The sequence below is a fragment of the Bombus pyrosoma genome, linkage group LG10, assembly GCF_014825855.1.
Source record: "Bombus pyrosoma isolate SC7728 linkage group LG10, ASM1482585v1, whole genome shotgun sequence".
Classification (NCBI taxonomy): Eukaryota; Metazoa; Arthropoda; class Insecta; order Hymenoptera; family Apidae; genus Bombus; species Bombus pyrosoma.
The window spans coordinates 368,147-512,325 of NC_057779.1; the positions used below are offsets into that span (position 1 = coordinate 368,147).

A 144,179-nucleotide genomic window follows, 5' to 3' on the forward strand; every position below is an offset into this window, starting at 1 on the left:
CGTCACTTTTTACGATACGGCGTTAACGGAAATTTAAAGAATGTATTTTAATTCGTATAAAGGTATAACAACATAAGAAGGTATAATATTATAATTTACAAGAAACATCGTTTTTTGTTACTCTTCGCCTTATGATTCATAGCTCCGTTAACGTTAAGCTTATGAATGCCCATCACAAGTGTCATAATAATTATTTCAGTAACAAAATCAACATGCATATATTTTTATATTTTATACATGAATTTTATTTATTTTAATCAGAGATTCATATTAAAACTCATATTCCCTTCCTAGGAAAGGTAACATACGATTGGTAATGATTAAAAAAGACAATTGTACACATTATACGATGTATCCATTTTCCCTGTTAATACTACCAAATGTGCTACTGGTAAGTTACAAATTGTTTTCCTATATGGAAACAAAATTCTTGGAAGCTGAATCTGATACAAAATTTACTAGTTTGTTCACTGACACTGATATGCAATGTACAGCATAATATGCGCGGCATATACCGATATGCAATTAGAGAGACAACTAGTAAATTAGTCGTTTCACCCACGGTCGGGGATTTTCTAAATTACCGGTAATATAGCCACATCGGATGACGTCCGCCAGCAGAACGAATCACTTAAAACAATTACCTACGCTATTGCATACCGCATAAGCATGAAATAAGTGTATTTTATTGGAAATAATTCAGTGTTAAAATATGATGTAAATAATCGCGTTACATAAAGCTGTTATTAGTAAAATATTTCCTCTTATACATCGTTAAGTATTTTATTAACACACTCTTTAAATATATGTTCCTAATAGTTGAGGAAAATGAAATAAGAAGGTTTCGAACGTTGGTTTCGAAATTACTGTATCAATATTCCCGACAGCTCAGTAAACAAACTGCTACAAATTTTAAACTAGCACATTTACAATTTAGTTGTCATCGATGAATTTAGACTATAACGCAAATACATTTGCGCAGCCTGCTTAGAGTATTACTGATATTTCAAACTGACAAGCTTCTACGATTCTGAGCAGTAACAATATTTAGCTACACATTTTTCAACTGTGTGACGAAAATTGTAGTTTGCATTTTTGTTTTCTCGTTGTATATTTGTCCCATTCCTATAACTTGTTCCTTGATATTTTCAGAATTTATAACTTTTGAACGAATATAACAAAATGGAAATTTTACAAGCGTCATACGTCACGCGATTAAATTTTCATTAATAATTACACGATATGTTTAGTTCAAGAAAGAAAGAGTTTTTTATATTTTAAAAATTCCATACATACGATTGGTAATCTTTTTTTAGGAAATTTTAAAAATAATGGCAAGTTCTTTTTAATACAACTTTAATTAAGTTGTAATTAATAAATAATAAATATTTCAATAAAGACAAATTGCAAGCAAGGATAAAACCTTAGAATCGAAATATATTGACGAAATGCGTATATACTGTAAATGTTTGTTTTAAACATAAATTTTTGTGCCCCTTTTGATTTACACTTATAAGTATAAATTAGGAGAAATTATCAGTGTATATATTTAATAAACATGCAATTATATCAATATGTATATTTAACGCTATTATATTAAATTAAACAAGAAATAAAAAACAATCAAATTCTACAAAAAAAGAAATACAAAACGATACTTATTCTTGGAATATGAGAAAAGAAATTCTGAATTCAGTACTTAGAATTTTCAAGAAAAACAAAACGCTCTGGATACCTGAGTCACGTCCTTTATTAGATGACTCGAAACAATGAATATAAAGAAATTCGTAGGAAAAACCTAGAATTTTTAAGCGTGTATGAAATTCGTTGGTAATTATTTTAAACAATATGTGTCGATGATTATGTAAAACATAACAACTTCCTAGAGTCAATTATTTTTAATTCGTTATTTAAATAACACACATTGTTATTAACGCCTTTTTGGACATTGCTTCAAAATTGCCTCTAAATAAGTCATCAAAAGCTGAACTATACCGTAGAAATCTCCTTTCGATATCATTATATTTTTGTTCAAGTATCTGTCAAAGATGTTTTGCTTCTAATGTTTATTCATATTTAGTGTTCATTCATCATATGAAAAATATGAAAGTACGTATTATGTGTTAAATGGGCTTAATTTATATAATATGTTGAATTTTACGTGACTTAGAAAGAGATTAATACCTATTGCCTACAAAAGTTGCTTCATTCATAATTATTCAAGGATGGAATCGATAAAATAACAATTATCACTTTAATACTATTAGAGATATTATTTTATATATAGTAGTTTCAACTTTCAAAAACTCAAGTTCTATTAATTACAAATCATTAGAAAAATAAGAATCATTAGAAAAAATAATCATAAGAAAAAATGATTAATATTGCAAAAATTTTATAATTATTGTTTTTGATTGTATTTATTTTATAATTATTGAAATAATTATAGGAAGATTTATGAACATAAATATTCATTCTATAAATATATTCATACATAATTGATAAAATATACGTATACTTAGTTCTAAATTGTCTTCAATTCTTTTGGCATTTTGATTGGTTTGCGTGTATATTCTTAAATTATTTGTAAACACATATTGTTATTATTCATGGAGAAATATTTCACACAGTCTTCAAAATAGAACTTGTCAAGGAAGTTTTTATTTCAGTCTAGGATATAATCATTTTCCAGATACGTCACTATCTATTGCTATTCTTGTAGATTCCGGAACTGTATTAAAATCCTATTACTTGAAAAGGATGACCGCTTCTGGATGATAAGAAAATTATTTTCATACGTATGAATATATCAATTATATCAATAATATATAATATATAATAATATATAGTAATAAGTCAATTAACCAGAGAAATTATCTTATGTTTTTGAGAAATAACATTTTTATACAGTAATTGAAGATAAAATGGATTTTAAGCAAAATTGGAACGAATCAACTATTATTTAAATATTCTTTATTTTTGTTTTTCTAATTCTACCATTAATAATTAAATACAGAGGTATTACTGAAGTATAAAAAATACTTTAAAGAACCTTTTGTTACCATATTAACGCACCAGGTATACTTTTTACGAGTCTCTCATAGTGAATAATCGTGGTGTTATGACGTTATAACCTTGAATTTAACTGGTGAATATATACATATCTTTACGTATCCTTAGATAATGAAATTATTAATATTGATCCAAATATTATTATTTATAATTGTTTTGCTATTATTGCCATTTTTGTATTATCTTAATCAATTTTTTAATGTTTAGAAGAAATCTTTACAAGGCTAATGCTTCGATGATAAAAAATCACAAATTTTTAGTATATACCGATACAGTACTTAAAAAGAAAAATAAATATCATACATTGCAACTAAAATTTTCTTACATGCTCATTATATCTAACAATAGCTATTTCGTTATATCTAAGCATACATAATTTTATGTTTCCATCTTGCAAGGATTTAAGTTATTTTAATTTTTCACGTTTATATTGTACTATGACAATATTATGAAGTAACTTTTAAATTAAAGTATTTCAAAATATAATTTGCCTCCTTTTTAGTGTTCGCGTTTCTTGGTTGAAATATTAAATATAATTATATTTACAAATGTAAATAAATTAGAAGTTATAACTAAATTAAGATAAATTAATTTAAAATTAGAAGATTTTATAAGCTATCAAGATATACATCAATAGTATTATTGATGCTATTTGATTTCCTTTTACTCTAACGCGAACGAGATGCAGAATTTATATATCACCGCAGAAAAAGTACAAGACAGATCTGCCACCTTATAAGTTTCCGAATCTCATATTCTGAAATACCGATTGTGCAAAACATCAGACGTTCTGTCATGCCCTCTATCTTTTAAAGTATCTACATAGTATATTTAGATGTATGTAAATATCATAACATAGGAATTATGTACATATACGTATTTAATCCAATTAGCGAAATCGACAAACTCAACGGATGTAAAATTTTTATTTTACATTTGTTTACTTTTAGAGAAATATGTATATTATATTGCGTTCTTAGGATTCATGCCGATTGCAATACAATCACTGGAGATTTTATATCCTGATTGGTCAACTGTCGTCGAGTTCGTTTGTGGCTCTATCTTGACAATATATTATAATGGAAAATATGTAATTATAAACTAACTTCATATAATAATACATATCCTATATATTGATTATATATACTCTTAAAATAAAAAACATTTCCCCGTAAAATGTAGTATCAGAGGCAAATGAATAGATAAGAAACTTTTTAATTTCTTCTTTTATACAATTTCGGAAAAAATTCATCGTGAATGATATGTACTATAACAGAGGATTAATTATGATCCGTGAATTTTTAAATTTATAGGACAGTAAGAAAAGTTGTTAACGCAGTTAATTGTCACTTGAGCTTGAACGTCGATAACAATATATACGTCGACTAAATAGACCAAATAGACGATCGACTAAATTCGGATCTAATAAATTATACTTTTTTTTTTTTTATTTAATAATTTCAATTCACAATTTGTCCAATTTGGACATTTGGTGAATTTTTTTAGCTGTAATAAATTATACGTAAGTTCGAAGTTTCGAAGGATGAACGAGGTTAAATAAAATTATGTTGAATACAATGTGGCAGATAAATATACTAATACGATTCAATTTGAATTTAGTCGAACATGTACTAGAAATGTCCTTTCATTAAATACCTTTTATTAAATTTCTTCATGTTTATAATAACGTAACATTAATTTAATATATTGAGACGTTGAGAGACGTCAATCGACATCTTGTGTTTTTCAAATGTTACCGACGGCAGATGTTTTTTATTTTTTCAAGCGTTGCTGCATTTTCCATTTACATATTTACCTTGCAAAATTAAATTGCATTTAGTATTATTTAATTGTTAATTTAATACTATTTTTTATTTTTAAACGAAATGTAGACAGACTGTTACCCTTAATTTATAATTGTTTTAATTTAATTTTTCGAAAAATGTAATTAACGAATCCACGTATGTCTTATACGCATAAAAAATTAAAACATGTTGCTTAAAACGCAACATCTTAGATAGAAAGCAACATTCAGTTCTTTCAAATTCTACCTCCAAACAATAATATTAATCTTCATAAGTTTCAAACTCAGTCTTCTCAGTTTAGGAGTTAGTAAAAACAGAACAGTTAAGAACTAAAGCGACGAATTGATGAAACTTAATTTAGTTACAAAATTATACAATTTAATGTATGGTTATAAAGATTATAGAAATAAAAACAAGAGAAGATAATGCCTACTCAAAAATAGAACATGAATATAATTCTACAACAAAGATATACAAATTTCATTCTTCGATACGCAATACATCATACAAGAGCTAGTACGATAGCTCGTACGATTAGTAACATTATTTCGAACAATTGTATAAATAATCGACCGACTTATTGATAAATCGCGTATTTAATTATAAAAATAAATTTACATGCTATTGTAGATTATTTTAACATACATATAATTTTCTTTATTCTCCATGGTCGATAGAAACAGCTGGTTCGAAGTTTGTTGAAATTTGCGCATGGTGTGCAGTTTAATAAAAAACCTTCTCAACGAATCACTTAGTATTAAAGACTAAAATCTATGTATTTTCAACAAACAAATTGGAACTGCTAACTAATTAAAGATGTGATTAACTACAAAGACTAACTAACGAAATGACAGCGAGTGATAAACGGAAAAAAGCTAGTGATGTTCGAAAAGCGACTAACTTATACCTAAAAGCGACCAACCCTTAGTCACTTCGTTGCAGTGCAATCGTGGCAAGATATGTCCTTGGAGCAGGGGTGAAGGAGCTGACCGCTGGTGAACGGTGCAGCGGCTTAGCAACAGGATAATCCCGCTAGGTCAAGACTCGACACTACGAAGTACCGAGAACCGTTAGGCTCGGAACCGAGCATCTGGATTCCAGAAGATCCTTTGGGATGCGACTTTATGATACTTCGCTAGCATGGAACCGAACAATGACCGGCCTCTAACAAACGACTTTTCACTAAGTGCCGAATGTAGGCTTATTTCAAAGAAACTTGCTGAATAACAAAATAAAAATTACATTCCCGAACAGATTTAAATATTTATAGCCTACTGAATTAATTATTATTAATAATTAATATTAAAATTATTATTAAAAATTTATCGAAGTGGTCGCGTACTTCTATACGGTAATATATGTATGTATATACATATAAATTTAATGCGTATGTAGTGTGCGTATATACATACATTTAGTATATGTATATGTAAGCATGTATATCCACACACTAAATATACATACAGGAAGAACAAGTCGGACTACGCAACCTTCTGAAAGCATCTTCGAGAAAGATGAACTTATTGAAGGAGGAAGTTACAATAGTACGAAGATTGACAATTTTTCGACGAAAATTGAATGATTCTTTAATTTTATTGCGTATTCCATTTTCGATCGCGAATAATCGAATTAATTATCAACATTATATGTTAGATTTATGTTATATATTAATTACTAATATTATGTTAGTTAGTAATTTCATACTATTAATATCCAAAAGCGGTGGTGTGAAAGAATAATGCGTGTGTATGTGTGTAGTATTATTGACAATTGCAATAAAATTCTGCATAATATGAAATAGTGTTACGTATGTGTATCTATTCGAATTTTCTAATATACACGGTAAAGTACCCTAGACATAGTGAAAGTCTCGGCCTCGCCACATGACTCGAAACCAGATGAGGCAGCCTCAATATGTATCATGTTACCTACTTCACATGTTACAACATTTTACCTAATGTCCCACTGGACAAATTGTAAAATTAAAAACAAACAATAAAAAAAAAAATGTTACCTACTTACACTTAATCTCAATTTTAAAATAAGTAAATGGCATTCCAATATCTTTCTATGCAATAGGAGAAAATTAAAAAGAAAATATTGAGATGAAAAGCAACAGAAAGAATATTCTTACATATTACCATTACAGAAATGTTTTATAAACAAGATCAAAATATTTTTAAAATTATCCACGCACAACGTACAAAAAAAATTTTATTTCATTTTCTTATATCGAGAAAAAGAACACTGTAACATGAGAAACTATATCTGCAGAAGAACGTCTGATAACTATGCTTAAATATTTAGTTACCGAATAAAGTTACGAAGCTTACAAATTTTCCTGCACTATATCGTTATAGTTCCTATATCAAATATTTCCAGAAACCTGGTGAATAGTACAAATTTTTAAAAGAAAACTATATTATTAATGATTTCTTAAAGAATTTTTTATTTACATGTTTTACCAAATTTCTCTAATTATGGGATTTAAATTCTATTAAAACAAATATCTCTTAGTTCAGCTTTAACGTTCAATATAAATATTATACCTATATGCATACATGAATATATATATACTTTTTGTACTCGAAAATTTTCACAAAATTGTAAAATACGTGATAGAGATTATTCCAATTTTTAAAATGACAGGTCATATTCAAAAAAATTTGCTACGTAGGTCGCATGTTCGTAGGACACACTAAACAATTTTCATTCAATTTACCTAATTTTGCATAATATATAATATCATTGATAAGTTTCTCTGCTATTATTCTTTGTTGCTCGTTTAATTCCCTAAGGTCACAGGCAATCTTTTTTCCAGTAATATCAAAAATATCTTCTCGGACGTGTGTATTAGGTATTGCATCCTTTGAAATTTTATGAGCAAGTTCAACCGGTTGACTTTTCTTATCTTTGCACTTCCTTTTTCGTTTGAATACATTTCTTGTCATTGAAGGAGTTGTTGATAAAGAAGAACTTAATCTAGTTGATACTTCCGGAGATGAAGATAACATATTTCCCCCTGTATCGACATCGTCTTGTTCCTGAAATAGATAAGGATACGTGCATACATACATTTCTTCATTTTTTAGGCTTACGATTAGAGCAGAAATGACAATCGATTGCAGGCACAGGTTGAAGGGGGCGAGACTATAGCCCCGGGCCTTGTCTCCTCAGGGACTTCGCTATTCGAGAAAAATGCATTTTATTCTATGAGTATAACGGGCGAATTATGTTAAGAAAAATTTTAAAAATAACAACTATGTCATAAAATTGTATACTAAGAAATTTAAATATAATTGATTACAATATAAATTTTATATCACACTTACGTAAGTTTATTTCACTTTAAGTCCCCTCCCCCGTCTTTTTCTATTAAAGAAATCGATATACTTAGGCCTCAAAATCATTAATCTAGCCTTGATCGATTCTCAATCCTTATAATAAACTAATGAATGTGTTATGGCAATTGATATATAATAAACATATGTACAGAGTAAAATTAGCTAGTAGTTCATATCATATCACAACAATTATAAGGGAACATCTATTATTATTGTACCAGAAACCATCAATGCAAAGTATGAACTTGTAACGATTCATGTAGATAAAGACGGAAGAATTTTACAGAAGACAAAATTGTATCAAAAGTTCGCTAACAAAATTAAATTTATCCAATCTTACAATACCCAAGGAAAGAAATTTTATCATATCATGTACATTTGTGGATGATCAAGCTCCTTCATGAGTAAAGGAGAAGACAAATTTTAACAAGACGACATAAAATATTTAATTATGAGCTTAAAATTAGTAGGGCTCACTGTAATGGAAACGCATTTGATGGCTTCAGTGTTTGATATTTTTAAACCTCTAATACAGAGGAACAAAAGTATTGACACAAATTAGCTTTTCTTGTGAAACCCTTCCACAGCTTCTAAAAAAAACGTGACTCTATTTCATTTTTTTGTAAAATATAACTTTCTAGGGTTTAAAATTGTTATGATATCAATCCCAGTTCTTAGAACTATCATGTATAACATTTATTTTGAATAACTGCTACGAGAAACAAATTACTATTTCGCTTATGGTTTCTATGTCACTCCTAGATTAATTTCTTTAGTTCTAATAATTGGTTCCAAAATAGTTATGAAGTCGATTTTTGCATCGACATTTTAATAATTAATATCATATGTTTCATATGATATTTTAAGTTTAAAATCAAAAGTTATATGTATATTTTACAAAAAAGATTGTGTATATTTTATACATAAATTTACAGGAAATTTTTTAGGAAAAGCTGATCTGTGCAAATACTTTTGTTCATTATTATATGTACTGACATTTAACATGTGAATGCTACTGTAGTAATTAATAAGCTACCACTTATTAAATAATTTTTAAAGTGGCATGCATAAAATAAATATCTTATTACTCATTAATATCTGGACAAATTAGTCGATTTGCAGTAGTAGTATGCACCTTTTGCCGAATTGAATACGTTCATTATGCACGACACGCACATTCGAATCGGATGAGCACATACTTTTAGATTATGTACGGTATCGACTTAAATGTGTCAAATGAACTAAAAATCTCGAAATTACGAAGAAATATTTCATAATAATTCATATTAAACACATATATGAAGTGTTGTATGGAAATTTTTTGTTAGCATACAGCATTGTACGAAATGAAAATTGGATCCACAACGAATGTGTTATCAGTAGCATATTATAATTAAATACTAAAATATAATTAAATTATATTAAAATATAATTAAGTTACTAAAATATAATATTATTCGCATAAATTTGTCTACTCGCATTAAGTATCATATCTTAGATATCACTGTAATGTCTATAGTTTTATCAGTTCAGAAAAACCTTCTTTATCTAAACTATTCGTATTTTAATTTTATGACATAATAATATTTTATTGTACACAACTGTATTGATCACAAAAAAAACTTAAATCATTGCAAACAGTAGAACAGTAGTGTATGTGTATATATATGTCCTCCCTTATATGAAGATAACGTAAATACACATTCAGAGGAATAGAAAAAATTATAGAAGTGTTGATACTCTTACAACGAACAGCATGAATTTTAAATTTTTCTTCACGGAAAGTCGAGAAAATTTCAAAAATGATTTTAATAATGACGAAGCCATAAATTTGAAAAAGAGAATAATGTTTATACGGATTAGATTAATTAAATACTGTGTATAAATATATAAATAAAATAACTGAGCAAATAATAATTAACTTTTATTTAAAAGATATTAAAAAATAATTACTTACCATATTATCATTGCATTCAGTTTTCAAATTAATACTAACATCACTAAGGTTTTCTGTATCTCTCCCTGGATCACAGTCTGTTATAAAACTTAATATATCGAAGTACCAGAGGCTTGGTATATATACATTTTTTGTCGATCTCGACTGTTTGACTTTTTTCAATTCTCTTCTAAAACTGCACCGCAAATTGTGTATTTTTTTATTAACGAAATCTTTATCTGACAAAGGATTTATTTCTTTACATTTTTCGATCAAAACATCTATTGCATCGTTTCTTAAATTTCTGTCCACATATGATTTTGATCTTATGTCCCACAAACAAGGAAGACTCTTATATAATGCAATAAATTCTGTCCAGAATGTATGATTTTCTATTGCACTCATATCTTCTTACAGAGGTTGCTACTACAAGTTACAGATGTTTTAAGTTTTAACAACGGCGTCGCGACCTTACTTCCGTGCTACTCTCGTATAGAAGCTGAGATCTGTCTCGAGGTAAATTCCCGTCTCCCGTCCGCGGCAGACTCATAGCGATTGCCTCAACGATATGTCATGCAACCTGATACATCACTACGCACGCTACATGCGGCGAGGCAAGTCTGTACTTGAGACGCGGCACTGGCTGCGGTGAACGTGGCAACACCGCCTTTTGCAAGCATCGATAGTTCAACTCTCAATGCTTAGAAGTCTTATAGTGCAGTTTATTGACAGATTGTGTAATTAACGTTTTTCTAAAAAAATTTACCTAAATATACACAATATTTTTAAAATAATCATATATAAATAATACACACACAAATACTATAAACACAGCATATAAAAGTAATATATATATATAAGCATTTTAGTTTTTGTGAATATTGTATTCATATCTTTTGTGGTTCTTAAGAAGATTCGATGTTGCGACGCTTGTATTTAAATTATTTATGTATATTGATTCTGAGTAAATATAAGTATAAAACAAATTTAGACTATTCTTACAATGTTAAATTATAGTAATGATATAACTGCAGGTATAAAAACTGGATAAAGAAGCACATCAGATGGTAGGAACATAAATAGAACAACATTACTAATACTAATTGTAAACACAAAAGTTTAATGAATACATAAATAAAAATGAGTAAACATAACTCAATATAAAACAATGAGAACAACAATGATAACAATCAGAAGACTTTTGAAATCAATTATGACACTAAAGCATATTATGTTACATTATATTAGTAAGTAATAAACATAGGTAACAGTATTACGTAGCTTTTTCATATTAAAATCTTATAAATTAATAATACCACGATATTGCTCTAGTTCTAAAGGAAACCATTGTAGCATTTGAAATTGAAATAATTATGATGTATAATTGTTATTTCTCAAAAAATTAAGGAATTCTGCTGTTTAAAATTAAGAAAATAAGATTCAAAGATATGAGAAAGTTATACTTTTTAATGGTGTATTTGAAAATATTTTACTAAGATTTTATAAGAAAACTTATAAAGAATTATAAAAAGTACCTCCCACTTTTCTTAGTTTCCAAGCTTAGTTTTCAATGCATATATCACTATAAAGAAAAGATTATAAAATATATAGGCAATGAGTCATTTAAGGAGTATTTAGTTCAAGCGTACTTCAAAGATAAACTTCAAGATATACAAATTCATGTATGATGTACTTGCAAATGGTGATATACAGTCATCTACAAAAATTATCATGTACTTTATAAAAGAACTACTTTTATTTTAATAAAGTATATATGGTATTGTATAATAATGTATTCATTTTTAGAGTATAAAACAATAATAAAATAGTTCTTAGTCATCCTGGCATACACATTAGTCCCCAGTGAATTTTGTAGTATTTTATTTTAATAAGAATAATCTTTCTATAAATTATAGAAAAACTTTTATGGTTAATAGTAAATCTCATTATGTAAAGTTTTAAGAACTTTGTAGAATTCAACAGTAGAGAAATTCATTGCAGAATATTACAGCAAAAGAATTAAAATAAAATATATCGAATAACTATTAGACAGTTTTGACTTTAAATTGGACGAAATAATGTTATAAAAAAGAATAGTAATAAACATAAACCAACTGACATAAATAGGAAACAAACCTGCACTGTGTTACACTATTGCACATTCTGTTGCACTGTATTATAATTGTATGTTTCATTATATTATTGTTTATTGCTATTTTCTATGATAATATATATATTATTAACATTACTACAAATAAATATTTCATAAAATCGCGGGAAGTCATACTGATTAGGTTATGTTTACATTAAGGCCGGACTCTCACCGTTGCCAGATTTATATACAACGGAGTTGAGATTATTAGAACTGTGATGCGGAGAACGTTACAATCAATGCTCTACAGTAACCTAAAGGAAGTCACCGCAAAGATAATTATCATCGCCCGTGGAAGACATGGAGACTGCGAAAAATGTTTAACAAAGAATTAAATATCATAATTTATTATTAAAAACACAGTATTGAAAACAATTAAAATAGTAAGAACTTAAAATATGAATAATAATAAAGATTAAATAATAAATGATACAACTAGAATTTTAATATAAAAATAAAATTATTATCTAGATTTTGTTTCAGAAATATAAGAGAATAAATATTCATAATTTTTATAATGATTGATCATTTTTACTTTTTCATTAATAATAATTAAAACACAGAACATTAAAGTTCAATAAAACAGAATTCAAAAGATCGCTCGAAGCAAGTTAATTGTAACATTGAAAACAAATATTTAAAAAAATAATATATACGTATATAAAAAGGAAAATATATGTATTTGCATGACATATTCGTGTTAGAAACAACTGAATATCGAAATATTCCATCAAATCAAGCTAATCCATCAAATGTTTTCCTATTGAAATTAAGTAACGAATATCTATAAAATAAAATAATAAATATTAAAATAATGTATTTTCCGAACACATTGTTATTTAAGTAATATTATTTAAGATAAAGATACAAAGCAAATAACAAATAAAATAAACATATTAGTCGATAGACTATGCTTGCAATAAACGTATCATAAACATAATCTACAGACATCTCTTTTGCTATACATATGATACTATCTTAAACACTTAAGTTTAACATTCATATTTCATTTGTTAAAGTTTGCAAATGGAATACAGTCTGAGAGCTCTAATAAATTATGTTACTTTTTATAGATATTTGAAAATACTTTCAACTCCTAACAAATCAAAATTCCTTATTTAAATTGAGGAAACCCCCATACTTGGTAACGCTACATTTACACGCAATATTAATAAATTGTGAGTTAATGAATAACTTGTACCTAATTATTATCAGTAAAGTTGTTAAAATTCTGAAGATACATGCAATTGCTAGAATGTGCATAATAATGATATCAAATGGAAAAATGATATAAAATATTATTTGAATGATATTTTCAATTTTCGACTTCGACTTGTGAGAAAAATTATGTCATAAAAACATAACTCGGAATCCGCGCGCACGATAACTTAGAAAATGGCAACGTTGTAACATGAATGATAACTACATCACTGTGGGGGACGAAGCCCACACACAGACACAGCAAGCTCAGCATGCGCATGTCAGAGAGATATGCGGCAAGCGCATAAAACAAAATGTGCGAATTGGCGTTTAACATTGATACCGAGCAGACATATGAGAAAACAACTGGTGATAATCTTGAATGAAGACTAATTGTAAGTTTAATATTATATGGAAGTAAAGTGTTATTCCCTGCTGTAAGAAGAGCAGAACACCGTTCCCATATCATGAACGATATATTCGCCATCTGTGAGTTGTTGCTAGAAATAGGATTTTACTTTTGGACAAAAACTCAAAGCGGTTTGAGTCACCGCTACAGGTCTTTTCTCACATCACAATCACTCATTTTCTTACATCTTCTTTCCATACTTTTTTCTGCATGCTCGATGCTCGGTAGTGCTCGATAGCGACATTTCTGTAGAGTAACCAATGTTTGTTTTTGTTTTTATTATTATTATTGTTAGGTTTCATTGTTAATCTTTGTACACGAAACATATTTTTGGTACTAGCTACCAACAATTCCGGTGTACTTTTGCAATGAAGCTTTTGAAGTGAAATGAAAAAGAAAAATTTTGTTTTGACTACCTTATAGCAACACTCTGCGGTGGACAATACAAGAAAGTTTATCTTCATATTAGGAGCCTTGGAAAATGGCAAAATGAGCCACATGTACGCCAATTATTACAATCCAATATCGACATGCATCATTTATGAATTATTGCTAGAACTAGAGTGTTATATAGACGAGAACATAAAAGGAATTTGCTGTCAAGGGTCACTGTGGCACATGTTGTTTGCCTGGAAAATAACTACATCATAGACAAGGATGGTACCTCTGGTACCAAAACATAACACCGACGAGATGTTCTTAGTAAATAGTACTTCTGATGATAGGTACCTCGTCAGTGGTAGCACAGACGAGTGTACAAGATTCGCCTATGCTTGTACATCGTTTATGCTAATTTATAATCTGTTACGATAGGACCATCTTATCTGTGGTGATAGATCCTGCACCGCTAAGTATGTATGTATATTTCCTTCGTGCTTCGTAACATTTAACATAGATAAGGCAAATAGTTTTGTCTGGTGTTACGTCTCGGGGTTGAACCGGCGCAGAATTATCTCGCGCCGATTTCCTCACGGACATTACGAGTTTGCAATCTCTTGACCACAGAGGGCACTAATCATACATTTAGTCGGTTATGCGGCAGGACGTCTGTACGCCAATCTTTTAGCTCGAGCACACCGGTAATTGCCTAATACTAGGCGCTAATCATGGCTTAGCATCACTTATAATTTATATTGTATGCTGAATAGTCTATGCAGAAATCTTCGAGGACAGAGAGACTCTAGCGTGCATTGAACAGCAATAGTTTCCACGAAATGGGAGAAGACGATACCGTGTGGATTTCTGATGTAGGGGTCATCTGGAGCAATTCTATTTTCTCTATGACAGACGCGACGATGCGAATGTCTCCAATTATCCTGGGCAGCACAACGATTCCCAGAGGGTAGCGATCTGCGACAGCGGGTTCGTACAACTGGCGAAAAATCATTTAAATTTAAATTACAGTTAATTTATTTATATATTGAATTTTTATGGATTTCGTTTGGAAATTATTATCGCATTGTAGTTGATTCATGTAGAAAACCAAGACAATCGTGACGCTGTGACCAATCACGTGTATCATTCATAATGTTTATTAAAATATTGCGAAATGAATTAACACATAGCATAATATTTAATACATTAATATGTAGTTGATTCTAGTACTAAGTTTCAAGTAAATTGTATGCGAAAACAGGATAAATCATAAAATTAATTTCAAACAATACAATATCTCCTTTAATTTACAAAAATATTTTCGTTAAAAAATTGGGTACAAATTAAAAATTGTTAATAAACGGCTTCTACCCTCACTTTCCTAACGAAAAGTGTGAGCAACGAATCCGCTTTCTTCATACAACAAAGACACCCACTCCGAGCTTTCTTCCGTAATCACAAAAGAACGAACTTCACTTGTTCTCATAACTACAGAGTAGTCACTTCATCTCTATACTTGTTTTCATAACTACAGAGCAGTCAGCTTATCTCTATACTTGCTCACTAGACCTGTTCCACAGTAACATTCAAGTAACAGTCAAATCTCATTAGTCAGTTAACACCAACTCGAGTTAAAACACAGTTCAAGGAACAGCAGGAGTCAGAAGTCAAGCAAAATCGCCAATTCGAAGACAATCAATCGATAGAAGATACATCATCACAGTTGCCAACATGAAACGAGTCTCAGGTCATACTCATTCGTAGTTTGTCATTCCACATACGTAACCTTGTATCACATTGAAGTTGTTGGATAGTTGAAAATATATATTAACCTGTTGATATCAGCGTTATATTCATTCAACCAGGCTTATTATCTGAACCGAAATAAGGGATCGAACAATTCGTGGCGTTGATTAGTCAAATCGTAACGGGAATTTACGACTCCCGTTGACGCGTTTCTTCGAGATCGCGTCTCCCCGCGAACGGTCGAAAGTTCAAATACAATTCAAGGACTACAATTGAGTAAATACATATTACAGAAGTATAGAATTCTATACTTTATGCGCAAAATGTCTTTTTCTATACCTTATTTGTAATTTCATAAAACGATTCAGTTTCAATTCAAACCACTATTATACCAAATCGACAACGTTACATGCGATAAGAAAATTGTATAGGAGTCAGCTGATCCCCAAAACGTGAAAACGAAGAAGCATTGAATGTCATTTCTATTCTGTACCTCTTTTCAATTACCAACGATGTCAACAGTGATTAAGAGTACTCCTATCGTTTGTCGATCACTAGGTCGGTTGCAACATTGTCTAGTTCCACATTCTTCCGTTTCTCTGGCGCTGTAATTTATTTCAATACTGAATCGATAATGTCGCATGTGACACGAAAATGGTAAGGAAGTCAAGTTACTTCCGAAATCCCATAAGAAAAAAAAGGCATAAGATCTATCCATCTCATCTGTGACGTTATTTTTAATGTATCTAACATAGCCTAAAGACAATTTTTAAAAAATGCTTGTTCTTCATAAATTTCTACATATAATATAATTTACATACTTTGTTCGAGTGGAATAAAAATTATTTAGAAAATATATTTAACATTTTTTTAAAATAATACAAAGTAGTGTGTATAATTATGATGTATCTTTAAATTGTAATATACCATCATACTTAATGTACACATGTTTTTCAAAATCAAATGTAACTTAACCAAAAATAGCAGTTATCGATTGATTATTAGAACATGATGGTAATCAGGAGCAACTTCACGATGGTGTGCTGTCTAAGAAATGGCGGATTGTTTTTACTCGAGGAAGTTGTAAAAATTTGAGCGTGAGACATGTGGGTGTTGTGACGATTCACGAGCAAATAGTCAATTAAACACTTCTATCGGCATGAGTGACCGCTTTTGGGAACCTTTAGCCGAAGTGTACATCGCAAAACAAGCTGAGTCTACTGACCCTGATCATTACATTTATTGTCTTTGCAGCAGAGTATTTATTCGGTAAATGCAGCTGCAACAGTATGACTCGTTTATACTATCGAACGTCACAGTTTCATTTTCATATCCTGTACCCCATACCGCATTTATTCAATTCTTCAAAAATTAAAAATAGTACCATTTTATCGATCAGTGGTGTGACACATGACCTAACCTTGACACCCACTTGAATGAGCTAGGTCACAATGTATTTTTTGAAAACTTAATAATTTTCCTTTGTTCAACTATACATAATAGAAACGAGATAATGTTGTTTTCTTAAAAAATAGAGTTGTATAGAAGTTAACAGTCATCGAAAGTATTTTTTTGTTTTTCTGTTTGATTCTGCGAAATATCGAAAATAAACAATTCGTATACCACGTGGGAATTACTTTCTACTTATGAAGCACTGAAATATTGTATCATATTGAACATCTAATTTATATAATAAAAACTATGTAAATTGATTTTTACCATTTTTTATAAGATAAATATAATTGAAGAATAATATAATAACATATATGTTGCTTTGAACTTACGTGAGGTGAATTTTTGTTTACTTTTAGACACCCAGAAGTTTATACTGCCCTTGCTCTAGAAGATGCTAGTAAAGATGAAGATATTGAGAGCGATTGTGTTGGAGAAATGTTAGACCTCCATAAAAGGTCTATTATAGAAACACAATCCATAGAGAAACATGATGTAAGAATGTTTTTTTGTTTTCTATTAGTTATTTTCAGTTAATTTGGTAACATTGGTATTTGTATTAGATTTCGATATAGCATTTGAACAAAAACATATTTTTTCTTCCTTAAAATTAGGAAGAACCAGTGAGCTGTTACTGCAGTGCATCACACACAGACAACAATTATTCCACAGATGAACATGACTCTGTTCGTGATTCGGCTCATCGTCCTACTGCACATTCCCTCACGCAAAAATTGGGCCTGCACCAGTCAGATTCAGGCGCAGACCTATCAGAATATCATGATCAACATGAGGCTAAAAGCATACAAAATCTATTGGCATCTTATGGGAAAACTTTTCAAAATACAGAGACTGAACTGGAAGATGAATTTGACAAAGTGAATGTAATTGCACAGCACCAAGAAGATAAAGATGTAGAATTTGAACGTAAAATAACAAACATTCACTCATCAGATCATCTTGCAGATAACATTGAAATTTTAAGTTATGATCCATCCATTTGTAATGAAAAGGAACTTCATATAGAAAATCCATCATGTATTTTAGAAGACAAAGATTTTGAGATACATAATATATTTAAAAATGTTTCTTTGAATGATACACAAACTTATAAGGAAGATGTCCAACTTAAGTACAACTGTGACCATAGCTCGTGTGACTATCCATACTATTCTAAAACTAAGAGTATAATAGATATGGCATGGGAGAAATATTGGTCTAAAAATGGTGAACGTATAATTTGGACAACTTGGATTAGGAAATATGCGGATTATATAAATCCAGAATATTTGCAACAAAATGCTCATTTAATAAGTAATGAAAAGTTAGAAGTGAAAGATACTATTGAAAAATTTTCAGAGCAAAATACATGTTTTCCTAGTCAAGCGCACAGAAATTGTGAGCTTGATCGCTCAAATTTTGAGGGAATATTTAGCAAAAGTAGTAATGCTGGTAATAATGAAATAAAAGCAAAAGACACGTGTAGTATTAATTTTTCATTTGATGACATAAGCAAGCAAGAGATAAGTGACAAAGATGCGGAAGATAATAGAAAGAAATTGACAAATTTTGAAGCATCACTGGAAACTGGAGATGGTTGGAATCCATTAAGTCCTTTTAGTATGGAAGAAAGTTACAACCAGCAATCTAATGCGGAAGATGAAAGACTTTTAACAAGATGTGATTCTATTAACGAGTCAATAGCAAAAACAAATGCAACATCAGATTCTATGACAAACGTCACAAAGATGACCCTTACTAGTTCTAGTTGTGACTCTATTTCTACAAATTCATCTAGTCTCATCAGTTCTGTAACTAGTTCCATTGAAAGCAATATAACAAACACAAGTTCTGATCAAGATAATGATCAGGAATATACACCAGAAGATACTGATAAGTATTGGCAACATTTATGGAAAGAAAATTTCCAAATAGAGTACCAAAATCATTATAAACTATTTACAGAAAAATATAAAAGGGAGCAATCTGAAATTAGCAATCAAAGTTATAGCCAGGAACATAATGATATAGATATGAAAGAGGAAGGAAGTGATGAAAGTATAGACCAAGATTTTACACAAAGGGAAATAGATACATCTAATGAAATAAATATTTCTGAAAGTAAAAGTGCACCTAATAAAAATTTTTCTTATTCTAAGAAAGATAAGACAAAAAAGAAACGATTAATTATGGAATCAGTAGGAATGCTCATTCAAAATTTAACGGTAGAAGCAAAAGATAATGAAATTGATGCACATAAAAATGAAAAAATTAATGAAATGGAATGTTCACAAGAAGTTGAATATGATCAAACTTCAACTACAGAAAATGAAAATGGTGCAATTATTTCCAATAATACTAGTGGCAACAATAGTATTCAACGTAAATATTCTAATGAAGGAGATGGAGATGAGCCCAATGAAGATAAACCTATAACATTAAAACGGAGGTGCAGTATCATTATATATGTTTATAATCTGTTAAAATAAGTAGTATTTATCTATATATCTTTTATTTTAGTCATGAGGCTGATTATGATGACACGGAAGAAGGCCTGGAATCAGTAAAAAAAGCATTTTCATTGATGGGATATACTTTCAACGAAAATTACGAACAATCTAATTTCCAAGGAGAAGTAGTATATAGAAAAAAAAATATTAGGTTACAAAATAGACAATTAAAAATGAAATATAAACCCAAGCCAGTAAATAAACATATATACTTTGATGATAACGGAGTGGAAATTACTAACACTATAGACAAAGTAAATAATTTTTTTTAAAATAAAAACGTAGATATATAAGTATTTTATCTTTAGTGTTTTGTTTTACAGGTGAAGCATTATTTATCATACTGTCCTGTTTTGCCACCGGCAAAAACAGAATTACAACCCTCTGAAAAAGGTTCCTACACAGCACAATTGACGTCAAGTTCTGATGATGAATGTGATCATAGCCTTAAGTCAAAGTTACAAACAAAACGATTTGTATTTAGTAAACCAAGCACAAGTTCAATAGATTCAGGAGCAGATAAAAAACAATTTGATGATGTTCATGATACCTTAAACGTATTTGATAAACAGGGCAATGTTTTCCAAAGTATCAAAGATGATAATATATACTTTGATCAGGATGAAACAAGCGATTCCACAAAATGTGTACCAGAAAATCAAGTTTTCGAACAAGAGAACTTTGATGTATTAAATGTCAATATGGATATAGATGAAAACTATAGTAACAACGAAATACAAAGTATGAAATTATCAGATGAAGATAGCGTAAAGAAGACGCAAAAGAAAAAACGAAGGAAGCCACCCAAAAGAAATGTAAGCCTGCCAGTAGAAATAGACAATGATAAAACTTTAATGAAATATTGGTTCAAAAGATACCGCCTATTTAGCAAATTTGATCAAGGCATTAAATTGGATCGTGGTATGTTCTATGATATTATTTATATGTATAATAATGAAGATTTATTATCTTTAAAAGACTAACAGTGAAATATTTTATAAATCATTCGATAACGTGCTTACAAACTTTTAAATTTTTATAATAAAATACTTTTTTCTATTCTTTCCTTTATAGAGAGCTGGTACTCTGTAACACCAGAAAAAATTGCCGAGCACATAGCTCAAAGATGCAAATGCGATACCATAATCGATGCATTCTGTGGAGCAGGAGGGAACGCTATTCAATTTGCTTTTACATGTGAAAGAGGTGCGTTCGTTGCGTGTGGGTAATTAGCATAGAAACTCAATATCTTTATTTTTACAGTTTTCGCAATAGATATAGATCCAGCTAAAATCGAAATTGCTCGAAATAATGCTCGAGTTTATGGTGTTGAAGACAGAATAGAATTCATTGTTGGAGATTTTATTAAACTCGCATCAAAGTTAAGTGCAGATGTTGTGTTTCTAAGTCCTCCATGGGGAGGACCTGAATATACCAAGAATGAAACATTTGATCTCAATAATATTATGCATCCCATTGGTGGTGTAAATTTATTTAATATAGCAAGAAAAATCACAGATCATGTGGCCTACTTTCTACCTAGAAATGTAGATACAATGCAGGTAAATTTTTATAATTCAAGAAGATTCGAAAAATTTCGATATTCTATGTTACTTTACTTTATAATGTACTATACATCAATTGCTTTTATTTATATATATACAAATTTACAGCTTGCCATGTTAGCCTCAGTAGGTGGTGGTGTAGAAGTGGAACAAAACTTTCTTGACAGAAAGCTAATAGCTTTAACAGCTTATTATGGCGAACTGCCCAGAGACTGTTAGTTGTGATACGAGGTGTAATTTCCGGGAAGATCCACATCAGTTGCTTAAAAAAAGGAGCTTCTCATGTTTTATGAATAATTAGCTGTAAATAATAACCTGTATCAATTTGCTTAGGATGTCCTTAAAAACAGTATTTTTTATTTGACTTCATCTTTTTTTTACAAAATACATATAAAAAGGCAACTGTATTATATGCTATAATTTATATATATTTTTTATTTTATATATATAGTTAAATATATTTTAAAACTTTCCTATTGGATCTTTTAAAAATAATATGTATACATATGTCCACCAGTTACCATTTTCACAAATCTCGCACTTAAGCAAATTGATACCGTAATTCCAATTTGTGGGGACATATTTGTGAAATCCAATAATTAATATGCGAAATCTTTTAAAAAGATTTTAAATTCAATCTTCCATAGCAATAAGTATTATTTTTACCTGATGAATAATTAAGTCAAAAATATCAGAGCGTTTCTCTTTAGTCCATCATGCAAAATATTATTTTACTCGTCTTGTAAACCATACGAGACATTGTAATTTACATTTTACAACGGTTCCCAGATTATTATTTTACAATTTTTATGTACACTTCTACTAATTTCTTATTAATTATCAATAAATACATTCAAAATCTTAAAAATGTGTTTAAATATATAGTAAATTACATTCTTAATAAAATTTAAAATAAAATATCTCAAAATTACATTCTTTTAACTGTAAAATCTTGTTTCAGGAGAAAATAATAATTTTTTTGAACAAATATGAACATAGAAACCGTGAATGCAATTAACTGATTGAATGTACATATGTTTTCATTTCTTTAAAATAATGTACAAAATAAAAATTGTTTTCAAACGAGAACACTTAAATTGTTAAGTTTGTGTTTGCTGATATAATGTACAATTCCAAACATAGTATCAGATTTAGAATTTTAAAAAATTAATATAATAATTCTAATTTTTTGTCAAAAGAAAACAAATTGATTCATACCTTCTAAGTAACGCGTGACTAGCATTTCTTCATTTACTTTGAAGTATAAATTTCTAGGTGTTTTCAAATATACAGAAATATTTTAATTAGCAACTTAATATTCCGTATTTCATGTATCAACGTTAATAGTTGTTGCGCCTGATTCCTCAGGTTCTGCAGGTATAGTTATACCACCTGTGTCTATACTTTCTTCCTCTTCCCTTGGAATTTTTAAAAAACAATGCATTGTTTCTTCATCTTCTTGTTCAATTGCTGAGTTACTTTTAGTTCTACATTCTCTTGTTGGCAGTGAACCTTCAAGATGTTTCGATGGTATCTGTATCGTAATCGTTTGTGATGTACCGTCTGCAGACGTTGAGGAAGACATTAAATTTGCTTCTAAAGTATCGCCCACTTTTGAAAAGGCACCTAAGCAACTATAAATCAATTGTGCCGCCGCGATATTACCAGGAAAAACTTCGACATTTTCACTATCTGAAAAAGTATATAATTTTATTTTTTTTATATATTCATTCTTTTAAATAAAAAATTCAAACATACCTTTTTTTTGCATATTCGCTTTGATTAATCCCTTTTCATGGTCTCTTACATGTTGTATATAACTTTGATTTTTAACAGTTTTGAAAGGACATAGGTCACATGTAAATAAACCAGACAGTAAAGGATGTCTAGATTTCAAATGATTTTTATAACTACTACTTTGTATTGCTGTATAAGAACAATGAGGGCATTTATAAGGTCTAAAACCTGAAAATATTATTTATACTTGTAATTTTTTTACATCTTTTTCATCATTTCACATCTTTATTATCATGCATACCTGTGTGTTGCATAATATGACGTCGTAATGTATTGTGATCACCTGTTTTATATTCGCAAAGTTCACAACTAAAGGGTTTGTCACCAGTATGTTGTCGTAAATGCATTTGCAACATTGCTTTTCTAGCGCTAGAATGGCCACAAACATTACAAACATATGGTCGCAATTTTGAGTGCACTGCTTGAATATGACTCTTCAAACATTTGGAATTAGCATAAGTTTTTCCACACATATCACATTTTTTTGAAGTATACCACCGCGTTACTTCCAATGTTTTGCGATCCAAATGCATAACTCTATGATTACGCAATTGACTGGCCTGTTTAAAACATTTACCACATTCTGAACATTCATACTCGCGTGTCTCACTATGCACACGCATATGAGTTAAAAGTTTGACCATTGTTGCACTTTTATATGCTTTACATATTTTACAAGTAAATAATCCTATGTCTAAGAAAACATACGTAGTAAAAAACACATTTTAATATTTTATTGTTCAGATATAGATACTAGATACTTACCAATTTGATGCTTTTTCCATAAATGTAAGCTACACTGTCTCCATTTGGTAAATTTCATATCGCGGCAAACGCTACATTTAAATGCTGTTCCATTCTGTGATTCCGTATGACAAAGTGCATGTTGCTGCATTGTTTCCTCTGTACAAAATTTGTAGGGACATCCTCTATATGAACACCTAGCAAAATATACAATTTAATGAGTAAGTAAAATTGATAATAGATTTGAAAGATTGATATACACAATTGATATAACATAAGAATAATATATATACTTTATGTTTCTTTCCATTAATTCAATCATTTTTTTGTTGAGCATATATTCAGAATTTAGAGGTTTTTGAATTTTAACTTGACGTTTTATATCATTACTTTCAACACTCTGTCCTATACACTCTAATAACCCAGAATCTTTTGAATCGTCTGTTATATTTTCTTTACCACCTCTATTGGCTCCTGTGTCTGTTAATTGATGATCCTAAAATAAAAAGCATTAACATGATATCTTTATATTTACTTTCTTTTATAACATATCAGATAAATTTTAAATAATTACATTTATCATGTGTTCTTTACAATCTTCAATAGAAGGAAAGCAATTAGAACATTCTCCACACATATATAACAATTTTACTTCATCTGTAATCTTAGATTCTTCTTTTATCTGAAAGATGCAATATCAATGTAAGTATTCGGAGAGAAATAATTAATATTGTAGCTCACCTCTATATCCACTTTAGGATTTACATGCGTTTTCTGAAAATGCTGTAATAATTGTGTCTTGTCTTGAGTGGTATAAGTACATATCTTACATTTAAATGCTGTTACAACTTCTACAAAATCATTAGCATTTACATTATGCTTCTCCATTATAAAATTTTTTTCATTTTGACCAGTAATAATTTCATACTGTTCTTGAGAATGTTCATCAATATTTCCAATTACTAATCCTTCGTTGGTAATGTACTGTGGTTCACAACTATCATCTTCTTTAGGTAGCAACACTGTTTTTTCTTGTGATTCATTTTCGTCTACTACTTGACTAAAATCTAATTCTTGTAATTCTCCATTTTGAAACGCATAAACCTGACCATCCAAGCAAATTAAAGAAATTGATTCATCATCTTTTTCTACTTGTGGTTCATTTATAAGATTAATTGTATTTTGTTCTTGAGTGGTTGATACAGCTTTTGATATATCTATAGCTGGATCTGATACAGTTTGTAAAATATATCTAGTGCCATTTATTTCATAACTTAAATATGAAGAATCTTCAACACTTCTTTCCTCATTCATGGTGATGATATTTAATTAAATCATATCGTTATAAAATTCTTGACGTTTAAATTAATAGTAACATCTTGTCTGTAATACAAGTATAGTAAATATTTATTTCCACCTATTATACAAGGATTTTAAACATAACTAACAAAGCAAAATTTGACATTGTTAGACATAGAAACTAGAATATATAACCAATAATATACTAATATTCTCGCACGGAAATTTTAAGAGTATATATATATATATAGCACAGTCTATTCAATAACACAATATTCAATATTTATTTATTTGAATTATACATTACCTGTTTAATATAAAATTTTATAAACTACACTGAACGTACGCATCATTATATTCAAAGTATACAAAATAAATGAATTATTTATAATTACATTTTGAAATGCCGATATTTGTATAAATTAGTGAAGAGGTTATCTTAAGGTCGATTCGTAACATGACTTAAAAATGTAATTTTTCTAACAATAATTGAAGTTAAGCTGTTATATTTTAACGACGTAAAATAAAAGCTTTCACAAATTATCATTTCTCCGTAATTAAGTATATTCATAACTGTTCAAATTCGAAAATCATGTTACGCGAAAGTAACTCGCGCGTTCTATGCGTCTGGTTCGAGATTTCAAAATGGGGCTTCAAAATTTTGAGCGGAAATATTTAATATATATACAAGGAGAAAATATTACTTACGAGTAAATTATTTAAGTCAAGTGATGAACAAGAATACTGAAAAAATGACATAAACGTCAAATTTTAATACATTATCCATGAGATCCGCGATATTCCACCATCTTGCATCACGTCATACCGCGAAATTTAGCACAATCTAGTAAAACGAGGGATATCTGATATTTCATTTGGCAATAATTTAAAATTCACTTTTTTCTTTTTTATTTGTATTTTATTGCGCTTTATAAAATAGTACTATTTAAGAGATATATATATTTCATATTGTGTTATATTTTATATTTTACAAATGACTTAACGTATTAGATACTAAGCATAGATGTTATGAAATTTTATACAAATATCTATATATGTATATGGATGTTTACATAATTGTAGTAATAACGAATATTAGCACAATAAAAGAAATATGCATAATTATAAAATAAAAAGCAACTTACATTTTACTGTTCTCTCATTGGATGTACACTAGGAGTTCTTTCAGCATTTTGTCTAGCAATTTCAGGGAAGAACTGTGAATTATATTTTTGTTTGATATTGGGTTTGGGAGGAGTCTTTGGTGCTACTGTTGGAACTGGATCTCCTCTCAATTTAGCCAATAAAGCTTCTGTCCTTAATTTCTCAGTTTGTTCTCTTAACAATCTTTCTGCTCTCAACTTTTCTACATCTATACTTGGTTTTTCTACATTTTGTCTTTCTTTATTTTTATGCTTTTTATGTTTTTTAGATTTTTTGTGTCTGTGTTTTTTCAAAAATTTTTCGTGATCTGAATCATCACTTTCATCTGAATCATCTCTTTTCCTTTTAATAGTTCCTGTTCCAATTTTTTTACATTTTTCTATAGAGCCAGATCCCATTATATTTAAATATTTCTTTATATCATGAATGGGATCATGTAATGTCTTCTTTTCAACTTGTACTTCTACATCCTTTCCTGTGTCTCTCAATCTCTCAGGTAACTCTTCATACCAATTTTTCCTACCTGTTGCTTCATTAGTATCTTGTCCAAGATATGTAAGATAGCCAATCTGTTTCTCATACTTTTCTTTTTCTTCCTTTTTTTCCTTTTCATGTTCTACATTAGGTTTATTATAATCAAGTTTTCCTTGTTCAAGTTCAGCAAAAAAATTAACATGATCCCATTTTGAAGATGAGGCATCTGTATCACTTTTCAATGCTTCTGTTCGTCCATCGTATTTTGATCTGGCTTTCTCTCTCAAAAGATTAATTCTAGCTTCAGTTTCCTAGAAAAGTATTTCAAACTCCATTGATTATATAAGCAATGAACAATTAGTTTCTGTTTTATTCTTATTTAAACGTACTGCTTTTTGAATTCGTTCTTGTTTAAGTCTTTCTTCTTCTGCAGCTTTTGCTTCATCACGTCGTACACGAGCAATGTTTTCCTTAGTACGTACATGCCACCTAAAAGGAATAATTTTTATAATTATTTTAATGTACCTAAAGAAAATATTCATTATATACGAATTAATTTTAATTATACCTTTTCTTTGGTAAAATGTTCATTTTTAAAGTGCAATTACTTTTAATGAAAAACACAAATTCTTTATTGAAAACAAATTAAAATTAGATATCCTTATAACTCTATTTATTTTTAATTTTATTAATAGATCATTTTAATAAATCGTGTTAAATGTATATAAATGTATACAGATAATTATCGTGTATTTTGATAGAAATCACAAATTACTACAGAAGTTTTGATAAGTTTAGGTTATGTGTTTTAAGAGCGTGCGCCATTTCTGATTCTAACAACACAATTGCACGCTGCTTCAAATTCGAGCGTCTTGTTTTTATAGGACTTCTAAAAAATTCGGAGAGTTTTCTATTTTATCATTTTTTAAATATGTAAGTACAAAATTTTCATAAAAAATAACAATAATTACACAATTATACAATACATAAGTTTTTAATATATTCCCAATATTTATATATATAAAGTTAACCTCAACATTTAATATAATTGTCAAACAGTATCTCATTTAATTTAATTTTTGCTATTCATTGTTATGTGTTATATTTGTATATATATTTTAGGTGTTATATCTATTTATATTTATTGAAATTGTTGTTTTAAATATTTATAACAACATATGCACTGTGTAATATGTTTTGCAGAAATTAAGGAAAAATACTACACAATGGCTGCAACGATGCCAATAAATCCAAAACCATTTCTAAATGGTTTAACTGGAAAACCAGTTATGGTAAAATTAAAATGGGGCCATGAATATAAAGGTTATCTTGTCTCTGTCGATGGATATATGAACTTACAGTTAGCTAATACTGAGGAACATATAGAAGGAAATTGTACTGGCAACCTTGGTGAAGTCTTAATCAGATGTAATAATGTAATGTATATAAGAGGCGTGGAAGAGGAAGATGAAGAAGGAGAAATGAAGGACTAGTTCCCATAATGTTTATAAATCAATTTAGGATAACACTTTTTATTTTTAAGTAACATTAAGTAAAATTACGTAAGACTAAAAAATAATAATAAAGCAAATTGTTTTTTAAACCTATGTAAATTTATTTATCAGCAACAATACATTCATATTTATATTACAATAGTTTATTTCAATAGCACAGTATACCATAAAATTACACCAATAAGGTACAATATTTATACATATGTTTAATGACATTTTGGGACATTTGTTACAATAGGTTTTGGCCTAGACTTAAAAATTAATTTCTTCTTTACAATTGCTTTAATAACGTATGCCGTTTTTACTTCGGAAGTATTAGCTGTATTAGTTTCTTCATTCTTCTTTTTAACTAAAACTGCAAATGGTTTTTGAAGCGCCATTTCCTTTCCTTGTAATACATGAATGCCGATTATAAGTATAGGTGTACCAGATTTTGTAAAGTGTAAATCTCCGATATATACATTCGTAATATTCACGGAATTAAACTTTAAATCACCTTGTAACTCAACAATTGCCCATTCCTCACATTCACCATCTCTAAAAAATAGCAAAAAAGCACTTTTTATTTGTGACAAATATAAAAATCATGAATATTTCTGAAACTTAAGTAATAAGTAATACTTTTTTATTGGTACGATCATACTGAGTTTTGGCGGTAAGCGGTGTTTACATACATATGTATGTAAGATATACATATATGCATAACTAAGTATGAGTAAAGTTACTAGAACATGAAGTATAAGCTTAGGTCGAGTTTGCACTAAAAAATAAAACAAATATAACTACAATTTGTAACAATCACTATTTATTGTCAGATAATTAGGTTTAAATTTTAAACAATGGTTTTAGATTGCAAATATTATATGATGTATATAGTATTACATAAATAATTTTCTGGATTGGAATGCCATTACAAAACAGAAGTAATAAATGAATGCTGTTTAGTAATGAATCAATCAATTTAGTAATATTACATATTTCATATACTTATATTTTTTAAAATAATATCTTGTGTAATAAAAATGTTACTGAAACATTTATAATATCAAAGTTTCTAATTTCAATCTCTTTTATCTAATATGTTATGTCTGAAAAATGCGACAAATTTAAATGTTTGCAACTATTTGTTACCCAATATGTGAATAGAATTACATTCCTAAAAAATGATATCATTATAATTCAATAATTTAAATTGCAGCAATGGTAATAAAATAGTAAAGTTCAACATATGTATTTTATATAATTTTACTTGCATGTCAAATAATACATAAACCCAAAAACGTCTGTCAAACGATATCGATTTATAATTCTTTCTTAAAAAGATATTTTCATTCTTTTGTTATCTGACAATGCAAGTTCGTAATTGCAAACGCAATATATATAGCTGTATGTATAGCTGCTTACAATTGGAATATTCATGCAAGAATGTTTTATTTGCATATATATCTATGTATGTATATATGTGCATTTTGTATATTTACTGTAGATGTAGAAAGCATATTTTCATTAGTATATTCTCATTCAAATATGAAAACAATATAATGGGGTTGTTGTCTTGGTCCTGTGCTTGACAATATAAAAGTGCAGAGGAACAATCCTTTGTTTTTAAATGGATACCCCAACTTCTAGTACTTTTTGATATATTACCTTATGTGAGAAAGTGTCATACATTACAGTTACACATCCTCTTCATCCATAACATGTACATTTGCACATGTATATGTAAGAATATTGCTGATTACTAGCAATATAAACTTACATATGCACGTGTAAGAATGTACCAATTGTCCTAGAAGGACTTGTATGTCATTTTATTACTATAAACATTTGATCTAAATATATTATTATACGACATAGATGTTAGAGGAATTGGTTTTAAAATATTAGCAACTGATTGTCATTTAGGGTATTACATTGGACCTTCTATCATACTAATTTTCATTGTACAATAATAAATGCTGCGTCCAAAGCACAAAAGTGCCAAGAGAAATGCACCTGAAAATAGAATTTTAAAAACAAACCCAGTAAAAAAGACAACTTATTACTTGAATAATATGTAAATGTAAATAAATGTTTATATGCAAGAAGTTTATATATTCAATTAATAATTCAATTTGAATAAATTTTATCATACTCACCAACATAAGCTACATAAATTCCACCACTAGTTTTTGCATATGTATGTGTTCCAACCTGAAAATAAAGTGGTATCAATTGTAATCTGTTTTAAAATATATCTAAATTATCGTAAATCTTCATTATGTAATTTTTTTAATATATCAGATGTTATAAAAATACTTACAGTCACAGCTATTGCAATTACTAAGGCTATTAATCCAACGATAGTGAATGCAATACCTCGGCCTCTAGCAAAATCTGGACCAACAGAAGATATTTTTCGGCAATGTGGACATCGAGCCAAAGCATTATTTAAGGTATTAAACTAAAGAATGTAATAACACATATATTAATTATTAGGATATTTCAATCAAATAAAATGTTCCTTATGTAAATCCTTACCAAAAATGTGTCATGACAGTGACCACAGCATACCCTACACATTCCAGGCATAGATAAAACAGGTGGTGTAATTGGGCTTGGAGCAAGATTAATAATACGTTTACAGTTTGGCCTTGGACAAGCAATACGTTGTGAAGAACTCTTACATATTAATAAACAATTACATGGGCAACGGACATATTTCTTTCCAGGAGGTGCATTTCGTATGGGCTAAAAACGTGATTTATGGCTTTTATTTCTGATATAAGAATGGATTCCAGTGAATTAAATTACTTTGATAACATACTGTAGCTTCATTACATTGACAGCATTTAACAACATGTTGATCTCTTTTACCAGAAATATCTATCATAGCTTGACAAACCCTACAAGTGACCATAGGCTTGCCACATTGACTACTTGATTCGTATGGAGGTGGCACTTCATCAGGACCTATTGCAGATACTGTACTAACAGTCGATTCCACTTCATCTAAAGTAAAATGTAGTAGAGGTAACCATAGGCAATCGGATTAAACAAACTTAATTCTTCCGTGATCAAAATCGAATATTATTTACCAACGAAATCGCTGCCGTGTGAACTATAAGTGACATTTTCATTTTTTAACAACGGTTGTCGTTCGCCCTTCTTCCCGTCTCCCATGTCGATCTATTAATTTATCCCTTAATGACAACAATTTATTTCAAGTATTGTTTGACAGTACTCCCGGTGCTTCGATGACAAGGATGACAAAATAAAAATTTTTCTAACACCCTGCGTGGTTCTGTCTGTTCATAGAACAGAAACTATTCACCGAAACGAGATATACATTGATTTCAACATTACGGATCTTTAATGGATTGGTTTAGGAATCCTACAGGCATTGTAACATTTTCACAGGTTGGCTATCCTGTTACTCAATAATTGTGACGTCTCCAATGTAATCGTATTTGGAGGTTATTTTTTCCTTTTTTATCTACTTTTCTAACGAAAACAAAGAGCACTATTAATTAGTAATGATATTATAAAAGTCCAGAATTTTTTGAAGCATTAGCGTAATCTGTTTAGGAGTCATACTACCACTTCTATCGTTCGTATAGTAGCACACTTTAACACAGTTCGATCAGTTCCACTTGTCAGTATACTTTTCGCATTTAATAACTTTTTAAAAGTTAAATGGTATCACGTACTGTTTAAGCGGAAGTTTGTATTTTATCATTGAAGATATATATATATTATCTGTATGTAGTGTAAACAGCTCTAACCTAACACTCCATAATAATACTCTATTTATGAATCATTTCTTTTTGGTGCGGGCGTGTGTGTAAACAAACAGATATGGAAAAATTAACACATTTATGGAACGTGAATCAATTTATTACAAAATTAAATTGTTCACAAAGTAGAAATCTGCAAACGTTTTACATGTAAGTTGTATTTTATTTATTTGAATATTTATATATATTTTTGAGTAAATAAAAAATTGATTACATACTAAATATTTAATATTATTGTGTCTTAGAGGAAGATGTAGGCAGTTCAGTCATGGAATACAACTATCGTCTCAAAATTTTGGTCCTTCTGTGATGTGCCCATATTGTGGATCACTTTGGAATACTATAGATCATAGCATTAGATTATCACCAGGTAAACCACTTTCTAAATCCATAAAAAAAATTGTACACTCTATGAATAATGGTGAGAAAAGAATACCTGAAGTTCAAAGAAGTTTAGCAGAAAAATGTTTAAAAAATAAAATGAACAAGTTAGTACTTAAATGCTCAGTTTGTTCAAAAAGTACAAGAATATCTTTTAATAAACCACAAAGGGAAAAAGTACAAAAGATTAGGACAGAAAGTATTGAAAGATCAAAAAAACGGAAGAAGAAGAGGACCAAGGATAGAACAGCTGGCTTAAATGTTTCTGGAATTTTAAATTTGAATGAGAAAAATGTTCAAACCGAGGAATTGAAAGAAACCAACATAAAAAAAGTTGGAAGCACTGCAAATTTTATTACACCAACTCAGAAAATAAAAACGATTAATATAAATCGATTAAAAAACATAATAAATCAAGGTGCAACACCTCCAAAAAGGAAGAGTTTACATAGTTTCTTAACAGAACTTTGTTGAAAATTAGTTTATTGTTAAAGTGTTTTATAAAATTTTTTATAAACACAAATTCACGTTTATTACATAAAAAACATCTATCACCCTTTTATACATAAACCAAAAAAAGAAGATAGCGAGAAGAATAAAAAAAATTGATATTTTAGTTTTCAAGTTCTATACTAAAAAACTGATTACTTTTGTACATTAAATACTAAACAATTTTCAATCTTTGTTTACTTTAATCGTCAATAATTGTTCTCTACATCACTGTCCATATGATAAAATAAATACACTATACATGATGTATCAGGAGCGGACGTCACATAATGTCGTTCATTAATTATTACCCATTTATCACTCCAGCGGAATCTCCTTCCGTACAACCTATAAAACGTCCATACATTAGATGTCACGAATAAAATCCTCCTAATGGTACGAAAAATTATTATTCACTTCAAAATAAAAATAAACAGAATGTACGAGGATAAAACCAAATTCTAATCCACAATTGCAGATCTCTATTTTTTGTCAACGTGCAGACGCGTGCGCGTCACCACGTCGCACTTTTCGGTTGCGAAAGTCATGCGTGAAGGTCTACTTTCGTGCATTTCTTGTTAATTCGGTCAGTGTGTCGGGGCAGGAGTACAGGAGAGGAGTTGTTAGTCACCTGAATGCACGCCTCGAGATAATCCCGCTCGGACATTTCCTGGTCCTTCGCAGGGGGAACTTTTCCCCGACGGCGCAGCTCTTGCTTGGCATCGTTCAAGTCAAAGATCGCCACGGGATCCAGCTTGCCCTTCAGTACCAGGCCCGCCAAGTACTCAATGTAGTGCTGCCTGCGGGGAAAAGTACCCAGAATTTAGTCGTGCAATGCACGATGCCTTTTCATTTACCTCGATCAAGTCCCTCTTGTAATGTTCCGGATCACGACCGTACCAATTCGGGGGCAATTTGATCCCCGCACGTTTCACGCAAGTCTCGAGATCGTCTACGTTTAACAAGGGAAGCGGTTCCAGTTGGGTCTCCCGGATCTTTCGAACTAGGTATTCGATATAGTGGATCCTAAATATTTGAGTATTTCGTTATGATAAAAGGACACTATTTTTTTAACATTTGCATTATTTTTTATGGACCAGTGTTGGCTCAAAGCTTAAATAAGTAAACATTTTTATTATATCTTCCTACTTTTTAAAATAGATTTGTTTTCTTTTTGTTTAATATAGTAACTAGTAAGTATTAGAAAGGAGATCGATAATCACGAAGACCTCAAAAGCATTATTTTCTATTTTACTCGCAAGTTATATCGTTCTTTTTTCCTTTTTTAATTTATTTTATTCTTAGTCATTTTTATTCTTTTTAGCCCTCTAATATGATAATTTGTACGAGCTTTTTTTCGTATAATTGCAACGGTACCTTGGTTTCATCGAGAAAGGTATTCAATTATAAAAGTGGTGGTCGTAATAACGGCGAACGCATGCAGAGTTACGGGGGAACAAACAAATTACCTGCACAAGCCAGCGTGTCCCACAACGACATCTGAATTGCATACCGCATCTACAACACCGGTGGGAGTTTCTTTCTGCAATTGCACTTTGCACTTGCGCTCGCCAGCCGGACCCTCTGTGTCGTACTCGATTCCATTATCTCTTAACAGCTGTTGCAACTGCATGGGCTCCTTATCTCGAAGATAGAACAGACAGTTTCGTGGATGGTGCGCGTGAAGGCCCAGTTTCGCGCAATACTGACTGACCGAGCATTTTGCTCCCATCATGAATGCCTTTCCGCAACCGCAGCAGAATTCGTACTTGCACTGGCTACATGTGAAATGCATACAACCTACGAAAAAGTATCATTTTCGGTATTTATCGTTAACATTAATCAGGAATTAGTATTTAAATTAAGAAATATCTTTTATCCAGAATTAATTGGCTACTCGAATGATAAAGATATTTGAAATACATAGAGAAGTTACACGAACATGAAATCCTGCATCGGTTAATTTAGATAAGAGTTATTTAAATTTATTTATAAATTATAATAGACTGCGAATATATAAAATATCCAAAGTATGTAGAGTATTCGTTACAATTTTCAGTAGGTGAATTAAATCTATATTTAGCTTCTATTTCTTTTTATTCCTCTAAAAATGTTCGCAGTCTAATGATAGCAATGTATTTCAATATTTCAGGGAAAATTCATTTAGCAATTGTTTGAATACTTTATATTTAATTGAATGCGTCGCCTATAAAAGCTCTATTCTTTGTTTAAAGTTAGCAGCATTTTAAGAAAAATTCATTGCAATCCAAGTAATTAAAGCTTGAGAGCCAGTTGAAATACTTTACCTCCCCTAGACAAGGAGTAGCGAAATTTGCATTTAGGACAATCTATCCCATTATCCGCGAGGTGCTTGGCTAAGCCAGCGGCTTGATTATCCGGGTCATTCTCGTCTTTCCAAGCAGCAAATTGCTCGCACGTAATTCCTTCGTGCTGTTTCTCCCACTGAAAGTGAAACCACCGTCAGAGAGGATGTTTGTCCGCGCTTACGTAACTTCCATTTAATTTTCGCGTAATTATCAACGTCAGCACGTACCGGTCTTCGACACAGTGCACACGTGACTGATCGACAATCGGGACATATTAATCTCTTCTGATCCGGATCCGCGTAAAATCCGCTTGAACACTGAAAACAACACACATGACGTTTCTCCAATCGTCGACTAAAGAGGATTGTACTGTTTATATAGAAGAAACACCTGAATGCACCACTTAAAGTTCGGATCTTGCATTAATGTTCTGTCTCTCAGCTTTCTTTGGAAGAGTTCATGAATCGGAGGATCTAGAAGTGTTTTCAATTGTATGTCCAGGTTACTGAAATATTCTAACACCTCGTCTTCGTTGGCGTCTTTTAGGTTTGGCTCCTTACAAAATGGACAAACTGCGTCCGTGATATTTCTGTCGCTGATTTGGATGGTGAAGTAGTTCTTCGCGCACTCGTTGCAGCAACGGTGCACGCATTTCAGCATGGACACTATCTGGGATTAAAAATGTGTTTCAATTCAATTAAAATTCAATTATACTGCGAATATTCATGGATATTTCAATTTCTCTGTACATTATCAAAGAACTAGAACTCAAACAGGGGTTTCATTTGAATATTCTAATCTTTTCAATGTTATAAATAATACTTTACTTAGCATATTTTGTATACTCTTACGTGTTACAGTCTGTCGGTATTCCATATATCTTTGTAGGCTTCAATCTTTTATACATGCATGAACATTCGCAATCTACTCATGATCAGTTCAAATAAATGACAAGTTTTGTATTCTCAGATGAAATAATGGGTATTGTATTGCTTCGAGTACCTGACTCATCGCAAAGCGACCTGTACAAAGTTCGCATTCTTGTTGCAAGAAAGCCAATGCCGATTCTACGCTGGAACACTCTTTAGCCGCATGAAGAGCCTCGACGTCTCCAAACTTCAAGGCCAGCAAACTGGCGGCCACTTCCGCCTCGTCGTAATTCGACGCTTTTCCTTCCGCTAAGAGGCGTCGAGCAATTCTCTGTAAGCGCAGAGGAAATTCTCACAACATTTACCTTACAGAGAATCATTTCATAGATAATCATGTCATCGACACGATTTCAGTGACACCGAATCACGATCACGATATTTAATCATCGACATGTTTAGATTACCGGCGACCATTTCACCGACAATGTTTTCATCGTCACCGAGTTTCGTCGATGATATTTACATTTGTATCGTCGATTTCTAACGCGTACAAGAATTAGTCGACAACTATCAATCTGTGAATCGTTGATTGACAAGTGTTTTATGTTGTGTTGGATAGGAGCGAGTGGTAGAATTGGTCATGTTACTCGCTCGCACGAACAAGTCTAAACCAAACCAATACCAATTCGTGGGAGGGGCGGGGGGTATCCGATTTTTGGTCAAAACATATTTTTTTAAATCTGCTCCAATGTGCTCTGAACTAGATTTCTTCAAGCGGGGTACAATACCAGGAAACAAGTTCGTACTTTGCCTGAGTTCACTGTGAACAGTTTGTCGAATTTTGTGTCGATTATCGATGTTATCGGTCAAAGTTGTTCCTGATAAAGTCTAGTGTTGACCAAGTTTGGTGTCGGCGAAAACAATGTCGGTCAATTTTGTGTCGATCAAACAATACGGACCTGATATGATAATTACACGTATATCACATTCATTTAATATGAAAATACGATTAAAAATAATACCGAAATTATGAGATAAATTATGGAATTTTTGAGACTTAGAATAAAGATTGACGCACAGAATAGTACACAAGGACAATGGACATGCAAAAATACGATAAAAAGATACTACACCAACGTCTAGAAACGAGCTCTGCATATTTTTAAGGTAACGTCGTCCAGTCCGTGAATAAAATATTAATATCGTGTTTATTTGTCACGGACAAACTACTGAAAGTGACATTATGGAACATTAATACGTAAATGAACGATCGTAAAGAATACAGAATGACGAACACGGAATTCAAAATGATCGTAAACAATTAAAAAATTGCTCAATGCTTGTGTTCTTTGAAGCACGTCAAGAGATGTTGCTTTATTCCCTGGAACGAAACGATCGTGCCGGAGGAGAGCGTGTTATTCGCGTGCGTTTAAATTACTATAAAATCCCCGAAAGCATCCGACAAATTGGATGATGGAAAAGTCGTGTTCTACGATATTAAATTAAACTCTCGGTGTGCTTTCTTCACGGAGCGCATACAAACCTCGAGTACGTTTTCGCGTGTACACCACAGTTCTGTTACTTTTTAATTTAAACACACAGCGGAGCAACGCGAAACAAAGCGACATGCTATACAACAGCAATATTAGTCACGGGAAGAAACAAGAGGAGTACTTACCTCGCGCAAACAGAGAAAGAGCCAACTGTACGCTAGTTGGGTGGAAAAAAAGAGTGTGCTTAAAAACTACAGTCAAAACAGGGTTAAAATTTTAACGGGACTCTGTCGGGTATTTTTTTCTCTTTTTTTCGTGCGATTTTTTTTAAGTCTCATCCGCTGTTTCAACACTTTTGATCGAGCTGTTTGTAGACATTGGTCTGTCAGCGGCAAGTACTGACAAAGTCGACAATTGATTCTGACAACTGACGTCTACTGACCTCCCTCTCCGTTTTGGGAGATCCCCCTGTCTTCAAGTTGCCGCTTCTACTTTCCACGTATTCCCGTTCCGTATTTTCTTCGCCCTCGAACCGACGGATACAACTGGCCACCAAGGAGAATCGTTTTTTCGATGTTCCTCCCTGATCTACCCCTCTATCACAGCCTGTGCTCGCTCTACGATTCGCTTTCACTCGCTTGTCGCTCGTACGTCTCGCTTTCGCTACCTCAGTCTTAGGATCTGTCTTATTTTGCCCATTTTTACCAGAGTTATCGTTCATCTCAAGTTTCCCCTTTAGTTTACCAGGCTTATCTTTAATTGCGTCTGTGCTGTTCTTTAGTGGTATTAACTGTTCTTTTGGTTTTTTAATGGAATGAGTTTTAGAAGTGGTATTTTTTAATGTCTCTTTGGTATTGTTGTCTGAATTTGTCATTTGCTTTCGTTGGTCCTTTACGTCAATGTTATCAGCTCTCAAAGTTTCGTCCTCCTCAGACGAAATATAGTTTAGTTCTTTATTATCTATTTGTTCCACTTCTTCTATTTCTTCTTCTTCTTCTTCTTCTTCTTCTTCTTCTTCTTCAAAAGAAGAGTCTTTCACGTTCACGTGAGTTTCACTGGAATTAGAATCTTCTTGACTGTCATTATCAGTTACGTATTCATTTTCAGAATCTTCGAATTCAGAGTCGGATATTTTTGCTTTTATCGCGTTGATTGTTTCCTGTAGCATGATTTCAGCATCGGTTAGCTCTTCGATGCTGTCCGACGTGCGATCGGAAAGCTGCTTCCCCGTTTCTGATATTTCAGATTCCGTTGCGCTCTCGAAGTCGGAAGTGGAAGAGTCATTATCAGAAATTTCCTCCAGCTCGTATTCCTCGCTGGAAGTGGTATCATTTAAATCCAATTTCTTAGATATCGTTTGATCTTCGTTGGATTCAGTCACGTCTATTTCTTCGTCATTTTTCTCCGATGCCATCGCTGACTTCGTTTTTTCGCTCCTTTCGCAAGTTTTCGTCCGAGTGATTGCAGTTTTTATGATTACCGTCTTTGTGTCATTTAAATTTTCGACTTTATCCGGCTCAATTTTTCGCTCTGCTCTGATCTTCGAAGCATTTCCGGACGAACTACTTTTCTTTGCAGTTTGTTGGGTAATCGATGGTTTCGCCGAGGTGCTAGTTAACTCGTCACCGGATGTCGCTTTCAAAGATTGCTGAGAACTTTTTGGAGTCTCTTGCACTTGTGGAAGTCGACGTCTCGCTGTGAATACGGGAATCCTCGAAAGGAAAGAATGTTTTAACGCGCCGTTCCCTTTCGAAGATTTTTTAGCCATCATTCCACTATTTTTATCGTTAGTCTGTGCATTTATGATTGATTTTTTAATTTGTTCACAACCTTTGGACAACGTACTCAAGATTGTCGACTTCCTTTCCGAAATCACTTTTTTCTCCGTCGATCTGGAACCTTTTGAAACTTGCTTCTGTCTAGTATTAGTTGCTGATTTCGTTTTATTTATAGAACTGTTCGATGGAACGATCTTTACGACTTTCGCGGTTGTTTTTCCTGGACTTCTTCTTTGGTTCGACGAAGTCGATCTTCGAGTTATTTCCGCCGCGGCATCTTTCGCCTTTGCAATCGCTGCGCCTCTCGGACTAACTTTTCCAAAATTCCTTCTCGGTATGCCGGTAGATTTTTTAACGACTTTCACGGGAGACCTCCTTCTGCCGACCTTTTTGGCAGGAGATTTGGATCTCTCCTTGACTGCAACTCTCGAGGTAACCATCTTATCAACTTCATTTGCATCTACTTCATTATTTTCAACGTCTACCGCGCTTTCTCCCGAAATCGTCACGATCTTGCGTGCTTCGGTCGCGCTTTCTGTTTGCAATTTCGCCGTCTCAATCGGTTTTACTTCGTTCTCTGATGGACTTTCTAGAACCTTTATTGGCGCACAATCGTTTACCGCTAACATGGGAGATTCCATGATTTTAATCTCTATAGTTTCAGGTACTCCTGGAGGAACATCGTTAATATTATCGACGATCGAACACTCGGTCTCTGGATTTTTATTATTGGAATTAACGCTTAATTCGAATTTTAATATATTTGCAGAATCTTTAATAAATAATGCAGCATCTTCTTTCTTATCTTCTTCCCTTTCATTCCCTTCGATTTCACTCGAGCTTGGAGGATATAAATGGGACGCGTTATTGTTCGAATCCTTCGTGATACTTTCATCGTTGCAGGGAATTGAACTGGAAAATTCGTTAACGTTTCCAAGCACGTTAGGAACGACGTAAGTTTCGAGATTCGTATCGGTCAGATTTAGCTCGACAACTTGACTTTCTTCGTTCGAGTTCGATGCATTATACGACATATCGTTATTAGCAACAACGAGGTTCTTAGGAATGTTGTTAGTATCCGTAGAATTTAGCTTGTTAACGGCAGATTCGGTGTCCAAAGAATGCGAGGTCAACGAGGAACCGGAAATACGAGGGTCACTCGAGATAGTTACTATTGCCGGTTCGATATTTGCTATTGCTTCGCAAGCTGTATTTGCCTCGACCTTGTTCGAAATAGAGTCAGAAAATATCTCTTGGTCGTTCTTTTCTATTTCTGACTCGTTGTCTGCATTGATTGTTTCCATCGATTTGTTTGAATTATTTCGTTCCACGATCGTTGAAGAATCTTTTTTTATCTCTATCAAAGAGTCTTTTGTTACATCGTTATTTTTTGTAGGAGATACCGATAGGGGGTGATCGTCTTTGACAGGTTTTAAATAAATATTAATTTGCTCGCGAGTTTCTTTAGACTCGACAGACTTACTTGCTGAAGTTATTGGCGAAGTATCGATTTTGTCGTTGCTCTGGGGAATGTGACATGCGACAGAGATAGACTGCTCTACTTTTTCAGACACATGCAAAACTGCTTTCGAAGTTTCGTGTACGATTGTTGTTGGTTTGTTAGGAATTTCTTGAACCTTGGATTCTTGGGTTGATTTGGGAGTATTAGTGTATGGCCGTTTGGGAACATCACATGGAATAGCTTCGAAATCCTCCAAAATTTCGTGGATACCAATATTAAAATTTTGAGAAATCTCGTCAACAGTTTTTAAATCTTTCGACGTTTCCTGAATAGAAATGTTGGAATCATTAGAAATTTCCTTTGAAGTAGATTTAGAATCTTCCGAAAATTCATGGTTAGCGATTTTGGGATTTGAAGATGCTTCTTCGATAACAGCTTTCGTATCTTTCGAAGCTTTTTGGCTAAATATTTTGGAGTTATTGGATATTTCCTTTGAATTAGATTTAGAATCTTCTGAAACTTCATGGTTAGCAATGTTGGGATCTGAGGATGCTTTCTCAACAACTGTTTTCAAATCTTTCGAAGCTTTTTGGCTAAGTATTTTGGAATTATTTGATATTTCCTTTGAACCAGATTTGGAATCTTCTGAAATTTCATGGTTAGCAATTTTAGGATCTGAAGGTCCTTCTTCAATAACAGCTTCCGTATCTTTCGAAGCTTTTTGGGTAAGTATCTTGGAATCAGTAGACATTTCATGTGAATTAAGTTTAGAATCTTCTAAAACTTCATGGACAATAATATTAGAACTTGAAGAAGTATCGTCAACAATTTTCAGGTCTTTCGAAGATTCTTGAATAAGAATTTTGGATTCAATAGATGTTTCATCTGAACTAGATTTAGGATTTTTTGGAACTTCGTGAATGGTAATTTTGGAATCATTAGGTACTTTTTTCGAACTAGATTTAGGATCTTCTGAAGCTTCATGGATAATAAGTTTGGAGTCTGAAGAAGCTACGTGAAAGCCAGTTTTCGAATCGGAAGAATCTTCTTGAATAAGAATTTTGGGATCATTAGATACTTCATTTGAAGTAGATATAAAACCCTTTAAAACTTCAAAGATTATAGATGCAGGATTTTTCGGAGTATTAGGTATAATGTTTTTAGAATTTTCAGAAATTTCTTGAGTAAAGGTTCTATTTTCCGATACATCATGCGTAACGATACCAGAATCTATCGAAATTTCAGAGGATTTGGGATCACTAGGAATTTCATCGATCTTGGAATCTTTGGATGTTACAACACTCTTAGGATCTGCAGAAATTTCCTGAGCTATTTCAGAATCTTTTGAAGAATCTCGAATAGCAACTCCACTTTCCTTAGAAAATTCATCTCGAACAATTTTCGAATCTTCCAAAATTTTACACTCAGAACTTCTAACAAGATTATCCTCAGAAATTTTCTGCGATTCAATTTTAGAATTTTCGGAAACTTTGTAATCTACAGAATTATTTTCAAAGTTAAGTAACTGAGAAGATGCTGCTACCTGGGTCACGACCGAATTAGTATGATTATTATCATGCGATATACGATCAGACATAACATCCTCAGATCTTCTATTGTCAGTCATCAAACTGCCATCAATTAATTTCACACGGTTATCATCGCTAGGTCGAGTCTCGATGATAGACGTTTGCATGTCGGATGATTCACACGTTCCCGAGTCACATATGACCGAGGATGATATCTTGTCCGATAATGATTGTGCGCCAATGGTCCCGTTGTGTCTCATCGAGCTATCGCTTGTGAGTGATTCACTGTTCAAAGATGCATTGTTAGGTCGAGGATCTTTGATGCCGGTCGCGGAAGAGTTGCCAGTTTCCTTTGACGATGATCGTTCATGAATAGGTGGATCGTTCCTCGTATGAATTTCCGGATTCGCGTCGAGATGATAACGATGAGATGAATCGACTTCTACCGAAGATACCTTTGAACTATTACTGGTGATTTCGTGTACTGGACGTGATAACTGCTCAGAATTAGTTACCTTGTCTAGCTTTTCATCGCTGTTAATATTATTCGCAGCTTCTGGCGAACTTACTTTAGTTATCGTTGCTTCAGGTTTCTCTCCATTCTGCAACAGTGTTATCGTGTCTCCTGGGACCCGATTCCCGTTAAATTTCACCTCCATTGTCGCTCCTCCTGCGCTAGTATGCGAAATATTATCGCTTTTTTCGTTTTTACGTACCGTTTCGAGATCATGTAGCTTTTCGATGTCAGTCGCGGTCGTTTCGGTTGTTACAGTTTCGGCTACATCCGATACAAGCTCCTCTGCATTTTCGACGCTTCCCAGAGGTACATTTTCATTCTTGCCAAACCCAGTTTCGCTGGAAGCTTGAAAAGACGTGGAATTCTGATCTTCTGCTACAACTTCGAGAACGTTCGCTCGATCGGTCTCGTTGCTCGATTTCTTCAACGACAGAATTTGCATTGCCGATATGAAAGGGCCCAGTAATTGCTCTGGCAGCGATTTCACGGCAGATAACAGTGCCTCCACGGTGGCTACTTGCGTCTCGTTGCCTTCTGGACGAGCTTCCGGCGAGACGTTTTCAGAACTTTGATCTGTCGAGCCATTCTCAGCCGTAATTATCGGTGATTGCGCTTGTTCGATAACGTTGCCCGATTCTACTTTCGTATCTTCCTTTATAGGCCTTAATTTATCCAATGATCCCGTCGTTTCTTTACTCGTTACGTCGATATTCCCTGAAATCCCCGCGTCTCCGTTTTCGCCGGAATTTTTAAGACTCTTAATTAATTCTGTAGAAGTTGTTGCCTTTTGAAGGGACTCTTCGCCTTGTTCCAACATTTGGTTTATTAAGTCGGCTCGTTCGATTCCAGTTTGCGAAGAACCTCGAGCCGATTCGGACGTCTTCGATATACTTTCGGGTAAACCGTGATTCGATACGTTAGATCGCAAAGGGACATTCTCCACTGAAGGAGAGCCTTTATCTACTTGCACAGCTCTTTGATGAGGATCAGAAGGCTTTTGGGATGGCGATTCGTTTTTCTCCGAACGCGACGAAGAAGCTTTATCTATTCCTTGGCTGCTTTGACCGGCGTCTGAAATCTTTTGAGACGTCGTTTCGCTTTCTTTTACGCGTGAACCACCTTCTTCGCCCTTTACCTCAGCTACTTTCAAACTCATCCCCATCGTTTGCTTTACATTCTTTTTCGACCTGGTTACATCGCTCGTTTTGGCTTCTGCTTTATACAATGATTCTTCTACTGCACTGGAAGACGAGACACTAACTTCTTCATCTACACTTCTACCTTCTTTTGTATCAGGAACTGAGATCTCTTTTATCTTTTGTTCGCTTGGACTCTCCTTTAACAAATTTTCTGATTGATTAGGGATGTCTTTCTCAATTAAATTTATCGAAATACTGATGTTGGGGTCGTTGTTCTTAGGTACAGCAGCTGGATCAATATCCTCAGGTAATGTGGGTTTCGTTACATCGATATTTTCTTTTTGCAACTCGTCCGATCGAATTTTTTCATTTTCTTTCGTATGTGAAATTTTTTCTATCGTTAATTTTTTTTCAACGTTGATCTGATTCTGATTTAATAAATTTTCTGATAGATTCTGAACTTGTTCTTTAATCACTTTTATAGTGGAATTGTTATTTTGGTCTTGTTTTTCAGTTATAATGGACGTATCAGTCTTATTAATTCTTATTAATTTAGTATCGTCTTGATTGGTTTGTTTTGGTTCCTCGTTCTCCAGTGTTTTAAGAGTGCTGGCTACATCGAGGTCTTGTACGGCCCTTGGGACCAGATTTTTATCGATTAGAACGATTCGATCGTCAGTGTTAACTTGATACAGATTATCAGGCTTATTACCGAACGTATTCAGGGGGTCTTTGTCATGTTGCCAGTTATCGGTCAGTTGTCTGAGGGCTGCCAGTTGCTTTTGAAAGTCGGCCTGCAATGCGACGAAATTTTCTACGATTGGTGACATTACCTGCTTCCTGGCTTCAGCGTCCGACACGTTGGTAACCTGTTCAGAACCACCCGTTCCACCACCGACCGCACCTGCTGTATCTGAAATTATTTCAACTCGATCATCGTGAATGAAAAGTTACGAACGAAACTATCGCTTTGGTAAAACGAATATTTATCAAATATAAAGATTTGTACAATGAAAAGCTCGAGCATATATTTCCATGAGCAACTAGGCAAAATAATCAAAGGATTCCTATTATGCACGATTTCATTATAAGAATTAATTTTAAGAGGATTATTTAAGAAATTCAAAATTACTTTTTAATTATGAAATAATACAATACAGCTGCGATTTTATTATACAGACTATACTTAAAAATTATTCAATCTGTTTCTTATTTGATATGATCAGGTAATTAATACGTAATAATTACTGACCTTCCCGCGGTGCAGCCTCATCGTTTTCCACCCCAACCGGAGGACCCCAGATTCTCATCAAGAACGGCTTGAGCTGATTCTTTTGCAGCTCGAACAAAGCCGTGTCCTCGGCACCACAATTATTTTCCAATGATTTCACCACTTCCGCCATTGCGAAGTTGCCTTTCTTCATAATTTCCTCGCACTGTCAAATTTCCGTTTCATTTTTCTCATAATAAAGTTCAACATAGCATTCGAAAATTAAAGGAACTGTTCCAAAAAGACGGCACCACTTTCCTTAATTTCATTAAATCAACAAAACTCAACTGACGTGCTACAAGTTCATAGTCAACTAATATTCATATTAATACGAGCTTTCTTTCGCTTCTGATAATTACAGAAACAATTTAAATATTGGAGCTGTCTCTTTGTTGCAGTCTTTCAATTCGAAAGATTCTAATGAAAAATACGTCTAAAATTCTTACTTTTAGCTGTCTACGTTGAACAGCCATGGCGACAGCGTTCCAAACGTCTCCCTTTGTAGCTCTCAAGGCCTCTTTCGCCTCGATGGCGGAAAGCACCCCGATATTGTTCTCCTTCAGTTCTTTTCCCTGAGTAGTAACTAAAACTTGTACTGTTTCCACCAAATGGGGCCACTGCGTCTTCAGCCAGTCGATCGGGTTACTTGCACCCTGTGACAAGGCCACCTGAACATCATCCGTGGAATAGCCGTGTTTCTCGGCTTCCCTTAAAAGCTCCACGATCTCCAAACCTTGTCGTGTCAACGTTGAAATTCCCTGTGAACTTGGGCCAGCTTCGAAGAATCTTGGTTGGCTCGATTCCTGAAACACGAAGAATAATTCGATTGACGATAATTAAAATAGACTTACGAAGGGTGCACACGTCAAAAACAGTTGTAGGAAGATCTCATCGTCGTAAGATGCACTTTCTGCAGAGTAACAACGAGAAATGAACAATCTTACAGGCTTAAGACTATATTAAGGCTAGTCTAGAACAATCTATAGCACGTAACAAAAATTTGTAGTTTATTAGATTAATGGTCACACAGTCGTAGAGAAATTTGAATGGAGAGAATATTTTCTTAGAAGTTCCGGTTGGAATGATAGGTAGAAGTGGCGCTGTAAAAGGTTGTAAATTGTAATTCCTGCCTACGTTCACACCGAGGCTACGAAACTGGCACAATCGAAATCGTGTGTTAAATTGTATTGGAGATTAGATCGGATTAGAAACCAATAGCTCTCGAGGGATAGCTGTCAAGTTTACCCTGGAACGGTAATAAAGGTGGGTGGAGTCGACGGAATTTCTTCGTGTACGATCTCTGCTGGGACCGCTGATCAACTGCTGAAGATACTGCTCCTGAATCGTTCGCGGATACAGATCTGGACTATTGGCGAATCTAGTTTGTTCCTGAAACAGACGCTCGGCATCCTTTTTATTAATTGTAAGTTTATGAGGTTGCTAGGTCTTTGGATGAATGTACTTTAAATGCTTTGCGTTAACGCTAAAATTACCATGTTTGTAAAAATGACGAGGTTTTCTCGAGTTCTATTGTTTTTGCAATTATTAAAAAATATGTAATGGTTTTTGAAGAAATTACGACTGACTTTTATTGAAGTTGCTATTTATATATACAGGAATCGATCATTGTAAAGTTTGAGTTACTTTTGATAGATTACAAAAAATATTTCAAACGAAAGTTCATTGGTATTAATTCAAGAACGCATTTTGGGGATATTTTTCAGTTAATTCTAATAATCTACTTCTAACATTTAAGAGTATATTATTGGTAGTTCCAGTGTCAAAAATCGAAGTGCGCATTTGTTACTCATCTTCCAAAATTATCAATCAAACATCCCTCCCAATGAGCTTGGTAACTTTCAAAAGCCAAAGATGAAACTATTGTAACTCGTTTTAAATAATCTTAAATATTTGAACTACGAGACTTTTGTTTCGATAGAAGAACTTGAATATCTACATATTAATCTTTCGTATTACCTCCGCGTCGCTGTCTTCATAATATAATAATCCCTTTGAGGTGGATGCAGCTCTTACGAATCCAGCGCTACTTCTTGCTGGAGGATAGTCGTACGTCTGAAAAGTACATTTCATATCCCGTTCGTGCTTCTTTTACCTTTTACCAATGACCTATTTTGCGATAAAAAAATGATGTCCTATTTTCCCTTACTTGAGTGGAAATGTTCTGAGGAGGAGGAGAGGTTCCGGTGGAAACTGAATGGCTTTTTGGAATTTTCCCGAGCATTGGTCGTTTCATTGGCTCTTCTTCATTTATTTTCGAAGAAACGATATTGCTTGGAACATCAGTGCTCTTGGTCGTCACTGATATATCGTTTGCTATTAATGTAGGCTCGTTTCTTATCACTGATGAGGATTCAACGATTGATTTCTCTGGAACTATCGCAGAAGAATCTTCGTGCGTCGCGGAATCTGTAAATTTAAGTAATCAGGTCATGTTTTAGATGTTAATTTGGCAATACCGTGGGTAACGTTGCGGATGTTTATGCAAATTCATATTTTCATAGATAAAAATTCGAAACCAGGCAAATATTTGTTTCGTTCATCAAATATTTTTTTTGGATATTTTACATATTTGTATATACCCGTATCGTGTGTATTCTTTGTTTTCTTGCATTTTATTTTTTATATAAATACATAAGCATCCGTAGTCTCTTTTTTACTATTATTTGGAATCTTAGACTTGAATTAATGAAAAACGTCATTTTGATGCAGGTTGTTACCTTCGTGAAATTATTACGCATAAATCTTCACAGTACAAGGAACTGGGCATTAAAATCATCGAAAATACAAACAGGCAGGATATACATATTATTTTTGTCACTCTCTAAGGATTTGTATATTTAAAAAAAAAATATTTTTTGCAGATATGAAAAAATTAAACATTTTCTTTTTGTTAATGATATTCAGCTTCAAGACCAGAGAATGTTAAGATCTTCAGGACTTACAACGAGAAATAATTCGACAACGAATTCCGGGTGGAAAGAACATCAGCCAAATGCACGCTCATGCTTGAAACTAGCTCCTCTTGAATGAATAATAATTGCGTCAGACATGATCTTAAAAAAAAGAAGAGAAATGAAAATGAACGAGAGAGTGGCTTCATTTCAAATACGACTATGCATTTGGTATCCACTGATCGTGTAGGAAACACTTTTCATGTCTCTTTATTATTCATCCAAGGATATACATCGACAGAGGACAATCGTATTTTTTATTCAGCTGTTTCTTTAATTTTTGTAAAAAAAAGAGGAGGTAGGACAAACAGAGTGCATGGACCGAGGGAAAAAGGGAGAAACACTCAAGAAGAGAACAGGTACAATAATTCTAATCACTGATTCGACTTGGTACCAAACGAAAAGCTGATTTTACGCCTTGCTCTACCTTTGTTCTTTGTGGAACCACTATCCCCGCTCTCTTCGCTGTTTGAAATCTTTAACAGGCTGGTCCTCTTTTCCAGATCAGGACTAGGGTTGCTAATGTTGCTAGACGTAGTCGCTAATTCATTTTTAGGAATTTCACTCAAGCCACTTTGAACATCTTGATTTTCTTCGCTACTTGGCGGCAACGCGCTGCTCCTTGTTTTGCAACAAACTACGCAGACACGATCCTTTAAATCGTTTATGAAAGTACAATGCTCGCATGCCCATTCCTCTTTAGGAATTTCCATCGTGGTACTCGTTTCCTCTCTCAGTTTCACATTTTTCGGCGACTTGTTACGTTGATCCACACTCGTTGATCTATGCTTCTCTTCTTTGCCTACCGATGGTGATCTTTCTAAATGTTTACTTTTTTCATTTTCCATCTTCTTTACTAAAGCTTCTTCCCTTTTTTTCTCTTCTTCAATAAATCGTCTAACTTCTCGATTTTCTGTCTCGACATATCGCTGAGCTTCTTCTTGATTCTTATTCACAGATCGCGTCACGTCTCGATCCTCATTTTCACGTATCTTCCTAGAAACTGATTCACGAGATGGAGTTTTTCTAATGCTCTGACTATCAGAATCATGAGGCGACATTCTTCTAGCAGAAATTCTTTCTACTTCTTCCATTTCTTTTCTCAATGAAGACTCTCTTCTTGAGACACTTTCTCTATCACGCGAAGCTTCACGACTTCGTAGATTCTTCGTAGCACGCGGTACATCGTCTTCATCCCTAATAGATCGTGAATTATCAATTCTTTCTACTTCTTGGATTCTTCTAGATGCTTCTCTGGAAGGAGTTCTTCTGGTAATTTGTGTGTCACTGTCTATAGAGGACCTTCGAGAGTCTCTACGAGAGGCTCTTTCGAGATCGTCCAAACTTACTTCTCTTCTCACAGAGGAAGCTCTTCTTGGAATCATCTCGTCGTCCCTTCGTCGAGGAACCATCTCTGATCTGTCGAAGTGATCGTCAGAGGAACTGGTTACTCTAGAGCGTGTTTGTAGCGTGGACTTTCTGTCTGAAGAGTCATCGTCGGTGCTTCGTCTACGACAATAGCTGCCGTTTTGAACACGATCTAATCGCGAATCCAGCCTGGAGAGCCTGCGTTCGTCTTGGTCGTATCGTCGTCGTGAATTTAGAGTGTTCTTTTGAAATTCATCATGGTTCTTTGGTGATGTTGGATATCGTTTAATAGAGTGACTCTCGGACCATTGATCCTCTGTACTGGTCATTCTTTCTTCTGACATTAGCCGTCTGTAAAATATCGAATTATTATATTTAAAATATTTCAGAATCTTCGTAGAATCTGCGACATTTAGATTGTGGATATTTATACAATTTCATATTTTTGTGGAGATATCTAAAGAGATGGAATCTAGATTTCTTTTTCTATGATACAGTTTTACACGAGCCATTAAACTTATAAAATAATTTAATGAACATTTCAATTTTAATAAGTTTCCATCTCTATATTTTACAATTGACAAAACTTTCGTTTGTGTGATTGTAATTAACTCGATTAAATGAAAAACAAGTTTTGCTTTAAATATATTGGAATGATAATTTTATATATTTTTGCATATCACGTATACTACGTGCATTTTTCTACCTTTGAATTTTCCAGAAACCCATAAACATCCGCAGTCTACTAATACGAATTTCAAATTATTAATCACATTTCTAACTTACTCGCGACGATTTCTATTTAACAAATTTCTAGACCCATCATCTTCGTGGTAGCTTCTTTGCCTCGTACTCCTAGACACACTTCCACGTCTGGTGCCCCTAGAACTTTTAGAGAGCCTATCGTCGAAATCTGATTCACCAGAGTCTTCAGAACTAGCGTCAGACGGTGATCCCTGCGATCTTCTCGATCGTGATCTGCTAGCTAATGATTTCTTAGATTTCAGACTTGGTGATGGCGAGACTGCTCTCGATCTTCTGCTGGATTTCACGCTCCTCGCTGGGCTATGTGATCTTGATATAGAACCCGGATAGTGTGGTGGAAGCATTTGTGACGGAGGGAATCCCATGGGATAACCCCACATTGTTGGGTGATTTAGACTCATCGTGGAACCACCCATGGTCATGTCCCATGGATTCGGTGGGTACCACATTATTGGAATACCTCCAGGACCTAGATGCGCCATTGATTGAGCCTACAATAAAATTCGATGGTAATTTTAATTTAATATGAAACGATAAATGTTTAATCACTGATAAATTTTATGGATTAAAATAAATTTCCATTACATTATTAACTCCAGAATATAAATATTTATAATTTTTACGGCCGATAAAGCTCTTGTTTGTTGCTAATAACGCGTTCGATCATCGTTTATTAGAGCTATTGTGTTATAAAAATAAAAATTTGGAAGATATCGGAATTCTTTTTTATAATTTTATTAGATCTTAATTTGTTTTCAATAGATTTAATACAAATATCTTCATACATTTATTTCGATACATGACATATATATCTTTTTATTTAAAAATAAATCTGCATTTGCATACGATCAATTAAAGAAACAAATTCATACCAAAATTTCTTTGTATTGCTCCAAAATAGAGACCACGTCAGCTAATGGGACGACGTTCATTTGTGATGTTTAGTTTAATAAAATTACCTGATGCATTCCTGGACTCCACATGTGTGGCGACGATAAATCGCAAACACTGGCTGATTGCATCATAGATCTAGGCGGCGGCGGCGGTGGTACCGGAGGCGTAAGTTTCGGGCTGCCTACGCTCAGTGGCCTTGTATTCAATGTATCTCTCGAGATATCAGAGGGAGGATGCCTCCTTCTGTTAGCATCCTGCGCTCTCATTGCTTCCTGATATTTCCTGTATCTTTCCTGAATATTCGTACGTGTGTTAAACAATTCACGTTTCTACCTTTACCAGCCATTTTACACGATTGTTAAATACATATCTCGTATTACTATTTAATACGGAGGCACACTGCCAATCAGCACTTAATAGACCAAGTACCGCATAATACGTGAATGTTTCAAATATTAATTAGTTATTGTATAATACTCGATGAATAGTAGAAGCCTACTGAATTACCGAATAATGTTGCGGTGCACGTAATAGTAAATGGTATTTGATGAATAATAGGTTGCATTCATTAAACGTCAAGTACTACTATTGAATAATAGAGGAACGTGTAAAATGTACATTAAAGTTTTCTATTAGATTGGTGCATATGAAATGTCGTTCCTATGAAATTCGAATTTGACGAATAAATGAGACTCGTTAAATTTTGTTCTACCGTCAATTATTAATCACATCGACTGTTTCACTTGGAAAGATCAACGACATTCTCTATTCCATCAAAGATCCTTTAATATACAAATCTTTAAAGTTTACAAATTTTGAAAGAAGCTGTAACAGCTACAGTATTCTAAGAATTTTTAAATTCTAGAACCGATAACTTTTATATGTAAACCTGAAATAATGGAACTAGTTGATCATTGAAAAAGTATATTGTGTCGAATTGCATATTGTAATTGCTTCAATTAAATATATATGTGTATAAAAATCTATTATCTGAACAAACAACATTTTATACGCACCAATTTAATGTTACGACAAGAATAGTTGACAAAATAGTTTACCTGCAGCGTAGACATTTTGTCAGTCCCTGATCCTGATCCGGTTCCATCGTTGGTGATAGTATTTACAGACTGCATGGATTTCGACACTGTTTTCGTGTCAAGGGTGGCTGACAATGGCCTGGTGGTGTTTGGAAGAGCTCGCTTCAAGCTGTCGACTCTTTCGATCAAGGAGAGATTCGTAGATCCCTGGTTTTGCGTCGATTTAGCCTAAGCGCGAAACCTGAACTTTATTACATGGCCATCGTTTGGAAACGTTGTCGTTTTTTCCATCATGATTGTTGAAAACGTTTTCTGTGTTTCTTTTTTTCGTGGATAGACGACGATGGAAAAAGGTATTCGAAAGAAGAAGAAGATGGCGGGTGTTCGCGGTTGAAGGCAGCAGCGCTAAAATTAAATTGCGGCGACGTGCGAGGCTAAATCGATGATAAACAAAGCGTTAGTAGAAAAGAAAATAAATTAAACGATGTCCTCGACGAATCGAGAATGCTTGCAACTTAAATAACGTGAACGTAATAAATTAGACTTCGAATAAATCGATTCTTAATTCTACGTTAGCGACAAAGAAATGGCGATGATCAGTGTCATTGCTGTAAGCTGAAAATAATTATCTAATCTGTGTAACAATGTGTATTTTTAGCGAACAAAATATATGCATATAATAAAACGATGTTTTAGTAACGGTACGGGAAATACGAAACGGTGTATGACGGTTAAATCGAATCACCGTGTTCACCGTGCTCTGCCATATTCACCGTCGTGCCAGTCGCTCGAAAACAAAAGCACGAGCATACAAAATTTGCATAGTGCTTCCGTAAATTGTGTCAGCACGTATCTTTTCCCGCCGTTACGTTATTATCGACAGAGTTGAAAGAGTGAACAGGTATCAGTGAATACGGCAGTAGTATTTTTGCGGTAACGTGGTGTATTAAGAAGAAACAACGTTGATATACAATAATAAAGATCTGTATAAAATCTGTCGATGTATCTGTGGAACAACTCTTAGACGACTATTTAAAGCTCGATGTGACTGACGATGTTCGATTAACAATCTTCACGGTGCCTCGGTGTGACGTGTTCTCTCGCAGAAATCAGCGAAACTGGCGCCGCTCGAAGCGTGGTACAGCTAACAACGAGTAAGAAGCAACATCTATTCAACAAAACAACATTGATCGATAAACGACTCGAGGTCACAGGAGACAAAGTTGCAATTTCTCTTTGTGTTACAAGACTCGCGATCTTCGCAACTTGGTTTCCGTTGATCCCGATACAATCCACTAACGATCGTCCGAATAGATTCTGGATCTGAAGCTCAACGGTACCTAAGATCGACAAGACGTCGTCAGCCTGAAAGAAAATTCGCGGGAAAGGCTGAAAGCTTCAGGCTAGGTTGCATCCTACCTGAGCGCTCTTGCGATTTCTTCTTGGTGGTGGGATTGGCGGCGGAGACGATACATTTTCCCCTTTTGGCGGTAAAGGTGGTCGCGTTTTCGTCGCTAGATCGGTTAAGATTCTTCTTCGTACATGGTTTTTTCTTTTTGGGTGCTTGTGGTTCATGTCATCGCAGGCTTCGCAATAATTCCCATTGCAAATATCGCAACGAGCGAAGACGTTCTCGGTGCCACATAGGGCGCACTTGTACGTCGTGCCCGGTGTCGAGGACTTTTGTGCTTGCGGTCGGGTCGGAAATTCGATGATCTCGTAGTCTGGGTCACCACAGTCTCCGGAGAGCGATGGCGGTGGGACTTTCGGTGGGGTCGGTGGTTGGCGTTGCTGCTTCTGCTCCGCATCCTTCTGCTGTTGCGCCTTTTAAGGGTGAAAAATTGCGTATTTAAGATTGATTGAAAGAGAAAGAAGAGAGATTGACGGGAGAGTTACGCACCAGTACCCAGTGGGGCATGGACCTTGCCATGCGCAACCGGGTCGATGGGTTCGAGATGGCCATCGGGCGCCATTTTTCAGCTCCCGGGTTCTGTAAAACAGATATTTAATAATTATTGGAGGAACCTCGAAGAATTTCCACTTGAATTCTAACATAATGTTTATTAGCATTATCTATATCTTAGGAAGTGTATACATTTTTACGTTAACGGTTATGAATGAAGTTTTCCTAATCACAGTTATTGTTATGCTTCTCCAATGATTTTTATCCTTGTCAGATGAAAGTACATTAACTTTCTGTTGAAGTTTTGAGGCACACGTGTAATGATATATGTATAAAGCTCAATCTAATTGACAGTTATCATTTATTCAGTTACTTAATGTTATATATTACTTGAAAGTAAAATTAGTGGAAATTCGTATAATATATGGATTGCTCCAGGACACCGTAGAAGTAGTTAAGAGTAGAAAAAATGAAATAAATGCAGTCGCCTGCGCAATGAATCTCTTTAATTGTTTGTATAGGTGCGATGCATTCTTGCAGTCTCGAATTGGGATGACAAGCTGGCAGCATCTAGTAACTCGTGTTCAGCTGCCAAGCTGTACGTGAATTCATGTCATCGCACCTTGGACTGGGTGTCTGAGTAGAGTGACTTCGCTAGACGAGATTTTTCGAATGGATCCTCGAGAAAGCGTGACGTCACACGGTTGATTCTTCGCCGGAAGAGGCCAAAATCGAATCTATTTTTACGAGGAAAAATCGTGTTCCGCGTCTCGAAATAAAATCGAGCCACGCGACGCTATATCTCTTCGCGTTGACATGTATACGTAAAATACATAAATATCGCACCGTGATCCTCCCACATTCATTCAACCTTTCCTCGATATTTAATCCAGACCTTTTGGAATTTATTTCAATTATTTGCATTTACATTTTTCGTTTTTACAACCATTTACGCGGCAAATATATTTCGTTCGTTAATGAATTTATAGATTAAAGAAAGAGGTTTTTTATGGTTCATCAATTTATGGTTTCGTAATTTCGAATCGTATTAAAAACATCGAGGTTTACCTTTAGCTTCACACTCTTTTAAACTTTTTACGCAAGAGATATATTTTATTCGTTTGTGAATGAAAGGAAAAGTATTGCTTTCTTGTTTTCGAATTGCATTAAAAATTCTTAAAGAATAACAATTTTTTTTACTAAAGAAGAGTAATTTCGCGGGTTCAGCCTTCGCGGCGACATGAGTTCCACATGCATGAATTAGTCCCTCGAATTAGAGCCCTATATCTTTAGAACGTTTACCCCTTCTGTTCTTCTCGACTGTCCACACTCTTTTGTTCTACTACGAGAGCAACAAAGCACCTGATTCCCAAGAATTGTAAATTTAGATTCTGCCGCGATCATCATAAGAATATTCTGTTTCAGACAAAAGTAGAGATAAAAATTCCGACAAACATGCGAATTTCATCCGACATGTTAGTTAATTTTAAGGTGAGAATTGCCTCGATAAAAAGCGAACGTGCTACACGAAACTCTATTTCCCGACAAAATTGCAAAAGTCTACAAGAGTTGGTCACGTTCCAACTTCTAGCTCCACCCTACCCACTCGAGTTTCTTCTCCAAACATTTTTCTAACTACGTAATAATATCCCTTCGCGAGCCTTATTATCTTTCATCTAACGAGCAAGCATCAGTTTCGATTTTGTAATGAAATATTCATCGTGATCGTCATCCATCACTTCGAGAAATCTCAAAACCAATTATAGGAAGAATCGTACGGAAAGAAACTGATTATTCCACACTGACACGTGTCACAAATCACGCAGACCCCGGAAACCAGCCATAAGTACATAAAACTGCGTCTCCAAGTCCGATCCAACTAAATTAGAACGCTATATATATCCATTCCTCTTGGTGGTTTCACACGAAGCGGAATATTCAGATGCTTTCGCCGCGATAGTGTCACCGAGCTGCACGCCTGTAAAAGCGTAGCTAGCATCGCGTGTCTTCATAAACAATCCGCTTTTCAATCCCCGGTTTCTGGTCTGCACCGGAAGAAAAAACGTGGAACTGCACGTGAAACCCACGGAAACATCCGACACGAGCGTATATCCTCTCGTGTCTTCCGCTGTACATACACACGAAGATTCGCATCGATTGTGCGTCTTACGATGCACTTCCGTTTCACCTCGCGAAAGTAAAACCGGTGAAATTCGCTGGTTTATTCTCATCGATTCTGCTTGCCTCTCATCGCGCTGCTTCGTCCTTCGATCGCTTTAGGTTTACATCCTTTTGGAACTGAGAATTGAGAAAATTTAAGTTTGTCGATTATCTGTGCTGTATTTTTGTGTTCTAACATTCTTACATCACGTTACTATGCTAGTTCGACGATGGAAGGCCTAATGCTTTCCACAAACTCCTATCTTCTCAAGCTTCTTTAAAATAATCACAGAAATGTAACATGACATAAATCTCTTCGATTGTTGCCATAGGTGTAACGAATTTCCGTATTTTCGGATTCTTACATCGTCACTACTTTATACAACCTGGATGCCGCTATTTTATGCGAGGGGGAGACCTAAAACTCCCTGGAGTTTCATTGAAATAATTACAAAAACGTAACGATGAATTTATTCCATTGTCCTCATCGGTACAGTGGGTTTTGCTTCATCGCATCGACACTTTTCCACACAGCTTGAACAAGATAAAGCTTATAGCTCTCTATATAAAGTTTTTATTTCCTCAAAAATACATTCTTCCGCGAGAGAGAGAGAGAGAGAGAAAGAGAGAGAGAGAAAGAGAAAAAGAGAGAGAGAGAGAGAATTTGGAAGAATTTCAAGGCGTCGACGAAGAAAAGAGTAGCAGAGTGTAAGATGGTGGAAGTTGTACGCGGTGGAGCGTTTCCAGATTGATGCACCGTGTTATCGGCGAGCACGTAGAAAACAAAGGACGCACTATGGGCCCGGGATCAGGGAACGTCACGCACGGGCACCGATACGCGGCGGATAATGGCACTCGTGAAAGGAAGATCGACACTCACATTCATGTGGGACCTCGCGGAGGCGATTTCTCCGGTTTTCCTCGGGAACTGGTCGTCACGGTACTGGCTGCTTCCGACCGTTCGGCACTGCTCGTCGTCTACAAGAAGCTGTTGCATCGCCACCAGCCGAAATCTATTTCCGTAACGTTGGCTCGCTGGACCGATGCCACCGTTTTACCGAAGTCTCCCCGTTCGCGTAAATATATCGCGACGCCGCGCGCGTTTAGAAGCGTTAGAGCTGGCACTCGTTCGACAAAACCCAATGGTGTCTTTGTACGTTCTTTAGAGACACGCTATATAGAGGGATCTGAGCTTTTTTGCGCGACCGCGAATTCCATCGGGAATCGCGATGGGAAAATTGGGACAATTCGTGTGGGACGTTCGTCGGAGATTTTGTAAGATGGAATGGTGGAAATATACACACGAGGGTAACTAACGGTGCAACTGGGAAAAGGGTGGTTCTATGGGACAATATGAGTCGAACATGTGGAGTAAGAATTTTTTATACGAGGCCTTGTTTCTGGAAAACTTGGTTTTAGCTATCTGTTTGACACATTGTTATCGATTATCTAATGCAATGTGAAGATAAATAAAAGGTATAAAGGTATGAGATATATGAAAATACAAAAAGGAATATTAATCTGCGATGAAACCAATTAAGAGATATAGTTATGTAAATGCACGCTTAGAGAAAACAAATCTGATAAGTGACATTTTTCGTCTTTTACAAGGGCGATTTTAAAACTCAATAGGTCAACCAACCTTCAATTATATCGGGACTGTGCTTCGATTTATTTTTGAAACCAAATATACATTTTGGCTATCTTGATGGTTCTAAAAATATGAATTGTCGTAACATTAGCTTTTTTCCTAAAATTTCGTAGGTTTGTCATCTATTTTAAGATATTAGGTTGTTCCAAAAGTTCCTTTTCATTTTTTCATCCATTCTGTTCTATTACTAGAAAATGGATCATACGTAATTCAATAAAATAATATGAAACAGAAAATGTTGTGCATTTATTATTTCCTTATAAAACGAAAGAAATTTTTGAGATAACCTAATATTTTGGATTTAACAGATTTTTCTACTTTTCGAGTTTGGTAAATAAGAATCTTCCATACATGTTGCATGTATGTCTTATTTGCAACAGTTAATAAAAACCAAATATAAGCGTAATATGCATCGGCGATCGAAAAATATTACACAAAAGTGAATGAATTTACATTTAGAGGAATTTTAACGACACGCAATAAATTAATGGAAAATTTATTCTCTCAGTAAATGAATTTATTTTGAAACGCGTTTTATCGATTGAATCCCAGTCCTAGTAGATATTGAGCATTACGTAGGATTATCTTGAAGAGAACATAAACGCAAATTAATTCCGTTACTTCATTGCAACTTATAAGCAATTCGTAATGAACCAATGAAAGACAACTCTCTCTCTCCCTTCATTCATTTGCAACAATAAATTTTATGAATAAATCCCGGGCATTGTTTCTCTAACAATTCGTAATGCAATCGTACTCGAAACAATGATATGATTACAGAAGAAGCGAAACGTATTCGAATTTTAATGACCATCCAGTATCAGCATTGTATCGAACATATGAAATAAACAATATCTTCGAAGTAGTATTTTCATTTTATATGTAACGCGGATAAATCATTCTTCACATAGAAACATACAGAACATTCTCAATAAAAATAAGAATTTCTATAAGATATTCCAAACATGTTGATATAGAACAAATAATACCTTGGAAATAGTATTTTCACCTTATATGCAACTTAGATAAACTATCGTTCACATAAGAATGTATTAAAGCTTCAATAAAAGTAAAAATTCTTGTTGCGATTCCAAGCATGGCGATTCTTTGAACACCTAGAACGAGGAGAAACAAGTGTAAAGAACGATAGAAAGGTAAAGTACTCGATTGAAGTTGAACAGTCGTAAAACTAAATACAGTAAGGTGTAATTATATGCTAACTGTTGTCGACTCAAATTTGCATCTGTATTATATCCACGGTTGCATCACCGTATACAACTTTGCTTCCCACGTGTGGCGAGACATTCGTAAATACTCGCGTGGGTATCGAAACGTTTCGTTCGACGGTAAAAACTTTTGATTCTTTATACCTCCCTTTCCCTCGCCTTCGTCCTCTCTATTTTTTTCTCTCCCTCCGTCGTTTTAATCTTGAACCGTAAGAAACAGGTCTACGAGCAATTTACTAAATCGGGAACTGCTCGCACACCACGTCAGTCTGGAACGCCGGTTACCAAGAAAGAGAGATCTCGCCTTACGGTCTTAACAATTCATTTAAATAATTTATCGAATCCTCTGTTAACCGCGTGCTCAACCTGCTTTTCATTCAGACGAAAAAACATCCGCCTGCACACTTCACTAAGCAAATGATCTCATTGGAGATATCGAAGCACGATATCTCGGTATCCCAGGTGAAAACAACCATAAGCAGGTTGATGGAGGTTTAATGCTTCGTTCTTGTGCCTGTAACAGATTCATTAAGCGGGGGTTCTTTTTCTATTCACGATTTTCCACTTCACACGGAAGGGAAATTAATTAACTATTTCACCGATTTTAGCTGTTATAGATGAATGCACGCATTCGTGGACAGTTTATTGAGTTAATTTTACATTTAAGTTGATTTGCAATATAAAAACATAATCATATTCGAGTTTAATTGACGTTTAATTGGTATTTCGTAGTGTCTTTTTTGTCCAAGATCGCTACTCTCAGAAAAGGAAGTTGACGACTTGCGAAAATATAAAAGTATAACGCTATAGCAAAGATACCTGTTAAGTAAGCTAACGATATAGTTAGATAATATCTCACAATAAATTATCGATTATCCTCGTCTTGAGTTTATGTATCATACTTGTTTTGCAAGCTATTTTAGGACGTACAATAACAAATTTAATTTATTTCCTGAGTGCTATAGTACTCGAATTGTTCGATTCGTGACACACCAGCCGACAGTTTAAAGCCCGCCCATTGTCGTCAGAACATTAACAATCGTAACTCCAATCGGGTTTAACATTCCAACGAACCGTGTTCCCAATGCGTCAGTGAAAGTTGGCCATAAAGAAGTAGGCAAAAAATGACGCCTGAACGACTCAGAGGAATCTCGATTTCGCATCATCTGTAATTAAACAGTAAACTCGCAATAAATCGAATTGCAGACTGTACCTGTTTCAACTCGCAATTAGCGTACGAGCATCTAAATATGATCACAGCCGAGCATATTCTAAAGCGATGGCCATCAGTCTCGGTAAACAAAATTGTGACTCGTTCTCCGCTTTCTTTTTTCCCATCACGTATCGATCAGTTACTCAAATGAAAGTAGTGAACCGAGACCACGTTCCAACCAGCTCGAGAAACCATCGAATTCTTCGGGAAATCATCCAGGAATCTCGTACATCATCAAACATCGACCGTGTAAAAATAAACTTATTAGATCTAACCAAAAGATTCGTATATGCAGAGTATTTCATACGCTGCAGTCAAACTTCAGGAGTACGTACTACTCATCGAAACAATGAAGAAGCTCTTAAAAAAAAATATGGGTCTAAATATTACTAGTTTTGAAATTATAAGACTATGAATTTTCAACTGTGAACCTGTAACAGCACGGAAGAAACTCTATTGCACGTTTATCTGCTACTTATCGAGTAAGTTGTTAGACAAGATCAAGCATAATAAACACCATGCTGATTCTACGCGTTTGTGCCAATGTGATGCGGTAATAACAACGAAAGAACGAATGTACTTTGTCACTTTATCATTACGGCACGTGTGTACGTACAGTGCTATCCATCATATTCCTGAATCTGCTTTTACGCTAAAGTAGAACTTCATTTATACGAACTTGTTGGCAGACAAATAGTTTGTATAATAGAGTTCACCAATTTCTCCCGTAACTATTATTTTTCGTTCATAAAGTAGGAGTTTACGTTCAGATAAATCTATTCAACTAGTAGGAGTTGATTTCATCAAAATAATTGCAGTTTTGCTATATTTAAACACTACCAGTATGCCAAAGGAGAAATAGAGAAAAGAAGATAGTCAGAAGTATGAAGATTTTATTCTAACGAATGGTTGAACGACGACGATAAACGTGTATCGTCACAGGTGACGAAGACAGAACCTCGCCAGGTGAGCGCACGTAAAGAAGTGTAATACCCACACCGGTGTAGCCACAGTTCTCCAACTATAGCGCCACCTGAGAGCCAGCACGGTCCCTCAAAATGGCCGTCCCTCTCACCTCAGATCTTCCTGGAACGTCGAAGGAAGCAGGTGGCGATATTCAGGTTCGACCTCTCGCGTGGCCGCCTCGCTTGGTGGCGGGACCTCAATTCCAGGTGACGGACACACGAAAACCGTGCCAGAAAACGTTCGTACGCGTCGACGTGAAGGTCGAGACTATCAGCCCGGTCCTCTGTGGTGTACTCGATAATCGAGATCGAACAGCCAAAACCGGAACGTCGTTCCGAGCAGCGTCGGAGCGACTTGATCACAGTTTCTACTCTGTTAGGGATCCGTGAAGTCGGAATATCCTACCTGCCAGGTGGACTTGTTCCTGGAATTGTTCTTCTTTGTTCAATTCTCCGTTCGTTCGATGGAAGACGGTGCGCGCGCGAACACGATGTCTTCTGATATTGGCCCTGCGGTGATCATCGGGACCTGGTGATTTCAATGCACGGTGCGGCAGCAACGAGAGAGAAGCTCATGATATCGTGCGCGATTTTTCCGCAGTGTCTTGGTTTCTCATAGACGGAGTACGATAAAGTCAATAGAAAGTAAATCGTGGAATATAATCGATCGTCGATCGCGAGACTTTGTCGTCGAATCGTCAATAAGAAGAAACTTATTAAAAGACGGGACGTATAGAGGAAGGAACGGAAAGTTTGCGAAGAGATGTTCGAGGTGGACCAGAACGATCATCGAGGATTCTTGTGGACCAAACTAGTGGACATGAAAGCATGAGAACGTGAGTATCCGCGCAGATATCGTTCTGGTGTCGACCACGGGGTAAGAGGGAACACTGGCCTTGCTGGTTATATTCAGCTTTTTTTTCATTCCTGCTCGCTGCTCCAATTGTCTTGCCGCTAGAACGACCGGTCGAATCATGTGCCTCGTTTGATACTCGCTTCGGCGAATATTCTTCTCCGAGATATTCTCGCTGATGCTTTGATTATCGGTTTCATAGGCGCACGATTTATTACGTGGCTCTTGTATTCGCGTGATACACGTGTTTGACAAATCTGATGCGCCTCGGGGGATTCTCGCGATTCTCGCCTTTTTCACAGTGCACGGTGAAATCATTCAAATCTCTGGGATGGAAAGGGACGGAGAATGACGGAGAAAGAGGCGTGTAACGTGTACCAGGCCCCTTCGATGTGCCTGTTCAATGGAATGCCCGCTATTCACCGGTACTTTCGCGCGTTAAGTAACCAGACAAACTGTCGCAAACACGGGAACACGCCTTTTCCGTTAACCTGTTGTCTCTAAACATCGAGCAGGCTTCGAATTCAGACTCGCGGTCCTCATATTCTTCGATCCACCTCGATATAAGGTTTCTCGATTTCCTTAACGTGATACATGGAGTTACGTGGCGCGTACACGCGCTCTACGTAGCTGTGTGTGTGTGCGTTTGTGGGTTGTGTGTGTACGTGAGTGCACGCGTGTGTCATTGCATGTATACGTACGTATGCGCGCGCTGAGCGTAAATACCTAGGAGAAGGTGGGCCAGAATGGGGACACTGGTATTCAAGCGGGCATTATCGAGTGATAAACGACGCGTGGAATGCAATAAATAATTTTCACATGCTGGACGGTACCAATTTTCAACGAATCCCGATGTCACATGCTCGGGAAATCGTTTTTCTCGTTTGATTAGGTAGGAGGTTTAATTTTGGAGAATATTAATAAATCTCTGGATATTTGAGAGTTTGAAATATAGTTTTTGCTAAAATAGGTTGAGATTAGATCTTGAAAATATATCTAATATAATAATAAATGATTAATAAGTGCCAACTTTACTTTATAAACACGTAAATTACGTGATAAGCGTCTGCTGATTAATGGATAAAAGTGTATGGATAAGATTGTAACATATAAAATGTCCGTTTGAAGGCTTTAGATTCTGTACTTAGATTACGTCAAGAAGTATATTGTTCGCTTGCGGTATGATCATCTTATCTCTTTTGTTTTGTGTATCTTTCATCTGAAGTAGTGTTGGAAGCTTTTCAGTATTTCTTTTAGAATGATACAGTGAATACACACGAAATTCCTCTCTTTTAAATATAGGTTTTTAAGACACCATTGCCAATGAACATTCTAGTCGTCCTTGGTTTCTTAAACTTTTTTCTAGCCGATACTGTAGCCATGAAAATAGACGAACGAGACAACAAATATGTAAAAAAAAATTTGTACGAGAAATATCTAAGAATACTAAAAATTTGAAAAACGTGTAGTTTTGATACACAGTGTGTTAATAAACTAACTTTGCTGGTTTATAAAATTACATTTATTTTAATCAAAGGAAATGCACATTTTTCATATGATATCTACGACCAAATGCATAAATACGTATGTACGTCGATATTTCGTTTTACAAAATTGCGCGTTCATTGGTCACACACGCTTAACACGATGAATGAAAACCGACGAGAGACCGTAATTGGAAGTGTCGCGTTTCACGAGGACTCGTTACGATTTCCTCTTTCGACGTTGCGTAACGCGATTGAAATGCACGCGAAGTCGGTGATCTGTTCGAGCGCGACGGGGACGTTGCGAATTAACGATTGTGAAAAACTAAAAAGCAAGGTAAATCCGGAAAAGACGAGCAATGTGGAAAAAATGAAACGCTGAATGCAGGTGCGATTTACGAGCGTCCTTAAACATTCACGACTACCGGGACATCATGGGACGCAAATCGACCGAGCTCGTTACTTCGTTAAATCAGTAAATTCCACATAAACGAGGACTATTCTTGATATTTTATGCGTAAAGATTACGAACAAGTTATATGTAAGGATTAATAGTAAAAATTCGTGCCTCTGCAGTTAATGATTAATAGTAGATTCGGTATAACAATTGAAAAAGTGATCCCAAACGTTTGACCTATACCATATGCAAATGAATTTCAAAATTTCCCTAGATATACATCCTACACCGACTTAAAACGTGTTCGAAGATAACGTTGACAACGTTTCAACTATTTTTACGAATCCACGTTCCATCGATAAAGTTTCTAACAAGCTAGCCTCCATTGTTCAGTCGACGTATCAATCAGATATTTTCAAAGTATTCACGGCCGAGTGGCACAAAGAATCGTCGTTGCACGCTAGGATAGACGTTGATAAGCCTAGAACATGTTTAATATCGACAGGATATTCGCGAAATAAAATGCTTTCCCCGACCACCGACTGTCCTACATATGCCCGTTCTCCGGAAGAAGAACTTTCCAGCGTGTCCATCTTCGTCCGCGAATTTTTGTCCTACGCTCATCAAGGAGAGACTCGCAGCGGCTGAAAAAAAGAATCAGTGCGTGTCGTGGCGAGCGGAAAGCCGCGATTCGGTGATGCGTGAGACGAGCTATCCTGCGTTTATTACGGTATTGTTGTGCATGGTCGCTAACGGTATGACGTAATCGCCATTGTGGTCGCTGGCTGCGCAACGGGAGAATTCGGTCGGTGTACAGGAGGAATCGTGGAAAGAAAAGGGAAACCTCGATCGTCGTATCGTAACGCGATTACACCGGTGAAACCGAGGTAGTAATTTGGGAAACACGCTCCACGGTTCATTTAGAAAGTTTCCAGTATGATGCGTGACTTCGTTCGAAAGAAGATACATAATATGTTTCTTTACGTTCGTGTAATTTCGTGACGCAATCGTGCATTAATGTAGAAGAAGATTGTATGTTTTTAGCATTACATTTTGTGATTTTGTGAATAGAATACTTTCGAGCATGGTCTGTTGGTTTCATGCTCGTTTCTGGTTATTTTGGCTCAGTAGTTCTTGTCGTCACAGCTATTCAGACTTTTTTTGGCACCGTTGGCTCTTTTGATTAATCTCTAATATCACTTTTTATATCGTCGTTGAAAATACAACTCATTATTGAGCTCATAACGTGACTCAAAGAGGATACAGTGTCGAACACGCAGTTTTGCCTTCACGATCATTTTCTCAGTTATATCGCAATCATAGCGTTAATTGAAAATCTAAACTCGTCATTAGAAACGCGTTAAAGACCCTCTTCTATAGAAATCTCGTCAACAGAATATGATTTTTGCTCATGGAAATACAAATTCAGAATACAATCGAAAGAATCTATCGAAATTCGAGCGAAGCTTGTTCAAACATCGTAATATATGCCAGAAAGCAATTATCGCAAGGCAGAATCAACGAAATCGTGGAAAATCACGAATTTCGTATGCAAACGAACGAAATTCGATGGAATCGTAAGTTTCTCAACGAGAATTCATTATTTCTGTCTATAAAAAGCACAGAATCTTTTTTCCATAGTAAATAATTTCCTCGAGTATTGTATCTAGAAACATACGCAAACGAACAAAATTCGATAGAGTCGCAAGTGGCTCAGTAAGAATTCGTTAAATCTATCTAGAAAAAGCATGATAATATAAAATTATTACTTCTATCTATAAAAGCGTAATAATTTCCTCGAGCCTTCTGAAGCAATCGTAAAGATGGACATGAACGTAGGAAACGATGAACAAACAGAGTGGAATGAAAAAATGCGATTTCCACGATGTGATTGTAACACGAAATCTGTTATCTTTCGAACGAAGCGTTAACGAGGACGTACGTGTGAAAATCCCGATATGACGTTATATGTCAGACTTGTGTACCGTGAGCTCGTGAAATCTGTTGCAATTATCCGTTTGCTGGTCGCCCACTATGAAAAGTATTGGCAACGAATCGTTGCAAAAGTCGACAGGAAAGTGTCGGCGGTATTGGTCATTCTTAATAGCGCTAATGCGTTTATAGGTTTATACTTTTTAATCGCTCACGATCGAGATGCTATCGGTTCAAGTTTTCTGTTAGCTCTTTCGTTTCTTCCTATCTTGTATATTTCTGTTTTTTCTTTCTCTTTTTTAAACATCCTGCAGAAGTAATTATTGAGAGTTAAGAAATAGACGCGGTCTGATTCGTTTGCACGCGTTTTGTATCGAGGTAATTACCGTCAATTAAGGCACACGTTTTCAGCTTATGAAACATATTTTACACCTTTCTGCATTTTGTCGTGGAAACAGAAGGAAGATGCATTCTCTATTGCAAAAACAACGGTATACATACATACATAGTTGTCTCATCATTTAACACAAACAAATTTTATTCTTTTTGCAAATCGACTGTGAAATCGCATGAAATCGAGCCTTGTTTTAATCCCGATTTTAATCTTCACCTTAACCTTCGCCCAAGTCTTTACCAAAACTTCCACTGGAGCTTGGAATTATTATATTATAAAACATTTAATTTAATTCTCTTCGTCGTTCAATTTCGCCTAATATTTCGACTGATACGATAATCTTCACTTTCAAGGTCGCACGCGGTATGTTCCACAGCGAGGTGCAGCGTTGACTGAGGACACAGAAGAATCAACCAGGAAACGGAAACCTAAACAACGGGATCCTGATCGAGGAAAACGATGTATCGGCCGAATTTTTACGAGAGCACGTGTCTGAGATGCGCTCAGACCGTCTACCAAGTGGACAGAGTCGGTCCACTGAAGGACTTCACGTTCTTTCACGCGGGTTGTTTCAAGTGCGCGATCTGCGGCACTAAGCTGACCCTGAAGACCTACTACAACAACCAGCATACGATCAACGATAAGGAGGTGTACTGTAGCAGCCACGTTCCCAAGCCAGGTCCAGGAACCTTGGACGGATCTAGTGTAGGCATTAGGTCCGCGCTGAACGTACCGAGAAGCGGTTACGTCAATGAACAGATCAGAGCTGGTGGCGCGTCGCCGCGGGGAGTTTATCCACCTTGGTAAGGCACACTCACCATCGTACCTTAACGCTAGACTGCGGACTTTTATGCAAATTTATATTTTCCAGAATATAATTAAAAAGGTAGAAACTTGGTATAAAATTGTTTTACTTAACAAGTACTATAAATTATACTTTGGGTATTTTATATATTCTTTTATATTATATGCATTCTGTGTAATTTTACACTTTTAAATTGCCTATAAATGTGTAGGAATCTGTAGTCTACTTGTTACTATAGCGTCTGTGGTACTATAGATTGTTTGCCGAGGCTCGATGAAAGCAGAGTTTCCCATTGTTCACATTTACTGATTGCTGTTCGAGTTTCGCTAGTTTATTCTGTATTTATGGTTGTACTCCTGTAGTAAGATTTCGAAGATTTCTAACATAATTGATAGAGTCTGTGTAAAATAAATTGTTGCTCGTGTTCATTGAAAACGGAATCTTCTGTTGTAATTCGTCCACATTTCCTGATAGTTCAATGTTTCTTATTCCATAGAGAAGTGGTCTCGAATAATTGATTTTTAACAGGTTAAATAGCGTCGCGATTTGTTAATAATGTTAAGCTTCGTGTAGATCTACCAGCGATCCTCTGGTTTGAACAGAGTGAATGGAAGCTGATAATGATTTCATGTCTTCGGGATATAGAACTTTGCGGTAGATTTGTGGAAGGAATGTGTGCTGTAGACTTGCTAAGCAGGAGGTAGTAGAGTGTGTTAATTTGGTCCACTGAGAAATTGGTCGAGCCTTGGTGAATGAATTAGCACCGGGATAGGTGTATCGACCAGGTTGGAAGTCATTTGGTTTGATTCGTCTTAGAATTGGTCATAGGATTTTCGTTTAGTCGAAATTTTTGTCTTAAAAAAAACCTATTCAGACTCGATTCTTTTTAAATTTCTAGTTTTTATGAAATACATTGTAATTTCAAACAATCAATCTGCGGTTCGTTTCTTTGTTAAAACAAATTTGTATAGAAAAAAAGAATCGCAGTTGCTTTCTTCATGCAATCTTACATCGCTGCACCCAGGTTAGAAAACGCGAGAAACAAATTGAATGGCGATTGATCTAACCAATGCATCCCTTTTCTTATTCCCTGTTACGTTTATCGGAATATCAGTACAACACGACGATTCTTCGATACTGTTATATGTATCTACAACATCGCAGCAATTCTACGAGGGAAAATAAAAAGAATCTGAGAAATACTGATCGGAATTCACAACGTAACTTCGTTACTAGAATACATTGGACGCAATCTTCTCATGATCGAAGAAACCTTGATTAAATAACAGTAATCATAATAAGAAAATTAGTTACACGTAACACGTGTGGCAACTATTTAGTTGCAATTGAAACGAGAGTCCGGTTATTCGCATTGACTTGTTATCCTGTTCGTGTTGTTGGTTCGTGGCCGTGTTACCGGAAACGACTGACATACCGTGCGGTAGCACGAGGTGTCATCGATTCAGGAAAAGTGTCGTGTCGTGTGGAACGTCGCGGTAACATATAATTTTCAAGTCTAAATGTGGGAGGGACGTGACACACGCGCGTAATTAAGCCGCGGCTTCTTAAGTCGCGCTTGCCGATTCCAAGGACGTGGCCTGATCGTACGTAACCGGTATTGCTATTCCAAAGGTTACGGGTTGAATTACGCTGGGAACGTTTTACTAGCACTGCTAGTAATCATACGTTGAAAGCGATCGTTGAATTAACTTGAGCATTTCTCTCTTTCCTGTCTTTCCTTTTTTCTTCTTATCTCTCTGAATTTTTCCGAGCTTAATATTTTCGCGATTCGCGAGATGACAGATAAAATATCTTCTACAAATGTAGATTGTAAGAGAAAAATGCGACAAGTGGAATATTTTCCTTGATTTTCTGTTCTTAAACTCGTGCGATGATCGAACAGGAGAATTTTATTATGAAAGGGAAGTCAAACTGAAGATGATCTGTCAGGTTCAAAAATGGTCTTTTAAAAGTAGCTGATAAATTAGAAAATTTTGTGAAAGTCAAAAGTACAAACGGAGCAATACATATTTTGAAAATTTTGATGAAGATCACTGACCCATGGATGTTAAAAAATTTGTAATAAATTCACGAGTATAAGAAGTCTCTCGCTTTTTAAGATATGAAATACCTATCTTCAATCCGACTCAATTAAATACACGTACTTGATTTTTGAAATTGAAAACTTCGTAGAAAATGAAGTATATCGATGTGGCTTTTGAAAAGCCGATTTAATCCTGTACGAACTAAAATATAATTCATATAAATGGAATTCTACTCTACTAGATTATATCTCATTAAAAAAACGACTCTCGATCTATCTTCTTTTTTAAAAATCTAAATTATATTACTGTTCGTACTTTTATAATATTTTACCAATTGTTTAAAAAAATGTTATTTCCAAGAGATTGAGAGCGTCGCAGAAAATCGCGAATTTCTACGTACGATGCATTAAAATTCCTTAATGAGAAAGAGAAAATCATGGCTGGGTGAGGGAGATTCGTCACGATAAAGTCGCGTTAAACCTCGTTAAAATTCCATCGTTGTCTGTCACAGTTTGGATTATTCATTCTGGTCTTCTTTTTAGTAATAGAATCGTATACGACGTAGCCGTTAAACGCAAATTGCTGTACAACAGCCCCGACAGAAAATTAACGTGCACGGCTCTCCTTTACGTTTCCTGTGTTTTAATGGCTCTTGAACGATCCGCCGGAAAGTCGATCGACTCGCTTCACGTTCGGTTTCACCACTTTCCCTTCGGTGTTAAATCGAGATCGCCGTTTAAGTGGAGTATAAATGGTCGCGCGGCCTTTTGTGCTCAAACGACCCTGTTAACGGTTTGTTAACCGTGTTCCTTAACCTTGACGACGCACGATTAATGCTTTATTGCCGATTCGATTCATCTTTTACTGATTTCGATTTCATCCCCGTAAAATCGAGTTTTTTTAATGATTTATAAAGGACACTAGATGTTTCAAAGAAGAAGAGAAAATTTACTTTTTACAACTATTAGTTCGTTCAGTAAATTCGTGCCGCAGTTATACTCTTCGTGATGTATTTTCCGAACACAGAATAACAAACGACTGAGATGAATGGTCTTATATGATCAAATTTAGTACAGCGGAAGCATTTAAGAGGAGGAAACTTAATTTTTCCATCTTAACAAATTACGACCGAGATGAATATTCTTTGTTAGTATCTCTTGGAAAATTAACATAAATTCAATTTCTCCAAAAATGTACGTTACAACCGAAGATATTCATTCTTCTGGCGATTTCACGAAATTTTTCACGCGAGAATTGACGCGCAGATCGGTCACGTAACACGGACACTTCTCTACAAGTCTGTCGAGTCCTGAATTTTTTTACCTATAATTATTTGCCACAGAAATTTACCACAGAAAGTTTGGTTGGCAGTCATTCCCGGGGCCTATATGCATACGTGTTAGCCGAGGCATCTGGTTCATCTTCGTTACATAACGCATCGCCACATTGGCCTTAATCCCGACCAGGTCTTGAACAAAGTGTGAAACCGCGATTGTGCGCGCGAGAAGCACACTTGCTCTCCGGCCGGAATGTCAATGGCTGACCCGATTTCCTTGAAATAACGAGCTCGCCTCCGAGAGATTCATGCGGACGCGATCGACCAGACGATCCTGCGTTCATTTTTCGATCGATCCGGAAAACAAGTGAAATATCTCGTTGCGCGTTAAAATATAAATGAAATTGCTTTCGATAATTAGACTGAATAATTAAACACGTGTACTGCAACAAAACTTTCGTGTAATAGTCTTCGTGATATAGTACAATACCAAATTGAAGCATTAAGTTAAACGCTAAAATGTCCAGCCAGTCGATTTTAATCTATGTTAATCAAGAAGCAGTAGTAATTGGAAGTGAAATACAGTTCTCATTAGCTAGATCAGAATCAGCAAGATTTTCCTGCATAGTACATAATGTACCTCACAAATAAGTATAAAACGGTAAAATCTATTCGATTCGGCTTAATTACAAGAAGAAGGAGCGTGTTGTGCCTAAATTAAACGAAAGTTCGTTTGGACTAATTCTTTTTCCCAATTACACCCTGCAGGCTATAAAATCGATCAGAGAAAGACCTGTTGCAACGTTCAGGAAGTACCTCAAGGTTCCAAAAGAACCAGTGCAACCTCCACTAAACGTACTCGTATAGAAACGTTACGTAAAGGTCGATGGGTCGTGAGAATGTCTGAATTTAATCGTTTGGACCTCTCGAGTATCGAATGCATCTGTTTCCTGAAAATTCTAAAGCCGTCAATTTATACAGGATATTTACTGCGCCTGGAGAAAATGTAATATTCGATACAAATTAAATGTTTCCTCCTGGTTTTATTAGTTAGACGTGACAAGTATTCCACTTGCGATATTTTATGTCTGTTTGTATATGATATGCACCCTGAATATTTTTCTGAGATTTCTATAAATATCTGCAAGTGTTCTAATACATATGGCTTGGATATGGATAATCTTCTCAAGCTTACGAAAGTATTTAATTCTTATTATACATTTAAGATGGCTATTTATGCTGTACAGTAATCTTTTTATTAAATATATGTTTACAATGAATATTTTGTAATCTGTATGTACGTTCTCAGATTGGTTTTATATTTGACCAATATAATCACGACAGTCGTGTCTCATTACGATGTTAATGAAATTTCAAAATTTTGTATTGTAACATACGATAACGAATAATATGAACACAAAAGTCTTATGGTAAGCTATTCAAATGCTTTCGTGATCCGGTGTATATCGTTTTCACCATTGAACAAACCCGCGAGATGTATGCGTACACACATGGGTTAACGCGTGTGCAGTGGAAGAATTTCTTGTAGCTGCGTTTCGCGAGTTCTCTGCCTCCGGCTGACATAAGGAGCGCGCGCGTGTACGCGACAAAGACAGAATGTCTGAATACAGAGAGAGAAAAAGAAGGAGAAGAAGAAGAAGCAGCGGCTTCAGTCACAAGTGAATGAACCCCGGAGGAGAGAACGAGCGAGAGAAGGTGTAACACATTCATTTAACCAGAGACTTTCTGGTTTCTCATAAGCGATGCGGTGCTCGTGCGCGAGACGGCTGTTGTCAGGATTTTTCCTAAGTCGAGCCAATGAATCAGGCTTGTCGGCTCAGGCCCGTGTGGTAATTAGTTCTAGGATGCTCGTTGGAACGCGGCTGAATCGCTGATGAGCTCCGCGCGAAGCAGACTCGCACGTAGGAAAACGTTTCGAAGGCCCCGTTAAAAAGGCTGACCTAGTTCTTTGATGCGCGGAATCATTGAATTTGCATGCTAAATGCCGGAAGCTGCGGCAAATGTTGCACGAGTCAGGATCACGGTTACCAGGAATTTCTTTTCTTTCGGTTCTCTTGTCGTTAAACGAAGCTCGAATCGAGTCGATGCAGCGATTTGGCTTTGGTGTATTTCTTAGTCTTTTTCGTCTCGATCACACGAAGGGAAATCACACCGACAAGCGATACGGTCGAATTATTTTTCGCTTCGAATGATCAAATTTTACGTTCATCATATTTTCCTAGTATTTTTATTTTGACTATATGAGGGAAAATTGCTTTGGAAAATGACACGACTGGTATACGCTTGTCACGGCATTTATTATCGTCCATTTGAATTTCACCAAGAAATATCGAGTGAAAAAGGCGATATCGCTTGCTTTTGCTACGTTGCTACTTATCGTGCTATTTAGTTTATTCGAAAGAAGATCACATCGTATAATAACATTACCTAATTAAACTTTCCATCCATCGTACATTTTGAATTTTTGAAATGAAGATGATGTTCTATAGGAGGCAACGACGACGACGACGATCCCTAGTCCCCCTGAAGACCCGTTGCATAATTTTGTTGCAGTTACGATAATGTAGACTCGCCTAATTGTGCCAGGCACCTAAACGGACATGGTTCACCGCCGGCCACGAATTCGTCCCAGCGTGATCTTCATGGGAACGCCGGCGGAGGAACGTCCTCGCCGTACAACCACAATTATTCCGGCGACGGGAGCTACCAGTACGGGAGATTCGACGCGAGCGCGCTTCACATCGCCCATGCCCTTAAGCAGACGGAGCTTCAGAAGGGCTACAGCAAGGCACGCGAGAAGCCCATCGATTATTATCTGGTGAGTCATTCGCATAGTCCGGTGAAATCATTCGTCACGGTCACCGCCATATTAGGAGCGGGTTACCTCTATTCCAACACCGATCTGCCGCGTAATTACGCGAGGTATCGAGCTTAATTACCACCACGCGGACCATCGTTTTATCAAAATATTATTACAGCGGAGCCCTCGATTAATTCAGCTCCGATTATCCGCGGTTTGATTAATCCGAATCTTGGTTACTCGCGTTTTACTTATTTGATATAGAAGCTATATATACCGTCCACCATAAGTATTCGAATAGTTATTGGTTTTTGGATTTTAAACTTTCAAGATGATGAGATATTTTGATATTGGTTTTTCGGGATAAACAATCGTGTTGCAATTTTGCATTTGCACTTTGTATTTGCATTTTGGACCAAGAAAGCCAATATCAAGATACTTACTGATATTTAATGTAAATTGGATGGTTCTCTCTGACTTTAGTTTCTACTCATTTTATTATAAACCTGTTATTTAAATCGTAAATACGCGCTTTGTAACACAAAATATTAAATAAAGTAAAATCGGTTACAATCGTTGAATAAGTATAATCGGTAAGTAGACTAATGTGTGTGTGCTAATGCTTATGATCGACGGTATAAGGTATCGTTATTTTTTCCTGAAGCCTTCGTAATAGTTTTTGTTAAATATATATTATATGATAGATAGCAATAAACAAAGAGTACGTTAAACTGAAGACGAGGATAGTTAGGATATTTATTTCAAAAATATCTGGAGCAAGTTGCTTCAGGACTGTGTTAATTACGTTTCTTGATTAATATAACTTCTTAACGACCTGATTACGAGAGTTTGCGTTGAAGTATAGAAAATCAGATTTGAATTTCACGCTTTTCTAGATATTTAGGCAGAATTACTTTTCGCCACTCGAGTCGATAGTAATAAATAACGACTCTTACATCTGCCAGATTGAACTGTCTTGTTAATCACTTAGCAAACCTCTGAGAAATAACGTGCCAAAGCTTTTTCCACTCATTGTAGAAATTATAAACGTACGTATTTCAAACATCAATCAATCGTTCACCGAGCAACAGGGCGCGATATCCGGTTTTCGAGAGCCATAGGACGCTGCAGAACAAAATCTGGTATTTCGCCTGTGCTCAGCGACGCGTAAAGATACTAGGAAGAGTGGAATATATACGATAACTAAGTTCGTTGATTAGTTGGAGCGAGAAATACGCGTTGACAGAAGGTAGACGCGTTTTAATGGAAAATGGTCGGAAGCCCGAATTTCCGATTGCGATGGAATGCGGGCCGGGTACCGGGATTCCGTGCCAGCAGCCGTGACTTTCATGCGCGAATCGCTTGACAAGCGAGGAATGTGTACCGCCGCGAAGACGGACCCTACATGAAAATGAGATTGCCGGCTTGCTTTTCCCATCGGTGTCGGCGTAGAAGAAGAAGGCCGAGCCGCTAGTCGCTCCACTATCGGCGCGTTTTCTCTCAATCCGCTTTCGCGTGTACATTCAGCAAAACGCCTCCCGCCGGCTACGGCTGTTATTTATAGTATTTCGTGAATGTCAGCCTACCTGCGTGCACGCTCTTACGAAACGAAAGTAGCGTGGGCAACGAGCAGGGTCGTGCACCGTGTCTATGCTTCGTTTCCTTCTGCGTCCCGTTGACGAGAAATCGAAAGATATGAACGTCCTTCGACGTAGTTATTAAGTTCGTTGATCGGAGAATTCTTTTTATTAATTTTATTAAATATATATTAATTATTGATTTATTGGTTTATTTAGGAAGCTTGTGAGAAAATCAACAAATTTAAGGGCTATTTATTTCCGTAGAACTAGTGTTTTGTAGAGTAACACGTACACCATTTTGTTCAATGACTTTTTCTTATTATATTTTCATAACATTTTTACATCGATAGCTCCGCGAATCTCTTTCATAGAAACTTTCGTACAAAGTCTCGTGACTTTTGAAACTTACAGTTAATCGAATATTGGCGAATCTTCAAAGACGTTTCCTTCAAAATGAAGCCTTCTGCGCGAAGGTTTTATTCTATACTTTATAATTTTGCATAAAGAACTACCATCTTCTTGCTTATATCAGGATCACAGAAACACTCTGTATACATATTATTATTAGCCATTTTCATCATACCGCAATAATTACAATTGTCAGTGTCTAGAAAAATATTAGAAAATTATAGAAAGGAGACGAAGCTGTCTCCACAGTTTCTTTCATCGCCTGATTTTTTCGGTCGTTTACGCTTCACGCTCGTTGCAATGGTAGCGGTTTCTTACGATCGGACGATCAACTTCGAAATTGTCCGTTCGAACGCCTCGTGAATCGTCAAACACTGGTGATCTGGTGATGATCATGGTTCTGCGAATCGTAGAAACCCAACATGGGTTTCCGTCTTATTGTCTATAGGTTGGGTAAAGAGAACGATCGTGGAACGTTTACGAGAGGTCGATAATTGGGAAGCCGCGTGGGCAAACCGATCTCGGGCGTGCCCGTCATCCTCTCAAACGTAGAAAGTATGATTCGTTTTAGCTAACGGTCTCGTCGAACGCGCTGCTGGTTATTATCGGTTGCAATAAAATAGAGATCGTTCTGTGTATCGAACTGTTAGAAGAGATTCACGCGATCTGCAGCCTGATATCGATATTGAAATAATAAAAAAAAAGAACAGTTGAATTTTATGGATTTATCAGAGCGGAATGAATTTTCACGTATGGCTAGTGCGAATAGTCCTTGAATAGTATGATGCTTCGACCAAATACGAGTGTGGTAATTCAGTGAAAAATTGTAATACTCTAAACCGTATCAAATTGTACAACTTCTAAACTTGGAATAAATCGAGCTAAACAACTCTAGCTCAATTAATATATTTGTTATGATATCTTGAATAACACGATACTTGAATCAAATATGAATGTGGTAATTCAATGAACGATTGGAATATTTTGAAATATACTAAATTATACAACTTTCGAGTCTAGAATAAATCGAATAAAGCGGGACTAATTAACATATTCATTATAATATCTTGAATCAAAGTCAATGGTAGTTTTACGATACGATACGCGTGCGATGCAAATTAAGAGTGGAACTATCGTGCTATTGTTTTATCTCCTATAAACGCGTTCCTCAGTCAAGGTTTCACGCGACGCGGCGATTCAACTTTCTTCACCTGCTTCCGTGACATCCGAGAACAATAACGACGAACGTCCTCGTGAACATTAACCGAACTGTTGCCACGGAAGAACGCGTTTCCCTTGTGTCTTCTTTCCATGACAGTGTGCACACGCGAAGGAAAGCTCGCGTACGGACCCAGAATCGCTTCCGCTTGCGGTACTCGCGTACCACGGCTGACAGTTAATTAGAGAATCGTTTCGCGGTCGCGGAAGAAGTCGTGTACAGGAGAAGAAAGAGCAAATGAGGGGCGGAGAGGGCCACCGTGTGCGTATCCTGTTTTAAAGAGCGATTGTGGTTCACCTCTCACGCGCCTTCGCCAACAAACGACCCACGGATGTTAATTGGAATCGCTGTTGCGGTCAATGCTGTGTGACACAGTCTATCGGTTTTATTCTTACTTTCTTCTCGCTCCTTTTTCGGCCAGACTGGCGGATTGAACGACAGATTGGCGCGAATGGTCTGATCTTGCGTCTCGGACATTGACGTACGATTATTGCGTAACGATGGAATTAAATTATTCATAACGTTTTGCTATTAATTTAGTTTTTTATTTTCCTAGACATTTTTGTGGATGTTCGTAAAGAATGTTTCTGTTATGTACATGTGATAAACATAAGGATGAGATTCTAAAATTCTACTAACAAGATCGTGTTGTTGTTTGATTTTGGGATTAAATATTTATCTTTGTTGGTGTTTGAAGAATTTTAGGAGAATTGTCTATCGGTGTCCAAAATATTCGAATGATCTCAGAATTCTCTAATAAATTTTATACGAATTTTTTCGTTCACGGAAAAATTAATTAGGTAGAGTATCCGAACTACACGAAGCTGACAATCTTGCGGAACTCTGTTTGAATTTAATCACAGACCGATACAAATCTTCTGTTTACGAACGACGGGATTAGCAAGATGGAATTGAATAGACAGCATACGCTTTTTATCTGTATCGTTTTTTATCGATACGCGCGAAGAACCAGAGTCTTATTGAACGTGACAATTTTTAGTAAAATCGACTTTAGCAAAAACGTATTCGCGGATCAAACACGTCTGTCCGTTCGAGGGAAAAGCAAATAGCAGTTGGAAGGTTCGTGACGGAATCTTGGTCACGAACCAGTCACGAAAACAGGCATCAAAAAGAATTATATTTCTTTAACGGCGCTGGTAAACAGATCGATCGAATTAATCCTATTAATGAGATTTCTTATTTTATTCTATCTTATTACATCCAAAGAGAGCAAGGTCTTTATTAAATCTTTTAGTTAGCACACTAAATAAAATGAAAATCGCGATATAGTTCAACATCCACGAACATCGAAATGAAAGATTCTATCGAGCGTAGAATATGAAACGATAGCAAACGACGAAGACGGTTCTTGGCTATTACAAGAAGTGTTTCTCCAAACAGAAAACAGAGAACTCTATGGTATGGAATGCTGGTTAACCAGTCAGTTGTAGTAAAGTAGTCACAGGAAAGTGCTTCTTCAATGACGCGAGTAAACAGATGGTCCGAATTAATTCTATTAGCGCGCTTTCTCATCGTTTCGTCGATAATTTTTACCGATCCACTCGAGTGCAAACGACAAGATTAACAGAACAAGTAACATACTATGACCATCGATTTGAAAATAGCAACTTCTCGGTCGTTACGAGAAATTGTTGTCTCCTTTTTTTCTGGAAAAAGCCTAATTGCATCTGTCGCCGCGAGAGGCTGAGGCTCGTCTAAGCAATTTCAGCAAGCACAACCGCAACATTCCTTACTGTACAGAGCGATTCGACCATAGAGATAGAATCTTACGGTCGTATTTTGTATCTCTGAGGATTTTTATGTAAATAATTTACTGTTAATTTGTTATAACTATTCAAAAAGTTTTTATCTTGCTTGCGTTATCTACGTTGCAATTTTTTCAATTTTTGTTCGAATTAATTTTACGTGATCCTTACAGGCTATTCCAGTTTCTTCTCGGTATGTCTTAATACTTTTCATGTTTCAATACATGACGCATCTATAAATTTTCAAATATCTCCGTCGAATCGTTTCATACAACTCTTAAAAACTCTAAGCGTAAAAAAAGCAGCTTCGAAATGTCAGTGCTCTCTAACATTGTCCTTATTTGCGGTTATTTCACGCAATAACGTGCGCTGCTATGACGTAACTGTAGCGTGGGCATCTGAGTTTGTACGCGCGACCGACTTGCGCAGGAAATTGCTTGCGTAACACTATACCAAATCCGAAGAAACCCTTTTTCAAACTGAGTGTCTATCTGTGTTCCATCGATTACTTTGTAAACGGAGAACGAATCCACTAATGCTCCATCGGTATTCGTTTCTCCTTCCCTACGAACGCTTCGATTTGTCGAACGATTCTGGAGCGCGCATCTCGTTTCCAGCCAAAAGGAAAGCAGAAACGCGGCGTGAAAGTAAAGCCGACAAAAACTGGACGACCGTCGCTGGGACGTTTAGGTGCGGCCTCCGCTTTTTGATAGACGAAGAAGATACCTCGATTTAATTGCGAGCCATCCCCGGTGAAACTCGTTCGAGTTTCTGCTGAACGCGATTCCCGAAACCGATCCAACGAGTTCCTTTAAATTTCCCGCGCGGCAGACGAGGAGGATATGCAAAAAATTCCGGCCTTCTTTTTCTTTCATAATTAAGAGAAAGGCCCTTGATGACCCTTTTTTTTTGTTGCAATTATCAGGATCGAGATGAGCAGACGCGACTCGAGATGAAACATCGCAAGGAGGAGGATGACCTCTATCGGAAATTCGCTCACCATCGTGAGGAGGAAGACAGACGAATTCGAGAGGAATTTAGGGTACGTGCTTCTTTCATCTTTAACCGAATTTAATTCTATCATATTACACGTATATACAGTTTTGCTAATACTGTATTTGTGAACTAGGTGGTACAATCATACAGGATGTTACAGTTAAATAGGTCACCTAAATATCTCTTTCATAAAATTAAACTGAAAGTATCTCTTGAACTGATCATTTTCAGACCCAGGTATCTTAATATTTTTGTCTAAAAAATAAAAAAAGACGCACCGATTATTGTATGAAAAAAAAATAGAGTAATTCGTTTAAAAGAATACAGATGATCTCGAAATCTTGAGAAAAAATTGAGAGCCTCTTCTTGGGTTGAAATTAAATTTGAAGGATGAAAAGTTTGCAACAGGGTTAATTAATATATTCCAATTTAAATTCGAAGTACCTGGAGAAGAAAATCGTTTTGGGAATATCTGGATCGATATCGAGCAAGCTCTGTGATTAAAAGATCGTGTTTCTTAATTGAATAGGACGAATGGGAGAAGGAACTGGAGGAACTATCGGCCAGATGGGAACGCGAAAAAGGTGGAAGAGCCCGAGCCCAGCAATTTCAACAAGAGAAGGAGGACTTGGAGAAGAACATGACTCTTCGTAGGGACAAGAAAAAGGAAAGTCTCACGCGCAAAATGCTGGAGCACGAACGGTACTTATTACCTAATTAAGCTGATTCTATTGCACGCTGCTCTGATTACGTTCATTATGAAATGCAAGAAAGGCAAGCAGCACTCTTGGGCTAGCTGACCCACGATTAACCCTTTGATTTGACGATTGTTAACTTTTCCGTGGGAAAACTACCCATTTTCACCTACGAAACTTGGTGTCAAAGACTAAAACAACAAAGTCTTTCCTGGTGGTGTAGCAAGTATTTTTTACACAATGGGATTTACATTGTAGAAAGTGGATTAGAGCGTTGGAAAGAAAATCGAGTGAGATTTTTCTTCGTTAGTACCACATTGTTATATCCACGTTCTATATAATTTTGCATTTCTTCTAAGAAAATGTTGCTTTTTGTTTACACAGCAGCAGTCGAGTTCACTAAACATTGAACAATTTTATAAGAACTTCTCCTTTCTCTTTCTCAGTATTTCACGAATGAAGTACGATCGTTCTACTTGCTAATTAACAAATTCTTTCCTGGTTTATTGTATCTATCGATGATTAAGCTTCACTCAAGTAATCTAAAAATTCAGTTGAGTTCTATGTAATTCATTTGGAAAAAAAAGTTAACATTTGATAGGCGCAGTTAAATGTCATTCCGTATAAAAAAAAATTTATTTTTAAAAGTACAGAAAATGATTTCCATTCGAATCCGTAGACAAGGTATCTCGTATCTTAATGGAAAAATATGCGAGACACTCGCCTGAAACGTCGTATGAATTACTACGTAAGACATCTCGTCTACGTATGCACATATTAAAAAAAATATCCGAGAGTTTGATAAACTTTTCTCCAGTTGTACAAAAAAATAGATACATATTCATGAGCCGGGGATCAAGCGCATCCTACGCAGGAATCATAAAATACAGAGATTTTAGCAAGAAAATATTCCCCCTCGAGAAATATGAAACAGCAAAAAAGAAAAAAAGGAAAGAAAAAAGAAAAAGACAGATCAGAAGTCGAAACGTTCTTCTTTAAATCAAGCGAATTTTACACGAACATCGTCTCATACGCATATTAAAATGAAAATAAAAAAGATTCATCATTTTAACCACATAATCAATCTACATCTTCGCCACATACGCGTACCAACTAAATTTGGATCTGAAGATATCAAAATCAGAATGAAGTTCCAGTGTTTGCATTAGCACTTTGATAATAGGTCCTTCGCGATTCGTTGATGAACCGCGAATTCTCGTAACTCCTGATCAATTTTCAGGGCGGCGACCGCAGCATTGGTGGAAAAACAGAGCTCGGAGATGTTGGAGCTGATCAATGAGGCAAGAAGCGAGTATATGCGGCAGGAGAGCTTGTATCTCGACGAAGGGGACGGTTATGCCCAGGAAGCGCCGCCTTTGCCTTATCCATCGCGTGCTCCACCCCCACAACCCCCTGCTCTCGCAAAGTATCACATCTACAATGATCCTCTGGAGTTTGCTGACATGGATCAGATAGCTATTTCGGTAAGCCCTCGTCGTAGTGCCAACCCCCTTTAACACCGTCATCCCCTTGTAAATGTAACGTCGAGGAAGAGTCGAAAGGGGGTGTGTTACACCCGTGGAATTTTAAACGGGCGGCTTGGAATCGGTGCGGACCGATATTTTCATATATTCGAGACGGCCTCGCTTTTATCCGGTCTCCGTCTATATACGAAGACCTCGCGTAATCGATTTACGACCTTTCTTTCATTCGAAGGATAGCGAGGAAACGGTTGATCGCCTATGACAACGGCGTCGTGTCGAGGCTATTCGTTATGATACCATTGAACGGTACGGTACCATTGGCGGAATGGAAGGGTGAAAGAGGTATTGTGCTAGTTCTCGTGAATGTTTAAGTTATACGGAGTTGGTGGAAATTGGGTGATGAATAGAGTGTGAATGTTTCTATGAATTTGTATTTTTATGGATAGAACGGAAGTGGAATCACGGTTTCGAAAATACCTTTCTTAACTTTATTCGCGAACTTAACTTTCGGGACTTAACTTTGTTCGCGATCTTAACTTTCGGATCTTAACTTTGTTCGCGATTTTATTAAAATTCTTTTACGTTAGAAAACTATTTAGGCAAAAGTTTATTAAAATAATAGAAATTGTTATTTGGAATTAATAATAGAAATAATTTAATTTAACATGATTTTATGTGTCTTAACATTGCTGAGTCCATCGTTCTTATTTTATATTCTTTTTTTTGTTCTTTTAATAAATCAGGTAGCCCAAGAAGATCAGAAAACATTCACAGATCTGGTACGACAGTTGGTGAGCAGATGCGGATCAGATATAGAAAAAGCTAGGACGATATTCCGATGGATCACCGTGAAGAATCTAAACACCATGCAGTTCGACGAGAATCTGCGCGGGGACACGCCTATGGGCTTGCTGAGAGGCATAAAGCACGGAACTGAAAGTTACCACGTTCTGTTCAAACGACTATGCAGGTAAACGCAACTAATTCAACACCTCAATGATCTTTCTCACGACACGCCCAAAATAATAATTCACCGGTAAGACTGGTTCCATGTTTCAAAATTATATGAATGGAAACAATAATGATAGACTAGCGTTTCAAACGGACCAGAAGTTTCACACATCGATCGAACGTATTAAATACAGTTACGATCTCCATTATTTGGATCAATCGTGTATTTTAGATTTGGTGTTCTGTTTTTTGTGACTCACTTTGCGTATCACATTCTTACAGTTACGCTGGATTGCACTGTGTGGTTATAAAGGGTTACAGCAAGTCGGCTGGTTATCAGCCAGGCGTTTGCTTCGAGGACAACCGATTCCGGAATAGCTGGAACGCAGTTTACGTTGCTGGTGCGTGGAGATTCGTTCAATGCAATTGGGGGGCACGACATCTGGTCAATGCCAAAGAAGTTCCTCGTCCTGGTCAACCAAAAGCTAAGAACGATAGTTTGAGGTATTTCCTTGAAACCTACCTTCTATTTTGAACATTTGACATGACACAGTTTTTTTCAATTCTTCAACCTATTCAACTCTTTGTTCTTCGCAGATACGAATACGACGATCATTATTTCCTGACAGACCCGCGAGAGTTCATCTACGAGTTCTTCCCCCTTCAAGAGGAGTGGCAATTGCTCAAACAACCGATTTCGCTCAAAGATTTCGAAGAGCTACCTTTCGTGCGTTCGTTGTTCTTTAGGTAATGCAACTCCTTCGCCAAATACTCGTTAAAAAACTAAATTCCTTAACTTTCTCGCTTAACAAAGTTCCGTACCCAACCATTTCATTAAAACTATTCATAGCATACACTATCGACCATAAGTATTTGAACACTTGCGGATATTTAGTATGAATAGAGTGCTATTCGTTGCTTTCATTTTTTAATTTTATGTAATGAGTAAATCTATCAATTCATTCGCATTATGTTTTGACGCGAATAAATTAACGAACTTACAAAAGACTTATAATAAAGAAATTAAAATTTATTAGAATGTTCAATAAATGTAACGAGTAGATGTCCTATATAATACTTATGACCGACTGTGTATACGGAAAAAAAGAATTTACTCACGTTTTATGTAAATTCGGCAGGTACGGCCTCTACTTTCCGGATACGAACACGAATGCCGTTATGTACACGGATTCTACGGGCGCCGCGACCGTCAGGATAGCGATGCCGGCTCACATGCAGTCGTCCCTCATTTTTCACTATAATCTCAAGTTCTACGACAACGACGGCGACGGATACGACGGCGTGTCATTGAAACGTTTCGTCATGCAGGTAACGCAAGATACTTTGCCGCGAACCGGCTACGGAGAGCGACATCTTTTCACGGTTTTACGGGCTAATTATCCGCTAGCCGCATTCGTATAAACTAATTAAGAAAGTGTCATTAAAGGAAGAGACTCTTAATAGGAGTTTAAGAATCGTTTGCTAATGAATTGCTCGCCAAGTGAAGTTAATTGGCGAACAGAAATTCGTAAAGGACTCGTAGTTAGGTGGGTTCAGGTCTGTTTAAACATCGGCATTTCCCATGTTTATGACGATATTAGCGTTTTCCAATATTGATTTTCAATGTGGCCTTAACGAGCTGTTTGGACAGTCCACGTAATTAGTCAAATTTTAACGACACTAAATATCAGGGTACTATTTACGTTTGTACAGTGTTATGTATGGATGACACGAGCTTTAAGATTAACTGTACAATTTTTCGAAGAATTTTTACCGTTAGGATATTACATATTAAGATTTTATTCGGAAATTTGTGTTCATAGTCTGTCGTTGGGAATATCGTTGCGTTTCGTGTGCACGCGCCCTGTTCAGGGGCTTTTCTCTTGGATATTTTTGCCAACGCGGTGACACCGAAGGAATACTTAACCGGAGAGCCGATGAAGTTCAAGAGCGTGTGCAAATTCAAAATTGCATGCGAGGAATTGCAAACAGTGATGGTACCATTGCCAGACTGCGCGAGTGGCGAATGGGGTCCAACCAAAGCCACGAGACTGTTTGGTCTCATACCAATAACTCATCAGGTACACAAATAAGGCACTTGCCAATTTCAAGATTTAAGATGCTTCTACAAGATATATATCGCTCTAACAAAAGCTATGTTTTTATAACCATTGTTTTTATAACCAGGAGGCCTTAGTGTTCGCTGGTCGCGAGTTGGAGATCCAATTCCGAATGTCGCGACCGCTGACCGACTTCATGGCGACGTTGCACAAAAACGGAATCGAGGAAAAACGACTCTCCAAATACGTAACGCACTCGATCGCTGACGACGACGTGGTGACTTTCTCGATCAGCTTTCCCGAGGAGGGTCAGTACGGTTTGGATATTTACACCAGGGAATCGACGAGTCCCACGAATGTTCCCCATGACATCACCGGTGAAAAGCACCTGCTCACGCATTGCTGCAAGTATCTAATTAATTCCAGCAAGAGGAACTAGCAACGTCGACTACGATTTCGTATTTTTATGCATATAGTATATATACAATATAACGATTTCGCTGGATCGATTCGATACATGGATACGAAGAAATACATCGCGTGTATAAATTGGTACATGTGATGAGACTAAACTAAAGGTGCTGCAAGTTCTTTTATCATCGTGTTCTTCTCTATTTTCTTTATTTCTACGGATACATTCCTTCTTAACTACGAATTTGAGGAACTTCGAGTGACGTGTAAGAACTAATCTACGAGATTAGCCTTTACTTGCCAGTAAATTATTGACTAAAGAGTCAACTAAAGAGTTGATCAAGGTGACGATTATGCAAGATGATTTTCACGATGATAGCCAAGAAAACAAAGGGAGAAGGTGGTTTTCGAACAACTGGTTCTTGAAACTTTGGCACGAGGAACTTTGAAATATGTCACCGAATGCGAGAACGATTCCGATCTGACGCGCTACCTCCACGTTCTTCGTAGTTTATAATAACGATTATTATCTTATTTGAGATGTGCTTGAGGATATAATCATTAGATTGTGGATATTTATGCAATGTTCATGTTTTTATAAACACAACTGTAAGACATGAGAATTTAGGAGAAATTCGTTTCACCTATTATACATTATAACGAGCATTGTACTTTCGATATTTGATATATTTTTGCACATTACATGCATTCTATACATTTTTGCATCTTAAAATGTTTTACAAACGCATAAAAATCCGCAGTCTAATAATCTTAGTCGAAGGATAAGTTGCGTTTAATAGAGTCCTTATTTAAAATTCGCCGATTCTTTTGCGCGGCGACTATCGTGTCGTCCGTGTTTCAGCGAGAAAGTTGGCAATTATAAGTTAACCAGCTCTGGAGATCGACCATCGCGCTCCGACCACATTAATCAAACTTTCTCGCCTCGACTCGAAGCATTAATCCCAATTATCTCGGTCCGCTTTAACTCAATGTCGAGAATCGCGTTTCGTTTTTACGCGTTCGAGGTATTTGGACAGAATGGAACGAGACTTCGTTACGCGAGGTGCTTTTGTGTATATGGATTATGCACACGATCCGTTGATCTTTCGATTGGTCGATAAAAATGAGCAAAATCATCGATCGAGATGAAAAATGTATGGAAATAAAATTGGCGAGGAATGGTTCGTTTTCAAGAAAGCGCATGCTTTGTTCTCAAGTCTTCTAAGTTCGTATTATAACGATGATATATATAAAGCATTCCTTTTTTCCTTGTTGCGAACGACCATAACCGCAAAATTGTTACACGAAGCGGAATAATTACAGTGGAAGCTTTTTATCTGGATAAGTCGGGGTAAGAGTAAGTCGTAAGACAGTTGGGATAATCAAGTATTTTGATAATAGTTTACTAGCTATTGCCTTCAACTTTCCATAAATTCGAAATAATAAAGTATAAAATAAATACAAATAACAAAATATATAGGAGCAGAGCTCTTTTTTAACCTCCTCAATTGTGCAAGAGGACCTGACGTTCAGAAAACTAAGGTTAATGTGAAAGCTACGTTCCATTTTTGATATAGGGACTTTTTTTAAATACAAACAAATGATTGCATATATTTGTTATAAGAATACGGGTTCATATAATTAGAGCTAAGGTGAGCATAAATAAGCTCGACCTCGTATTAATTCGAATAATAGAAGCTTAGATATAAGTTCATATATCTAAAGCTGAATATTAACTTGTTCGTATAAACGAGGTTCTACTGTATTTCGTTTGTCTCTAGGACACCATAAGGATATACGACATTCCATTTCAGTAATTATGTATCTAGGTTCGTTCAGAGAGATTTTGAAATCACGAAATTTTGCGGCTACGGTGGTTTCCGAAGTTCAGGTGCTATATGTTATTCTGTCAGGATTAGCTGCACGATTCTAGTTATTCTCGTACGCGAGAAGCGCGAAAGCGTTGAACTTTTCAAGCGGAAAGTTTTCAGTGGTAAAAGTTATATAATTGTTAATTTTTGTAATATGAATATCTCTTATCTTCCTCTCTCTACCTCCCTGCCACCCTCTCTCACTCTCTCTCTCTCTCTCTTGTCTTTGTTGTTATTTCGAAGTTATAACAACGCTTACGCAAAGAAAGTTCTCCGCGATTCCTATTACCGGTGGAATAAAGTATAACTCGAGCTTAATATCCTCTTTCTCATTGTTTCATTCTAACGAGCATGTAAATTAATTTTTATACATATTACAGATACGTAATAAAGACTCGTGTTCTTGTAAAGAAAAAGGAAGTAATAAAATCTAATTTTGTGGAAACTTGGCGATATCCAGTTTATGCAGCACAAGATAAACTTTTAATTATCTTTTTTATTCAATTATATTTGTCATTAGTATTCTAATTAATTTAAATAATTAACTTATGTATGTACAGTAGCATATGAAAACATTCTTGTAGAAACCTTTTATGGATATATTATGTGAGTTGTGCAGAACATTTTGAAATGTTAGTTGCACTATAGTAAGATTCGACTGTTATGATCGTATCAGTAAAATTTGAAACGAATCTGAAAATGTATATAGAAGTTGTAGAATATTTGCTATAATAATCATATATTCAGTCAAAACTAGAAGTATACAACATGAATATTGCTTTCAAATATATGAATGTATATAATTAATACTACAGATATTTGTAAAGCTTTCTGCGGTAAGTGTTGAAATACTTTTATAGGTCACTGTATGTGCGTATATGTATAGTTACCTTTTTAAAATGACGTCGGTGTCCCGCTTCGTTCCCGCCAAGAACTTCATCAGTTCTCCTGCAGATGGCAGCACCATCTTAGTTTCGTTTAATGTCGTCCAGCACGCAAAATCCCGCGTTTCGATTAAGCGCGACGAACGAAAAGTCCGTGGTCTGAGACAATACTTTAAACTGTGCCAGATCGAAGATAAACGGAAGTTTTACTAGTCCAAACAGAAAATTAGCTACTTCGAACATCCAGCGTACATTTAAGTCAAAGTTAGAAACATCATGAACGAACTACGACGAAACCGGTGAGTCTATTAACACTTTCACGTTATACATCACGAAGTATGCTTTGACAAAGCGTTATTATCGATTAAGATTATTAATTAAAAGAAAAAATATTGTTTGAAAACGTTTTTTGAAGGCTCGATGAAGTTTGCTATTACTATGACGGATTCACAATAATTCACGGTACACGAACGTTATGGAGAGTCACATTTCAAAATGTCTATATCAAAAGCAATCACGTGACGCATATTCATATCGATTTATCGAAGCGAAAAGCATTTTACCCGCTCTCTCCCCTTATTTTTCGACCCCAGGCATTCTATGCTCGCGAGGCTTCTTAAAATGCGTTCGTAACCGGAATTCCACTCATAACTGGTCGCATTCCCGTGTTTTCTCATAATTGTAAAAAGTTTTACGGTTGAACCTTTATTAAAGTTCCTATTCGTCTATATTACTATACACATACATACATATATCACATATTTTCATACATGTATGTAGATAGGCTAACATACATTCATGTACATACATATATACGTATGAGAGGCAAAGTTTTAAAAAATCAATTTCCAACATTTACGAGCAATTAATGGAGTCGAAAGCGGCAGGATGGTTATCGATTTCCCCGATATCTGATATTAGGATCGCGTTTGAAAGTTAAAACGGTCGCGTGTGTGACATCACGGTGTACATTGTGTACAGGGAGGGCGCTCTCTCGATGTATATGCAGTGAAATTATACTTTATAAAACAGCGTGGCCTCATACGACGAAAAACCGACTAGCCCGGTGTACCATATAGAACATTTTTTCTTTGTCTTTCTTCGTTCGTTCTCTTTCTCACTTTCTCTGTGCATGGATTTACGATACATATTTATCAGCGACGTGAACGAAGAACGATTTATTCGGCGAACCGTGCGACGTGCGACGAGTGACACGATTGCAAAGGACGATCGATATCGCGAAGAAAATCCGGATTTAAGCCGGGATTAATTTAAGAAATAAACGGCTGACCGGCGGAGTTTCAATTTTGAATTTCAGATGCCCTTTTTCAGGGCAACTTTGTATAGTAATCTGTCGAAAGCATCGTATAGGTCGTTAATAGCTTCTGGTTAATGCATGTCTGTATTTGGTTAGAGATTAGCACGATAATTTGTCAGTGATAATGTTAGTAAATTAAGAAGACGCAAGTTGTAGGTTATAAGCTTCTGATGTTGATGAATCTTAGAGAAGAAGAAAAAAAGTGGTAAGAATTCTTGAATTCTGTAATTCGTAAATTTTATGATTTTGTGATTCTATAAATTACAGGTTTCATCAATATTATTTTTATCATATGATGAATATGATTTTATAGGTTCTGAAAATCTACTTGGAAAATTTTTACAATATTTGGAAGACTAGTAATTTTTGCGACAATTTAAGGTTATTATTTAGGGATTAATCCATTTTTATTGGTTATTTACTTTTTCTATCTTCAAGTAGTACAGATAAATTGCTAGAATTCTAAACGTGACAACAGGCTATAACAAATTTTCAAACAGAATAAATTTCGTATTTCTGAACAAAATTGAGTTTCTCGCATTTCTGTGACGTTACTCAGTTATGCAGAACGCCTTTTACGCGTTGCATATTGGGAATGATATTTTTTTTATTCAACTTGAGTAAGCTTTTTAACGCCAAATGAAACAATCAAGAGGTTTAATTGCGTAGTTCTGTTGTCTAACTTATCACGCAAAAGTATATTTTGGTACTGACACTTGATACTCCTACATTTACTTTTGATACTTGTAATTTGGTTCTTTCAAAATTTGGCAAACAATATTACGACGTTGCTAGCTTTATTATTAAATTTATTGATATTATTCGAAACAATTTATTAGAATAACCTGCAACTTATAAAATGTAATGAACAATATCATGTTAATTCAAGAGAATCCTCGTTAAGACTAAAACAAAGAAGACTTTCACTATACTTCCACTTCCTGGAATCGATCAAATTCATAAACAAGAAACATGATTCCCGTATTTCATTCAATTTTTAGGATCATTAAACTCGTCCCTGAAACGTTTCCTCGTATCTTTATGTTCTGTTTCTAACAGACCACCCGGTATCTCTATTGGCTCTTATCATCGAGAACTAATTATCGAGCTCGTCTCGCGTTATTATTCGTCCCGACAAGGAATCGCAATTCGCATTACAGTTTCTTCGTTGGTGGTATAAAAGAAAGAGTAAGAAGCAGAGGATGGAGAGGGGAGAGGAATAGCGGAAACTCGTCGCCTTTCGAGGAGACGCTAATTAAATAGCCACCAATTCTGGCTGTCCCCTTTGCGGCAACTTCCGGGATACGGCCGTCCGGAATTGGACGGAGATGAGAAAAGAAAGTTTTCTTATCCCGACTTCCGCGGAAAGAATGATTCCCGTAATTCGGCCGAGCGTCACTTTGTAATTTATAGCGCGCTAAGTGGTCCATTGTAATTGCAAATGATGCTATTTACTATTGTCGTTTAGATTATTGTAAACGATCCCGAAGACAGGAAATAATATCGTCATCATGAGAGACGATAGTTCGTTGTCAGTTTTCAGTTTTAATACGCAAAAAGGGTAGGTTTTATCCCATTGAGGATCATGCAGTGAAATATCATGCGTGAAAGTCGTAGCAAAATTAATAAAAGAAATTTACTATAATTCTTTGTAACTAATCCAATTTTTGTAGTATTGTATTTATGCTAGTTTTTTTTCATTTTTATGTTTTATCTTTAGAATATCCCGAACAAAACCAAATCAAATAGCTACTATTTTAGATAAAAGAAACGTGAATCGTGACGAACATAATGGCATATACGATACCAGTTTAAATACGTCACGTGCACTAAAATACGACAAGAACTTCATTAGCAGAATGTTAATATTAAACTTGAACCTTTTAATGTTAGAAGTTGAAATTGTTATATAATACTTTGTTATCAGCTTTATGTTAATTACAGCATGGATTATTCTTATGACTACATTTTTTCCGCAGAACGTGTTTTATTTTAAGACGCGCGATCGAAGCATACCTGTTCTTGGTTGCACAAATGTTTGATCAACGTTGCCGCATATTACTGTGACGAAATATATTTACGGACATATGTAAAGTGGATACTTTTTCTTCGTTTCGTATGTAAAATCCTGGGATTTTCACACATTTTACATATACGCTAGACACGCGTTGAATACAGAGAAAAGAATAGGAACAGAAAAAGCTTGCATGTATCAAACATGTATATATATTATTCTATTCAAAATTTATATCATAAAATACCGATAGTCTGCAGTATGTACTACAAACTGTGTCATGAGCATCCACCATTTCGGTTGAAAGGATTGTAAAACTAGGTCATCTGATTCATGCCTTCAACTTTGAAAACTTAAAACTATCCTTATTTCTTTTGTTCATCCTAACAATCTTAACAACAATGTTCACAATCTTTTATAAAGTATATCCATTCTAATACAGTTCAATTATTTGATATACGATATTGTCCAAAAATCTACGTGTTATGCGTTATGTCTTTATGAATGAATGCGAAATTTGATCATAAATTTGTCAGTTTAAATTTATTTGCTTTACTTTTTTGACACCCTTCTTTTTGTTAAATAATTTTTGATACCATCTGACATTCCGTTTCTATTATCTCAAATAATTTATCCACGTTTCTGACTTTCTTTCTTCTCATGATCCATTTTGTATACATTTTACATCGTTTAATTCAATACTGCATTTACTAGACTATTTTCAAAAAGATACACATACCAGAAGAAAAGTTGCAAACAAATAACACCACAAAGAGAAGGATTAAAGATTCATTTTTGTGAAAAATATTTTCTAAAAATAAGTACTGATTGCCGTAACAAGATCGCTGTCGTGGATTGCCCAAAGATTTTTACACAGTACACCATATTTCTCGCACCAGAAAACTCTTACACTTACTCTTCAACCCTCTCACACACCTTCGAATAATTGCAAGCCGCATCACTATCTCCCCCCATGGTCGTATAGGCTTATTTATCGTCGATTGTTGTCGCGCAGGGATCAGAGGGGCTCCGGTAACTTTTTCTTGGCGCACGCATTAAAATTCGTGGAGGCCCGTACGGAGGAGTGGCCGTCGTCCATAGAAGACGCGTCCGCTTAAAATACACGCTTATAACCGTAGACACAGTCACGACGCACATATTCATCGGATCCGCGGTGTTAAAGGTATTGCCTTTCTGAGCGACGACTATTTTTGTACCGGTGCAGCGTACGCCCACTCCGCCTTCTCTAATCTCAGTCCGAACCGAAAGGATCTATAATGCATGCCGTACGAACGAGGGTATTTTCAATCCCCCCTATACGCCTTGCTAGATAGCGAAACACCAAAGGGGGTGAGACCATGCCTATGAGAAGGGAGAAAGAGACTCGGAATATCGGGCATCGAAGTGGTGCGATGTTTTCGAGGGTGGCGTGACCGCGGCATAGTGAGTCACGCGCGAAAACGACTCTTCACCCCCGCGATTCTCTTCGTGGAGGAGTGCCAGCCGTTGCTGAGAACGTCATTTATTTGTAATACGCGCGCCACGATACACCAAGTTCACCCTCCGAGCAGTCTGACGTAGATAAGAACGCGTTTTCACGCTCGACCACCGACGCTATGCGATGATACATGCCACAGCGGGACCAACTACCCCCTGCGATTTCGCGACTCTTCTCGGTTCTCTTCCGGGTACGAAGAGCAATCGAACGGTGCATTATTTATTGGCGAATCGGAGTAATCTTGCTCGTAGATGGTGCTCGATAGTGGATATTTGTGAGAAGGGGATGGTAATTGGCGGTGGGTACAGCAGGGTGATTTTGGTAGAACGAGATGGTTCGGTGGGCTTGAGAATGGGCGGTTTTCAGAGGAAATGGGAATCGGGTTTTTGGGGGTGTTCGGGTACTTTGTTATCGATGCTTATGCACCTTTTAGTCTTTTTGAGTAATCATTTACCAAGCAGTATTAATAAATTAGTGAAAATAAAAATGAAATTGGTAAACGTAGGGAAATTACGGGTTGTGGGTTGTATGTTTGTGCTGAATCGTTTCTACAATTTTCAAGTCATAAATGAAATATATTAGTCCAATAACACAAGATGATTGTGCAAGGCAAGAGCATATTTCGATGAAGATGCAATGAAAATTTTACTATGATGTTTTCAACGGTTCAAAGTTGAAAGGATCTAGGAATTTTAGCAGTCCGGTCGGGTACGAAACGAGATAAACATTGCATTTCCTTTTAATCAAAAACAGAGATCCCTCGTATTTCTACGATATTTATGTTTTCATGTGTAAACCAACCTCAAAGCACGGTTACTTAATAAATAATCGTCTCATATAGGGTTTCCACAGCGTCCCCCTTAAATCATGATTAAATATAAATGCAGGTCATGCAGATCCCGGTACTTGGGGTTGTGTGAAAGAGATTCTTCAAATTAAGTGAACTCGAAGAGACATGTCGGAGCGTGAAATAAGTTGACTGGTAAATAAATTAAATTCTTTTCCTGTCTGTCCCATCGGTTTCACGGTTAGAAATGAAATCATATCAAATTTCTCGCTATCGAGATTTGTCCACCGCGAGTCGATTATTAAGCGCGGTTTTCACATATAACCGCTCTCGAATATCAAAAACTCTGATTGACTCTCGTCGGTCGTTTACCTATAGCTTTTCAATTGAATACAAATTTATTTGTATAGCCTAGAAGGACGAATAAATATTTATACGTTATTGAAACATACCACGCGATTATATTGAAATGTTGCGTCATATGTTACCTATATCTTCCATTGTTCTTGGAATTTTATATTTATATAATTCACGGGATTAGTATTAATCGTTCGTGAAACTCTTTCAATCACTCATTTTTTTGAAAGACCTGTCGAAAAATATATGCATCGTAATATCGTATCAATAACACGTTGAATATCGCTCAAAACGGTATCTAAATAACATTTCTCGCTTCTCTTATTATTGAAAGTATCGTTTGAATAAAACGAGCAAAATACAATACGATTTTATATGAAATATTATTCGAATTTATAAAGCGTTTATCATAAAAAAGAAAAAAAGAAAGAGGTTGTTATACGTACAGTATGCAAACGAATAGTGTAATGAAAGTCTCAAAGGAACTTCACCGGGATAACTCGTGTCTTCTACAAATATTTATTTCAAATTATCCGAACGATGTCCAAGTTTGCTCGAAAGCGGGCATTACGTTAAAAGAATATATTTTAATCTCCATCCAAGAAGATTCCCCTTCCGGAATTACCATTCCATTTACCGTACAAGCGTCCCGAGCCAGATAATGCGGCAAAGTTCCAGCCAGAACCGCGCTTACGGCTATTCCTATCCCGGTTTCCTTGCCGTTTCTCTCTCTGCAGGAGATCCACCGGCGAAGAGTGCACGCTACGGATATAAATTCATACGGACGACGAGACGATAAAAGAACGTCAGTTCCTCAGCCTAACGTAAAATTCGTCATAGCCATCGCTATTCGTTCGTTGAATTCTCAATTTACTACTTCACGAAACTTTCGAGTATCGTAACTGGAAGAAAGCGAGGTGTTCAATCGCGATACATTTTCTTATCTTCAATGTTACTGTGTTTTTTTTTTCTTCTTTATGAGTCTCTTCATTTGTCGAATTCTTAATTTACTATTGGACGAAACCTTCGTTCAACCGCTGTTAGAAGAAGATGAGAATACCTGGAGAACGGTTAATCCTTAATACATTTTTTTATCAAGGAATATCCGACCACAGCGTCTTTTATCCCCAGCTTGGCTCGAGTATCGGCTATGCCTGAAATCCACGATCGGCCAGATCGATTGCCAGCGGATTCGGGCGATTTGAACGACGATAACGCGTCTGTTTCTTCGCCGAATTTCCTCGATTCAACCGGAACACCTTGATACACCGTTTCTTCTGACACACACGCTTGGAAAAAGCTGTGGCCGCGATTGGACCGCAAGATTACACCCAGAGGAAGCGTGCGTGCCTCGGGATCCCATGGACTATTCCCTCTCCCACTAGGATCTTCCTTCGCTTCCTTTCACCGTTCTGGCTTCTCTTCTTAGCGCGTTGGAACAGATGCTTGCTGGATTTCAACGATCGCGGCCTGATAAGGCGGCCAGAGGAAATAGAAAACAAGAGGACTCGCTCCCTTTTGTGTGGGAAAGCAGATGCATCTAGAGAGCTACGCGATTAGGAGGTTTATAGCTTGGTTATTCTTCTCGTGGATGTATCGTTCGGTTTCCTTTGTTTGATCTTTAATTGGTAGCTCTACCTAGTGTTTTCATTAATTAGAAGATGAGATTTTAGTTTAATTTAAAGAGTGAGTCTCTGTTTTGATCAAAGAACTTTATAAGTGGACATTATACTGTTCAAGATATTATTTCTCTCATCTTACGTCAATTTAACACAATACGGAGGGGTTACGATTGATTTTGGTTTCTGGAATTCAGATAGCTATCAATTTCATACTATGTAGCTTTATTCTTTTCGTATGAAACGAGAAATGAAAGAGTTTCTATAGCTACCGCTGTTGGTCTGTAATTCAGTATGTAATTATAGGTTATAATAATCGATTGATATCAATGGGGCTTACAGTCAGTCACAAAAGTCTTGGATCCAGCAATTTTCCAGCTGTATCGAATTTTCTATTAATTAAACTAGGACATATTCAATACCCGATACAGCTCATTATATTTTTATTAGGAAGAAAAAGCAACAAACCGGGAATTGTACTACCGCAAAAGCGTAGATACGCTAGTTATAGCTATATGAAATTCAATTCACTATGAGTGAACTTTTCTGATCGACTGTACATTACAGGAGGGATTTTTAGAAAAAGTATGAAATTAATGAACACGTTCGAAACACAAGCAAGTGGCGATTCCGCGTGACGAGCCTGTTAAAAATTCTAAGGCGCTCGTTGGCCGGCTACGTGGCTCGGATAAAGTCCATTTGGCGCGTCGTCACGGTGGCATTATGCAAAAACGAATCTTATTTTCCGTCTAATAGCGGAGCCACGGGGGAGAACCGCCACGCCTTCCTGGTCACTATTATAGCGATATAATATACAGAGACGGCTGGGAGTTTTTATGGCGGTGCGTGCAAAATTTATGTGCAATATGTGGCGCATCGTTTCAGTGGAAAGAAGAGTGGCGATGGAAGGAGATGTGGGTGGTGGCGGGAAAAAAGGAAACACGCCGAGAAGGGGAAGTCACGGAACACACGCTGCATAATGCCGACGAGAACATACCGAAAAAAAAAGAGAAAAAAACAACTGAAATATTACAACTGTCGAGATTTATGCGGCGGTAAATACGTTCGCCACGGCACACTGTGTTTAATTGGATCTCTCTCACCCTGCCTTAAACCACCCTCTCGTCGAATATTTGAAACATTCCACGAATTTCCATAATCGCTCCTGTTTGTCGTTGAAAAGTACCAACAGCGTCTCGTTTCCGTTTTAAGGGAGACTTCATGCAGGAAGGTCAACAATCTGCATCGTTAAAACGGAGAAAGGGGTGGTTTAGGGTGAAATTTCGTTACTTCCCTTCGCGTGGAACGAGTTAGTTAAAGGTAACAGCGGTTATTGTGGAAGATGTATTATCGAGGATGAATGAACGTCTTGATAATAGTTAGGGAAGTTATGACTCGCGATATATCTGTTGAATAGCAATTAGGTATGCCGGATTATACTCAGTGGTTACCGATTTTTTTCAACATTGTTGCCGAAAGTTTTATGATACTGTGATTGATATTTTGCATCGCTGGATGATTCCGAGTTAGAACTGCGTGTAACCGTGTGAAACAATTTGTGCAAAGTTCTTGTGGAGACTATCGTGCATTCTTATAGCATAGAAATGTAAAATATGGTACACTAATCATTTACATTTATTGAATACGCAAAAGTCAATTGGCGATATTTACGAGTTTCTTAGATCGTGACACTACCGAATTAGGCTGTGTTTTGGTTTACAATGTTGGTTTACAATGGTTTACAAGGTTAATGCAGTCATTAAGAATGACCCAGTGTAATTGAGTACAAAGTAGGTTATATCATTGCGTCGCTGAAATGGTAAAGTACGGTGTATACTAATTCGCGATCTTGTAGAACATTGTTGCAATCGCGAGAAGATAATTATAATTTCTGAATACCGTAACTGTAACGTCACCATCAGATTGCTTACGATCCAATGTAACATTATCACGTTGTAACATGCCTAAGTTTTCAATCGCCATTACCGAACGTTCACTTACATCTACTTAGTCATGCGACGAATAAGTTAACTCGAGCAAATACCCAACAGGATGATGAAGAAACGAAGCTCGAAGAGCCAGTCTCAGTTAGACACGTAAGAATTCCTTCGTGAAATCCGTATATTCTCTAAAGTGGTCTTGCGGTGGCGCGTGCATTCGGACGACTATTATGTACATGCAACGAATATACTGGAGACACGGCGACTCGGAATATGTACACGCGACCGATGAAGCTATCACGAAATGTTCTTATGTAACTAAATCGAGAGTTGTACCGAAGTGCATCGTTTTCGAAAGAATTTGTCCGGAATGCGAAACGATTCGTAGTAGCTGATTACTTAGCGAGGAGGGCGTAGGGGTGGATCTCTTGTTGGCGAGATGGTATCGAAGGTACGAAAGGAGAGTTCTTTTCGAGATGAAAAAAGTATACTCTAAGCGATTAAATTGTTCTCCCGATTGTTCCGAGTAATCAGCTTTGTAATTGCTCCTCTTTCTTCCTTCATCGATCGTGTCTACTCAAGCGTCGTCTGTATAACTGCGTCATGAATTAATGATCGTTAATCGCAGCTTTTCATTAGAGGGTTAATCGATTGAAAAATGGGACAGCCATGCTTCTGATAACGTTCACAGAGGAGACTGTGTATTGATATCGTGTGATGTAGCTACTTCCTTTCCCGAGTTTTCTTCGGTGCTTTCTTAACAACATACATTCATTCAACGAAGAATTTCTTAGAGAAATATCAGATTATCTGGAAGTAAATTGCTGTTTTAATGACTTTTAATGATTTACTTGAAGCAATATATTTATATTACAGATTTCGAATGCAAGTTTATTATACGATATAATACTTTGAAAAGTACCGGTATCTTGTAGTCGTCGACGTAGCATTAAAAAGACACTTAAAAAATTGGTGCAACGTTTATTAAGCTTTCTATGAATTTGAATCTTTCTGATTAATCATTAACAGAAAATCCTCTACAATACGCATGATGCTATATAGACTACTAATGAATTTATGAATTTGACCATTTCAGATCTTTTTCTACCAATAAAGTAAAACATTTTTTATCTCGTTGAAGAAATTATACAATTTCTAAACATCGATTTAAGCATCTTCGATCTTACGTCACTTCAATGTAATATACAAAAACCGAAATATCTTTGCTTTTATATCGTACTTAGATCAATTTTTGTCCCTAATTTGTCCACCTATGGTAACTGACCATTCTGTTCTTTTCTTTTCTGACGTCACGCGCCCCTGATTCTTCCGTATTTCGAAGCGTGTCCATCAAAACCGGAAGCACCGTTCCCTTTAATTTGCATATTGAAAAGAGAACCGTCCATCGTTTCGCGACAACACGTCCGCCGATAGAGAAAATACCAATCAGCCTCAGTTAAGAGGATGGTCGGTCGCAGGTGAACGGTGTCCAATACGATTCTGGGATGCGTCGATCGGCACCGATTAACGATTTACCGATGACGACAGGGCCAACTGGCAGGCACGGGAAACGATCGCAAATAAATCAGCAAATAGTAACCAAGTAAATATTCCAGGGGCCCGAAATTAACCATCGGTGAATGGGTTTAGGGGAGGTCATGACGGCCGCCACGGGTGTTTGTTCTGCCTGGGAAATGACAGCTGACCCGCAATCCCAGTGCTCGGAATCGCTTTGCAGAGAGGGACGGCGAGGTTGGCCGGGGGTGGCGAGAGAGATAGAACAGAGAGGGTTGAAACTCTTCCTACGCGATATAATGGCACGAAGAGCCGACGGAAATGAATCTTTCCTACATACGTTCGCTTACAGAGTAATGCACTTTTGATTATTCAACGATGACGCGATCGAGAGATCGGAGCGCAATGGATTATTCTGGGATAAAAAAAAGAAAAAAAGGGGCGCTGCGATGGATGGTGTCTCTCGGTGTTGACGTTTAGATTTATGAGAGTTTTTATATTTCTGCCTTTTTTTCTTTTTAAATGCGATGTTCGATATTTATACGATTCATAATGTACCGGGAAAAATCAAGTGTTAGTGGTTTTCATTATGATTAATAATTGTATAGTTTTTAATATATAGTTTCTTTTAATATGATTTCATTTTTTATTATGAATTCGAGCTTATATATTAAAATATCACACTTTATGTATTAAATATACATATGTCTCGTAATCGATGTACTCAATTTTCATTTTCTTCTCGAAAAACAGAAACTGTTCTTTCGAAACTGTTTGGTAAAAAATAGTTTGCTTCATGCAGAAATAAAATAAATGGTCGAAGACAACTTAAGAATGCCCGTGTGATGAGGACAAAGATAAAATGGTCGCTTATTGTTACAAGTAGACGAATCGAACACAAATATCGATTGAAATAAATAAAATGTAAACATAGTGGTTTCTTGGTTTCCGTATTTTATACCAAACTGAACAAACATCAGGTCGGACATATTTCTTAAATAACTTGTGGAGAATTGCAGTTAGAAGTATCCTCATTGAAAAAATACATTTCCATTTCTGGTTCTCTGCCGGGCAGACTCTGTACAGTATTTTTGTTGCCCCTGTTTCATGTCTCGCGCGATTTATCTTCCTTAATTAGGAGAGAAAATAGAAAAAAAAGGAAGCGGAGACCAGCGTTGGAATATCTTACAAACGAGGTGCTCAGGATTTTGTTACTCGAGATGCAAAAAATTATATCATAAAGTGGCCCCCGTGGAATTTGAACAAGACTCCGTGGCTTGTTTTGAACAAATCCTATTTCTTTTGAGCAAAGGATAAACTAAGATTCGCGAAAGGATAAGCGAAGATTCGTTGAATCTTACTACAGATGAATCATTCAATAGCGGGGCCTCCGACAAAGTCTTGTACTAAAAGTACGTGATCCGAAATCGAATAGACCGAATACAAACAGCTTTCGATCCACGCGAAATCTACACATTCCGCAACTTTTATGGCAAACAAAATCTGAATTATAATATATATATAGTATCGTTCATAAACATTCGCTTAAGTAATATGTAATACAGTAATATGAATAATTAATAATATGTTTTCACGAATATTAATTAATTCAGAAGAGTAATCGAAACTCGCGACTGTTACCGATACGAAAGGAAATCAATCCTGTTGTAGATTATGGGATTATAATCAAACCGATGAGATTATTATTACGACATTAGATATATCAATTTTTTGAAACGTACGGTTTTATAAAAATTCTTAATGGTTGTGATCATTTTTCAAGGACTCTTCAGGTTTGTTTATTTTTTCGTACGGACATATATTATAAATAAACTGAGAGTTTTTATATATTTATACGAAATTTATAATGTACAGATATATAAAATGTGTGTCGACAAAGTGGAGTACTCGTGTCAATTTTTAATACACAAATGAAATTTCTATCTCTTCAGCGCTGTTTATAAAAATGCAATTTCGCGTAAATATCCTTATTGAAATAATAACAAGAGGTACGTCAGCCTAGGCGAATCTTCATTTTCGAAAACGATTAATTACACAGGATATATGATAAGAAACTGACACATCGGAGAAAATGACTCAATAAGAATAAGCGTTTCCTCGTAGTTGAACGTCACCACGTTAAACAAAGTAGGACAAATACGCGGCGAAAATTATAATGGAAACAGTGTTGAAAGAGAGGAACGTTGACTCATCGTATTTAATTATATCGTGAAAACGAGCCTCGAATCTTTGCGCATTATTTTTGCATGGTTCCGGGGCAAAACCGCGACGCGCTGGATCGTTCAGGGGAACGAAAAGGGATGGAGAGGTAAATTCTCTGCGCCGAGGGAGCCGTTTGTTTCAGATTTCAACGTTTATTCAACGATTTTTGTTTATCGAAAGAGAAAGAGAGAGCATGAGATCGCGAGAGAGAGAAAATGAGTTCGTGTGTTACTTGCTTAACGTGCACCGAATAAATTACCACAAAAATGCACGGGTTATGCGCATAAATATCAAATCCAAGCCGGACCACTAAGTGTTTACCCGATTATTTGGCTACATGTTCGAGAAATTTATCCCGAATTCTTTGCGTCTGAACGTTTTTACGAGCGCGAATGGTCGACTTCTAAAGATCTGAATAGCTTTTCTTCTTCGTCTACGCATACCTTGGCGAACTTCATTCGAATCTCGCGAATATTAAATGTAAATGCGTGAGGCAATGCGGTTGGCTGGATTGTGGTCCGAGAGGGAGTTATTCGATTTTATTTTGATTTATAAATGTTAGGTTCGCACGGAATTAGACGCTTCCCAAAGAGGGTGGAAACGCTCCAGTAAATTTGAAATCATCGAACATTTGATAATTGTTTTTCAGAAGCAATCAGCCTACTGTTCTCTCTTCTGGTTTAGTGATATCCTTAAAGCGATTTAAACTGAAGAACCTACGTTTTATTTTAAAGCGTAATATGCAAATATGCTATATTTATAACGCATTTCTTTATGAACGAAAAAGACACCGATTTAGTTACAGGATAAATGATATTAAAGAATAAATAACAAGTTTATAAATGGATAATTTGTTTCAATTAAAGAATAAATGGAACGTTTGAGAATTTGACAATATTTATTATGTAAGAATCCGATAATTTGTTGAAAATGGAAAATGAGGTGAGCAGGATGGGATTGTATCCAGTAAAATATTACGAGAAATTCTTTTATTGAACCACGACGTTGATAGCTTCTTTTTCCTGCTCGTTTTCATCTCGTCGGCTTACGAAGTTTCAGCGTAAATTGGATACCAAGTATATGAGATCGTTCGTTCGTACGGTTTTGAGCCACGATGACAAGGATAAGGACGCGATAATCTGATTATAAAGTAACGGAAGAGCTATTGGAATTTCTATAATCCCTTTGGTTACACGATGTCATTAGCTCGATGGGAATCGGGCCGAACTCTTCATCTGGATATTTTATGATTCTAATTCGGTAAAACGAACCAATAAAACATTATATTCCATATTTTATGTTTTCCTAATTAACGTGCATACTCTCGTTTCGTAAAACCATTCATGATTATTTTACAAATACCAAATGATGTCGACGAGGTTCCAAGAATTTCCAAAAATAAATCATTCGTGATAATAAAAATATCGATTACTCGTTACGAATACCATCTTCTTTCGTTACTGTCAACAAGGATATGACATGATCTTATTATGAAAGAACTAAATCCATCTATAGAGATAAAATTATCAAGATAACAGGATCGTGTGAAAGAAACGAAAATTAAAGACACTTTCCGTTTTATTTGTACAATTTTCTAGTGCAGACGTCGTTTTACGAGAATCCGTAACTGAAGAGATTGAAAGGTTCATGATCAAAATCATGTCCATGTTTGCCTTCTCCCATGGAAACAAAACATTACGCTACAATCTTTAAATCGCGTTCAATGGATTTCAACGTCTTTTTAACAACATATTCATCGTATTACACAACTGTTGTAAATATAATGACACCAAAAATTCAATGATCGCAAACGATCAAAATTCCGTTTCTTTTTTTCCCGATCGGACAATCGTTCCAGAACCCTACGCGTTGTTGTATTTATCGCTGATCCTGACCATTTTGTGCGACACCGATCGTGCTGATTCCGTGAATAAATTAGACGTTTGAAATCTAACAAGCCCGCGATAACCTTTCGTCTGAGAAAACGGAATATTTATGGTCGCCGGAAGGTGGGTACCAAAAAAGAAGAAAAAGAAAGAAACACCAATGTCGTAAACAGGTTTGGAAACGCGTCAGATCGGCACCGAGATAAAACGCCATCGTTCGACGATGGTGCGTCGGTTTCTGGTGATCAACCAACCCGTTGGCCAGTCATTTCGCCATGGCCCTCCGCCATGGAAACACGCTGAATAGTTTGATTTGCGCCGGAAACCGGTTTTTATCGAGCCGTGTCCTCCTCTTCTCTTTCTTCTTTTTTTTTTTTTTTTTTGCTTAACTGTTCATTCGTTTCCGTGATGCTTTTCGCACGATTGATTTGGAGAGGACGTGTGGCCGACAGGTTTTCAACTTTGACGCGTACCTGTCGGATAATTAACTGTTTCCGTCTTCTCCATGCCTGATACGATTCGTATCGGACCTCTTTTTCGCTTCCTCCACTTCAATAAAGCCGTGGGTGGCTTTCGTTGAACTGGCTCGGTCTTCGCGATGATTTCTTGCACGTGCAACTTTGGTTATCCCGTTGATTCGTGGATTTGTGACGGGAAAAATAAAAACACGTATCGTTTTTGTATCGTGAGCTCGCTAAAAGACTGACGCATCTTGAAATACCAGCAAAAATCAATTTTGAAGGTTTGCGTGTGTCGCTATTAGACTGCAGATTTTTATGCATTTAGAAAATATTTAAATGTAACGAAGTATACGTAATATGGAAAAATATAGAGAACTACAATTTACGCTTACTTATGTTATCTTCTTACGATTAAAAAAATTGTGAAAGTAAATAATTTATTTCTTTGATAAACTTTCCTAAACATATCCCTTTGTACTATATTCAAAATAAATAAGAAATGTAAATATAAAAAATATATTAACAACATTCGTGAAATAATACACGTGGATTTGCTTTTGTTATTATTGCGTGTAATCCAAATATTGTTTGGAAAATAACGCGAACATCAAACATGAATACAGTACTTTCGATACGATATATTCGTATTAACGCGAAGCCACGGTTTATCGTATGATTTATCCGGCTGATACTGTATTCGGTAATCGGGTATTAAAAAGTGAGAACGCGTCGTAATGACTATGTACGCGTGAGTAACGAATATTGCAATTAAGCTAAGCGGACGATTGTAGAGTAAGAGCTTCTCGTATTTATTTCCGGTGCTGATTCTTGCTTGATGAAGCGAAACGCGTCGAGAAATCTCTGCACGGTTATTTCCAGAATTGTACATTATGGTGGCTAACTGAGATAAATTTCACGGTGAATCTTTTCCTCGGTGGAAAATGTTTCCTCCTCTTATTCAAATTACTGGTGCTATATTAAGGTCTTTATCATATCATCGTGAATTAAGGTAGAGTAAGTCGAAGGTCGGAAGGACATTCGAGTCATGCTAGATAATGCGTTTTGTAATATTAATTGCCAATATTAAATGGAAAGATAGTTTCGACGTGGCATTAAAAATTAAAGACATATTAAATTTTAAAATTGCTCTTCGATAAAAAATCTCAAAATATTACTTATTATACTCTTCAGACGTTGCTTTTATTGAAGTAGTCGTTAGATAGAGAGTGCGTTACAAACCTCTTACATAAGCAAATTGTTTATGTAATAGGTTGTATTATAACTGTTGTATACATAGTTGTATTATACTAATCTGTAGATCTCAATGAAAATTGATAGGTTAAAGTAAGGAAACCTAATACCAAATTTATCAACTTCAAAATCCTCACTATCTACAAGATCAAGAAATTTAAATCTCTTTATTAAACAGATTACTCAACGCCATAGTATACCGCAACACGAAGTTCACTGGAACAGCTAGGTAGTTTTTTCTTAGCACTTTGCTACCGGCTTAAGTAACAAGCTTTTTCGGTAACTATAGAACCTATGTCACAGGAACGACTTTGCGTTCATGGTGTATAGGTGCTCTATAGGCGCTCCGGATCCCTTGGGTGGGCCCACAGATGCGTGAAGAGAAGAAAGGAAAAGGGAATATTGTACGTCACAACAAACTCCATCGTTGTGTACCAACAGGCCTCGCCACGAACTGTCCCCAAGATTTTCTAACGGCGAATAAATATTTCCGCCGGTCGGGATCGATGCTGTAAAACTGTTCAAGGGACGAGACTCGCTTTGTGGCCTCGTGGGATCGCGAAACGATCTTAAACGGCCTCAAGGGACAATACTTCCGGCGCGGAAACGTCCGCGTTGCTTCGTCCAAAAGGAAAGCTTGACATTAATGTAGAAAAATTGCTTGTAAAATTGGAACAGGATTGGAAATTAGGAATGGGATGATTTGAAACGATCGAACTTGAATTTTGTGTGATTCTTCTTCGAAATCTTGTGTAATTGTACTTCAATGCAATATTTCTAGTTGGAAGTAGAGGGAACATTTTGTGTTCCAACTATTCTATTAACATCCTTGTTACGTAATCCGTATTTCGAGATAACAAGTCGATTGTTTATTCTCAGAAACCCAGTGACTAATGCAGATGCCTTTCCTCGACGTCATTAAGAATAGGCAATTAGCTTACTGCGATGCTACAGATAATAATTAATGAAGAAACTCAACGATGCATTTGTAAGAAATATCTTATATATTCTTATTCAAACAATATAATGTAAACGTTTGAAATTACTTCAAAGGAAAAGAATTAAAATTTCCATTCTTCCAAGCCCAAGAAAATAAATTTTCTTTTCAGTAAAAGAAAGACGGTGGTTATAATGGATTCTTTTAATATTTTATCGTATTTATGAATTGTAAAGCTTCCAAGTGTAAACAATGCCCTTTCTTGTCGAGGTTCGAGCCAACATTGCAGGTAGCTAGCTATGCCAGGTTCTAGGATGACACTGACACTCAATACTACCTTAGAAACGTTCTACGGTGGTCTTGAAAGGTTGAAATATTGAACGATAGACACTTACTCAAATTCACAGACAAACGGGCTGAGATACAGCGGCATGATGTCGAACGTGTTTCGGTATTCCCTTTTTCCCTGCGTTCTTCCGAAATTCTCTTTCATGAAAGTATCACGATGTCGCGAGGCGGCGACTACTCTGGAAAAACGTCGTAATGCTACACGGCAACTGCATATCCTCCGTTAAATATACTGTGAAAGTTAAAGCGAGAGTATTTATTCGAATGTGAATGTTCTTCGAAACGATCTTTGAGAAAATATCGACAGGCAATTGATCATCTTAATCTGGTCACTTTACGAGCTAACAGCTTTAATTACTTTATATCTAGCACAATTAAATACAAGTTCAAAATTGACAATTATAACAATAAAGTATACTGCCATTACCGAAATGTATCTTTTTCACTCAAGAAACGTTCAATCAAGAGAATATTATCTTCCACTCAATCTATTCTGACCGCAAAGCCACTCGCAAAAGGACTATCTTCAATTCTTCATTCTTTCTCTACCAGCTAGAAAACTAAAAATTGATAATTCCAATATTAAAGTATAGTCCCATCATTGAAGAGATCATTTTTAACCCAACCCATCCTCTTCGTTCTAAGAACATCCGCTCGAGAGAAGATTATCTTCCACGAGTCTAATCCCACTTCAAAGCTGTTCACAAAAGGACTACCTACAGTTCCTTAGTTTTTCTCTATCACCAAAGAAGCTCCTTCTTTCGTTATCCTGCAATCTGCCGGCGATTAAGGGTTGACTTTCGTACGTGGTTCCTCCAGAGCACTCATCATCGCTGTGTTCTTGGTGTCACAGTAGGTGATGCCGGTACACATGGTCGTCTAATAGTAGACATAACCGTTTCATCTGTAGAACATCGGGGATGTCGAGGCGAACAATTCGTCTCAGCTATGATGCTCCCTTTTGAGATACGTCGTTTCAACGAACGGAAGGGATACAACTCTTTTTTTCCCCCCTTTATCTCGATCCTTGCCTTCCGTGTCGCTTCTTCTCCCCCTTTTTCTCCTTCTTCTATTCTCTTTTTTATTTGTTATTTACGTGGAGAGAATTTCCATCGCAGTGGGGGTGTTTGGTTGCTCACAATGAGAACTAAATTCGACGTCTTTCCATTCTTAGGAGTCATTTTCTGTCCTTTTCTTTCTTCGTGATATTCGAAGACCTTGGAGGAGAGATAGTAAGAGATACGGGCGCATAAAGGAGAAGGAATCGGCAACAATGAGGCAAGAACGAACCGATGCTCACCCTGTTGCCAGTCAACCGGTGGACTTGTGCATTTTTGTGGGAACCCTATTTATATATTTCCCTGACATACCTGACCCCGTGTGGCCAGAGTTTCTCAAGCTTTCCTGATCGCTCGACCGTGACAGAAATCTATAATTTAATACCGAGACAAGCATGGATTGTTGTTAACGCCATCAGGGACGTTCCTCGAGATGTAATTATATGCTTGAATGGAAAAATTATTGATAGATAAGTGTTGCGTGGATGTTCGTGTTTTCCGTATTTATAGATGTCTGTTGTTTGTTAAATATAGCGTTACATGGATGAGTCTTGACGTTTTCTGTGTTTACAGTTACCTTCTGTTTACATCGATAAATGTATTCTCGTATATAAAACTTATGGAAGTAATAGTGCGACCCTGTTCGTTTAGGTGCTAATAATGTAATATTCGTAGGATTAAAACAAATTATGTCTTACTTGGCTGAGAACTAAGTAAACCAGGTGTTTAAATTATCAGGCAAAGCTGCAAAACTCGAAGAAGCTCGCCTGATTAATTAATTGCATTTTCCCTTTAAACTTTAGTTCGAGTTTAGCTTTCTCTAAAGGTTTTCACCTAATTAAAGTTATATTAATATTAAGAGACCAAAGCACAGAATTACCGTCTAGTTTTCCTACTGGTTCTAACTAGAATATATAAGCAATTTCAACATTGGAATTCCAATAACGGTATATTTAACAAACGAAAAATAACTGCAAGCACAGAAAACATCAAGATATAATTTTAAAAAAAGATATATAATATATATAATATAATATAACAAGATATATAAGAAAACATCGAGTAACATTTTTTCATCCGTGATTTTTCTTGCTGAACTACGAAAAAAAGAAAAACTATTCACTTCGCAACATTGTTAACGCTCGAAGTAACGATATTAATGTTGAAACATATTTATTATTCTAAAAGAATGATCAATGATTTTTTCCCATCCAGGACTCAAACGAAAGTCGTTTTATTTGAAAAGAGAGAACAAACCATTCACTCTAGTCAACAATACCGTGCTCAATTAAAAATTCAAAAGTGAAAAATCGTGTACCCATGTTTGCTATAAAACGCTGTAAATCTCCGAAAAACTTCTGTTCCTTGATTTCAGCAGGATGAGCATCGCTGAAGTTTCTTAAAAGGCGCAGTATGGAATAATAGGATTACATAAACAACGGCAACAAGGCATTGTGGCGGGAAGATAGGTAGATAGAGAGTTGCAGAGGTAGCTGGCGAAGGTGCAGTTGGCCAGGCAGACATTTGCCGGTATTGAGCTCGATACTTTGTGGATTTCGTACAATAAAAACACCGCACCTCACAACCACAACCACCGTGCAACAACGACACCGTGGTGTCGTCGTCGCCTTAGTCACCTACCCTTCGCCAAGCGGTTTCATTCAAGTAGCGACACGCCGCTGCTTTCTATAGGGGCGCCATCGCCATCGCCACCCCACGAGGGAATTCCACGGTTAGACGCGTCCTTCTCTCCACCCCTAGTGTCGATGGCCGGTGCATTGTCAAAATATTGGCGTCGATCGGATCGTGTGAGCCTTTGTGCACAGCCTCATGCCCCGAGCTGACTTTTTCCAAAGCCACCCCACGATTTTCTGAAAGACTTCTTCCCCACCCTATTTACGACGGTCTACGTAGAAACGCACGACCGTGTATGAAAGTTATAGAATCTTCCTTTTCTTTCTATTTCAAGGATTCACATAGCCACGCGCTGCAACGTTACCGCTCGTAAGTATCTCTGGATATTTTGATTGATTTGTATATAATGATAGTGCTCGAGTTTGATGAATCGAGCCTCGTAGAAGCTGAATCGATTATTTTTTATTAATCTCCGAATCTCATCGTGTCGGATTAAAGAACACAAATGACCCGATATGTTCGTGAATTGATGATACGAGAGGATGACGTAGATAATGGTGGATTCTAAAGTGGATTTGAAAAGCAATGTTTTCAACATCGCCGTTCTGTACTTTTTAATTTACGGAGTTGATCGATATCAAAATGAAGAATTTACAAAATCGTCACCAAAAATGCATCGTCCTAAACTTATAAAATTGTTAAATTCAAGATGAATTTAAGCGAATTATATATAAATATGAATTACGCTCTGGTGATTTTAGTGTAAAATAAATCTTGTCAGAAATAAGCGAACGTCTGGGTACTATTGAACTTCGAAGCGTAGTATATTCGTTCTTTTTCGTGGATGTGCGAGACCTTTTGTCCTGAAAAACGATCGACACGAGATGCCAAAATCCACGTGGATCTACAGAAAAGTCGAAGACGCCGAGATCTTTGAGCTACGGATTTGCGCTTTCGAAAGAAGGGTCATTGTCGAAGTAACGAAGAGAAACCACGTTGGACCATGGTGAATTGTGCGAAGAAGATAAATGGCGCGCGAAGCACTTCCGTTTTCCCCGTTTTTAAATACTCGCTTCTACCTGGTATTTCGCTTCTCTTTTCACACAGGAAACTCGATACACGCGCTCGCGTCAAAGCACGTTCGCGAAATTCGGTTTAGCGTGCTGTCGATCGCGATTCGGGGAAAAAGCTGTTGAGCTAATTTTATTTCGGACGTTTCGCAATGGTTCGTGTCTTGCCGGGTCTGTTTCAATATCGGACCACTATAATGAAATAAAAGAAGATTTCAAACAAAAAAAAAGACAGAGACAACCAATCGAAATGAAACCAACAGAATCGGGGTTCGAATTTCGTGGAAAAATTGCCACTATCATTCTTCGTCGATTGAAATTTATTAAATTTCGATATGTTACACGTGCAACTACGATAGATTTGCTGTTGTTCTTTGTTTTAAATAATCGATCAAGCTTACACCGTGGCCCAGTAGCTCAGATACGCGCATCATATTCAGTCGTCCATACGGTCCCCATTGTTTCTAATACACTTGATGGAGCAAGAGCACGTTACGTGTACACTCACGTTAATGGTTTGTTACATTTGTGCAACGTTCCAATAATTTTCAATATACTGACTACGCGTACTGACAGCGACAGAATGACTGACAGCGATAGAATGACTGTCATCTCCTGAAGAGGTGCTGTCGATGTTACGAGGGTTATAATTGACGTTATTATACGGGAAGATAGGATGAAAAGACGTAGCAAATTTATAGTTAGGAACAAAAGCCTCGAATGGATTAATAAATGTCCAAAGTAATATAACGTGAGAGTTAATTTGAAAAAGGAGAAATAAAAATTGTTGAACTTTCTGAAAAACGAATCTATTTTGCTAAATTACTTTTAGCCGAGTTATAATACCGAGCTTCGTTGAATACGGCTGTTACAACATATTATTACAGTTTAAGTTACAACTTACTTTATTATTTTGCATATTATTATAGCATATCTTCAAGATAACATTGTCGTAAATAAAAAATTTATATGCAAACAGCAAACAAAGATTATTTAATCGTAAATTCAAACATACTTTCTAATAAAAAGAAGAAAGATTTGATTCATCGTTTTCTCGTGTCGGCCTTTTTTCCACGAAGCTCTACAAAAATATAAAAGCGCATTAACTACAGACTTCTTGTATTACACTCAACTAAACAATTTAGGAGTAAACGACTACCGCACATTTACAGGAAACTGTGCATAGAAACTGCGAGAGGGAAGATAAACGACGATGATATTCAAAGAAGAATGTGCAATAATTAATTTTCGTTGTCGGCAAATGGGAAAAGTCGCAGCCGCGGGCAATAAGACGTTATCGCGTTCGTTTTTTCTCTGACGGCCGTTCCATCGTCTCCTAGGAATTCAAAAAGACGGGAACGACGGTAAAAAGGGACTCCATAGAAATCGCCTTATCGTTCATCGTTTACGAACGTCCCCCGGCAGACCGCAAACTGCCGGCCATAACCGCGACGCGGTTGAAACAGTTTTGCGAAAGGTAGACGCGAAACCGAGCGTACACTGGCTACTGTTGACGTTTCTTGCGTACACAACGTACGTTACAACAAATATCAATTACCATAAACGACCATCTTTCCCTCGTTATTGGTGCTTCTATGAAGAAAGTTGGTAGCTAGATGTTTACCGAATTTATCTTTATTTTTGAAAGTGATGTAATACGTAAAATACGTGTATTGATTTTGTCAAGGTGCAAAAGATAAATATAGTGTTTTTTCAAGGAAAGATATAAATATACTGTTTTCTTAAAGTACTATACTGTAAAGTACTGTATTAAAATAACATTTGACTATAACGGTGAAGAAGACAGAGGCATAAAGAAAATTTTTACGATTTAAAAAGATTGCTTATGCTATAGCTGTGGATATTTCAATTTCTTCAAACTTCGTATGATCGTAGGATCTATGTTTCATACCCTCAATGCTAAATCACGGAATTGATTGAAGAAAAAATACAAATTAAACGCGCTAATCCAATGTTGAATTAAACAAAAGTTATATAATTGAAAGTGAAAATTAAAGGAAGATTTAGCTCGTTCTTCGATGAAATTAAATCTTAATTCTCAAGTCTTTTCAACGCGCAATTTACAAAAACGTCAGATAAATTCCTGTACCAATAACTTCCCGAAGCTTTTAAAAGTACAAGTTCCATTTTTTTCTTCGCCATTTGAAGCCTCGCAAGCGAAGTCAAAGACGAACCCGTTCCTGAAACAAAATCGTGCATCATCAAACATTCGACGCACGGGTGCAATAAGTACGTCGTTAAAGTGACCATCAGGCGTTCATCGCGATTCATTTTGGGAGAAGAGCTTTAATTACAATTAATACACCGCACGCGACGCGGATGTTCCTCGCGGACTATTAATGAGCCAGGAGGCGACTAATTGGCTTTGAAAGCCATCACGTTCCCAAAGTATCGTGCGTACCTTACATTTATACTTATTAACCCATTAAGCATCAAAGTTGCATTAACGCAATATTTCATTTGCAATTTTTTTTCAGTTAATTTATTGCTATCGAATTTTATTCATCGACATTGTGTGTATAGAAGAGAATATCAAGAATTCTTTTCATATTACTTTCTTGCTTATCGCTGTTTTTTTTTCCACTTGGATTTTACAATTTAAAGAAATAGAAGTGTTTGCAATATTATGACAACTAGATCGTGAATATTAATGCAAAGTCAAATTTTTGTGAATACATTTGAAGAAATAAAATGATTATATTTTGAACGTTCTATGTATTTCTGTATATTACGTGTACTCTGTGAAGTTCTGCAGCTTTCAATTTTCAACAAGTGCATAAACGCCGGCAGTGTAATGGCAAGATTTTGATTCTTAATGGATTAATATTACTCTTTACGCCCTTTTTCCCCTTTCGCGAGTGAAACCTCTTTAGGCCAATAATGGACTGGTCCCAGCGGTAAGCGGTTTCCCTAAACGATTCACGCTGTTTGCTGCGAGTATTAGCCGTATTATACGCGGCCTCGTAGGGTCTCATCTGCATGAACATCTGACATACGGCCGATCGAACCGATTGCCACCCCATCTGCCATACTTTTTGCCATACGCCGCTGTTGCCATCCCTTAAACGCCTCTCGATCACGAGCTGGCTGCATCCAAGATCAGGGCCGTAGACGACCCAGCGTCCGCATTCCGGAATTCCATGCGCCCTCTCTTTGCTTCGCATCGGATTTCGGGAACGTCCGCTTGCACACTAGAAGACGATATTCCGCACGGACGTTATGAGACAATCTGCACGCCGCTCGTGGCACGTGCGCCACCTTTTTTAACCCCATTCTTGTGCAAGTTTGCGAATTCGAACCGATGCTTTGGAATTTTTCCGATCAATGCTTACCGTTGCCGGTTATATGGTAGCTATATCAAAATATATATGTTGCGCTTGCTTCTGCCGCGAGAGCGTAGAATTTGGAATTTTAGATTGTTTCGTAGGTTTCTCTTACATCTTCGGACATTGTTTTAAGAATCTTCACTTTTACACTGAAAATATTAGTTTTCGGCTTGATTCCATCAGACAGGTATATTTTCCTGATACTTGTACAGATATTCTAAAAGGAAGACTTTCCTACCATATCGAAAATAATTTTCTGAAACAAAGAAGAATATTTACATCTATCCAAGGTCGAAGGTCCGAACCTGTACTTTTCATTTATGATACAACAACCTACTGCATGATTCCACCAAGAAGGAATTCCACACGACAAATATCTCGTCGCATCACAATACCATTATTATTAGCTTTACGCTTATCCCACTTATTGCTTATTTATTCGAACTTTCACTACGAAAACCACCTTTGTTACACAATAACCAACCCAATACACGATCCCACCCAAAAAGAATTCCACGCGACAAATATTTCACCGCAGCACAATAGCAACAAAAACCCTGAACGATATTCATTCTCCAATTTCAAGCACTGTACAAAGGCGAACGATTACAGATCCATGGCTGGTCGCCATACAAATCCAAAGCGTCTTGTATGCGGCATCGTGGTTCCAGGTGACGAAAGCGTGATCGTCTTGGTCGACCGTTAGCTCGCGTTTGTTCGTCGCGCGGTTATTCATTATCGCTTGTCGCCGCTGTAAGTAGAGCGAAGGGGGATATCCACGGGCACAGCGCATAGAGAAGACACCTTAAAAATAAAGGATGAGCCGCGGAATGGGCATTGTGAATATTCTTTTCAGGCGAGAATTGGCCCCGGTGTCGTCGTCACGACTCGTTTGCCACGAATGTCGTCCAAATGTTGCCGCGTGACAAAACGCGGAGACTTTCTTAAGTCCGCGCGTTTTGTCACGCTTCATACGTATCCCTTGACGAACAAAAGGGTACCACGGTGCCGCGGAATACGCCACCATGCCGTAAGAACGCGACGTTTACCAAAGAAATATTCTCGCATCCATCACATCGTGTGCCAAAGCTACACTTCACAGAAAAATGAGATGAGAGAAAGAGAAAGAGAGGAAAGAAACAAATAGTGGAGACGGAGCGTCTTTTGGCTCGATGAGCCTCATTGTCGCTGGTAATATTTTAACCCATTTCAGATCCATTTCCTCACTGTCCTTGTGCGAGGCAAGGTAAGATTATTTGAGTCAGAAGGATATTTGAGTCACGCTAGGTATATCATCTTCTTTTTAATTCTACAAATATCGTTTAATGAATTTTTGAAAAAGCGATCTATATTTGAGAATAGTCTATTTAGTTCGTGGTTAGCGACGTGGTAGACATCTAAATAAATATATTGTGTACAGCGAAGATGATAATTTTCCACGAAGAGGTAATTCCTGCTTATCAAGAGAAAGTATGTTTCTTCATTGTTGATATTCTCAGTTCCAATTAGCATAATTCAATGGATCAAATCAAATATGCGTTAATTTATTTCTCATGTTTCGTATCTTCTCTTGCTGAACCTAAAGTACCACGATATTTCCCCGGTCTTTCGTTATCACGTTACATATTAATGGCGTATCGTAACGTATAACAAATTTGATTATCGCAAAAGCAAAGCAAAGTTCAGGATTGAATTTTTAGATGTTGAAACATTGGTGACTCAAATAACCCTAGCTTACCATAACTTCCATCCCCTTCCGTTCTGGAACGAATGTATAGAAATGAGGTTTCGAGTGTTCCATAGGAACACACGTGGGAATCGCGTGGTTAAATAGCCGGTGAAGAATGTGCCGTTACGAAACGTTTGTTGTCCCACGAATAACGCCATCCTTTCTTCGGTATTTTTCTTTTGCCTTGAAACGTTAGTAACGAGTTCAATTGGTGAACACGATCGAGCTTAATGAAATGCACGAGAATTCCCGGAGTCAAAGCAAACATTAACTGGACTCCAGTCAGCGTTCAGGCATTTCTTCCAGCTCGTTCGTACTGTGTACTTTTTAAATTAACAATGAACTAAGGATCCTTCCTGCGCTACTTTCTAGTCCCTACTTTAAAGTAGTCGTCCAAATCGTCGGTTGAGTCTTCCAAATTTTCCATTACGTATATCCTTGTTCAAAAGTTTTAGGATAGTTGAAGACTGGGCAGAGTTAAATGACACGTAAAGTGTATTATCAATTCTACTAAAGAACACATTCAATTTAAAGTTCGTGATCCACGTCGAATAACGAAGATTCATAGCATAAAATAAATGATAAGAAGAATAGGCAGAATTCAAAATAGGATTCAGGAAGTAGGTTTCATGGAAAAAAAATATTAAAAATTAAATTTATGATGTAAAATTTGCGGTATTATATTGAGATACTTGACAAAACAAACGTTTATTATGCGACAATACAATATTTATTAAACATTATGTGCATCGTTGTACCACTTTCCCGATTGTTTTTTGCTACGTTTCAGTTACAGGCCGTCTGACTCATCGATGACCCACATATTTACCTATACCGTTTATCTTTCATTCTTGTTAGCCATTACCAAACGGTTTTCAGCGCAATTCCTTATCACACGTTCTACATACTTTTCTACACTTACGAAAATAGATGTGGGCTTTATATTTTGCGTGATAAAATATTTATTACGTGTCTCTGAAGAAAAAAAATGTAGAAGTTTATAAATTACAAATATCGTGCTATAACAAACGAGATCAATCGTTCTCAGGAGTATAAAATGGTTTCATAGGTTGCTTATGTAGGAGACTTTTATCTGGCAGCATCAGCAGATAATTGTCCCTAATGGTTGAAGCACAACGCGTTATGCTGCTGGATCTCAAGCAGCGTTCACAAATGTTAAACAAGTAACAACCCTTCACGATGAAGCACGCCCTAGTCTGCAGTCCCTTTTCTCCCCCGGCCCTTCAATTTAATCAGCCTCATTCAGTCTACCGCGAAACAACCTGCCACATGGTGGCCATTGTACCGTGTACTGGTTATTATTAACGGCACACTCAGCGTGGATCGTTTCGTCAGTCTCTCCTCCCTGCTCCTCTTCCTCACTTGTTCCTTCTTCATCCTTTTTGTCTAGCGCGCTATCACCACCGTGAATAAACATCGAAACCGCCATATGCACTCTTGTGCCTTCTTTGTCGTTGCATTAGTGCCATTTACCCACCCCATGCAGTGTCGCGTGACTAAAATTTGTCAGAGAGTTCATCGCGCGTTTTTCCACCCCATATACGGTGACACGCGTCCGGTTTTAAAAACTGCAAATGTTTATTTTATCATATATAATATATTGAAAGCGACGGACAAGTGTTGTTCCAATACGGCTCTCGTGTCGTCGTTTGGTTATATTTTAATAACTCGAAATACGCGCTTTAGTTAATCGTTGTAACACGATGGAGGGACAGAGAGGTTGTTTGGCCATTTTATCGAGCAGCGAAAAATGGTTACAATGTAATTTCATTTCGTGTACTTTCGCAGCGTTTTCGGCCATTGCGATGTTACGAGCTTCGAATTTATTGGGAAGAATAATGTTTGAATGAGGGTATTATGTAAAATGAAAGATCTGTCTTCAAACGTTTAATTTAGCGATTTTACGCGTTATCGGGAAATATTTGTAATGACAATGGATATTTTGTGGTGATAAATTCTGGCAATGATAAATTATAATATAATTAATGTAGTGGATTTTACGTTGGTTGGTATGGGCGCGACGTGACAAAATTTTATTAAAGCTCGATTTAGAGTTGTGTCTTTTCATCTTTTACATATTTCGTACATATTGTATTATTAATGGGGCCAATGCAGACGACTGATTTCTCAGCGATAACGTTACGCAATTCTACAGAATTATATTTTTAATAATACAATATGTACGAGCGTACGAACTCGCTGTTTCAAAATGTACAGATAAAAGTCACTGTCTGAAGATCGAACTGTGCAGCAAAATTGCAACAATGTTACATTGCTTGTTTGCACCGAAACCTAGAGATATAAACCTGGCAAATTACAAGTGATCGCTATAAAGTTGCAACTTTCTTCGATACTTCGCGCTAAGTCTAAGACGTGGAATTTCTAGCATTTTTCCAACAGTGGATTTTACCGCGTTTTCTTCGCCACGCCGCGAAAAATTCCCGATAGATGAATACTTGATCCAACAGATCCAGGAGAACGTGAAATATTCACCGCGAAATACCCATACATCGATGTCAATACACATACAAATTTCGTCGTCATTGTTACTGCAAATATCTCACGTTCAGCTGCAGAATCCTTCGCTTAAATAAAAATTGTTCGTACAGCGTGACACGTGAAACTGTCGGTTGCATAATCGGTACAAGTTCCTTTCTTCTGTTTGGAATATTTTAACTATGGGTATATAGCTGTACACGAATAGTTCTTTCAAAGGTTTCTCTACTGGGATCTAGCATGGACGGCATTCCGGAACTCTGTCCCATCAAATTTAATGGCCGCAATGGAGGACACGGCACTTGTAAAATAAATTACGCTGCTTTTTTTCCCTCGGCGGTCGTTGCGTCTTAATGTTACAATAAACGTCCGCGCGGTGACTGATTGATACTCACAATAGAAACTGGTTGCTAGTTCGAAATGATCGATATCATCTTGCGCGGTCAATGTAAACGCGGTTTACAACCGATGCCAGGACGAGGACCATTTTTTAACGTTCTTCGACGCTATCGGCTGTAGTTCGATGGAAAATTACATGGATTTGAAATATTTTATAGTCGTTTTCTCATGGTTGAAATACTGTTGCCCATGACAAACTTTAAGAAAGAAATGATTTATTTCGTGGTTATACGGGAAAAGGGGAAGAAATTAAAAATAGTGACTGAGTTGGAAGTAAAAAGGAAAGAGATAAAGTTTCACGGAGCTTAGAATACTTCATTCATCGATCAACTAGAACGACGAGAGAATCGCTGCCTCGACGAACTAGTATTTTAAGAAGTATAACGAAATCCAATAGCTCTTTGCGAAACGCTTTAATTGTAATTGATAGGTTGTATTGGAAGGAATAAGAAGAACAAAGTTTTAATGTCTGGTATAAATATTTTTTAGCGTAACGATGCCCTAAAATGGATATTCTCCACGATGAAGATTATAATTCCGAAAAATTATTGCTATAAAAAATACAATAGAATCGAATTCCATATACATATTTTTCAGGCTGATCGATTTTTCCTGGTTGACGTCTTTATAAGGTGAAATATCATCTATCAGGATCCAGTTAGAGGCGATTCTCTTCGAAAAACTCTTTCCGATTGCCATGGTAAATTCATTATCGCGATCGAAAGTGGCGAAGCGATTAAAGGATAGTTTACCCGAGACCGATACGAAGACAAATCGAAGCGAATCGAGCGTCAGGCGTCGGTCGTTAATCATCGCAACTGCCATAGTCATCTTCATCATTATCATTATTGTTAGCTGCCACGGATAAAACCGATGGACTCGTCGATTTTGACTGATGCATTCTATCATATTCAATATTCAATCGTGAATTAAATCGATCTCATAATCGTACTCGTTAAGCTCTTTCACCGACGTTGCGGATCTATATGGGATCACAATGATGATCGAATTTTCGTACTCGGGGCACCGTTCTTCGTTCTAATAATTCTTTTTTTATCTTTTGATAATTCCATGTCCGCGCATGATTTGAAATAGAAAGAACTATTTCGCGCGGCAAGCAATATTTAATGCTTGGAGTATCGTTTTTTATTGTTAAATATAAATAGTAGAAAATTAGTAATACCCTTCCCAAAAGCTCTATTGATATTATTATGTTATATTTGTATAACACATTTATAAAATATATTTATAAAAATGTTTTATGGTGTAATAGTAGATAGAAGAAAATATAAAATGGATACAGTATGAATTGTAGTAATTCTTGCACCAAACATTTTTGTAACATATTATTAATAATCATCTATTCTATTAAATATAAATTCATTTTGTAAAATTATGGAGTCTTTCTATATTTGCTACGCTATAAACTTGGAAATCTTCGAATATTTTGATGAGCCGCTGCATGTTAAAACTGCTTTTCATTTATGTCAAATTTTATACGAAACGAATTATGATTATAGCGAAGATATAGCGCCTATACATGATCATGCGTTACATGTAGACTGTGTTACTCTCGTGACTGGTGGATCGCTTCTTTCTTCCCCCTTTTTCTTATTTCCTTTTTTGCTCTCTGTTCGGCGTGCAACCTTCGGCATATGCAATTTCGAGAAACTTGAACACTCGCGTGCACGTGCCCTCAAAGTTCACGTGTGCACGTCAGATTGGAGGCGTTCGATTGCCTGGCCGGGAATCAAGTTGAAAGCGGAGCCCTTGTTGCGTTTTAACCCCTTAATGGATAGGAACATGGTGGTTTGTTACGTTGTTTGCTATACGGATGGATACACGAAGCCGGATTTTTGGCTCTCTCTCGTGAAGCACGCAGTGAGTGGATGTTGTTTGTTACTATTAGTTGATAAAATGTAGCTCTCCGATGAGTAGTATATTTTAGTTTTCAAATGTTTTGTGCTATTTTTTATTAGCGAAGTTCGTTATTGTTGAGGATAATACTTTTCATTGTAGATTGTACGCGGAAACGGATAGAATGGAAAACAGAGACAAATTGATAGAATGAAAAGCGACAAATAAAAAGTGCTCGTCAAAAATAACTCTTTTGATTTGAAATTATGCATGAATATGGAATTGCCAAACGATAAGAGGAACGTCATTGTGTAGGAAAAGTGGATTAAGTCACGTTATTTTCATACAAAAGCAATGAAGTTCGTTTTTTCTATGTCGAACCTAGACATGCTATCGGAATCAGTTATTGCACTGAATATTTCGTGATCAGATCTATTCTCAGTGAGGTTCGTAAGGGAATTATTATTTGTTAATAATAAATATACCGAGATCAGACTCTTTTTGTTTCCAATGCATCTAAGATTATCGTCCCGAATATTTTATGATACTGTCTAAACATTATGTTTATCTTGCGGATGTTTGCACCTTTAAATTTCCCTAATTGCACAAACATCCACTATCTAATTAGAATCTAATAATCTTTTAAACGTATTTCCAATTCATAAAAGTTATTATAAAATATTTCACCCACAAAATTAACTTTCACAGAAAAAGACAGTATCCATGTCATACCTAGCGTTGGAGACTGCAAGAGAACAGTTAAAAGGCGTGTTAAATATGGTCTCGAACAACCCTTGAGGCTTAAAGGAATCGTTGATACGTCGCATAAATCGTTTGGGTATCTGGTTGACACGCATCCGCGGATAAAATAGCGTTTCTCCCAGGTAGTTGGGTTGGAAAGGGGACGACAGGGTGGGCCTAAGCCTCTTGTCAGGGTTGCCTATAAGGACGAAAGGCACGGGGCTTGTTCTATAACTACTTTGACACGTTCCCCGGCGCTGTTGTCAGTGAGTTTCGCCTTAAAGAACCGCGGGATGTCGTGTAGCTCGCAGCAGTACATCGACGTCCCGCGGCTCTTTCAATCGAAACACTTGGAAACACTTTAAAACTGTCCTGTACCGCCATCCAAAAGAACTTTCAGGCCTCGAGTCGCATTTCGCGCCGCGTGATGGATTGGATTTATGCGAATAACGAAAAAACGCGAACGATCTCTGGGACTTCTTCGATCCTTATCGAGTCTTTATGTCGAGTCGATCGATCAATGTAAAAACTCGGGAGGGAGAAAAAGATTCGTGCACTTCGTTCCACTTTATGCAGATGCATTACGATGTTGTTCATAAGTAACGATCACAGGAAGAAAACGTGATAGCTACATTTTTGTTGATCTGCTGATTCCAATGTCACTTTATGATTAATCAGGAGAATTTTAATATGACGCAATTAAGAATGAAGATATCCTGTTAGGGACGAAGGTATGTCTTTTAAAAATAGTTGATTAATCGACGAAATTTTATCTGAGACGAAGATGCATGTAATTATTAAGGCTTGGAATATTTTAATATCTTGGGTGTTGTAATGGTAATTTTGAAGGGGATGAGAAAATTCATGTTTAGCTGCAAAACTAAATATAAAGATAATTTTGCTACTTGAATAATTTTGGTAATTAACCACGAGTTATTTGTAATCTATGATTTCGAAAAAAAATCATTCTTAGAAGGTTTCGATAATTTCTTAATAATTTTTCAGCTTTATCTAATCGTTTCTCACGTGTTCAAATACTTATAAACGGGGGTGTACTTACATAATTTGCTCCGAGAAGCAAGTTTCGATGAGGATCGTGTTTTTCGATGTTTAAAGGTCGCGTTATTTTGTTCGATCGAAACGAACGCGGGTGCAAACTTTCTGAATGCGTAGAAGGATTAATTAGCTTGCCGTATTTAAGGTCAGGGGTCGTGCAATTCGTTTCGGTTTAAGGTGAAACGTCGCGTGAACGTAAGTGTTGTTTTAACGGAAAAAAATATTGTGGAAAGTTATTAAATGTCAGAATTTTTTTTTAGAATTTAAACCCTTATTTCGGCTATTTATGTGTTAACAGAAATTTTTGAAGGATATTTTAAAATCCTCCCACTATTATTGTAGTTAAAAGGATAATAAAATTGAAATGCGAAACGTCAAACACAAGAAATTTTTTCAACAATAAAAGCACGCTTGAATTGAATAAAACAAAATTGAAAGAACGTAGCAAGGTAAAACGTAGAAAACTTATGTTCAAAAATTAGTAAACTTTGGATTCTTATTAAAAGAATTAATCAAGCACGAAAAAATATAGGCAAAGCGTCACGTATATGGTTTTACGTAGTTGTGAACGGTACTTAAAAATTTGTGGTCGCTTTCTCCCTCGTTGTTACATTTTTTCCCACGAAAGATCGGAAACAATTTCACGATGATGAAGTAATTAGCGATGGTATCGCGTAGTTTAGCTGTTGGAAACACGTGCATCGTGCCCGTATAACGATGAATCTACTTTATTACGTACTGGGAGTGGTTCAGATAAACCACTAGGAAATATTACGTCGCATTATCGATGTAACCGCGTTCAGAGCTGTTTTATCGTTCATTACGCAATGTCCAGTCGGTGAGTAGATTACCGGGAGAGTCGTTCTAATGAATTTCATCGACGTCTCGCCCGGTAGTTATCGCGATTCCCAGTATACGTTTTCCGATAGTGTTTGTTACCCGATCGAAAATAACCTCGCGATAAACTCTGTGAAACGCAAGTTTAATTATTTTAAGCGAGCTGCGCGTTTAATGCGGAAACCTTTGATACGAATATGTGTTTATGAAATAACAGCGAGATCGCGTTTTATCCGACGCGATACAATTAATTTAATTGCCGTTAGAGATTCGAAAGTGGATGTACGTAAAGCGTTGACGAATTCGTTGCTGCTAACGTATATCCATATCTATGGATGCACCGCAGAAATGGAAATTTTCATAATAAAAATTCAACAAACGCGACTGCCAAGCACGAGGATCGATACGTTATCAGTGCAATAAAGACTCCATATTTCTCTCCATTTACTTTATCATCCATTATTCACGCGACTGGACCCCCGTTTGTTTCAAAACGCTATCTTCAACGATAACTTCTCCTATAAACCATCTCTAGATATTCTTTTATCTTACCGTTCTCGTCACTGACTGAATCTCCTCTAAAGAATCTTCTCCAAAGATACGAATCAGTAGTATAACATTCCCGTTGACATTGCAGATTGCGAGGATTCGCCGAGTGTCGGATTAATGGTATCTCGACGGGGTGCAACAATGTCTGTGCGCCCCCGGAAATATCGGGCTCCGTTTTGATTCGTGGACACCGATCCCTTCGTGCTACACCCCGTCGGGAACGATCCAATGTAAATCCACGCGCATGTACCTACAAATGTATATTGGCGAAAAGAGAGATAGAAAGAGAAAGAGAGAGAGAGAGAGATTTAAGGCGACTCATTGTCGAAAAGGGTCCACCGAAATTCTCGCCAAGAAAACGCCTCTCCCTGACGCCTGTTTCCTTCGATTTCCTCGCTCAAAGCCACGTAACCGTAAAATGGCCGATCTCCTCAATACACCAGACAGATATGCACGTTTTATTCGTTCGACAAACCTTCAGAAAGCTGTATAAAGTTAGAGAAGGTTATGGAAGATGCGATACGTTTCAGTCATGTTAACAAAGGTTTATATTCAGCTCGTGAATGTATTTGAACAGTTACCATAGAAAATCTGTATACACATATATATTGTGTCGGTTGTATAAAACATTTTCAACTTCCACTATAACGAGACACGATTGTGGTAATTATATTGGTAAAAGTTACACCCAATCTGAGAATATATGTAGAAGTTACAGGATATTTACTGCAAACATACTTTAGTAAGAAATTAGTGCACAACATGAATAGCTATTTTAAACGCATAAATGTTTAAAGATAACGTCACTAAAAATATCGAGGTTTATTGGTATAACGAATAACTGATTACTTAAATACTGTAATGATTTCATGATATCTGTACTAAATATCTCGTAGCTTCTATGTACATTTTCAGGTTTGTTTTAAACCGCACCAATGCGATCATGATAGCGAAATCTCGTTACTGTGGCAATGAAATTTCAGAATATTTTCAAAAAAAGCTTGTACAACCGCTCGAATGATTTTATAAGCAACTGTACGTAGATTCTTGGTTGAACGTCGAAGAGAAGAGTTTAGGGAACGCTCAGTGAGCGTTTAGGGTATAGGTCTTCGATAAACCTTGGCAAGTTACGTTACGAAGTCGAAGTCGATCGAGTTCGCTCGTTGCCGGACGAACTTCTGTGTCGAATAGCTTCGGAATAGCCGATAGATATTTACCTCCGGGCGTCCCAAGTATTCACGAAATTACACCGAAACTCCCCGGATATCCCGGGCTTCGCGTGATCCATGAACGACGCCGGGAATTCGATCGGCTCGCTGCTAGGGAAATTCATGGCTTTCCACGCGAATTAGACGCTACCTTACCCATGTACAAGTTCTGTCGAACCTGCACCTAAATAACATCCCAACGATCGAATCTTCTCCCTCTCTTTCTGGTTCATCTGGTAGCCTAAATATTTGTCCTGCCGAGAAATATTCTCGATTCTCGTGTTTGGTTCCTGGTAGACTTTTAGGAGCGGCCTGGTGGAACCCTAAGTTCGACCTGGTGAAACGATCCGTGTCGAATAAATACTGGCTCGTTAGCGAAAACGTCGATGGAACAGACGAGGCTGTTCCAACAAGTTCTCACGATGCCCGGCCAATTTAGAGGCAAGCGATTCGAAAATATTTCGACGACATCCTTTGGAATTTTCGACACTCGATTCGTTCAGGAATTTAGAATTTCTTCAAAATCCACGGTCCTTGGTATTATGTCAGAGCTGGTAAATCGACGTGTTTCATACTTTTACAGTTTTGGAGGTATACTTTTATTTTATGCTGACCACTTACAATACCACGTAACATAGAAGTCACATATTAAAACATTTATCCGTTATATTTATTGAAGAATTCTAACAAATTTTACGGTATTTGATATTTTACGTTACAAGGCACGTGCGTTCATTCCTTTCGAACTTTATTTTCTTCGTCTATTACTATTTTCCTACTTCATTTTATTATTACCAGTTTACCAGCACTAAACCATTTATTTTCATTTGTTTCGTCATTTATTCTTTAAATTATTTTACGGATCTATCTCGACGCTTTCAAGTTCATCGTGTCTGTGGTTATCGGTTTATTCTGCGTACTATTGCGCCTGTAATACTTTAAACACACGTATCTAAAAAACGAAGATTCACTGCGAGAAACCCTACTAGAGTCTTGCTGTACTCTATAAATACATACTGCTAAATTATTAAATTTGTTTCAACAATGTCTTGCCCTTATTAGTCTCGATTTTCTTTTACCCTTCTTACTAGGCAACAATACATGCTCCAATTTTTATACGTACGATATTCTCAATTAATAACAAAAATTCCTACATTCTATCTGCATAATTATCCCAAAGAAGTTACTATTACTTCAACCAAGCTGCACGAACCTTCCCAATGTCATTCCACCGAACAGACTACAATCTCCCACCTGTGCCAGCTCCGGAGACTCGCGTTGGGCCGATTCCTGGCGATTAGACAACGGCGGACGAGTCGTCGTGCGGTATCCAGAAGGCACGCGTTTATTCGCGTGTAGCCCAGTGCACGCAACATTGACGGCGATGAAACGAAGCACACAGGGGCGGTCTGCAGGCGGTCTTTCCAGCACGAAAGCTCCGCCTGCGACTCGATGCTACAGTGCATGCACTGAGAAACGTCAACGTTCTCTTACGAGCCACGGAGAGGGCCGATCGTCCCTGTGTTCTCTCTCCGCATCTGCCGACACGTTTCAGGTATCCCGGTACGCGATCGGACCGTGCAGGACACCAGACGCGTTGCCAGGGCCATTCGCCACGTGTCGCGAGACTGGCTCATTGGTATGCGACATACGCGCGATCGTAAGGCGCGCGAGAATTTGATCAGCCGCGATCTTTTGATGTCTGGAACCGTGACTGTCGATCTGGCTTCTCACGATGGAATCTTCCTGGTCACGATGTCGATCCTCGAGAACAGGAATCGACGTGTAAGGCTGCAGTCACATGGGCGTTGCAGCGACGTCCGTTGGAGAAATATATCGTCTTATTATATTGAAGTGACGCACGTCTCTAACGTATAGGCTCCGATATACGACGGTATATTTCTACAACGGACGTCATGCAACGGACGTCGTTTCGATGTTCGTACGATCCCAGCCTATGAATGACGTTCGTAAAAAATGACTTTCTTACGCCAAAGTTTCGTAATTATTTATCAAAGTTTCATTTATTTATCTTCGTACTTCAGTCTTTTTAAATTCATTTATACATATAACCACTACACGGTTTTAGTTTTCAAAATAGAAAAAGTCCCTATATTTGATACATTGTACATCGAAAGTTTTCTCATGAGATTCCACATAAATTGTAATTTTTCTTTTTATTTATTACCTAACCAAGCCTGCTATATGACACGAACCCAAGCTTTCCAAAAGTACCTTTCCGTGTATTTCGGAAGGAGATCAAAGTCGAAGGACGGCTACATGTATAAGTGAAATCATTCAGAATAATTTACAACATATAATACGTTATATAATTCATGTTTACTAGTGAGTAAACTCATCCCCAGTATGAACAGGTGGATGGGATGGGTGTTCTATGATAGGGTGGCTGCTCTTGGGACAATGGGAATAAGATATTGTTTTGGGAGTATTGTACGCTGTTATCTAAGCGTGCTTGTTTTATCGATGAACGTATTATTGAGTATTGTTGCTGGTATGGAACGATTTGAATTATTTAATGTTGTTTGGGCCAATTGGTCTTAGGTGGTTTTGGAGGAAGAATGTGTCGATGTGCGCTAGGATAAATTTTATTAATTCGCAGAATATACATAGAATCGCTAGATATAGAGAAAAAATAGTCATTATTGGATCGCTATATCTATTCATCATAATATATGAAGTTACTATTTTAAATACATTCTGAGGGAATACTGACTATTAAATACTTATATTATCTCTTTATTTCAGACACGCTAGTAAATTAAAGATTTTCTAAAAATTTCTATTTCTCTCGACCCATGGTCTCAATTTCACCTTCCCTTCGATTATGTTCGAACGTACCAGCGGATTACCAGGAACGTTTGTCACACAGTAGAACCGAGAGCGTGACGATCCCGTGACTTTCTACCGGATAGGATCGGCCTCTATGCTAATGCAGCACGGCGCATCATGGCACGATACAGTTTTTCTCCTTAACCCTTGGTTGACCCGCGAGTGAAAGTGCAGACGATGCCCGTTGACCGTACGTTCTCCTCGCAGTACGTCCGATCGATCGATCCCGTAACCGAGACGGAAATCCTTACGAGCTAGGCGACCCACGGAATGCCCGATAGACGACTTCCGTGGACGGATAATATCGCCAACGACACACAGCCAGTTTGGTGTCCCATTGAAAAGAACTCTGACCTCCCTTCGCCCCTCGCCAAAGCGGATTTCATCCTGAACGTTTCGTATTCGACGAGATTCGGCTGGGAAAGCGAACCGCACAGAAGGAAGGATTAGATTTTCCATGGAAAATATCGATATTTGTGGTTGACGCAGGATATTAAAGAGGATGTATCGAGCATTATTACGCGAGACTCTCGTAGTCGAGCTTCGCTGTGACTCGAGTGAATTTTATCGATGAAACCTTCACGGCACGGTTTTTTGAATTCTTAGGGTGGATCTCTTTGCATAAAATGGGCTTTATTCTTATACAAATGAATGCGGTGTACTTGTGATAGGTGTTGAGTACACTTTGATAAACGGAATATTGTATGATCCTATTTTTAGGAAGCATATGGCGTGTTAAAGATATTTTATGTTCATTTTGAGTTTGAATATCATGTGATCCGATCTGGATATCTTAGAAAAACCTGGTAAATGTTATGGTGAACGATGTTATGAATTTCGACCTAAAGATATTTTATAGATAATTCTTGGTGCAATAATTATGTTATTAGGATATATTTATTTTTCTAGTTTAACGAAATAGGTAAGTATGTCAGAGTACGTGTAGTTGGAAAAGTTTGTTGTAGAATAACCTCGTCCTAGTTTGCAAGACGTTCGTAGTATGTTTTTCAGACGCTCGTAGAACGTTACCTCTAAACTTTGATTTCCAAAAATGTATTTCATTTATATAATTAATTAATATAAATTTAATTTATATAATTAAACACAGGCTCAACTTAGATTTACTAACACAGATTGTATTACACGCGAAATAAATGTACAAAGGATTGACTTACATGTTTAATAATTTCATGTGTTACTGAATTGTTATATCCTGCATTGCATAAACTTAATTTATGCAGTTAGACCTATTGTTGGACTTAATTTATATTTAATTACACAAGGAATCTCCAGAAAACGGACCTTGGTAGAATTGGAAGAATTTATTTAATTTGATGCATTCCTGTATCGTTGTATCCTAGCATTACGTGAATTTAATTTATATAATTAGGCCTATTATCGAATTTAATTTACATTTAACTACATATTCAGAATTTACAGAGTACGTATTTTCGAAGGGTTCAAAGAATTTATTTCGTTCGACGTATACCGAGGTCGTTGTATCTTGCGTTAGTTGGCTTGTTAGCGGTTAGTGATGAAGTCCTGCCTTCGGAGTGCGGCATCTCCAATGCCCAGCCGCCATAACGAGTAACGATTTATGCGTTAATATATCCTGGCTGTTGTACGGGCAGGGGCAAACTGCTTTTCGAAACCGATTTTTCTTTCATTCGACAAAGAATATATCGTGAAACTTCGTAAGGCAAGAAATCGTGACTGTTCGAATAAGAATATATGCCATACGTGAATAACATCGCTGTCTGAAATAGCTGTAAATCCAACTTGAAACTTTAAACATCGCTCTGGCTTATCTATATAACTATGCTGAGATGGAGTTATTTAAATTGCAAAAAGTAAGATGTTTGAGCCAGACTAAGCAATTTGCCTCGTAATTCGTTAAATTCGCTTATGAATGATTTTGAAGCGATCGACGAAGACGAGAGACAGAAAAGACGATAATGTAATCATGATAGTCATTTCTCATTACGGTGCTCGTGAAATTTTAAAACGTTTTATACAATACACGCAATACCTGAAAATTTTCTTGATAGGTGATAAGCGTTGAAACACTTTTGTGAGTCATATGTGTAGAATATACATGATATTTTCTTATTATTTTGTTATTATTAGATCGCGGATTTTTATGCAATTTTATATTTTTATGAAAAGAATTAAACCTACGTAGTTATTTATTGCGCTTACTAAATATCATGACGAGTACTTCATTTTTGATATTTCATATGTCTTAGTATGTTATACGTTTCCCATAGCTTTTTGTACAACAACTTCCATTATTGTGTGCAAAATTTGAGGTTGAATTTTAAGGTATTGCAGTAGATTCGTGTGTCCGTAACACGTTGATAAAATCAACCTGTTAAACGATTCTCGCGTACGCTGTTTCCTCGAATCAATCGGTTGGACAAGTTGCAGAGTGAAATTGATTCTGTTATCGAGTTTGCTTGGATGGAATCGGCTGACTGATGTGTTTTGAAATTCGGGAATTACGAGGATAGATCTAGGTGTCTAAGTTACTGCTATCTCAAGCTGTACATCTTCTGTTCAAGTTTCAGGAAGTTCGATATACTGTAATGCGTTTTCGATTCTACGCGATTAGCCAAGCACTTACGTGGTTGAGTAGTTATCGTGGTTTCAAATTGTATTTAGTTAACTTCAGGGACATCATACGCTGTGCTTCGAGCGCAAAATGAAGCAAACATGGTGTGAAATTTGGGCGAAGGAATTTTTGGATTTTTAGAATATTAACACTTGCATCAATTTTCACAGATTTTTGATTTTACGGTACAAAGAGATCTTTAATCCTCCAGACTTTTTATTCTCGAAACAAATATTATTTTTCGTAGAGGATTTTTAATTTACTAGCATCGTAATTTCCGTCATACAGAATTGGGTATCGCAACGAAGAAATACAAAACTATGTAGTCTTTCCAAAAACAGATCAGTGTTTTAATTTTCACAATACAGTATTCTGCACTTTCTTTTAATTGGAAGCAGATCGATAAAGAATGACACGAAGCTTAATTACGTAACAATTATATTGAATTTCTTGTGCACTTGTTACATCATCCGTTGATACATGTTTCAAAAGCTGTCTTGATGACATGAATGGCAATTAATCCGCCAAACGTTTGACGAGATTGATCAAGTATTCCAATTGGCACACAAAGTGGTTAATCTTTGACCACGAGGAAGTGATATCAGTTTGACAACATGTAAATACGTAATGAAGTGTGGAAACCCCTAGCGTTCGAAACTGTAAACGCCTCCATTCGTCATTGTGCGCGCACTCTGCGGCTCCGAATTTATAATCCCACATGTTCATCCGGTATACTTCGCGTGATTCATCGCCTTACGTATATACATACGTGTCCGTGACAGATGAGTAACCATCTCTTTGAACGAATGTAACGAAACTATTAAATCGTCTGTTGTTTCTGATACGATGTATCTTGAATATATTGTACATATCGATAAAGCGTAGGAAGAGCTCCAATCCCTAGAACTTCCAAGTTAGAATCGCGATATGTTAATCGAGAGAATAGAGAGAGAGAGAGAGAGAGACAGAGACAGAGAGAGAAAGAGAGAGAGATATGGAATGAAAGATTGCTAAATAAGCCATACAGGAATCAAACTGATCAACTTTATTAAAATAAATCGTTTTATTTTTTAGAGATTAAATACTAATTATTTGTAGTAGATCTTTGATTATTCGATCTAATCATGATACACGTTACTTGGATAATCGAATAGCTTTGTTTTCTCGTGAGACACGATTGGTTATTTCGTAAACTGTTTTATAAATATTAATATTGAATAGGGGCAAAAATATTTGTACGTAACTGGGCTAAACAATTTTTTTCACTGTCTTGAACGTCAGGCATAGTTTTGAAACGTCAGGCATAGTTCGAAGATCGTAGAATGGATGGCGCTAGAAGTATACTTGATCTTTGAAACTACCCCTGAATAGAAAAGACTTTATTAAAAAATAACGAAAAATAATATGAGGCCATATCAAATTTTCATATAAATATTTTTATTTTTTATTAGTAAACAGAAGGGACAATGATATTTGACGATCGAAGAACGTCTTAAGGATCGAGAAACTAGAGTTTCGACTGTGAAGAAGAAACCAGACAACTTTTTCTGACGGTGTTCTCAATTCATTCACGTTAGGTTGAATATTGATACATGTTTACATTCGTTAGTTTGGAAAGTTAGTTGGAAGCTACGTGTTGGAACGTGTTAAAGTTTCTGGATCGCGAGAAGGAATATCTACAGCCAAGTGTTAATGATTCTAGATCGTTTTGGATAGAATACAGGGATAAGTGTTAATATTTTTGGTCAGCTTTGCTGACAGATTTTTAAGCGTTATCGTTTACGAAGTTTAACGTGGAAGTGTAACAAAATATTAACACCGAGTCGTTATTATCACTGACTACAGTTTTTAATGAAACTAGTACGAAAACACTAAGCTTGATCTTGTTATACTTTATTTCATAGTATTTATTCTTCGATATTTATTTATTACATTATTTTAAATCCTTAAACGGTTAAAATATTTCACGATCTTTAACAAAATTATGAATATGGAGCAATTTTTTGTTCTTGCAGTATGAAGATATAATAAAGTACTCGCTAATACTTATGTTATTTAACTAGTGATTAATGCTGTAAGATTATTAATACCGACTATGGCTTTTAATTAGACTGTTATAAAAACATTTTGACTAGATTATTAAACTAACAAAATATTCTTTGGTGTCTAAACACAGAAAGCCCGGCAACTCTCTGAAAATTTTCAACAAAATTCCCAACATCCCCTAACGTCATCCATCCCAACAGTTTAACCCTCAGCCTCTCGAGAAGAATAAAATTCAAAGCATGACTTCTCGTCCTTCTGCCGCAGAATTTCCAAACAAACTTCCAACCAGAAAGACTTGCCTCTTCTCCCACTCTGTGTACCGGAAGCAGAGGACGCGTGTACAAATCAGCGGTAGAGCCCATAGACAACAAATCACAGGGGTTGTCCGGTCGAATGCGAAGGAACACGACGCTGCTCGTCGCTTATTAAGTACCGACAACCCCGGTGAAGGCAAGAAAGGTCCGTGGGTGGGGGAGGGAACCCTCGAAGACGGGGAGAGAAGCCGCTTGATAAATGCGCGCTCGTACGCCTAGGAACCAGTTTCGTGTTTACCTAGTAAGTAGCGTTGTCAGTCAGCTGGTTTGTTGCATCTTCGCAACGAGGCAGTCGCCCGTGGCGTAAAACGCTAGCACGCTTACTCCTTTGTGTATACTTGTTCCTTTCTCTTTGTATACGTCTGTGTGTGTTACGCAGAGAGAAAGAGAGAGGCAGAGAGAAAGAGAGAGAGAGAGAGTCGGGCGTTACTACTATAGCGTATATTCGTATTCAACTGGAGGGAATTCAGTGGGGACCGTTGGAGGGATATATACAGAGGGTGGTGGAGGCAAAATTGGCCAGTGGTGGGGAGAGGAGTGGGGGGTTACTGCACGCCGGCAGTCATGCAGGGTGCGTGACCGTCGATGGAATAGGGATTCGGAGTCGAAGTCAGTTGCTGTCGGACGTTCTTGGCGGAACGTTGTCACGTTCTCTACTCTGCGATTGTACTTCGTACCATTGTGCACACGTAGTTTCTCACGAAGTTCGGTCTTACTTTTAAACGATCTTACTTTTAACCTCAGTCGCCTTCTGAGATAAATAGTAACCGTGACAACGTATAAAATATATAAGTGATCGAGGAATATCAAAGTTTGTGTCAGTCAGTGGTTATGATCGTTCGGTGTTTATTTTATTCGCAGGTCGAACAACATCGTTATTGGGGATTATCCGTTCTCTTATTTTAGTGTTCTTGGTCTCGTCGATCAGTGAAATCTCTACTACGCGCTATCGACGATATCGTCAAAGATTATCTCGAAAGTTTCCACTGCTGTTTATCGGGAAAGGGGAAAACGGCGTGTAACGCGTATCCGAATCGGCTCGGACAAAAGTGGTGCCGTGACAGAGTGACTATGAGTGCGTGACGACCGGAGTGCAACGTTACGACGATTGGCTTACGCGACTCACGCGACGGAGGCGAGTCAGTTTGCGAGCTGTTGCGAGTAACGACGCGCGTGCGACAATTGCTCGGCTATGGAGTCGACACGGCTCCGTTTGGCGATGTTGGGGATCGTCTGGTCGCTGTTTTTCAACGCTGGCACGATACACGGCCGCAGTATCACCAGTCTCGAGGCACCGACCGGCTGCGAGTGGAAAAAGGACGGAGAGGATGGGGAAAAAGCTCTGGCCTGTAGGGTTAGGACTATCGCCAACGTGCCCAGCCTAATTGGCAATCTCTCGGCCATTCAAGTGGACTCGATCAGTTCTTTGGCCTTGGAATGCAGTGACGTGTTGTTCTTCGAGAGTCAGATAGACGGGCCGCACGGTTTCTTCTCCCCTCTGCCTCGTTTGGAGAAGCTTCGCGTGGATTATTGCAAGATCCGATATCTGCCAGGCGGTGTTTTCGCGTCCGCGCACAACTTACGCACGTTGTCCGTGAGAACGCACAACGGAGATTGGTCGGCGATGACTTTAGAGCTACACAGGGATTCTCTTCGTAGCTTAACGTATCTACAGCATTTAGATCTGGCTGATAACAATCTGTGGACACTGCCGTCTGAATTGCTGTGCCCGGTGCAGAGTCTCGCTACATTGAACTTGACGCGCAACAAGTTACAGGACATCGTTTCCCTGGGCTTCTCTGATTTGGTCGAGTCGTGTACGCCTAGTCTCGAGGTGCTCGATCTCAGCAACAACGATCTTAGCACCCTGCATGATCGAGCTCTGAGCAATCTGCGCAGCCTAACGGTGTTGAAGCTGCAGGAGAACGCGATCACAGCCGTGGGTGATCACGCTCTGGCTGGATTGACTGCGCTACACTCGCTCAACATGTCCAGTAACCGTCTAGTAGCATTGCCGCCGGAATTATTCTCACGAACGAAGGAATTAAGGGAGCTGATACTTAGCAACAATTCGCTGGCGGTATTAGCGCCAGGCTTGTTAGACAATCTGGACGAACTACAGATACTGGATTTAAACAGCAACGAATTGACGAATCGCTGGGTTAACAGAGACACGTTTTCCAGACTCGTTCGACTTGTCATTTTGGATCTATCTTTTAACGCGCTTACGAGGATCGACGCACACGTGTTCAAAGGTTTATACAGCCTTCAGATTCTAAAACTCGAGCACAATGATATCGAAACACTGGTAGATGGATGTTTCGGTTCCCTGACGAATTTGCACTCTTTGACTCTTTCGCACAATCGCATAGCGAGATTCGATCCAGCACATACGATAGGTTTGACCACTCTGAATCAGCTCTTTCTGGATACGAATAAACTCAGAACGCTTCATCGTCACGTGTTCGACAATCTAACCGGCCTGCAGGATCTTTCTCTTCGAGGAAATTATCTAACGGAGATCCCGTACGCGGTTCGCGTGCTCCACTCGCTGAAGACTCTTGACCTTGGCAAAAACCACGTGTCCAGAATCGACAATGACTCGTTCGACGGGTTGAGCGAACTGTATGGACTACGGCTGGTAGACAACAAACTGGAGAACGTGTCGCGCGAAGCGTTCGCCGCGTTGCCCGCGCTGCAAGTGTTAAATCTGGCGAACAATTACATCCGTCACGTGGAGCAGAGCGCGTTCGCGAACAACCCGGTGTTGCGCGCTATTAGATTGGATGGGAACCAGCTAACCGAGATTCGCGGCGCGTTTACCAGCCTCACGACCCTGGTATGGTTGAACGTGTCCGACAATAAGTTGCTGTGGTTCGACTACAGTCATCTGCCGAGCAGCATAGAGTGGTTGGACATACACGCGAATCAGATAAGCGAGCTTGGGAATTATTACGCGGTTAGGAATACGCTGCGTATAAAGTTGCTGGACGCGAGTTACAACCAAATCGTCGAGATCGCTGATGCGAACGTGCCTGATAGCGTGGAGACGTTGGTTCTGAACAACAACAAAATACGCACGATCGTCCCTGGAACTTTTCTTCAGAAGAGGAGCTTGCAGAAAGTCGTATTGTACGAGAACGAGATAAGAAGCCTGGACGTGGCCGCCATAGCGTTGCAGACAGTACCGGAGGACGAAGAATTGCCACAGTTTTATATCGGAAATAATCCTATTCTGTGTAACTGTTCCATGGAATGGTTACCAAGAATCAACGAAATGGCGCGTCTTCGACAGCATCCTCGAGTGATGGACCTCGATTCGGTCACGTGCGAAATGGTTCACGCGCGCGCGACACCGCGAAGGCCTCTGCTGTCGCTGAAACCGAAGGACTTCCTCTGTCAATACGTGGCGCATTGTTTCGCCCTGTGCCATTGTTGCGACTTCGACGCGTGCGACTGCGAGATGACCTGCCCGGACAATTGTTCCTGCTATCACGACCACAGCTGGTCCAGCAACGTGGTGGACTGCTCGAACGCCGGTTACAAACATGTTCCTGAAAGAATACCCATGGACGCGACCGAGATCTATCTGGATGGGAACGAGCTCGGCGACCTGGGTAGCCACGTGTTTATCGGAAAACGCAGATTGGAGGTACTGTTCCTGAACAACAGCGGCATATCGGCGATTCATAATTTCACGTTCAACGGCGTGGGTGCGTTGCGCGTCCTTCACCTCGAGGACAATGCGCTACGTGAGCTGCGTGGCTTCGAGTTCGATCAGCTGGAACGCATGTCAGAGCTCTATCTGGATCACAACGCGATCGCGACCGTGGGCAACACGACCTTCAAAAAGATGAAGAATCTCGAGGTGTTGAGATTAGATAGCAATCGAATCGTCAACTTCAGGCCATGGGAAGCATTGCCCAGCGTCGGGGATAGCACGCGGGTCGCTTTGGAGGGTAACGCTTGGAGCTGCGAATGCGGCAGCGCTGCTAAATTGCGCGGCTGGCTAGCCGAGCATCGTGGGGATCCCGAGAAGATGTACTGCCGCGACGGCGCCGAGACTCTGGCGCAGGCTATGAAGCGTTGCGGTGATCCGTCTACAGAGGCCGTCAGCCGTGGCATTCAGGAAATCCCTTTGCTAGGTGGCAACTTTGTGCCGCTTTTAGCAGGCGCCTTGGTGGCTGTGATCGCCATTTGCTTGTTCGTCGCGCTCGCCTTCGCTTTTCGCCAAGACGTGCGTCTCTGGGCGCACGCACGTTACGGTCTTCGCCTTGGAAAAATGACCACGCCGCCGGACGAAGAAAGGGATCGCCTTTACGACGGCTACATAGTCTACAGCGAGAGAGACGAGGATTTTGTCTCCAGATTCTTGGCCGCGGAATTGGAACAGTCTGGCTTGGCTCTTTGTCTTCACTGGCGAGATTTGCCACCGGCCAGGCCGCAAGAAGCGGTACCACCGGCTGCGGCGGCAGCCAGACGCGTCGTTATCATTTTCTCGCCGGTGTTCTTGGCAAATGAATGGCAGCATACGGAATTTCGTGCTGCCTTGAGGACCGCACTGGAGAACATCAGACCCAGCTCGAGGAAAAGACGCGTGGTCATTCTTCTGGCCACGGAAGCTCCTGCCCGCGATCCCGAATTCCAGCTGCTGCTTCAAACTTGCACGGTCGTCATATGGGGCGAGAAGAGGTTCTGGGAGAAACTACGGTTCGCCATGCCCGATTCCGTGGGCAAAAGGCGAGACAGCAAGAAGGTGAACGACCGAAATCGCAAACCGACGCGTTACACCGCCGCGCCGTCCGCTGGCGACGTATGGACCAAGCCTAATGGCGTTTTGGTCGCACCGGTGCACGCACCCACGCCAACGCCCACGCAGTCTACCTATGTCAGCTCGGCGTCCAGCAGGACGGAGGACGAGGACAGCGGCGCGGAACATCAGCATCAGCATCAACATCAGCACGGCGGTTACAGCGCGTTGCACACCGGAAACGCGCGGCCGGCGAGCCTGTCCTCGAGGGGCAGCCATCTTTACAGCACCATACCGGAACCACCGGTGCCCACTGCACCTCCTGGTGAGGTCTTGACGCATCCAGCCAATCCTCGTACTTATTTCGTCTAGTATAGACGGTCCTCGTCGTCCGTCGCGCGACGATCCACGATTCACCGTGTCAGAGGTTGGACTCTGATGGAGCCTGCGATTGTAAAAAATTCGCTCTAGGGATGGGAATGAGAGTGGAACAAGGAGAGAAAGAAAAATAGGAAATGAAAGGAATAGAGAGAGAATGAGGGAACGTATGTTGCGGTAGGATATTTGTACAGTTTCGTTCGCGATGGACCGACGCGATGGCGTACACGCGACGATTCGCCTGGCGTCGCTCTGTTTGCTCTTCCACTAGAATCGGTTGATTAGGGATCTTCCTCGGGTTTCCGTGTTCCGTGTTACGGAACGAGCGAGGAGGATCGTTTATGCAGGGGTTTCGGGGTCGGGGTTGGACGTCGGTATCGAGAGTATCGCCTCGCGAGAAAGTGTTTTCCATAGGACGCGAGGCAGCCTCGAACCTTTCCGTTTACCTCGACGAGTACGAACGCGAATGTCGATAAAATCAAGAGAGCCAGGTTTATTTGATACAGGTTCCTTTGTAACAGGGAACGCACACGTGATCGAGTCATTATTTTTTCGGGCTACAGAGAAGGAATTCAAAATACAGAGTTTTTTCTCTTTACGACGAACATTTTTCGGATATATGTGTATGTGTACGAAGCGAAAAGAGTAAAAGCTTTAGGTGATAAAAAGAAAAAAAAACATGGCAGTCAATGAGGACATAGAATGTAATTATTGTTCTCGTCATTCCTTTAGGGCCTAAGATGAAACAGACACACTGACAAAAAAAAGTATTAAATTAAACGCAACCCCAGAGATTCGAAGTAGATTATAGAAATTCTTCTTCGTTGTTGCACGACCACCTCGTTCAGGATTCGTCTTCGCGTGCATCCTTCGATTTCTGAAAGCGAGCGAAGAAAAGGCCAGGTCTCGAAATTCTTCTCGTCATCGGGGCTTTCGTGACGTCGAGAGTTTCGATCACGCTTGAAAAATAACTCTCACCGGCCGTGCCGCTTCGTCAGACTAGCATCCACCGATTTCACCGTGCACCTCGATCGATTGCGAGTTTTCACCTTTTTTTCTCACGTACGTTGTTATTTATTTTCCATTCGTTCGCGATTTAGCCGACCAAGCTCTGTGATTTCGTTTGTTTTACGATCCTCCGACGATTGCGATATGATACGTTTTTGTTAAGGATCAATATGTTTTCGTTTTGAAGTATGTGATTTTGTTTTACGAGAGAATTGCGAGATTATGTGACTCTCAGAGGCTATTACGATGGTTTTTATCGAAAGATATATACTTTTCTCCGAATGATTAGAAGATTCGTAAATTATTAATCGACAAAAGTTCAAGTTCGTGACGTTCTTTTTATTTTTTGACGATACTCTCGTTTCTTTAAAAATCGTAATCTTCTAGTTATTTCAACGTTCTTCGACAACCTTTGCTCTCTACGATTTAACGCACACGAGAGTGGGGCAAATTAAAGTTACTCAAAGATTTCTATTTCTCGTATAAATTTCTCCACGCACGATGTAAAATATAATTCACCCCATTCTCGTGAAAAACACGTGAAACCATCGTGGTAGCTTTGTGTTTCTCAAAAGCGATGGATACGCTCGTATTTAGTTCCAGATTAATTTTTATTTCTGAGGACTGTACGTTTACTTCAACGATCAAGCGTTTTTCTTCCAATACGGTGTATTTTATATTTTTCTCCCTTTCTTCCCGTAAAAGAGCGCTCGGGAACGCGATCGAGTTGATAGCTACAGGATCATTGAAGCGTTCGAAGCGGTCCGTACACCGATCGGAAATGAAAGAGAGAAAAGACGAGAACGATACGTGTCGTACGTGTCGCGTGTGTGCTCCGTGATCTCGGGGCGCGCTCTTCGTACTAATTGTATATTTTTTCCCCCGTTCTCGGGAGACGGAGTCAGCACACCCCTAGTTCTCATTCCTGTCGTTCGTTCGTCAATTCTTTAGCTAGAGAAAAAGGAATTTAAACGAATGTGTGGGAGCATTAACGAGAGAAATCGTCTCTTAGAAGCGCGTATTCGAAAAGGAATAAAGAGAAGAAAAAGAGAAGTTACGTTGGTACATGGATCGAGGAGGAGATGAGAGAGTGTGAAAATAAAAAAAGAGGAAAAGACAGGAGACGTCTAGCAGGAGACACACCTCGTTCCTAAGATTCACGACTGTCTTTTGCGAGAAAAAGCAACGGTCGCCAAACGCTTATTAGTCTGTAAGTGAATACCTCCTGTAAATACTTGTGTATAATCTAACGTTGTAAATAACTTCACGCACACTTCTCGAGCACATCAAAGTGGCCAGGCACTTGTACCTATATATAGGGCTATTAAACTGGTCTCTTAAACGGGAGAAAATTTCTCCACTCTCTTCAAGGGATTTGCGGATTTATTAATTGTATTGTATTGTTGTAAATACGCTCATCGGATCACGCATATATATTATATATATATATGTATATTGTATTCACGATCTGTTACGTGATTATTAAATTAATTGCCACTTTCCATTTCAGCAAAGAACCATGAGAAATAAACACGTTTGTTTTGTAAAAAAAAAAAAAATATAAGAGAATGAATAATATTCTTTTGTTCCCTTGTCACTTCGCCTGTGAGAAACCGTGTTCGGGTCAGTGAACGCGGCTAACTCGAAAGTTTTCCATCGGAGGAAAGCCCCGAACTTTGACGTCCTTCGCGAACTCGTTTTAATTCGTCCGACACTAATAGCTTTCTCCCCTCGTCGAACGTGGCTCCTCTTTTCACCAAGTCGCACGCCTTCTGATCGCTTTTCTCTATCCCACCCCCTCTCCCCTTTGTCTGATCTTTTTCAGTTTCACTCTTTCTTCTTTCTTCCTCTTTTTTCTTAACTTGAACATCGAACGTAGAAACTTATTAATATTGGTTGGTAATTGTTCCCTGCGTGAGATGGACGAATACCTAAAGCGCTTATTAATATTCCGCGACTGAGTGACGTGGCGGCTACAGTCGTACGATAAATTTTCAGGGTGTATATCGAGCTCCATCGATAATGGTATACCTCTGGCTGCATAAACTCGTTCACACTTTCACCTGGCTGTATCAGCAAGTAGCCAAACCTGATAATGGCCAGTTATTATTCGTCGGGTTTCGAGGGAATTTTTATTAGACACTTCAAGCCTCACCCTGGGGAGGTATATGGTTTTTGTGGATGAGACGTGCGAAGATACAACACAGCATTCGCTAAACTTTCACTGTATCGTGATTTACTATACTTTATTATACATATACATGTACGATAGGGACGCTTGACTATAAAATTCGAAGTTGAATGGTTTAATTCGACTTTTAGAGGTTGCATTTTACTAATTAAAGACCATAATATATATATCATATAGTTCGTTTCTGTTTTTTATCATTGCTTAATACTTTTTCCATCGCTATTTTTCCCTCCATATGGATCTTACAGTTTTACGAAAGTAGGAAACATCAAAGCATTCATAGCGATATCTTTTCTAAATTATAAAAACCGTCTCTGTGTCTTCGATTTGTAACGAGTGTCTGCAAAATGTCCATTACTCTAATATATACTTTACGTACTTTGACAAAACCAGATATAAATTACTTTACTCGTGTTATTTAATAACTTTATGTGAATTTTATACTGTTTGGTACTTGATAGTTTAAAATGCACGATATCTCTTATCGTGATATCTGTGCGCGATTCAGACCAATAGATTATTCGTTACATATTGCGAAGAAGAATCACTATCTTTCTGTCTACGAAACACTTACTCATAGTTTTCTACTCGAGTTGTTTCCTGCTGGTTCTATTAATACGATCTATATCGAATTCGACGTGAACAGTTGCATTTAATCCGTCTGGATTAAGATTGGATTATACTCGATAAATTGAATTTCTCTCTGATAGTATCCTAAGTTGAATCACCTGGTGGATATTTCGGGAGCGTTATCGATCATTTACGGCCGTAAGTGTTTGGTTTTCGAGAAAGCATCCTCTCGAGAGGTTTCTTCAGGCTCGAATACAGGAAATAGATCCTCGACCAAGGCGCGAACACTTGAGAACGTTAGCTGCAGTGGCTCGGGAAAGTACTTGAACACTTGGCATAGAAAACCTTTATGTATGTATCATATGTGTTATGTAAAGACGTATTGAAATTTGATTAGCAGTATACGTGACATAATTATCACGATTGCATTGGTAAAATTTAAAACGAATTTCGGGATGTATGTAGAAATTATAAGATATTTATTGCAAAAAAAAAATTAATATATAGCATGAGTAACCTTACTGAATATTGCGGCTTATTAACAATGAACTATTCTACTATAACTAACTACAACTATTAATGACTGTTCTATGGAATAACGATTGACACTGAGATCGACTTCCATCGAATTATTACAACGAATAACTGATTATACAAGGATTTTTGCAAACTTTACGAAATAATATTTTTGCGTCAAATATCTTGCAGCGTCTATGTACATATTCAGATTTGTTTTGAACATTATTAATGTAATCATGACAGTCTAGCACATTATAGTGCTGATGAAATTTCTACATTTTTCGTGTATAATACACATACACATACACATACACATGATATATTTATAAAAGGCTTGGGAGCATAAGTAGAAAAAATCTGCCGGCTTTCCAAAAAAAAAAAGAACCTGCTTTACGCTAGAAACGTTTTACCGAGAAGGATGATTAATAATGAAAATGATAAATCGCGAAAATCTGCATTATTTTTGCAGCATGTTGTACGTGATTAATTATAAGAGCCGCTTACCTTAAGCTGTTATTTCTGTGCTATTCAATAACTAATGGAGTGCGGAGAAATTGAATCATATATCGTCAAGCGATAAATCTGTTACGTATGAACGACACGTTATAGTTTCGTAACGAGTTAGCGTGTTCATTTCCAGCCTCTGAATAGGATATTTGCCTGTTCGTACTAAGGTAACAGTTATTACAGAAGCGGACCTTTATCGCGATATAAACACTTCGAAATGATTTCCAATCACTGCCTTAAATCTGTTCGTGGTATAATAGCGGAACATTCTCTATATCGTCATACAACTCATATTCAAATACAGGGTGAGTCACGTAGAGCTTTACGAGCTGGTTTCTTCGAAACAGCTGCGAAGACATAGAGGTATTAAAGTTGTTGTTCCTTTTTTTGAAATTAAATGAGATACAACGAGGAGTTGGAATGGTAAACAACGTAAGTACCAGAAGTTTTTTCTATTTCAATTCCTCAGTCACTTGGAATGCAACGAACTTTCGGCACAAAGTATCATATTTGAAGTTTACATTAAATTTCAATCAGTTTGTTTGGCTGACTGTTCTAGAAAAAAAATCGTAAAGCTTTTTGCAACTGACTGTGTACATTTTGATTAACACTTTGCATGAAATACGTACTTTCCCCATTTCTCCTTTATTAACCCTCGCGATACAACATGGGCGTAGCATAATAACCCATAAATTTTCAAACTTATGCATGCTCGAACCGTACATAATTTTCTTCCCCCAAATATAATGATTATTAATACGATAAATTATACATCCTCTGGAGCCTTAAATTAATTTACTCGGCAAAAGATTTATCCAAAATTAATACTGCTTCCTGATTATGCGAGTCGTATTAATTACTCGAACGAATTCGAGGAAATCGAAATAAGGTCGATCAGATTGAGCACAGCAGTTGACACGATGGCTCTGAACGTTAATCCGAAGCCAGGCTGGTTGGTTTTTCCTCGCGCCAGTTGTAACTCAAGCCGGGCAACGTTTTCCCACGCGTGCGCTAAATAACGCCGACATTAAGCGAGCAAGACGGCTGGAAGAAAAGGAGGAGAGAAAAAAGAACGAGAAGAAGGAGTACCGTATAGAAAGACGATGCGGAAGAAGCGAACGACATAGAGACTTGCGGCGACGGAGAAATGGCTAAGATAAGCGGAACGCGGAATAATTTATCGCGTTAGCCGTATCGCGGAAAACTGAGACGCTTCTGGGAATAAAATGTTAAATACGGCGCGTACATGCACCCTTGCCAAGAATACCTTTATCACGCCGGCCAACTTGCCGAACAGACCTTTCCAACACAGCCAGCACAGCGGCCGTGATAACAACGGAAACGCCCATCCCCTCAACCTGCGGGAAATTACAGTCCCGCGAATACCGAGCCACGAAAGTGTTTAACCCTTTGCAGTCTTGTGTCATACTTTTGTATATGGCAACGCGTGATTTCGCAGGGTAAAGGTGTTAGGTTCGTATTTGGGATATATTTAGAGGAATACGATTAATATTTCTTGGCGTGGACTTTTGACTTAGGAATTTTGGGATTTATTTGGAATTCTTTTCGAACGATTAAAATTTTTTGGGATGAACTCTTAAGTTAGGAATGTTAGGTTCCTACTATATGGAATTTTTTCAGGACGGTGTGATTAAAATGTTGCAGCAAGTAACTGTTAGGTTTGGAATCTTTTAATTTATTTGCGATCCTTCTAGAGATGCGATTAACATTTCTCAGAGGAAACTTTTAGATTAGGAATTTTAGCTTTTATTTGGTATTTTTAAAGGGGAATGTGATATGCGGATAAAACACGATGACTCCGACACTAATTAAATACGAAGCTGTCAACTTTCCTTTCATTCTGAACGATTCGAAATCTATCACTCGCCCTACTCAAAATCGAGTTGAAAGACGCTTAAACTTGTTCCCCTTCATCATAAAACCACCCTTTAACATACTCTTCCTCTGTAATCTTCATCAAGAACATCACGCATGATCTCTTCTCTCTTCCCAACGAGACTCGACATTATGTGGGCTATATCGCACATATTTAATTCCGTACACCGCATATACGCGATGAGAGACCTACGCAGTCGACTGTTTGACCGCAAAGGGTTGCAACCCCTGGCGCAACCTGAACCACGAGAAGGTTGAGCTGGGTATCTGGGAATTTCACGCGCGTTACACCGTCAGGTCACGTCCTC

General features: G+C 37.0%; 11 protein-coding genes across 23 annotated transcripts; 5 read left to right on the plus strand and 6 right to left on the minus strand.

Moving 5' to 3' along the window:
• Positions 1–7,332: 7,332 nt before the first annotated feature.
• On the minus strand, positions 7,333–12,599 carry LOC122571784. Of its 3 annotated transcripts, XM_043735925.1 has the most exons (5): positions 12,294–12,599; positions 11,807–11,874; positions 11,693–11,739; positions 10,179–10,923; positions 7,333–7,921 (listed from the first exon to the last, which is right to left on the minus strand). In XM_043735925.1, exons 4-5 carry the CDS (start codon positions 10,560–10,562, stop codon positions 7,547–7,549), a joined length of 759 nt encoding a protein of 252 aa, XP_043591860.1. In that variant the 5' UTR covers positions 10,563–10,923; positions 11,693–11,739; positions 11,807–11,874; positions 12,294–12,599; the 3' UTR covers positions 7,333–7,546. The 3 variants fall into 3 exon arrangements, with proteins under 3 accessions (XP_043591860.1, XP_043591862.1, XP_043591861.1); XM_043735927.1 differs by lacking the exons at positions 11,693–11,739; positions 11,807–11,874 and having other exon boundaries at positions 10,179–10,909; XM_043735926.1 differs by lacking the exons at positions 11,693–11,739; positions 11,807–11,874.
• Positions 12,600–17,056: 4,457 nt separating this feature from the next.
• LOC122571774 (trimethylguanosine synthase) lies at positions 17,057–22,434 on the plus strand. Of its 3 annotated transcripts, none has more exons than XM_043735905.1 (8): positions 17,057–17,145; positions 17,851–17,986; positions 18,106–19,940; positions 20,012–20,255; positions 20,310–20,922; positions 21,076–21,207; positions 21,265–21,563; positions 21,675–22,434. In XM_043735905.1, the coding sequence occupies exons 2-8, from the start codon at positions 17,930–17,932 to the stop codon at positions 21,783–21,785; spliced, it is 3,291 nt and encodes a 1,096-aa protein (XP_043591840.1). In that variant the 5' UTR covers positions 17,057–17,145; positions 17,851–17,929; the 3' UTR covers positions 21,786–22,434. The 3 variants fall into 3 exon arrangements, with proteins under 3 accessions (XP_043591840.1, XP_043591838.1, XP_043591839.1); XM_043735903.1 differs by having other exon boundaries at positions 17,064–17,308; XM_043735904.1 differs by having other exon boundaries at positions 17,064–17,308; positions 20,325–20,922.
• On the minus strand, positions 21,597–26,689 carry LOC122571775 (zinc finger protein 708-like). Of its 6 annotated transcripts, none has more exons than XM_043735907.1 (9): positions 26,115–26,244; positions 24,849–25,490; positions 24,682–24,789; positions 24,401–24,603; positions 24,129–24,304; positions 23,605–24,057; positions 23,325–23,531; positions 22,785–23,258; positions 21,597–21,828 (listed from the first exon to the last, which is right to left on the minus strand). In XM_043735907.1, exons 2-8 carry the CDS (start codon positions 25,419–25,421, stop codon positions 22,894–22,896), a joined length of 2,085 nt encoding a protein of 694 aa, XP_043591842.1. In that variant the 5' UTR covers positions 25,422–25,490; positions 26,115–26,244; the 3' UTR covers positions 21,597–21,828; positions 22,785–22,893. The 6 variants fall into 6 exon arrangements, with proteins under 6 accessions (XP_043591842.1, XP_043591844.1, XP_043591841.1 ...); XM_043735909.1 differs by lacking the exon at positions 26,115–26,244 and adding an exon at positions 26,552–26,689 and having other exon boundaries at positions 21,732–21,867; XM_043735906.1 differs by having other exon boundaries at positions 21,732–21,867.
• Positions 26,311–27,668, minus strand: LOC122571779 (leukocyte receptor cluster member 1 homolog). The gene is made up of 3 exons (XM_043735915.1): positions 27,613–27,668; positions 27,434–27,533; positions 26,311–27,355 (listed from the first exon to the last, which is right to left on the minus strand). Exons 1-3 carry the CDS (start codon positions 27,633–27,635, stop codon positions 26,555–26,557), a joined length of 924 nt encoding a protein of 307 aa, XP_043591850.1. The 5' UTR covers positions 27,636–27,668; the 3' UTR covers positions 26,311–26,554.
• Positions 27,669–27,684: 16 nt separating this feature from the next.
• On the plus strand, positions 27,685–28,647 carry LOC122571791 (small nuclear ribonucleoprotein F). Its single transcript, XM_043735941.1, has 2 exons — positions 27,685–27,977; positions 28,248–28,647. Exon 2 carries the CDS (start codon positions 28,271–28,273, stop codon positions 28,535–28,537), a length of 267 nt encoding a protein of 88 aa, XP_043591876.1. The 5' UTR covers positions 27,685–27,977; positions 28,248–28,270; the 3' UTR covers positions 28,538–28,647.
• Positions 28,636–29,647, minus strand: LOC122571790 (chromosome transmission fidelity protein 8 homolog). The gene is made up of 2 exons (XM_043735940.1): positions 29,180–29,647; positions 28,636–29,095 (listed from the first exon to the last, which is right to left on the minus strand). The coding sequence occupies exons 1-2, from the start codon at positions 29,251–29,253 to the stop codon at positions 28,765–28,767; spliced, it is 405 nt and encodes a 134-aa protein (XP_043591875.1). The 5' UTR covers positions 29,254–29,647; the 3' UTR covers positions 28,636–28,764.
• On the minus strand, positions 28,958–31,887 carry LOC122571788 (type 1 phosphatidylinositol 4,5-bisphosphate 4-phosphatase). Of its 2 annotated transcripts, none has more exons than XM_043735937.1 (6): positions 31,636–31,777; positions 31,365–31,549; positions 31,079–31,288; positions 30,861–31,001; positions 30,697–30,751; positions 28,958–29,095 (listed from the first exon to the last, which is right to left on the minus strand). In XM_043735937.1, exons 1-6 carry the CDS (start codon positions 31,718–31,720, stop codon positions 29,046–29,048), a joined length of 726 nt encoding a protein of 241 aa, XP_043591872.1. In that variant the 5' UTR covers positions 31,721–31,777; the 3' UTR covers positions 28,958–29,045. The 2 variants fall into 2 exon arrangements, with proteins under 2 accessions (XP_043591872.1, XP_043591871.1); XM_043735936.1 differs by lacking the exon at positions 28,958–29,095 and adding an exon at positions 29,788–30,553 and having other exon boundaries at positions 31,636–31,887.
• Positions 31,888–31,968: 81 nt separating this feature from the next.
• Positions 31,969–33,490, plus strand: LOC122571789. Of its 2 annotated transcripts, none has more exons than XM_043735939.1 (3): positions 31,969–32,013; positions 32,394–32,484; positions 32,580–33,490. In XM_043735939.1, the coding sequence occupies exons 2-3, from the start codon at positions 32,396–32,398 to the stop codon at positions 33,187–33,189; spliced, it is 699 nt and encodes a 232-aa protein (XP_043591874.1). In that variant the 5' UTR covers positions 31,969–32,013; positions 32,394–32,395; the 3' UTR covers positions 33,190–33,490. The 2 variants fall into 2 exon arrangements, with proteins under 2 accessions (XP_043591874.1, XP_043591873.1); XM_043735938.1 differs by lacking the exon at positions 31,969–32,013 and adding an exon at positions 32,165–32,298.
• LOC122571787 (E3 ubiquitin-protein ligase lubel) lies at positions 33,388–57,708 on the minus strand. The gene is made up of 21 exons (XM_043735935.1): positions 57,568–57,708; positions 54,525–54,614; positions 54,044–54,448; positions 52,646–52,852; positions 51,653–51,880; positions 50,715–51,184; positions 48,988–50,279; positions 47,756–48,015; positions 47,566–47,661; positions 46,834–46,998; positions 46,035–46,391; positions 45,571–45,754; positions 38,336–45,231; positions 36,534–36,731; positions 35,922–36,200; positions 35,759–35,848; positions 35,511–35,667; positions 34,674–35,004; positions 34,105–34,230; positions 33,836–34,004; positions 33,388–33,552 (listed from the first exon to the last, which is right to left on the minus strand). Exons 1-21 carry the CDS (start codon positions 57,682–57,684, stop codon positions 33,523–33,525), a joined length of 12,147 nt encoding a protein of 4,048 aa, XP_043591870.1. The 5' UTR covers positions 57,685–57,708; the 3' UTR covers positions 33,388–33,522.
• A 4,172-nt stretch (positions 57,709–61,880) lies between these two features.
• LOC122571547 (hillarin) lies at positions 61,881–87,635 on the plus strand. Of its 2 annotated transcripts, none has more exons than XM_043735427.1 (12): positions 61,881–62,578; positions 67,156–67,605; positions 73,503–73,767; positions 79,648–79,764; positions 80,248–80,420; positions 81,654–81,897; positions 82,641–82,867; positions 83,131–83,352; positions 83,446–83,595; positions 83,988–84,177; positions 84,672–84,929; positions 85,036–87,635. In XM_043735427.1, exons 2-12 carry the CDS (start codon positions 67,262–67,264, stop codon positions 85,345–85,347), a joined length of 2,502 nt encoding a protein of 833 aa, XP_043591362.1. In that variant the 5' UTR covers positions 61,881–62,578; positions 67,156–67,261; the 3' UTR covers positions 85,348–87,635. The 2 variants fall into 2 exon arrangements, with proteins under 2 accessions (XP_043591362.1, XP_043591363.1); XM_043735428.1 differs by having other exon boundaries at positions 73,536–73,767.
• A 45,019-nt stretch (positions 87,636–132,654) lies between these two features.
• LOC122571562 (toll-like receptor Tollo) lies at positions 132,655–140,130 on the plus strand. Its single transcript, XM_043735484.1, has one exon. The coding sequence runs from the start codon at positions 133,245–133,247 to the stop codon at positions 137,172–137,174; it is 3,930 nt and encodes a 1,309-aa protein (XP_043591419.1). The 5' UTR covers positions 132,655–133,244; the 3' UTR covers positions 137,175–140,130.
• Positions 140,131–144,179: the final 4,049 nt, after the last annotated feature.

Bases quoted from the DNA above. Each gene is read 5' to 3' on its own strand.
- LOC122571784 (XM_043735927.1), bottom strand. From the start codon at position 10,562: ATGAGTGCAATAGAAAATCATACATTCTGGACAGAATTTATTGCATTA. The intron at 7,922-10,178 runs GTAAGTAATTAT...TATCTATTTCAG, and splicing joins CTGAATGCAATGATAATATG to GAACAAGACGATGTCGATAC.
- LOC122571774 (XM_043735903.1), top strand. From the start codon at position 17,199: ATGAGTGACCGCTTTTGGGAACCTTTAGCCGAAGTGTACATCGCAAAA. The intron at 17,987-18,105 runs GTAAGAATGTTT...CCTTAAAATTAG, and splicing joins AATCCATAGAGAAACATGAT to GAAGAACCAGTGAGCTGTTA. The intron at 21,208-21,264 runs GTGCGTTCGTTG...TTATTTTTACAG, and splicing joins TGCTTTTACATGTGAAAGAG to TTTTCGCAATAGATATAGAT.
- LOC122571775 (XM_043735907.1), bottom strand. From the start codon at position 25,421: ATGAATGAGGAAAGAAGTGTTGAAGATTCTTCATATTTAAGTTATGAA. The intron at 24,604-24,681 runs GTAATTATTTAA...TTTTTATTTTAG, and splicing joins GTAAAGAACACATGATAAAT to GATCATCAATTAACAGACAC. The intron at 24,305-24,400 runs GTATATATATTA...ATATTTTGCTAG, and splicing joins TTAATGGAAAGAAACATAAA to GTGTTCATATAGAGGATGTC.
- LOC122571779 (XM_043735915.1), bottom strand. From the start codon at position 27,635: ATGAACATTTTACCAAAGAAAAG. The intron at 27,534-27,612 runs GTATAATTAAAA...TATTCCTTTTAG, and splicing joins AACATTTTACCAAAGAAAAG to GTGGCATGTACGTACTAAGG. The intron at 27,356-27,433 runs GTACGTTTAAAT...ATACTTTTCTAG, and splicing joins AAGAACGAATTCAAAAAGCA to GAAACTGAAGCTAGAATTAA.
- LOC122571791 (XM_043735941.1), top strand. From the start codon at position 28,271: ATGGCTGCAACGATGCCAATAAATCCAAAACCATTTCTAAATGGTTTA.
- LOC122571790 (XM_043735940.1), bottom strand. From the start codon at position 29,253: ATGTATATCTTACATACATATGTATGTAAACACCGCTTACCGCCAAAA. The intron at 29,096-29,179 runs GTATTACTTATT...GCTATTTTTTAG, and splicing joins ATGATCGTACCAATAAAAAA to AGATGGTGAATGTGAGGAAT.
- LOC122571788 (XM_043735936.1), bottom strand. From the start codon at position 31,720: ATGGGAGACGGGAAGAAGGGCGAACGACAACCGTTGTTAAAAAATGAA. The intron at 31,002-31,078 runs GTAAGGATTTAC...TACATTCTTTAG, and splicing joins ACTGTCATGACACATTTTTG to TTTAATACCTTAAATAATGC. The intron at 30,554-30,696 runs GTGAGTATGATA...TTCTATTTTCAG, and splicing joins AATTTATGTAGCTTATGTTG to GTGCATTTCTCTTGGCACTT.
- LOC122571789 (XM_043735939.1), top strand. From the start codon at position 32,396: ATGGAAAAATTAACACATTTATGGAACGTGAATCAATTTATTACAAAA. The intron at 32,485-32,579 runs GTAAGTTGTATT...ATTGTGTCTTAG, and splicing joins AATCTGCAAACGTTTTACAT to AGGAAGATGTAGGCAGTTCA.
- LOC122571787 (XM_043735935.1), bottom strand. From the start codon at position 57,684: ATGCAACAGCTTCTTGTAGACGACGAGCAGTGCCGAACGGTCGGAAGC. The intron at 46,392-46,833 runs GTAAACTTGACA...TTCGTGTTTCAG, and splicing joins ACCTTTATTACCGTTCCAGG to GAATCGAGCCAACCAAGATT. The intron at 35,668-35,758 runs GTACGTGCTGAC...TTTCACTTTCAG, and splicing joins GTGCACTGTGTCGAAGACCG to TGGGAGAAACAGCACGAAGG.
- LOC122571547 (XM_043735427.1), top strand. From the start codon at position 67,262: ATGTATCGGCCGAATTTTTACGAGAGCACGTGTCTGAGATGCGCTCAG. The intron at 80,421-81,653 runs GTACTTATTACC...ATCAATTTTCAG, and splicing joins AAAATGCTGGAGCACGAACG to GGCGGCGACCGCAGCATTGG. The intron at 83,353-83,445 runs GTATTTCCTTGA...TGTTCTTCGCAG, and splicing joins GCTAAGAACGATAGTTTGAG to ATACGAATACGACGATCATT.
- LOC122571562 (XM_043735484.1), top strand. From the start codon at position 133,245: ATGGAGTCGACACGGCTCCGTTTGGCGATGTTGGGGATCGTCTGGTCG.